Consider the following 144,179-nt stretch of genomic DNA (forward strand, 5'->3'; position numbering starts at 1 on the left):
TTTATTATATTTTAAGTGACCGAGTCCTGAAACAAAATACGAACTCATATATAAAAACCTAGATGCGAATTCATTCTGAAAGAATGTTATTGCTAACATTAATGACAGATTTAATTAGTTTCCATAAACAGAGAACTATAATTATGGATACCATTTAATATACATATAATTATGGAAATCATTTAATATATATATCTATTTAATTAAATAATTATTTAATTTACTAAGTTCCTATTGGTGCATTCTAGCACGCAATAAATATAAGAAACAAAATAACCTAGCCATATATATATATATATATATATATATATATATATATATATATAATAAGCGTACTTGTTTCAATTTCCATATATCAAAGTTTAGGATGTTCATGTAAAATTCTTCAAGCACAGATCATGTCGTCCATAAGTTTTGGTTGTTCGGCCAATTTGAGGAAGTTTAGTAGGATCTGAAAATCGAGTTTCAGGTCTATGCTCAAGATCTAGATATAGGTTAATAACCGCTTCATGAAAAAAACACATGAAAAAGAGACACTAAACTGTGAGTACGAGATGCACATATAGAATTAGAACTCATTTAAGACAAAACACATAAGTCCATATTTTGATGGTTTAAGTGAAATCTTATATATACATAGAATATACATGACCAAAATAATTTTTAGATGGGAAGGGATAATTTATATACTAATCAAAGCACAATGTTATTAGGAACAGTGCATGCGGTGATTTTTTTTTACCGTTCCTCTAACCCCCACCGCTCCACCGCCTATCTACTTTTTTCGTCCTTAGCCTCTTCTGCTTCATCTACTTCGAATCAACCGACCGCCATTATCTTACTTCCACATTTTCTATACTCCGATCAGTGGTTTCCAACGACATTTCGACAAAGGCTGATGCCTCCCCTCCCTTCTTGCGACATCCAAAGATCGAGTGAGAGAGGGGCGAAAAGCAGATAACATCGGAAGACCACAACCTGTTCACCGTTTAGGTTCTCTCCCCTCTGTTTCTCTATATCAAAACAAAAATCCTTGACGTAGGAGGTTTCGCCGTCGTTACCTGTAGAATCTAATTAACACAGGAGGTGGTGAGGTCGACGGAAAAGGTGGTTCAATCGGTCACGCCACCATCATCACATGAAGCACTTCGATTAGGGTTTAATTCCCCCAATTTCACCTCACTTTATCTGTATTTTATCATCACTTAATTTGGTTTCTTAGTAAATTGCTTATTCCGATTTCAGAAAAGTCAACCTACGATGGGCTTTGTGCCAAATTAAGAAGATTTGAGGGGTCACAGAAGGTAGAAGGTTGATGCTTCAACATGTCTCGATTTCTATCCCATGTGTTTCATTACACTTTGATTTTAGAATAATTTTGATAAGGTTTGTTCGATTTAGGAACCCCATTTACATTTCACTTTTTTAATTTCTCTTGATATATTACATTTGTGTTTGTCATTTTTAGGGTTTACCTTCGGTTTCCCCACCTCCCGTTCTAATGACTTTTGCTCTCTCATGTATCCATCAGGTCTGAAGCAGTGATTATAACTTTTGTGGTGGAATTTATAATTCACGATAATGACTTTAAGACAAAGGTAATCACTTGAATTGATTGCAATTTTATGTTACTAATTTATATTGCTTCACCTATGCTATTCAGACTTCATTGTAAAATGATTTTGCGTCTTATTTTTTGTATTCTATTTGTGGATTTTTGTATATGGTGAAGAAGTGAGAGTGGCAAAGTTGACCAAATTAACTACATGGCAGAAGGTGACATGTCAGATGTTGCAGATGATGTGGATGAAGATGAAAACAATGGTGGAGATCGAAATCTTTATGATTACGAAATAGTTAGTTTAATACTAAAATTCCATCCCTTTTATTGTTTTTAGTCCAGAATCTAATATGGCAGACGGTTGCCACAGTGGAAGGCCACCTGGACTACTTATAATTTTTCTCAGGCGTGTTTTGTTTTTTGTTATTTTCGTTCCAGGTTGTATTTTTCTTGGATATATCCTTAGTCAAGTTGTCAACAACCTTAACAAGAATACATCAGTTGTGATGCTCCAGATTTGAACAAATTATATACGAAGGGAAAAAAAATTCTTGGTGCTCGGAGAAATCCCTATTGATAGAGTTTAATACACACTTGGATTCAAGTTTAGTATGTTTATTTTTTTAATGGTACATATGTATTTTATTTTTTCCTTTTGTCATATGATCTTTTGTTGAATTTCTCTATGTTTGTGTACGAAAAACTCTTTGTACATTATCTCTTTCAAGAAATTTATTGGTCACCATGAAATTGGTGAAACTTTATGTTTATTTGTTTGCTTTATGCTACTTCAAATGTCCCAGATTCGTAATTTTTCTTTGTTATTGATTTCTCTCTTTCTGTTTTGGTTCTTGCAGGGATTTTGTCTATTTTGAAGGCGAAGGAGGCAACGATGCCAAAATTTAGGTTTGTCATTGTTGGTGTCAAATTGAAAGGATACATTTGAAGCCTCACTTAACAAAAATTCACGTGATGTTTCTGAATCATTTATCATTTTTTAATGGCCCATCTTAGCAAAAGCTTAAGAATTATAGTTTATCTAAGTATGATAACTTCATAGCATAACGAGTCATTCCATTCCAAAAAACATATGATAACTTGATAACATAATAAGTATCGTGAATTTCAAATGTTTTTTTTCAGGTGTTGTAAAGACAAAAAGGAATGAGAAGTAGAGCCTGAGGTTGATCCTCAAAGAGATCAACACATGGTTCTATACCATACATATAAATAAAGACTGCATTACTATTTATTGGTGAGATTATGCTGGGAAGCAAATGATAGTTATGCAACAAATTGATAAGGACCACACTCTTTATCATCATACCAAAGGGTTGAATGCCATAAATAGAAACATAAATGTAGAATTATTGGCAAGGGATTGCAATTCAAATTCAGCGAGTAACTAATTAGAAAAGCATATCACCTGTTTTACTTCTAATTTTATATATTTCTCATACTACTATTTTTGGGATTTTGGTTTTTGGTAGAATGATGTAAGAAGGTGTTCTAAAGACATAATCGAACACAAGTTTCAAAAACGCACAATGTTGCCTGGTAAGCTTTTTATTTAATAGTTATGAATTTCATATGATGGGAGATTAGAAGGTATAATTTAACAGTTGAATTGTTCATTTGGTCCATGTAGTTTTCAAATGACCGAAACGATCCTTGTAACAAAAGTGAATTGTAATTTTGGTCCCAATAGTTGTCAAATAGACAAAATGATAGAAGTAGTCCTTGTGTGAAAGAAAAAAAAAATACATGAATGGTTTGTGTCTTTCAGAAAAACGGATAGAATTTGTCCCTTTGTGTGAAAAAGTTATAGAAATGATCTCTGTCTAACAAAGTAACAGAAACGATCGCCACCTAAGACAAATTTACAGAAGTGGTCCCTCTATAACAAATAGATGAATTTACAGAGATGGTCCTTACATAAAAGAAAGTTATAGAAACGGTCATCGTGTAAGACAAAGTTACATAAATGGTCCCTGTGTGTAAGACAAATGTAGACAAATTTTCTGTCTAACAAAATATGGTCGCCTGTTTCTTCACAATCTTTACAAATACATCCAACATTGCTAAACTTAACACCGATAATATCCTGTTTCTTTTTTTTTTTTTTTTTTTTTTACATTTTCATTTGGTTTGTGTCGTATTTCAGCCCCTGGATCATGACGGTATGAAAGAATGGAGTTGTTGCAAAAAAAAAATCATGATTTCACCTTATTTCTGGAATTTCTAAGGTATGTTGCATGTATATTTTGCTGCATTGTGCACTGTTAAAAATAACATTTAATGACTTCATTGTTTTGTCATTTAAGATGCAAGACAGGAAAACACACAACTGAAAAGCCACAGGCATTGATTTAGCTTGGAAAATGCCCGATGTTGTATGGGCAATTTCGGAAAACCACCGGGTGACACGATGGAGAAAGTGAATATTCTTAATTTCTTTCGGCTTAATGCTAATCACAACAATTACAAGTGCACTTTCAATTATTTCTTTTGTTGTAGCAATAACATCCTTTTTTTGTACAATTAAATACAACATTATATTTACAAAGATTTTCTTTTTATAGAGTTATAATATGATGAAATCAAAGTAGGTTACTTTTGTTATTTAATCATCCTTTGTATGCTTTTACCTTGTAATCAACATCCAACCCATGCAAAACATGACCACCTACACTAGTAATACATTAAAAAAAAAAAACCGATTTTATGCGGTAATAACTAATAATGATGTGTGTTAAACAAAAACAATAAGTTAATTAAGGGCTAATAATACATTAAAAAAAATAACCAAAGTCTAAAAAAGAATTTCCCCAAACTAGAACTCAAAGCCAAAGGCTCAAAGCTTCCACAGGAAGTCGCAAGAAAAACATGTTTCTTGCTTCTTTTTACTGTCGCGCGGGTCGCCAGTTCTAACGATCATTTTCCGAGAATGGCCACCGAAGTAGGATTTGAATCTGCTCCCGAAGTCATCGGTCCGCCGACTCCTCCCATTCCCATCGAAACCCCCCAAATCTCATCATCCCCACCGCCTCAGATCCCGACAGAGATCGTCAGCGACGAAGAAATGTCACTAATCGAAGCCGCTTTCTCTTTCGCTTTCGCATCCCGCTCCTCTCCCACTTCCCTCCACGTCCACCGTAATCCTCCGTCTGTTACGTCAATTACCCTGCTTTCGAAACGCAACTGCGTGGGCGATATCGAAGATGGAATTGGAATCGGGAGAACCCAAAAGAAGAAAAAGTTTACTGAATCGTTGTTGTATCGTTTCAGAAGGAAAACAGGACTGTTCGTTACTGATATCACGTCTACGGTAATTGGTTCTTTCATTAATCTTTCTCTCAATTAGGTTTTTACTTTCTCTTCCTCTTATGTCAAGTTCCCTGCTTTCTAGCAAATTAGTTATTCAAAACTGGTTGATGAAGTTGCTTGTTGATGGGTATTTGGATGTATTTGTGTGTAATATTGTACCTAATTTGGTAGATTTTATGTGAATTTCACCGTCTTCGGTGTCTTTTTTTATCAATTACAGTGATTTTTGTCATGAATCCAACAAATTTCTGTTAATTTTTTTGCTTTAGGAATGGTGTGAAAAACAGCAGGAGTTCTTTCTTCTTCGTGGAAAGCCGAAAGCTAGTAAAGCCATGAAAGCAGGAAGTGCTCGTCATGCAGTACTTGAAGCAGAGGTACCTTAAGCATTCAAAAATGATTAATTTCCATTTGCATTTGTTATTATTATTATTATTATTATTCTCTTCATTATATCATTTTGAGTGATATGTTAACAGGTTATAACAACAGTAGAAGTGCTTATAAGATCATCTGAAGAACGATGGGCTTTGAAATTCATAAATTTCATACATGGTACTAATCAATTATTTCTTGAAGGATTAACACGCGAGTTGCCAATGTAAGCTTGATTAACTCTTTAATCTTTATATTTGTTTTTTTTTACTTCTATTCTAGACAAACATTTGGCACTTAATTTATCGCATTATGTTTGCTTCAAACAGATTAGGGTTTGTGGAAGGTGTATGTGTGGTTGGAGTTATTGACGAAATTCGTGAGACAACACTAATGGAAAATAGACATGTTCCAACATTGGTGGAAACAAAAACGCGTTCACAAAACAATCTTCCATCTGAACCCCAACAAAGAAACGGAAGGCTTCAATTAATGTGCTATAAGTACCTTTGGGATAATCTAGTTGCTAATCCTTTTCCTACCTCACAATTTTTAAAATTATTTTCCTTAAATCCCAATTACGTTTTATCCAAAGAAATCCAAGAAAGTGCTATTCAAGCAGGTGTCGAGGCTCAGGTAATTTTGTCTTTTTTCTCTTCTTTTTTTTATAAAAAAAAAAAGTTATCTTTTAGCATCCCCTAAGCTGCCCCACACTGTCATGTCATGACCAGCTGCAGCGCATCATGTGAGAAGTAAATCATATGCACAACAACCCTTGAGGTGACCGACATAAACCCTAAACCCTAAACACAAAAGTCTTAAAAGTCACCTTGAAATCCAGTCAAAACATAGGGTTTAGGGTTAGTTGTCAGCTATCAAGGTTTAGGGTTAGCTGCTCAGACTCAAACCCTAGGGGCACTTTCGTCTTTTTCTCTTTATGATTAAACGTGCTTCGATCGGTCGTTTTATTAACTTTGATGTGGTTGCAGACACTTCATGATGTACTAACACAATACCAATATATATGTTCCAAGCTGCCCAAAGCTCACAATGAGCTTTTGTTAAGGTAAGTTGGTAGTATTTTTTTTTTATAAAAATTAAATTTTAAAGATCTAATTCGCATATTCTTCCGAGTTATATTGATAAAATTGTTTTTTTTAATCAATGGGGATAGATACGAGTACCAAAAAGATCAATCTTTGATAGGCGAAAACCAATATTTATATGATTCTGATTGGGTCACGGGTCAAATTAAGTCAAGTATTGAATTTTGGAAAGGTGAAAGAGAAGCTAATTATGTTCTTGAGGATGAAAGATGGAAATGCTGCCTCTGTAAATATGCATCTATGTGTCCAGTAAATGCTAAGTCTGAAGAACATACAGCACACACCACTAAAGAATAGACGTGGGTATGTGCATATTTGAATGTCTTTCATTTTTATTTTATTTTTTGTGTTTGTAGGTTTAATCTTTTCATTTATATGATTTGTTGTATTAGGATCATGTAAAACATCCATATATGTGAATGCACCTGATTGAACTGTCTTCACCATTTTGTTATGGGTTCACTTAGTCTTATTTGTTGTACATAATAACACTTGTATAGTTTGTAAATAATGTTAATGAGATAAAACTTGTTGTCTTTTGTCTTGTTAAATGTAGCCTTAGAAAGTTTGTAATGTGAAATTTAGAAAAAATATAAGAAAACATTCTACATGAAAAAAGAAACATCAACAATAAAGTAGTAAAAGAATATCACTGGATCATAGTGTTCTAAAAGGTGTGTCAAGGCTTGAGGTGTGCCTTTGCTGTTACGAAGCCTCATAACGTTGCTGTTAGGCGTGATGCATGACAATGCATGATATGACGCGTGTTTTTTCGTTTGAGACACATTCTTTTTGCTGTTTGTTATGTCTTTTCTAATTGAGGATATAAGTATTAAGTTTTTTGTTAACTTTTTGTTATCACTTATTGATATAACACTTTTAAAAAGTAGTTATATTTTATATAAATTTATATTTATGTGGTAATATAATTATAAATTAATACAAAATCATCGTCTTACATCATATCTTGAAAAACATCATGGCTTGTTAAGCTTAAAGCTTGGTCTTGCTACAACGCCACGTCTCATGCCATTTAGAATCTTGTTGTATCATGTTGAAACAAAATAAGATCAAATTTATATGACAAAATTACAATTTTGAATCAAACACATGTAAAAGAGGTCGGTTTTACATAAGGAACAAAAATAGGTTTTATCAAATACCTTGCTAAACATTTGTTGTAATAATAAAATGGCTAGGGCTGAAGCAGGTGAAAATAAAAAGCAACCAAATAAATGATTTGGTGGAAACCCTTGTGAGAGAAAAAAAAACATAAAAGCGTATATACTTGGTGTCTTTGGATCAAAAACCAAATTTAATTCCTATATACACAATTTATTATATAATAAAAAAGCCAAATTTAATTATATAAAGGTAATACAATCATTTTATACGGATCAAAAACCAAAACTATAAGGTTTGAAAATCACAATAATGCACTGTATCAGTTTTATGGAAAATAGAACTAAAACTTCAAATTTGACCAAACCATATGAATGAGTTCTATAATTTAGTCTAAATTAAATAATAATTACACACTAGAATATTTCCAGCCGTGCTTTGTTGTTGAATCCGTTTTCTAAGTTGAATTTTGATGATTATATCAATAAAAGTTAGTTATCATTATATTTTTTGGTAGATTAATATACAAGGTCGGCATCACTAACTCCAATATATACGGTCGAATTAAAACATATTATTGTGACTAAATTCATACGTAGAAATGTACATAAAAATAATCACGAAAACGTAAAATAACTATAATTAATACCGATACGTACATAAAAATAAGCAAGTAAGATTTGTTTAAGTTAACAAATGAAAATTCAAATAATCAAAAAATATTATATGTGCTTGGCAAATGCACATAAAAGTAAAAGTAAATTATAGTTTTGGTCCCTATGGTTTGGACAGATTCTCATTTTTAGTCCAGTCTTTAAAAATTTGATAAGATGCATCCTTATGGTTTAAAAAAAATTGCAGGGCACATCCTTAGTCCATTTAAAAATAACATTTTACCCTTAGTTTTATATTTTTGTTTTTCTTATATATATATATATATATATATATATATATATATATATTATTGCTTATTTATTTATTTTATATTTTTTCGCTTACATTTTATTTTATTTACTTATATTTATTATTTAGATTTTATTTGACGTTTTTTGAATATATTTTTTTTAATGTTTTTACATTTAGTTTGCTTATATTTTTTTGAATAATCATTTCTAGTTTTTTGACGTGTTGTTTGAATGCATTTTATGCTTTGACGTTTTGTTTGTTTATATTTTTTAAAATAATTTTAGTAAAAAATGTAAAAAAGTTCATTAAATGTGAATATTATTAACATAGATTAGGTATAAAATTATTTTTTAATACAATTAATAGATAAGTTAACCGAACTTCGAAAACGAATTTCAACTTATATAATGGTTAATTGGAACCATATAACTCGAAAACGAACAAAATTTCTAAAATAAACTCGAAAACATTGATACATGTGTTTGAGTTATAGGAATTCTGATTAGCATTTGCCATTCGAAACAAAATGTTAAATATTTCTAAAACCAAAAAATTGAACTCGAAGCCATTGACTCTCGTTACGAATTCCGATTAGCCTATACAATAATACTATAAAAATAAATAATTTTACACCTAATATGTGTTATACATAAAACATTTTATATTTTTTATACAAAAAATATTTATAAAATGCTTTAAAAATATAAAAAAACAAAAGATCAAAAAAACATATAAAAATATATTCGAACAAAACATCAAAAAAAAAAAAACCAAGATTTTTTTTTCAAAAAAACATCAAAAAAATATATTCAAATAAAATTTCAAAAAAATATAAGTCACAAAAAATATAAATAAATAAAATAAAATGTAAGTGGAAAAATATAAAAAAAAATAAAAAAACTTTATATATATATGTGTGTGTGTGTGTTTGTGTGTGTATACATATAAAAGAAAAAACAAAATATATAAAAGTAAGGGCAAAATGGTCTTTTTAAAATGGACTAAGGATATGCAGTGAAATTTCTTTAAACCATAAGGATGCATCTTGTCAAAATTTCAAAGGTTGGATTGAAAGTGCGAATCTAACCAAACGACGGAACCGAACCTATAATTACTCTAAAAATAAGCACAAAAACATTAAAAAAAATGATATCGAAACATAAATAAAATCGAATTTATACTGACATATGTATTAGAAAAGCAAATAGTTTTTTTTGGGTTAAACACCGGATTTAAAAAAAATGGAGGGGTTCATATACTAGGGTTAAATAATGAAGGTGTAATTGAATTTTAAAAAATTTAAAGTTAAGGAATAAAAATGATATTTTACAAAGTAAAAAAATTAAAAATGTTATTTCTGAAAGTTATAAAAAGACAAGGGTAGAAAATATGACTTCTGAAAGTTAAAGGAGGTAAATATCGATCCATTCCACCCTACCGACTTTACCAATATATAATATAATATTATTTTAAAAAATGAAAACCCTAAGATATATAGTTTCACTGACCGAAGAACATACGGCCTCCCTTTCTTCCTCGCCGAACTTCGGCCACCCACAGCCTCCCTTTCCCTCTTCAGAGAAAGGCACCGTTCACCGGAGCACCTCACCGTCTTTCCTAGAAGCAGATTCGTGACTGCTAGCAGCCATGCCTAAACATTACAGGCCTCCAGTAAGTTTCAAACGAAACATACAAGTAATTCCTTAAACGGAAGAATACTGTTTTTTATGTTGCGTTTTTACTTGTCTTCTGCAGGGGAAGAAGAAGGAAGGGAACGCCGCCAGATACATCACCAGGTCTCAGGCCGTTAAGTACCTGCAAGTCAGTCTTTCCGTGTTCAGGTATTAATTTGCTTTGAAGCTTGGCGTATGTTTATGAGCTGAGATAAGAAGCACAAAAGCTCAATGATTGAATTTACAATCGATATTCGCGTAGTTAAATGTATATTCATATCGAGTGTTTTGAATGAGGGTGTAAAACGAAGAATTTGAAAGAAGTTTTCGTTGTGAAACGTATTGATTTATCTTCAATGAGCATTAAAGGGGAGAATTTGAGATAAGAAGTCCAGAACCCTAATTTGATGTCATTTAGTACCATGAAGGGTCTTATTGACATAAAAAGCAAAACATCTAATAGAGTGGATTTGAATAGTTACTCTTTTCTGTTGTATTTGATATCTATATGTTTGAGTATTCAGCCATAACATGCTATGTATTTTCAATTATGTATACTAATAATCTAAATGTTTTGGTTGTTTTTGATTCAATAGGAGATTATGTATCTTCAAAGGTGTGTTTCCTCGGGACCCGAAGAAGAAGGTGAAGGGAAACCACCATACCTATTATCACATGAAAGATATTTTGTTTCTTAAACATGAGCCACTTCTTGACAAGTTTCGTGAGATGAGAGCATATGAGAAAAAGGTAAAGAAAGCAATGTCTAAGAAGAACAAAGATCTTGCTGAACGCCTCTTGACACGCAAACCTTCTTACACACTTGATATGCTTATCAGAGAGAGGTTAGCATGACTATATCCAAACTTATATACCATTTTTTGTTGCGTTTCCTTATTATGTCCTTACTTTTTACAAATTTGACTTCAGGTATCCAAAGTTCATTGATGCATTAAGAGATTTAGATGATGGCCTCACCATGGTGCATCTTTTTGCTGCATTACCTGCTATAGAAAGGGAAAATATCCAAGCAGAAAGAATCCATAACTGTAGAGGGTATGTGTGATTGTCTTCCCATATTTTGAAATCTGAAGTTGACCTTTGTTTTTATCCGATTTTATATCTTAATGTTTTATATGTTTCTTTAGGTTGAGTCTTGAATGGCAAGCATATGTCTCTCGCACACATAAATTGCGAAAGGCTTTCATATCTGTGAAAGGCATATATTACCAGGTACATAAATCATCACATATATAAATTTGATGTTATGTAGAATGTAAATTTACCATTCTGCCCTTTTCAGGCTGAGGTTGAAGGGCAGAAAATCACATGGTTGACTCCTCATGCACTACAACAAGTAATGCCTCAAGATGTTGATTACAAGATCATGCTTACATTCTTGGAATTCTATGAGGTTTATGATAATCATCAAGCTTCTACTTTATGAATATTTTCCATTTGTTTATCTTTTGTTTCAACTCTTTACTTACATATAACATGATTAAATATGCAGACTCTTCTTGGATTTGTTAATCTCAGACTTTACAATTCGATTAATTTGAAATATCCACCTATTCTTGATCCCCGATTGAAAGCTTTAGCTGCAGGTATGATTTTTCTACCATATGATAAAATATCAATGAACATGGTGTATTAAATTCCATAAATCTTGATACTTTTTGCAGATTTATATGCTTTGACAAGGTATGTTGATGCTAAAGACAAAAAAGATGGAGGAAATCATGAAGAATCTGAACTTAGATTAGCTCAACTTCAAGACCAACTTCCTGCTAATGAACCTGGTGCATTAATGCATCTTGTTGAAAACACTGCTGATGAAAATGAAGATGATGAAGAAACAACTGCATGTAAAACCCTTTTCAAAGACATAACATTCTTCTTGAGTCGTGAGGTAAATAAAGTCGAATATATATATATATATATATATATATATATATATATATATATATATATTTGTAATTTATTAATTCTTTCATCTTGTTAAAGTGAGTGTCTTTGTTTATTTTTTTTACAGGTTCCAAGAGAATCATTGCTTTTTGTGATTACTGCATTTGGTGGTGTGGTGTCATGGGAGGGAGATGGAGCTCCATTTGAGGAATCTAACCAGAGCATTAATTATCAGGTATTTTTTTTATTATCTTGTTATAAGATATTCTTTTATATGTTTCTTATTAGTTATTATTATTTTTTTTGTAGATTGTTGATAGGCCAACTCAGAGTCACAGGTTTATTTCAAGAGATTATATACAGCCACAATGGGTCTTTGATTGCATAAATGCACGTGTTATACTACCAACTGAAGAGTATATGGTTGGGAAGTAAGTTTCAGCAAACACCCACTTTTTAACATTCTTAATAAAGTAAATTACATTTTTGGTCCCAAAGTAAGGCTGATTTTTGCAATTTTGGTCCTAAAAAGTTTTCTATCACAAAATTTTAGATCTTGTTTGAGGTTCTTGTAACATTTTTGGTCCCTTTTCACAAATATGACCATCTTTGGTCCAAGAGTATGGCTGATTTTTGCATTTTTGTTCCTCAAAAAGTGTTCTTTTACATTTTTGGTCCCAAAAAGCGTTTATTTAACAATTCTAGTCCTTGTTTGAGGTTCTTGTAATGTTTTTGTTCCTTGTTCAAAGTAAAATGACTATTTTTGGTTGTAGAGTATATCTGATTTTTTGCAAATAAGGTCCGAAAATGTTTTCTATTACAATTTTGGTCCTTATTTGAGGTTCTTGTAAACATTTGTGGTCCCTTTTCACAAAAATGACCATCTTTGGTCCTAGAGTATGGCTGATTTTTGCGAATTTGGTCCCAAAAAGCGTTCTTTTACAAATTTAGTCCCTATTTGAGGTTCTTGAAACGTTTTTGTTCCTTGTTCAAAGTAAATCAGACATTCTTGGTCCTTGAGTATAGTTGATTTTTGCAATTTCGTCCCAAAAAATTCTCTTTTCAGTTTTGGTCCTTACTTCAGGATCTTGTAACATTTTTGGTCCTTGTTCCAAGTAAAATGACTATTTTGGTCCCTGATTTCTGCAATTTTGATCCTAAAAGTATAGTGATTTTACTTGGAACAAGAACAAAGACCAAGAATGTTAATAGAAAACTTTTTTGGGACCAAAATTGACATAAGTCAAAATACCCAGGGACCAAAAATGTAAAATTTACTCATTTGAATTATGTATTCTGAACATTTTGTATAATTCAGGGTTCTTCCACCACATTTGTCTCCATTTGTGGACAATGAAGCAGAAGGGTATGTACCTGAGTATGCAGAGACCATTAAAAGGCTTCAAGCTGCTGCTAGAAAAGAGATCCTCCCAATGCCAGGTGGCGAACAAGATGATTTTGATAATGCCCAAAATCTCCTTGCTGAAGGCATCATTGATCGCGCTAAAGCCAAAGAAGCTGCTGAAAGAAAACGAAAGGTTTAAATTTACATTTTTGGTCCTTGTACTTTGGTCATCCGTCCACTTTGATCATTAAAACAATCTTTCTTTCTTCCTTCTTTGTCCCTGTTTCATTATGCCAATGACTGAATGGATAATGATTAAAAAATTGTATTTTTTTTCTTGATTGACAAATGACCATTATACCCTTGCATTCCAAAAACTTGTTTTAGTGTGGCTAAACCAATATAAGCTCATTAAGTGAAAAAAAAGAAACAGATTGTTGGTGTATGAGTGACGAACATGTGTAAAATGACGATTTTGCCCTTTTGGGATTGCAGATGGAGGTTTTTCAAGCGCAGTATCATGAGGAGCTAAAAGCAGAACTGGAAGGGAAAACAGACACAAACACACCCACTACACCTAAAGAGAGCAAGAAGAAGAAGAAGAAGGAGAAGAATGTTGATGAAGAAGAAGAAGAAGAAATAGAAGACGATGGAAATCTGAAACAGTTTGCTGATGATAATGACAACATGTCAAAGGTTGCCATGTCACGTAAAAAGAGGAGACTTTATGAAGCCATGAAGGTTACTTTACTTTTCATTTATTTATTATTATTATATTTATATTAAGAAGCACATAATCCATAATATGTTTTGTTTATTTAATTTGTGTTTATTTGTGTTCAGATTTCGCAAGAAAGGAAAAAGGCAAGTGTGGACACTCTCAAGACAAGGAAGAAAAATATTCAAAAATCCAAGAAAACAACATCTGACTGATTCAAGTTCCATTTAGAGATTTGAGGTCTGTGCTTTTTTAAAAGCAGGGAATTAAATTTTGTAGGTATTTATTTATGTTTGAGTTTTATAACTGTGGATTTTTCTCAAAATTTGGTTTTGGTTTGTTTCAGTATCTGATGATATTCTTACTAAATCACATATGGCAAGACTTTGAATTTGTTCTTTGTGAGTATTGTTAATTTGTGTTTATGTTTTACCTCTTTTAGAGGTTTGAAGAGCTTAAAATTTTAAAAGAAACTGAATCCATGATAATGATGGATAGCATGTCATGATTATGTTTTTCAAATAGCATTTTCAATGGGAGTGTTGTAAGATGTCAAATATTAATAAATACTTATCCCTTCGGAACACTGTTCCCACAACAAACCTTATTTCCCTTTCTTCTAGACAAACACACCGACATTTATACCAGAAACCCAAACCTCCCCGGTCTTCAAATAATTACACGATTATGATATCCCTAACACAATGAAACTGCCACATCTCAAGTCTATGATGACACAACCTAGGAGGAAAGCCATATTGATGTGTATGAGTCGGACATGCAGTTGCTAAAACTTGACAAGAGGTTCTGGTACACACATGTCCCAACCATTCTAGATCGCAATGCGAGGGTATGGTTCAAAAGTCTAGCACCAAATAGTATTTGAAACTTCACAAAGCTCAAAGAACTCTTCCTAACGAACTTCACCCAGTTGGGGAAATATCGGGAAGAATTCGAGAAATTATAGAATGTAAGTAGATCGAAGGAGAGTCCGTCAAAGATTATTTTAAATGCTTCAACGAAGCAAAGCTAGACGTACCGGGGGAAAATGATCACATGGTCACAGAAGCACTCACCCATGGTCTACTTCCAAGGTCGTTGTCCTGGAAGTTATTGGGAAGAGTCCCAACCATGCGACAAGAGCTTAAAGAAAAGGCGTAATACTATCTGTGCTAGGAGGAAGGAACAACTGCAAAAGAAACATATCTGAAAGTCGCTGCCCTCCAAACATCAAAACACAAGGAAGCCCATAACAATTACCAAACAGAGAGCGCAAACACTCATGAAGAAGCAGGACGACACCAAAGATCATTCCACCCCAGCCTACGAGACGAAAGGTGTCACCATAGATTCGACATGTTCGCCATAACCGACAAACCTCGCAACCTGAGAAAGTATGTAGACGCCCTACGACAAAACATAATATTATGAATTCCGATCCACAAGAACCATGGGCATGACACAACAAAATGCACCATCCTAAAAAAAGAGTTAGAAGAACAAATTCAACACAACAACCTAACTGAAATTGCCGGAAGCCTAAGAACTTAGAATGACACAAAAGAACTACAACCTAGAACCAAGAGGGATGACAACCGAACCAAAGAAAATGGTCATATTTTTTGGGAATCATATCCCAATGTCGGCCTAAAATCACACAATAGCTCAAAGCAGGAAATAATTCTTGCAAATACCACAAAGAGTATACGTTGACAACAGTATCACAACCAAAATCATGTTTGGGTACCGTTTCATACACTTGTCGTGCGAGTGGAAGAAAGAACTACGTACGAACTTCAACAGGTTGGCTACTATGTTTCGCTGGACACAATGATGCAGCAGTGAACAGTCGAAGCCATCTACCTACCATTCACGTTGGAAGACCATAAAGGGGTTAAGAAGAAAGATAGTTACTCTAGAATTCATGGTCATTTTAGCACCCTCAGAACACAACATCATTATAGGACATGCTACGCATCTGCAAATCGGCATAGTAATATCCACCATACACAATCTGCTAAAGTTTACCACCAATGATGGAGTGGCAACAATCATAGCCACTCCACCCAGAATAACCAAGTACAACCAAATCATGACACGTGAAGAAATAACCAAAGGATGCAAGCGGACAAGGGAAGCATAACCTAAAAAAAGAAGAAGTTGTTCAATATACATACCAGATCAACAAGTTTGCATCGGCTCAACCCTACCAACCTCCATGATATAAAAATTTCTTTCCTTACTCAAGAAATACAACCACATCATCATCTAGGAACAAACTTATATGGTGAAACTACGTTCCGATATTACCGAACACAAACTCAACATGCAACCTAGAAGTAACATAGTTAAACAAAAACGAAGAGGCATGTTGGAGATAGGAATAAAGCAATCAAATTGGACATCACCAAACTCTTCTCGGTAGGCATTATGAGGGAAGCCATCTTCCCAACCTAGATAATCGATCCAACCATGGTCAAGAAACATGACGAAAGTTGAAGTATGTGCATTGTTTATACAGACATGAACAAAGCTTGTACGAAGGATTACTACCCCTTCCAAAATTCGATCAGAAAGTTAAATCGATGGAAGGGTTCAAATGGAAATGTTTCCTAGACGCCTATAAGGGGTACCACCAAATCTTGATGAAACAAAAAGACGAAGAGAAAACACCATTTTACGTAGACCAGGACATGTTTTGCTACTAGAAAATGCCGTTTAGACTAAAAAATGATGATGCAACCTATTAACGCTTAGTTGATAAGATCTTCAAATATCAAATATGCCAAGATATAAAATTCTATGCCAACGACATGGTCATCAAAAGTATTGATGACACGTCTTTGCTGAGAGACATTAAAGAAACCTTAAAAGACTACGATGAAACTCAACCCCATGAAATGCATTTTCACGGTAGAAGAGGGTTAGATCTTGGAACCAAATCTAAGCAAAATTAGAGACCTTTTAGAAACAAAGACCCCCCCCCCCCCCCCCCATGGCTTGGAATATATGAAAGGCCTTAACAGGAAACTCACCGCCCTATGAAGGTTCATAAAAAATCAGTTGAAAATGTCATGCCACCAAAGGGCTTCTAGCCCAGCGGTATCAGGTGGTGCCCTCCCTTCTTGAGGTTGAGGGTTCAAGTCTCGTGGTGGACATAGGTGGAATTAGGTGTTAGTTTAGGAGTAAATTATAATATTTGTATTTGCCGGTTCAAAAAAAGAAAATGCCATGCCACTATTCTAAACCCTAAAAGGATGAGATGACAAAAGCAATTTCAAATGGACATCAGAAGCAGAAAAATCACTAAACCAACTAAAGGATGCCATTTTGGAAGCATCCTACACTAGTTATCCCTATTCTTGGGGATACATTGTCCTTCTATCTGGCAACATCTCCATAATCAGTTTCGTACTTACATTAAAAAGGGATAAAAAGCAATCACACATATACTTCACTAGCAGGGACATACAAGGTCATGGATTAAATTACCATGTCGTAGAAAAATTGGTGCTCGCATTGATCTATGCTACCAGATGACTCCGAAGTTGCTTCTAAGTGCACTACATTGAGGTACTACCTAGCCATCCAATCTGTCAGATCCTCCTAAAACCATAAAAGTAGGGATGATTAGCCAAGTTGGAAAATGAACTAGGAGAACGCGATATTGAATAACGATCACGGACAAGTATTGATCGACTTTTCGACTGAAATACTCGAGTAAAAACAAGCACCATTGTACCAACAATGGAAGGCAATAAAGTGCCACACAACAAAGAAATACAAGACATTTGGACCTTACACACCGAAGGTGCATCAAATAAGGAAGGGTCATGATTAAACATTGTATTAAAAATCCCTAAAGGAAAATCTCTTGAGCTCTAACCGGCTAAACCCGCTTTGGTGGCCCGCCCCAAGTCTTGCCCATAGCTGACTTCTTTGCTAGATGATATCGAATAGTACGACTAGAGTTCAATCCCTCAGAAAATACAGGGAAAGAGATCTGAAAGTAGCCTTTTACCCCGTTATTCGATGGTGAATGCAACTTAACTCTCCCCATTCAATAGGCTAAGCCTATCCCTTTGCCGTAAAGCTAAGACAGAACTCAGCTAGGACCGAAGATAGGATTGCCAACCGGATGAAAACCGAAGAGAGCATTGCCAGTTTCATTCCAGTCTTTTCTCAATTGAGAAGTCAACCAACAGGTCAATCCTTCCCTTATATCATATCCATTTTACACAGTCTTTGTTGAAATAGTGTAAACAGTGCGAGACTTTCAACTAATGAAATCTAAACCAGCTAGTTCAGTCAGATACCGGCTAAGCAACCTCTAAAGCAGCTATCAGAGTAGTAGCAACTTGAAATTCGCATACCAAAGACGATGGAATTCCCCACTTTCTAATGCAATACGAAAAAGCTTAGGGAGTCAGCTAGTCCAACATCAGTCATTCTAATGGAATATCTGGAATATCGAACTAGGAATTGAAAGACTTTCTTTCTTTATATACGAGTCAATTACATACCGGAAATCTCAAACAGTAAATGCTATACCGGAAATGCGATATCTAAAGTCAATCTCAGTGAATTCCGTACAAAGCAGTCCAACCAAAACCACTTATAAAAAAGGATTTTCTTTTATTTTTCACTAAACACGAGTTTGTCTTCCTTTCCTTATTAACGTATAATATCAAAAAAGAATTCATTAAACTTATCCAATTAACTTCTCATTGATGGATTCTTTCATCGCGATTCAATCCAAATCACGATGTTATTTTCTTGTTCTTAAATGAGTCTCTTTAATCTTTTTAGGTTTATGCTCTACTCCGGGTAAAGATCCTCCCAATTTTGATTTGCACATATAGTACAAATGCTCCCATTACCACTTCTTTTTCTTATGCCTTTTTTTTAATTCACGCATGCCGTAAAATAGTTGACGGCTTCATGCATATTACTCGATTGATTAACATAAGAGTTTGAAATAACTTCTACTTACAAAAAAGGATTTCTTTCAAATCAAATAAAAATAGGAATCCTTTATTATATAAAATAGATATATTATCACTTGGTTTTTTTTAAACGGAGCCTGGATACTTCAATGTAGTAGTCCAATTAAGCCAACCAAAAATTCTTCTAATTGATAATAGTAATTTGAATCCCCCCCCCCCCCCAAATGGATCTAATTGCACTTCACGCTCCAAATTTTTGATGATTCAATTAATCTTTCGTGGGCGAAACAGAGAATATCTCGATTGGGGAGAAAATAGGGAAATCCCATATGACCCAATATATCTGACAAGTCATACTATATGTCAGCCCAAGATGCATCTTCTGTTGGATTAGTGTCTAAGTCCATAACTATTTTGGTATGTACTTGACCCGATGGTGCATGGTCCTTTTGGGTTGCCTTCACCAAAGTAACTTGATAGGATGAATAATGGAGAGAAATGATTAAATATGATTTATTAATATATTATGAGAATAATATATTAAAGGAGAAATCATATTGTTTAATTAATATTAGTCAAAAATTAATAAGAATTAAGTTTGTGACTAAAAGACATTAATTAAACTAAGGGACTAGAACTGTCAATTGTATGATAATTGAATATTGAGCTAATGGACTCCATATTAAAGGGGTGGACGAATTCTATGGGAAACCCATTAGAAATCGTTCCAAGGCCTTTAAGGAAGGATCCCATGGGTTGCTTAGGGCTTAAGCATCCAAATTAGGGTTTCCTTGTTAGATAACCCTAATAGCCTCACTATTTAAAGAACCCTTATGCCTCAAAAACGTGGACAAGCTTCCTTCTAGGGTTTCCACACGTTTTGGGCAGCCTCCTTCTCTTCTCTTCTTCATCCTCTTGCTCTTGGTGTTTGTGAACCATTAGAGGAGTGACATTTGTGACTCTAAGCTTTCTAAAGTCATTACAAGGAAGATTTGAGATTTTTATTACTACATAACAATCAAGGTATGATCTAAACCCTAATTTATATGTTATATTGATTATCATATGCTAGATCTAGGGTTTATAGTCTTGGATAACTTGCACGTATAATAGAGAAACCTAGATCCAAGCATTAGGGTTTGTATGAGCACATAGGATGTTCTTATGACCAAAACCCATCATCTTCCTCTCCAGGACTTCGAAAAGGTACTTTTGGAACACCAATAGGCATTAAATGAAAGAAAAAAGAACTCAATACTAGATTTTACTTTGATGTGGAAACGTAACAAACCATTTATTATCTTTATAATATTGTACTTTATCCTAATCATATTTTATTATCATATTTTATTCATAAATTAGAAAATTTTATAAAGAAAGTCAGAAAAAATAAGGGAAAATTATTACGAATAGTGTCCTTTAATGATGAACAAGTATGGGCACATTCGCTCATATAAAATGGCAATAACCTCCCCATTGCGTATTGGTACTTATCGAGTATAGAATAAATCGGCTTCTCTTTGTTCCTACGAACAAAATTGTTCCATTATTACCAACAAAATAGAACAAATATGAACCCTTGCGTTGAAATAATCCACTAAAGAGGGGGTCCATAACATAGTCATAGTATATTTCCAATGCAATAAAGTTACGTAGTGTCTTTTTTCTTTCATAAAGAGGTATTTCTATGGGTTTGCCTTGGTATCGTGTTCATACCGTTGTATTGAATGATCCCGGACGGTTGCTTTCTGTTCATATAATGCATACAACTTTGGTTGTTGGTTGGGCCGGTTCTATGGCCCTGTATGAATTAGCAGTTTTTGATTCTTCTGACCCTGTTCTTGATCCAATGTGGATACAGGGTATGTTCGTTATACCCTTCATGACTCGTTTAGGAATAACCGATTCATGGGGTGGTTGGAGTATCACGGGGGGGACTATAACCAATCCGGGTATTTGGAGTTATGAAGGTGTGGCCGGAGCGCATATTGTGTTTTCTGGGTTGTGCTTTTTGGCAGCTATCTGGCATTGGGTGTATTGGGATCTAGAAATATTTTCTGATGAACGTACAGGAAAACCTTCTTTGGATTTGCCCAAGATCTTTGGAATACATTTATTTCTTGCAGGTGTGGCTTGCTTTGGTTTTGGTGCATTTCACGTAACAGGTTTGTATGGTCCTGGCATATGGGTGTCCGATCCTTATGGACTAACAGGAAAAGTACAAGCTGTAAATCCATCGTGGGGTGTGGAGGGTTTTGATCCTTTTGTTCCAGGAGGAATAGCCTCTCATCATATTGCGGCAGGGACTTTGGGCATATTAGCAGGCCTATTCCATCTTAGTGTCTGTCAGCCCCAACGTCTATACAAAGGATTGCATATGGGCAATATTGAAATTGTCCTTTCCAGTAGTATCGTTGCTGTCTTTTTTGCAGCTTTTGTTGTTGCCGTAACTATGTGGTATGATTTAGCGACTACCCGCATCGAATTATTTGGGCCTACTCATTATCAATGGGATCAAGGGTACTTCCAAAAAGAAATATATAGAAGAGTTAGTGCTGGGTTAGCCAAAAATCAAAGTTTATCAGAAGCTTGGTCTAAAATTCTTGAAAAATTAGCCTTTTATGATTACATCGGAAATAATCCGGAAAAGGGGGATTATTCAGGGCATGCTCAATGGATAACGGGGATGGAATAGTGGTTGGATGGTTAGGACATCCTATTTTTAGAGATAAAGAAGGGCGTGCACTTTTTGTACGTCGTATGCCTACCTTTTTTGAAACATTTCCGATCGTTTTGGTAGACGGAGATGGGATTGTTAGAGCCGATGTTCCTTTTCGAAGGGCTTTACACTCTCAGGTTCGACTTCTAGAGATCAAACAACGAGGCAGAGTTCGCAGCCCTGCCAGTTGGAATGCACCTAGTGACCGAGGTGGGTGCAAATGATGTCGTAACCTGAATGATTTGCTACTCCTAGCAAATAAAATCAATGAAAACTACGGAGTTTGGGAAATATATACGTAGGAGTATGTAAACACGGTAAAAAAACTCGTCGACATATTCTGAATGTTCATTATTAAACAGATTATGAGATCAGAGAACAAACAATTCGACACCATAAACAAATTGGCTTTAACCTCGTTTGACCATCTAGCAAAGAAGGTACTAGTAAAGTTACTTACTGAAAGATCTTCTATGTTCAAGAGTCATATTAAAATGATATTGTTAATTAACATATGATTTTAAATGGTCACATTAACAACAAACTAATACAATTGATTATCTATTAAAAATTGAGTTTAATAAATATTTATAAACTCTTATAAAAAATTGGAAATTATTTATTTCATGAAAATAATACTTTTCAATAGCAGGTAACATAATATATATCATATGATATAATTTTTTAAGTTATGTATAACATTTTGGAGTAGAAAGACTTTTTTGTCTTTTACCAAAAGGTTAAAATTTATATTTTGAAAACTAGTTTATAAAAGTTACAAACTTGGCGTTCTTTTTTTGGCTCTAAAGTTGGAGATGGTTAAGGAGACAAGGGGATGGGCTTTTGATTTAATTAATCTGAAATAATACATCTCTAGAAAGCATGCATGGACTACTTGATGGAGTATGAGACATTATGTAACACCGTAAATTTCAAAACAATTTTTCTTTTAAAAAATTAAAATTATCAGTACATATTTCACAAAACATAATTTATTTAAATCACAAAACATAGCTCCATGTTTAATAAAATGGAAATCCAAGATCCTCTTAACTCTTTCTCTGGTGTGTACAATCAAGCTGGTGTTGTCCCGCGATCCAAATAAGAAAAACCTGAAACACATAACACATAACACATAACACGGTAAGCACGAAGCTTAGTGAGTTCCCCAAAATACCACATATAACACATATTAGCCACTCGAGGCTATAACTCTGTGGACCCTCTGGTCCTAGCTCTGTGGATCCTCTGGTCCTAACTCTGTGAACCTTCCGGTTCTAACTCTGTAAACTCTGGAACATACACAACATAAATCACATAGAATAATGCGGTGCATCACAATCACATAAACATCATACAAGATACTCTGTCATATAACTCTAATTACCACTCTAGGTAAAGTATAGTGATAAGACTCACCTCGGATGAAGAACAACTCCTAAAAAACATTACTGCCACGCACCGGCCTCCAACTCTGTGCCAAACTCACAATTATCTCAATTAGGAGCTAAGTCCAACCTCTCACTATTTGGGTCTAAAGATAGGCCACCTACTAGCCCATTAATGCCCTGAACCCATTGAGCCCACCAAGCCCAATAATAAATAGGCCCTCACACAGCCCAAAACCCAAATAAAAAGGCAAGTCCAACTCATGGGCCCAAAGCACATACATATGGTTCTCTGATCCAAGGCTCTATTACGTGAAGCCCGAACCCCAGGCCCAAAACTTAAGGCCCAACACATCATTTATCCCAAAAGCCCATAGAGGGGTTACGCGGGGCGTACCTCCTTTGGTACGCTCAGCATACTCAAGCATGCACAATTTTGATCGGGGACCTCAGCCCAGTACGCAGGGCTTACTAAGATTACACTGGGCGTACTCTCAGTTTTGCTTAAATCAATTTTTGGTTCTTAATCCGTTAAGACCTTAACTCATCTCTTGGATCTGGACTTCCTAACATCTCCTACTCCATAAAGTTATCGACTTTAAGCCTTTGCATGGCTGAAGAAGTCACAAGCACACAAAACACTTATTCTCTTTACCCATTAAGCTCTTATCTCATGCATAACTTGGCTCCAACACCCAAGATCCCATTTTTATGACATTACACCACTAATAAGCTCAAAAGGGGAGGGTCTTAGTCTCTAGAGTTCAGTATCTCATCAAGTCTCCACCTTTTTGGGACAAAACCCTAAAGTACCCCATTAACATACTTAAAACAAAAGAGAGGTAAAGTTTGAAGCTTTATACCTCAAAAGGAAGCTCCCATCTCATATATGCTCAAATCTAGAAGCTTGGACTCCAACTCCTTCTTCAAGGCTTCCACTTCTCCTCAAGAGCACACAAAACTCTCAAAAGCTCTTAAATACACATACAAGATCCAAGAATGAAGGACTAGGGTTTTGGAGGGTTTGCTCTCTGAGAAAGGTGGCCAGGAATGAGGCCATCTCATTCTTTATATAGGGTCACTTAAAATATTAGGGTTTTCCTTCTGTGCCTAGTACGTCCAACGTACTTAGTGGCTCTTGGTTAAGGAACACGCGCATTTGTACGCTAAGCGTACACATACGTACGCCCAATGTACTTCGCTGCCACACTTCTCCACTTTAGGGACTCATCTTGCCAAATCTCAAACTTCCATAACTTCTTTGATATAACTCTGATTTCAAAGATCCTCATACCTACGGAAAGGTGATGAGATGCCTTACGATTCCAGAAACTCGCCACAACCCGAGACTTCCTCATGCCCGGCTCGTGGCCCACGAACCCTATTCATGGACCCTCCGAATCAGGATGTTACAATTCTCCCCCACTTAATCAGATTTTGCCCTCAAAATCGCTTCTTATCAACACTTAGATTGAAACCAAACCCAAGAGGCACCAATAAAAAGGACCTCATATCCCACCACTATCTTTCCATGGATGCCTGAGTCCAAACAGGAACTCCCAAATCCATAACCAAAATCGAACTCTCTGCCGCTAAGATACCCCCTTTCTGACCTTCCCAAAATCGGGAACTCTAGTCGCTTGGCCCGCCGCCAAACCGTCCACTCATGTTATCACCATGATAGTCGCCCCTTTAACCTCAAACTCTGATAACTCACTGCTCCTCTGTCTTCACAAGACAAAATTCAACAATCAGCTATCGATCACTCATACCAATGCACCAAACAATCTGGATCACGCCCCAAAGAACAGAAGGGTTCACATCCCACCATGGTTCATTCACTGAACTGCTATACTAACCCATCCGAACAGTGAATTCTCAACACTCTGCCCTCAGACACAAGAGAATAATCGTGCTCGCTCAGAAGTGTCCTTAGACACAAAAATAACCATAAGCCTCAGCTCCATTTCACATACCCCTTTTTAACATTGAGCACCAGGTCTGAACTCGACCCATCTGTTGAACCTCCAAGGTCCATTGCATTATCTCAACCGTCTCAATGGCTCCCTTTTCACAATAACTACCTCGGTCCATAGTGACACACAAGTCATGAAATTTTCCTTACCCCAAGCGAATGATATACTCCCACTGAAGGTCGACTCAGCCCCGACCCATGTCGTTCACTGCTCAAAGTTCCATGCATCTCGCGGTACTTCCCGTACCCGAGTACTAACCTACACAGGTTTAAGACATCAGATGATAAACAATAACCCTCAATATGGAATCCATCTCTGAATCCGACATCTCATTCCACCTACTGAATACACCACTAGAATCAAACTCAACTCGAGAGTCTGGTCTGGCACAAAATTGGGACCACTCGTCCCAACGAACATTCAAATCGTGACCCATGACTCGCAACCCATGCGCACTTTACTTGACCGAATTCTACGGATTGCGATGTCCACAACTTTACTCAGAATATAATGATTCCCGATCATTGAGGAGACCCCAGTCTCGCCCCTGGTCCGACCACCGGACTCCCAAGAACTCATGAATTAGGGCTATTCAAGCCTAAATCCTTTCTGTGTCATGCTCTAAACAAGAGTGCTTCATCATAACAACCTCTTGCTAACTAGTGCGTACTATGGCTCCTCATAGCATCACGACACCCTCCTCTCTGACTAGTGAGTACTACGGCTCCCCGTAGCATCACAACACCCTCTCTCTGACAAGTGAGTAATACGGCTCCCCATAGCATCACAACACCCTCTCTCTGACCAATGAGTACTACGACTCCCTGTAGCATCACAACACCCTCTCTCTGACCAATGAGTACTACGACTCCCTGTAGCATCACAACACCCTCTCTCATCACTAACTCATTAAACTGCAGCTCTTCGCGGTCTCACCCCACTAACTCTTACCACTTCATAATTTCACTCTCAGATCAACGCCACACTGCGATCATTACTCATGCCTTACGGATCATCCATAGATAGGTGCACGCACACCCATCCAGGCTAAGCAACACTACTTCGGACAACCACCGTCGAGACAAAACCTCTTTTTCTCGCTGTAATTCACATTCTCAAATAAATCCTTTAGATGCCAATTAGCTGAAGGGCCTCCCACCAAAACCATAGACACTCGATACCCCCACTTGGAATCTCAAGCTCAAAACTCAAAATAATCCGAGATTTAGGACATTGAACTCGGATACCCCGAAATACTCCATCTTCCGAATTAAAACACAGAGAAATTGCCAACGACTCAAAACATGAAGATGACAATCCGAAACTTCCTCCTCTATTTCCTAGAACTCATGCCAGAATACCCATAATGACTTTGAATTTGGTTGACTAATCAACTTCTTTCCTTCTCATACCGTATATAATAGCCCATACTCTAAACCAGAAACTCTCAACCGCCGAACTAACCTCACAAGCCAACCACCTCGAATTCACCATTTAACCTTGAAGGATCCCTAACTATCACAAGGTCTCCGACCAACGGCCACTTGCCGTGGAGACACTCATCCTTTCTCAAACACGTACCACATGCACTATCTCACTTTGCACCTCTCCCTGACCAGCAATAACCCTGGTCTCAGAAATCCACACTGCATGCCTCTCTATCCAGATCTCTTACCGTTCTTGGACAACTCTCTGATCCTCTCAACCAAAAGACCCGGTCCTCCCCCACTTAGGGTTCGAACCATCACCAACTGGTGCACCAACACTCTATCCCATAGACTGTCTCTACTAATAACATCACACCTAATTTCGCAAGGCGCTACGCAACGCTTGATGATCTCCCTGACAGAGCTCAAACAACTACAATACCCGAATCTCATATGCAACCTTTAGAACTTACCATCATCACTGTCTCTAGTCATTCATGATCTCACACTATACCATCATCGGACCTCCCAACTGTCCAGTATTAACACTGACTCTTAATCTAGAAATAATGGACCATCATACTCCTCATCCTCGACTCCTTGCCCAACGCTCCGACATGTCCCTTATCATAAGAGCAGAAACCACATTTCCACTCCCTATACCCTTCAAAACAATAAAAGTCACCACCTTGATATACTCCTCTTGATCTTCCAACGCTACATCTAACACATGCCCTACTATACTCCAATAGGGTGTATCGTGGTCCTCGACCATCTCAGTCCCCACTGACAACCTGCTCAAGCTATATCATTCCCTTGCGACAGGCCTACTGCCAGATACTTTGATTGAAGATCACCATTAGTGCGATCCACAAGGCTCACTCCCAACTCAGAAACCCAAATCTCAACACCTCATACGTATCCCTTAGGAACGAAGATAGCACTACTCGGGTCACAAAGGTGACGTCTCTACTATCGACCGACTGCCCAGCTCAGACCGTATTTTTCCATAACGCACCGTCCCTACTCAAATTTGAGTCTTGCTACTCTTCTGGCATGTTACTGTTGGAATAGTGTCTAAGGCTGCAACTATATTAGGCAAGTATTTGACCCGGTTATGCATGGTCCTTTTGGGTTGCCTTCACCATAGCAACTTGACAGAATGATTTATTATGAGAGAAGGAATTTTATTAATACATTATGAAAATAATATAAGGAATAATAATAATATTATTTGATTAATATAAGTCATAAATTAATTAGGAATTAATTTGGTGACTTAAAGAGATTAATTGAATAAAGGGGCATAAACTGTCAATTGTATGATAGTTGGACTTTGGGCTATAAATCCCTTATGGATAAAGGTGGACGATTTCTAGGGCTTAGGATAGGCTTAGAATTCATCCAAAGGCTTATCAATTAGGGTATTGGATTGCTTAGGGCCTAAGTTATCCAATTAGGGTTTAAGGGTGAAACCCTAGGAGCCTTACAAGTATAAATAGACCCCAAGGGTTAAGGAAATCGACACTTGTGCTTTAGAAAGAAACCCTGACCGATTTTGATCCCTTCTCCTCTCTCTCAAATCATCATCTTTCTAGTTGGTGTTCGTAAGCCATTAGAGGAGTGACAGTTGTGACTCTAAAGCTCCAAGGACAAGAAGATCAAGCAAGTGATTCAAGGTAAACTTCTAATTCTGATTTCATATGTTATTATGCTCTATTAGTCATTAGAAGTATTGGATTCAATGCATGTTTAATTAAAGAAACCTAGATCCAAGCATTAGGGTTTTCATGTGCACATAGGAATGTTCATTTGGCTAAAACCCATCAGTGGTACCAGAGACTAGATTGGTTTCTATTGAATTGATGCATTGGTTGCTTGTTTGATGCTTACTAAATTTGAATTTTGTGTTTCTGTCTGATGGACTCGGTGAGTCCCATAGTAGACTCGACGAGTTGGCTCGACTCGGCGAGTCCAAGCGTCAGAAAGAGCAAATATCGGGATTTCTTGTTGTTTATCTTTGAGATACTTGCCTTTATCATATTAGATCAATATAAATCCGATTTTATGATATATATATGAGTATATTCTTGATCTAATTGAGGATATTTATCAATTAATAAAATATTTATTTCCTTATGTGATAATTGATTAATTATTTTGATTAAATTGGTAAATTGTTTTGCAAGAAATTATTAAATAAACCAAATATGGATAATTATGTGATTAAATGTTAATTTAGATTATTTGTTATTTGATCCCCTATGTTTTGAAAAGTTTAAAACTTGCCCTCAAGTTTTGAAATTTATGTTTTGTGATTAAAAGTTTAATTTAGACAATTTAAATTTCAAACCCTAGAATTTTACAAGTTTAAAATTCAACCCTATACTAATATAATATTACAAGACTAATATATATATATATATATATATATATATATATATATGTATGTATGTATGTATGTATAGTTAAAATGCTAGTCTTACCGTTAGTAGGCCTCATTCACGAAGCCGGTCTATAAGGTGGGTATAAGGTTGCGACCTATAAAATGGAGCTTAATGGGTGTACACTCACACCCACCGCTTGCTTGATCAGTGGAGGGTCGTTAGCCAAACGGGTATGATAGGGCAACCTCATCTTATCATTAAAAGTATAATATGAAATACAAAGTAACTACATGTTTTTTTTTTAAATTCCCAATCTTAGTTACTTTAGGAAAAGTGAATTCATGCAATCCCATGAAATTACACTTTGCACCCTTGCTAAGAAGTTAGTGGATCATGTGTGGTTTATCGGCACACTAATTGGTTCTAAGCTAAGGTGGCAAAGGGTGATTCATTGTTTATCATAGTTCGATGGAGCGTGTGTGGTTTACTGGCACATCGAATAGGTGATTGTTACAATGAAGGCACCATGTGAATTTGCATGGTAATTCACACCCACTTTGTGATCCTCGGTATCCCACTCACAAACGAGAGGGGCATATCGAGATTTAAACATGCCATTGAAAGGTTTCAATGAATCTCATCCCAACCTAGGAATTCTCAATATATTTAGAACTTAAAGTTATGTTTTCATGGTGGAGAATTAGTGAATTGTCATTCACTTACCTTCAAATTGTTTGCATGTTAGATTACGGCATCCCTTTTCTAATATGTAAATATTGTTGTTGGATCCTAGCCCTAATTTTTCTTATTGGGTGATAATTAGGGATTCAAATTCTAATCTATCTTTGTCCTTTCTATTTGTAGATGTCGAACGCGAACAACGTTGCTGCTAGCTCGTTCACATTGATGAGCCTTTGCCAAAAGGTGACTTTCGATGGGACGAACTTTAGCGAATGGATAAGATACATTCACACAATTGCTCGCTATGAGGACAAGGAGTATGTCCTCGATGAGAAGCTCGAGAAAATCAACCCATAAATCGCTACTCCGGCTGAAATGACTGCTTTTGAGACTCATGAACGTGATGGAAGAAGGTTCATTGCATCATGATAGCCACAATGAACGTCGAATTCCAAAATTCCTATGAGGACATGTATCCGTACGAAATGCACCAAGACTTGTTGGAAAGATACCACCAAAACGCGAGGCAGAAGCGTTACGAGATTTTCACTAACATGATTTCCGCCAAAATGGGTCATGGAGAATCTCTAACCGTGCACCTGCAAAAGATGCAAAGGTATGTCGATCGTCTTCGCAAGTTGAATGTTGACTTTGGGGAAGACTTGGCGATCGACATGGTGCTTCACTCTTTGCCTCCGTGGTACAATCAATTTAGGATGACCTACCACATGAACAAAGAAAAGGTCACCCTAAGTAAGCTCCAAGGTCTCCTTAGGGTTGCTGAAAGCAACCTCAAGAACAAGTCTGTTGCACCCGCTCCCAATCCACTCGCTGCTCCTGTTTTGGCCATTGGGCAAGGAAGAGGCAAGAAGAGGAAGGCTCCGTCTAAGAGCCACCGCAAGGGAAAGTCCTGAGATGGTTCCTCTTCTAGTGGGACCAAAGTTAATCCCGCTAAGCCTAACCCTAACCCGAAGGAGGCAGGGTGCCATCATTGCCATAAAATAGGGCATTGGAAGAGAAGCTGCCCAGACTACCTACAAACCATAAGGGAAGGAAAGATCAAGCCGTCTTTCGCAGGTATATATATGATTAAATCTAACGATTCATCTCATGATATTTCTTAGGTCCTTGATACCGGTTGTGGTTACCACATTTGTTCTGAATTGCAGGGACTAAGAAGAAATAGGGATGTGGAGCATGGAAGAATAAATCTAATCATGGGGAACAGAAGATCGTCGCCTGTGACCAAGATTAGAGTGTATTCTTTAGTGCTTAGGAATGGTTTATGTTTAGATTTGAACAATTGTTGCTATTCGCCAGAAATGGCAAGAAACATCATATCATTTCATGGTTTGTTTAGACAAGGATTTAGATTTTCTTTTAATAATGAGAATGGTTCTATTTGTCCTTATCTAAATGGTGTCTTATATTTTGAAGCAATACCATGTAATGGAATTTATGAAACTGTTATGATTGTAGATAACTTAGGAAATGATGTTTTATGCATGGATTCTTCCAATGGTATGGATAAAGCATCCTTGTGGCATTGTCGTGTTGGACATGTCAACAAGAAACGCATATCCCAACTCCAAAAGGATGGAGTGTTGGAATCATTCGACGTTAGGGAAGATGACACATGCGAGTATTGTTTGCTTGGAAAGATGACTAAGTCACCCTTCAGTAGTACATGTGAAAGCGGTGAGGTTCTATTGGACCTAATACATACCGATGTATGTGGATCGTTTAGATCAACCACGAAGGATGGAAATCGCTTTTATGTGACTTTTACCGATGACTATAGTAGATATGGGTATATCTACTTAATCAAGCAAAAGTCAGAAACGTTTGAAAAGTTCAAAGAGTTCAAGAATGAAGTGGAGACTCTATTGGGCAGGAAAATCAAGATGCTTCGATCCGATCGAGGAGGAGAGTACCTAAGTCTTCAATTCCACGACTATCTCAAGGAGTGTGGAATAGTTTCACAATTGACGCCACTTAGGACACCGCAGTTAAATGGTGTGGCAGAAAGGCGTAATCGAACCTTGTTGGACATGGTTCGCTCTATGATGAGTCGTGCTTCACTACCTATCTCTTTTTGGGGGTATGCCTTAGAGACTGCCACCCATATCCTTAATCGAGTCCCTACTAAGAAGGTTGCCAAAACACCTCACGAGATGTGGACAGGGAAAGCTCCCTCGTTAGCACATATCAAGGTTTGGGGTTGCGAGGCTTTCGTAAGACGAGATACTCACGACAAGCTTGAACATCGTAGTGAGCGATGTATTTTCATCGGCTACCCGCATAAATCCTTTGGATATCTCTTCTATAGACCGAAGGACAATGTTGTCTTTGTTGCGAGGAGAGGAGTTTTCTGAGAGCGAGAACTCATAAGCCAAGGAGACAGTGGGAGGCAAATCGAGCTTGAAGAGATTCAAGAGTCGATAGATGAAGGAACCTCTACCGCTGGCACTCAACCCGAGGAGGAAACTCCGGTTGAACCGATTGACGTGTCATTACCTCTTAGACGTTCCGAAAGAGTTAGAGTTCAACCCCAGTTATATGGTTTTCATATTACTACCGAAGGGGACATGTACATTAGTGGATCTTCAAGAAGAAGAAGACAACCTAATAGCTATAAGGAAGCCATGGCAGGCCCGGAGTCTGCGAAATGGAAAGAGGTGATGGACAGCGAGATCCAGTCCATGTATGACAACCAAGTTTGGATTTTGGTTGATAATGTGTCCGGACGTAAGACCGTTGGGTGCAAGTGGATCTTCAAGAAGAAGACCGACGTGGATGGAAATGTGCACACATATAAGGCGCGATTGGTTGCGAAGGGCTTTACTCAAACTCCCGGAGTTGACTATGATGAGACCTTCTCACCAGTTGCGAAGATAAAATCTATTAGAGTGATGCTAGCAATTGCCGCATTTCATGATTATGAGATTTGGCAATTGGATGTCAAGACCGCTTTCCTTAATGGGAAGTTGGCTGAGGATGTTTACATGGCTCAGCCAGAGGGTTTTGTCGATGCCAAGCATCCCAATAGAGTGTTCAAGCTTGAAAAGTCCATTTATGGACTTAAGCAAGCATCTCGCAGATGGAATCTTTGCTTTGATGAGAAAGTCAAAGAGTTTGGATTTGTACGAAGCGAAGATGAATCATGTGTATATGTCAAAGCCAGTGGGAGTATAGTTAGCTTCCTCGTTTTGTATGTCGATGAAATACTGCTCATGGGAAACGACATCCCGACTCTGCAGGAAGTTAAGTCCTGGCTCGGGAAGTGTTTCGCTATGAAGGACCTCGGAGAGGCTTCCTATATTTTGGGAACAAGGATAGTGAGAGAACGAAGTAAGAGACTAATAGGACTTAGTCAGAACACTTGCTTGGATAAAGTACTAAAACGTTTTAGTATGGAAAACTCAAAGAAGGGAGAATTACCGATATAAAGTAATGCCAAGTTGAGTAAGACTCAAAGTCCGAGTACCGAAGCTGAAATAGCAGAAATTAGCCGAGTACCATACGCTTCCACAGTTGGCTCAATCATGTATGCTATGCCTTGTACTCGCCCTGATGTAGCCTTTGCTTTGAGCATGGTTAGTAGATATCAAGGGAACCCTAGCATAGCCCATTGGATTGCGGTCAAGAATATCCTTAAGTACATTCGGAGGACGAAGGAATGGTTCTTAGTCCTCGGAGGGAGTGATGACTTGAAGGTGCGAGGGTATAGTGACGCCAGCTTTTAGACCGATAGGGACAACTACCGTTCCCAGTCGGGCTGGGTCTTTACCCTGAATGGAGGAGCAGTGACTTGGAAAAGTTCCAAGCAGGAAACCGTAGCTGATTCAACGTGTGAATCAGAGTACATTGCAGCGAGCGAAACGTCAAAGGAGGCAATATGGTTGAAGAACTTCATCGGTGATCTTGGAGTTGTACCTACCATAAAGGAGCCCATGGACATTTTCTGTGATAATGAAGGAGCGGTTGCCTTGACCAAGGAACCGAGAGATCATGGTAGATCTCGACATATCGACAGAAAATATCATTTTATTAGACATCGTGTAGATGAAGGACAACTCGTGGTGAAGAGGATATCATCAGAAGATAACCCAGCAGATCCGCTTACGAAGGGACTGAGTAGGGTTAAGCATTTGCAGCATGCTATGAGTATTGGGCTGAAGGATGATATTAGTATAGATTAGATAGTAGTAGAAACGTGTAATAGATAAATGTAATTGACATTTGATGATTAAATAAAGGAGTATTATTTATGAGTAATGTAACTATCTTATCTTAATTGTTTAACTATTGTTTCACTTTGCATGTTTTGACTTCCAGAATAATTGAGTTTATTAAGAATAATCGAATTATTCAAATTGTCCACAATCGTTCATATTTGGAAGTAGATATGAGTGAAGATTGTCATGAATTGGTGTGTAGATTGTCTAAATGGTATTAGACATAGCAAAAGTGTGCTACAACGTTCATGAGTGCTTATGAACTAGTTTTGAGCATTGGAACAAACCCGCGCTTGCTGGAATCATCTTATGGAATATGATAAAAGGATGATCGCAAGACGATAATATCATATGGTCTTAAAACCTAGATATATGGTTTGTTATTTGTTAATTGGTTGTACATTGATAATGCAAAACCGCATCAGTAACTTGATGTTATAAAACGCATTGTTGTGTATAGTTGATTAATGAATAAGTAAATGTATATAAGTCGAAGTTTATCTGTTACTTTTATCCTAAGAAGGTAAAAGCGATATCTCGGCTGCTCGATGATTTGATTTGACTTATGTGTCGGGCCCGGTCAAAACTAAATTGATGTGTTCAATTAAGTTCTATGTCAAATAAATCGGAGATCGAGAAACCAAATGCTAGACAAATTTTTCCATAGAATTGTCAGCATGATATCTGAACAGAGGGCTGTAAGATCCCTTATCTAAAGGACAAGATTGATTAGATCAGAGGTTGACAGCGTCTTTGAAAGCTATGATTGCTAATCGGATTATACTTGTGTATATAGTTACTAGACATATCCAAGTGGGAGACTGTTGGAATAGTGTCTAAGGCTGCAACTATATTATGCAAGTATTTGACCCGGTTGTGCATGGTCCTTTTGGGTTTCCTTCACCATAGCAACTTGACAGAATGATTTATTATGAGAGAAGGAATATTATTAATATATTATGAGAATAATATAAGGAATAATAATTGTAACGCCCGCGTTTCCAGGCTAGGCATTTTCGTTGATGTAATAGTCTAGGTTAACCTTTGTAACCCGTTTAGAAATAATAGAAGTATATTATTTGAGTATTTTGTGTTTTGTGCTTAATTGCTTAATTATGTGATTTGATTAATTAAGAATAAAATGAGCGTCAAAATTTAAGTGTAAAATAAACTTGATATCTTTGGATAATGTTGTAGTAGTTGAAACGAGGTTCCCGAATATATAAAGAACGCCCAAATCTGACTTCGTATGAGGAAGTTATGATTTTCTGAAGTTTCGACTTAGCGGTATGCATCCCAAAATACTCGCTTTGAGATCGAGCGGTTTTTAGTCAAATCAATCTAAACGAGAATCGAAGATCTCGTTGTTGGTATCGAAGCGATGAAAAGTTAGGCGAGAACGAACGTCAAAAAAAGAAGTTATGAATTTATAACGAAGTTTTTCTGTCCCGGCCTACTAAAAATAATTAATAAAAATAAAGTCAAAATTAGTCGACGAAGTCTAAACAAAAGTTGTAGAGCGTAGTCTCACCTACGCGTGGATATAAAGAACGTCGAAAACGGAGTTCGTATGAAGAAGATATGAATTTCTGAAGTTTATTAAATTATTTGTATTTAAATTTAATCTTTAATTCGGATGTATATCCGAAGGAGTCATCGATCTGATCCGAAGTACGCCCAGCGTACCGCGAAGCATGACGCACCTCGCACTCGAGTTCTTTGGATGACGCATGCCATGACGATTCGGACGCGTACACCCCGCGTACTGTTGTACGCCCAGCGTACTCCGAGGCTCCAGCCTCCTATAAATAGGATGCGAGGGCAGCCGACTCATTTGCTCTTTTTTTCTCTTCTCTCTCCCGTTTTGCATCGTTTTGCGTGGCAGAAGTACCCCGAAGCCCCGGTATCATTCCTGAGCCCCGAAGCAAGTCCCGAGGTCCTGAAGATCCCGAGAAGTAAGATTCCCGAGCTGAAGCTCTGCCCGCGAGAAGTTCGATTTTTGTGGAGATCTTCCAGATCTGCCGAAGAATACTACTTCTACAAGCCGTAGTGCTGTCTGATCATCTTCTGATCAAGTGAGTGTGTACTACCTTTCATAAACACGATAATAATACAAGTATGGTTTGAGTGTATTAAGTATATTGTTGTTTATATACGTGAGTGTGTGGTTACTTTCTTCTAACGCATAATTATGAAGTATTTTATACGAAATACGTGTTATGTGTATAATTTTGTGGTTATGTGTGTGAATGTGTATTCACTTTCTTCTATCTCATAGATATGATTTATTCTCTATGAAATATGTGTTATGTGTGTGTGCCTCATCTGTTACGTGGAATATGTATTGATTAAAGCATGCTATACAGGTTTTTTAAACTATGTATAAAAATGTATATTTTTATCTACTAATATGTTGGGTATAACATGGGTAGATAGTTGGTGTGTAATAAACAGATGAGAGGCCTCGTTGTTGTTTTGATTCAGTCATCTAGTGGAGTTTAGATGACAACCACATACTTTTCTAGACAGTCCTGTGGAACGCTAGCAGGTTCGCCACCTGTAGGTGTTAATGAACTTGGGTGTTCATTCGATGTACTCCATCCCCCTCGTGGTTGCCTTATTTGACTTATATTGCTAAGGAACCCCCGAAGCATGTGTTGTCGCCCCGATGAAATATTCTTAGACTAGGTCCCTTGTGTTAGTTATTTTAGGGACATAAAGTGAGAATAACGGAAATGGGTAATTGGGTTATTGTTGGTTGGTGGAATTAAATATAATTATTTATTGTGGGTTGAAAACCCTATATGCTCACCAGGCTCCCAAGCCTGACCCACTCAGTTTTATTTGTATTACAGGAAGTGGCGCAAGGGCATAGGATGGATGAACCATCAAGTTGTTTTGTTTACAAGTCTGTATATGTTTATATTTGTTGAATGACTTGTAATGTTATCGTTTATGTTTTATGGTCTGTATCGGAACATGACATCCCGAGTTTTGATTATATAATGAAAATACATTTCTTTTATGAAATGCTTTGGTAAACATTGTTTTATCACGTTTTGTTTTTGGGAACAAATTCCGCAACTCTTTCAAATCAAAAGGATTTACTCTGAAATTATTTTAAAAGCATAAATCGGTCTTTTCTGGCCGAGATTTTGGGGATGTCACAATAATAATATTATTTGATTAATATAAGTCATAAATTAATTAGGAATTAATTTGGTGACTTAAAGAGATTAATTGAATAAAGGGGCATAAACTGTCAATTGTATGATAGTTGGACTTTGGGCTATAAATCCCTTATGGATAAAGGTGGACGATTTCTAGGGCTTAGGATAGGCTTAGAATTCGTCCAAAGGCTTATCAATTAGGGTATTGGATTGCTTAGGGCCTAAGTTATCCAATTAGGGTTTAAGGGTGAAACCCTAGGAGCCTTACAAGTATAAATAGACCCCAAGGGTTAAGGAAATCGGCACTTGTGCTTTAGAAAGAAACCCTGGCCGATTTTGATCCCTTGTCCTCTCTCTCAAATCATCCTCTTGCTAGTTGGTGTTTGTAAGCCATTAGAGGAATGACAACTGTGACTCTAAAGTTCCAAGGACAAGAAGATCAAGCAAGTGATTCAAGGTAAACTTCTAATTCTGATTTCATATGTTATTATGCTCTATTAGTCATTAGAAGTATTGGATTCAATGCATGTTTAATTAGAGAAACCTAGATCCAAGCATTAGGGTTTGCATGTGCACATAGGAATGTTCATTTGGCTAAAACCCATCAGTTACCAGCAATCCCTCGGAGCTAACTCGATTTCCGTATCAAGGGATGCTCCACTAAAACTCGTTAATCCTGGCCTTCTGGACCCATACTCTTTCACATCCGACCTTGGTCTAGATAATCATTGCGGAATAATTGGTAAAACCAAAAGCACTAACCGTTACAGATCATGGTACTCGAACCACGATGTCTCCTCTCAATATGCCACCAATCATGGTACTCGAACCATGGCATCACCTCTTGATCTGCTTCCAATCATGGTACTTGAACCATGACATCACCTCTCGATCTGCTACTAATCATGGTACTCAAACCATGACATCACCTCTCGATCTGCTACCAATCATGGTACTCGAACCATGACATCATCTCTCGATCTGCTACCAATCATGGTACTCGAACCATGACATCACCTCTTAGTCTGCCACTTTGAACCTCTAGGATACTCCATGCATCGAGTATGGGTCTTCTGCTTTCAGTAGTACGGGCCCATACTACCTGCCACATCTACCCATACTCTCTACACGGACCACTCCAGATTCCCTAAGTAGTTACTCAACCTCTTCTTCACCAATCTCAACACGCGTGCTCGCTCCCCAGCAAAATGCTCTACTTTGTCAGCGTACTCACCTGACGAAGGCCACTTCCTAGGTTGTTCCTAGGTTCTCACATTTCTCTGCCATCAGCTGCTGAGAAACTCCTTATGATGTCAGTCATCTACCTACTGAATATCGTCACATTCACTTGGTAGCTGACTCCCATCATCGGGAGTTCCACAAAGCACGAAGCAAGCAGCATTCGGGCATCGAATGACCACATATAACCCGCTCTAGGTGATAACTCCACTAGCTCTACTCATACTCAAAAGATATCACCAAACTCTGCAACTCTACCTCCCGCGGTATCCAGCTACTCTCTCGGTAGGTTTCACAATGCTAATCTAAGTATCTCTCCTCAATCCAAATCCCTCTCTACAAAGGATTCCTGCTGGATACTCTTACTTAGCACCTACTTGAAAGTGCATCACAGATAACAACAACTCCTAGGCTAAGGCATCACAAATCAGGCCACTCTAATCCTAAAATATGATATACCTAGCCTATCTCTATCATGCATAATATCTCATGACATATTTCATAACACAAATGTAATGGTAGTTTGGGAAATCACCGTTCGGGCTCTGGCTGATTGTACCCACTGCTCCTTCCGCTTTCTCTTAGAAACTCTTACTTGTTTTAGAAAATCATTTATTTTGAAAATTTTCCTCATTTCCTCAGTTTGAGTCCAGGCATACACAAAGGTACATCCGAATCCCTCAAACCAAGGCTCTGATACCAACTTGTAACACCGTAAATTTCAAAACAATTTTTCTTTTAAAAAATTAAAATTCTCAGTACATATTTCACAAAACATCATTTATTAAAATCACAAAACATAGCTCCACGTTTAATAAAATAGAAATCCAGGATCCTCTTAACTCTTTCTCTGGTGTGTACAATCAAGTCGGTGTTGTCCCGCGATCCAAATAAGAAAAACCTGAAACACATAACACATAACACGGTAAGCACGAAGCTTAGTGAGTTCCCTAAAATACCACATATAACACATATTAGCCACTCGAGGCTATAACTTTGTGGACCCTCTGGTCCTAGCTCTGTGGACTCTCTGGTCCTAACTCTGTGAACCTTCCGGTTCTAATTCTGTAAACTCTGGAACATATACAACATAAATCACATAGAAATAATGCGGTGTATCACAATCACATAAACATCATACAAGATACTCTGTCATATAACTCTAATTACCACTCTAGTTAAAGTATAGTGAGAAGACTCACCTCGGATGAAGAACAACTCCTAAAAAACATTACTGCCACACACCGGCCTCCAACTCTGTGCCAAACTCACAATTATCTCAATTAGGAGCTAAGTCCAACCTCTCACTATTTGGGTCTAAAGATAGGCCACCTACCAGCCCATTAATGCCCTGAACCCATTGAGCCCACCAAGGCCCAATAATAAATAGGCCCTCACACAGCCCAAAACCCAAATAAAAAGGCAAGCCCAACTCATGGGCCCAAAGCACATACATATGGTTCTCTGATCCAAGGCTCTATTACGTGAAGCCCGAACCCCAGGCCCAAAACTTAAGGCCCAACACATCACTTAGCCCAAAAGCCCATAGAGGGGTTACGCGGGGCGTACCTCCTTTGGTACGCTCAGCATACTCAAGCATGCACAATTCTGATCGGGGACCTCAGCCCAGTACGCGGGGCTTACTAAGATTACACTGGGCGTACTCTCAGTTTTGCTTAAATCAATTTCTGGTTCTTAATCCGTTAAGACCTTAACTCATCTCTTGGATCTAGACTTCCTAACATCTCCTACTCCATAAAGTTATCGACTTTAAGCCTTTGCATGGCTGAAGAAGTCACAAGCACACAAAACACTTATTCTCTTTACCCATTAAGCTCTTATCTCATGCATAACTTGGATCCAACACCCAAGATCCCATTTTTATGACATTACACCACTAATAAGCTCAAAAGGGGAGGGTCTTAGTCTCTAGAGTTCAGTATCTCATCAAGTCTCCACCTTTTTGGGACAAAACCCTAAAGTACCCCATTAACATACTTAAAACAAAAGAGAGGTAAAGTTTGAAGCTTTATACCTCAAAAGGAAGCTCCCATCTCATATATGCTCAGATCTAGAAGCTTGGACTCAAACTCCTTCTTCTTCAAGGCTTCCACTTCTCCTCAAGAGCACACAAAACTCTCAAAAGCTCTTAAATACACATACAAGCTCCAAGAATGAAGGACTAGGGTTTTGGAGGGTTTGCTCTTTGAGAAAGGTGGCCAGGAATGAGGCCATCTCATTCTTTATATAGGGTCACTTAAAATATTAGGGTTTTCCTTCTATGCCTAGTACGTCCAGCGTACTAAGTGGCTCTTGGTTAAGGAACACACGTATTTGTACGCTAAGCGTACGCATACGTACGCCCAATGTACTTCGCTGCCACACTTCTCCACTTTAGGGACACATCTTGTCAAATCTCAAACTTCCATAACTTCTTTGATATAACTCTGATTTCAAAGATCCTCATACCTACGGAAAGGTGATGAGATGCCTTACGATTCCAGAAACTCGCCACAACCCGAGACTTCCTCATGCCCGGCTCGTGGCCCACGAACCCTATTCATGGACCCTCCGAATCAGGATGTTACACATTAGGGACATGATATGTATTAATGTGCTAAGGCCTTATGGTTATTACCTTTGCTTTAAGACCATTACTTGGATATAGTCCACAAAATGTGTTGAATCTTCATCTTTGTCTGCATCACCGACTCTTTCTAAAGACATTGTTTATGAAAATATCACATTCTTATATAATAGTAATATTATAATATATGTTGTATTGCATCACTTTGTACGTCATCTTCTTTACAATCGAACAATCGATTGTAAATACAATACTAAATGTTGCTCGTGAGTCCTTAGCGAGATCAGTTGTACGCTAACTTATACTATATTGATTGGACATAAAGTAACATTATACATAATAAATGCAACCTGCCAGACCATACTGAGCTAACTCTTGGAAAACGAATCATCACGGCTTTACAACCGTTAATTGACGACTTTGTAAAAAAAAGAAGGTAAAATGGTTTTCTTCTGATGATTAGTGTCATCTTATAAACAAATAATTCAACCATTTGTATTTAATTTTACAAAAAAATATGGATCCATAATAGTTATAAGGATAATGACTTGAAAAGGTAACCAACTATACCCTTTGTACATATTTGGTCACTTAATTTTTTTGGTGCTCTGTTAACCGTTAAACTTGTTATTTTGTTCAAAAGATACCATTATTACCGGGTATTGAAGCTTTAGTTGGTCATGTTGAATTTTCCTGCGAAGCTATGAATTTTCTGGCGAATGCAACCTGAAATCGAACCCTAGGTTTGAGTTATGGCCCTTCATCCATGGGACCTTCGAATACCCATCACACCTCCACCTCTCTCTTCATCCATGACAGATCTCGAGTTCACCATCTATTCATCATCTCCATTAACGAATAAACATCACACATCCACCCGCAACACCTTCGAATACCCATCTTATTCATCATCTCCATTAATGAACCTGCAACACCTTCATCCATGGCAGATCTCGAGTTCATCGATGGTATGTTTCTGGAACCCTTCATCTTCCTCGAGTTCAAACCATTCATACATGGTAAATTTCGATTTGTTTATGTTCCTTCATCTTCCTCGAGTTTAAACCATACAAAAACCCACAAAATCGTTTTTCGGACCTTCAATTTCTGATGAACAAGATGTAAGTGTGTGTGTGTTCTAGAAATCGTTATGAAAATTCGTTTTCGATTTTTGGACCTTCGATTTATGATGAACAAAGAACTCGAAAACTAAAATAGTTTTCAGAAACAGACGAACAGATGACAATAAGTGTTTTTGAAATCGTTTTTAGATATGCAATTGTTCCTAACATCATTTGGCCGGAACACCCCTGGAGAAGACGACCGTAATGACATATTCACCGGAAACCTTCACCCGAGAATAATGATATCTTTTGAACGAAATAGCAAGTTTGATGTTTAACAGAGCACCGAAAAGAATTAAATGACCAAATATGTACAAAAGATATAGTTTTTTACTCTCTCAAGTCATTATTCTATAGTTCTACAACCTTTAAATAAATAAATCTAAAATTATAATAATACATTGATACAAATTAAAAAAGAACGGTACAATTCTTAAGAGTCTACACTATACACATGGTCATGTATCATGCTGCCACAAAAACCCTATTAAAAAGACTTCAAAAACCCCTGTTTTCTTATCCATAACTGTTCTTCTTCATCCCCTCCTCTCGAAAAACCTCCGTGAACTACTACAATGGACACAAGCTCCCTTCTAATACATCAGCCATTACCATGCTCATATATTTCTTCTTCTTCTTCTTCTTCATGCTCGAAACCTAAATTTACTCTCAATTCCTCTCCTTGTTCATCGTTTACTTCTTATCCGTTCGGGAAATGCCTTCGGTGGAATGTCCTCCCGCCAACAACCACCGTGCTCTTCTCTCTACCTCAATCATCACTCTTCCGTACCTCTGCGCTTGCAGTAGAGGAGATTTTGGAAAAATCCACCTTGGAGGATTCTGTTTCCTCGCTTCCCAAAGTGCCTATGCCGAAAATCGATAAAAGCGGGAGGTTTTGTAGTCCTAGAGCTGCCAGAGAGCTTGCGTTGTAAGTCAAATTATACCTCAATATCTAGATCTCATAGAATTTTGAATCTGTTTATGCGTATTCGATTATACCCACCATGAGAATCATTGTTTGATTGATACTAATCTCATTGCTTTGTTTATTGTATGTTTCTAAATGTTAGGTCAATCATATATGCTGCTTGTTTAGAAGGATCCGATCCTGTACGTCTGTTTGAGAGAAGAGTGAATGCCAGAAGAGGTAAGTATTTTATTTTGCTAGCCTTTCTTCATGATTTTGTGTGCTGTTTTAAGCAGAATTAACTCCTTATAAGTTTATGATCCAACTCGTCTACCTAATATCTGAGAGACTAACCATGAAGTATATCTGAAAATTGAAGAACTAGGGTACGAATTTGATAAAGAGACATTGATGGAATACAATCATATGAGCTTTGGAGGACCCCCTGTGAAAACAGAAACAGCTGAAGAAGCCGATGAGCTTCTGCAATTAGATGAAAAAGCCTCTGAAATTGGTACAACACAAATAACATCAACTACAAAATTCTTCAAATTGATTTAACTTCTCATTCTTTAAAAATCTTTGAATAATTTTGGCTTCTGTATTCTATCTCAGAGGCAGAAGTCCTTTCAGCCCCTCCAAAGCTGGTATACAGTAAATTAATCTTGCGGTATGCATTCAACAGAAGTAAAATAAGTGCTGATAAAATTCAACCTCTGAAAACTTAATCCCCTGATTATTATTATTATTATTATTATTATTATTATTATTATTATTATTATTATTATTATTATTATTATTTTTGTCTTCAAATGCAGCTTCACAAGGAAATTATTGGTGGCAGTAGCAGAGAAGTGGGATGATCATGTTGTGGTCATTGAAAAAGTTGCTCCACAAAATTGGAAGGTTTGAACCACCTTGCCACTTTTGTCCCCAACACACTATAACCTGTTCTGTTCTGTCCTGTTTCGCAGTATAACCTTTTTGGGAGAGACAAAAGTTGCACTTTTTGTCCCATATAATATAATCAACATTGGTGCAATGCATGTCAAACACAGTATAATATGTTCTGTTTGGCTCTACTTTTTTGGATGTTCCACCTTTTTGAGTGAGAGAAAAAGCTGCAAATTTTGTCTCATTGTCTAATGCATGTCAAACACAGTATAACATGTTCTGTCAAGATCCACTTTTTTGGAATCCAATATAACCTCTTTTCATGTTCCACCTTTTTGGGCGAGACAAAAAGCTGCAATTTTTGTCCCATTGACATCAACTCACTCCGATACATGTCAAACACAGTATAACCTGTTTTGTTTTGTTCAGAATGAACCAGCAGGAAGAATCTTGGAGCTTTCAATTCTCCACCTGGCCATGTCTGAAATCGATGTTTTGGGTACACGTCACCAAATTGTGATAAACGAGGTTCATTTCTTCATACCCTTTTAAAGTTCTTATTAACCCTTTCTTATAACAACAATCAATTGATTTAAACATTTTTGGGTGTTTATTTATTTATTAATATAAAGGCAGTAGATCTTGCAAAACGGTTTTGTGATGGATCAGCACCCCGGACAGTGAATGGATGCCTGAGGACATTCATAAAGGGCATAAAAGGAAATAGTGTGGCTCTTGCACAAGATTTGGAGACTAAAAAAGAAATCATCTCAAATGAGTTGTAGAATTTATACTCTTTTTGAGTTTGAGATAATGCCAAATACCAACCAGAATATATAGACTTTTTTAGTGAAGTCTTGTTGTAAGAAAGAGGAGTTGTTGTGAACTTGTTTGCAAAGTGGTGTGTGGAGGATCAACACCTAAAGAGAACGCATTTCTTCGTGTATCTAAAACGGCGTTTTTTTGATGACATATTTGTGTATGATATAATGTTTTTAGGTTGGAATTGGATATTTTGATGTTAAAAAGAACTTGCATTTGGCTTGTATTTAACATGTAGTATAATTTTTATTTTCACTTGCATTTGACCTTATATGTATGTGCTATTTCTTTTTAACTAAATGGATTGTATGAAGATATAATCATTTGAACTATAATATTGACGTGAAAAAAATGATAGATATTTGTGAGGTTAAGCATTGGAGATGACCTTAGAAAACTGTAAACCACACTGCGAAAGTTCTAAACCGTTTTATATGGTATGGTTGGTTTTTTTCCATTAGGATACACGAAACCTTGGAAAACTTTAACCCTAAGTTATATCTATCTATACTTATAATGGGCCTTCCGAAGTCATACGGTTATAGATAAGTTGATATTTCGAACCATATTGATTTGAAACATAAGAACTTTCGTATTCTTGTAACTAATGACAATTAGTAATTTCCTTTCCCTCACTTTAATTTCCTTTTAAAAACTTATTTCATATTTTATAAAACATATTTTCCTTAGAGTTTCAAGTGGTCTCACAACCCTATTTCATTTGATCCTAACTCTATGAAAATTCCTTACAAATTCCAAGTCGAGACAAATGGTTAGCAACAAGATAGATGTGATTTCGCAAATATTCGGTTAATCAGACGTTAGACTACCATTTTAATCATTTTGGTTCAAATCCATAGTTCTCACCTTCTCTCAATCTACTTATTTTAGTATTTTATGCGTTCATTGCTCATTGATTCGATGTGCATGAATCATGAACGACTATAACTATATTTACGATATGTGCTTTGTTCTCGTTTTTTTAAATTTTTTTCGAGCTTGAAATGATGATAAATTGTTTTCCTTGTTGATTTGACTGCCAATATGATGACAAAAATGTATTAGCTCTATTTGATATCCCTTGATTCTTAATGTGATTGAGTTGGATTTTTAAGTTTTTGAAATCTTACAACATGTTTGTTCATTTGAACATAGAATGAAATGATGATTAATAAGATTATCTATCAGTTTGATTTGTCATCAAAATGGCGAAATAAGTATTAGTTATGTTTGATCGTTCTTCAATTTTGATTTTATTTGTTTTCACTATGATCTTTTTACATTCTTATCTATAATCTTATATTAACTTTCCTTTTATGGTTTATGATGTTTAATTGATGTTTTTGACTTAATGTGATTGAGTTGAAGTTTTTGAAATCTTATGGTTTTTATGTCTTTCAAATCTTACGATGCTTTTGTTAATTTGAAGGGAGAATGAAGTGATGATTAATAGACACTTTGTTGGTTTGATTTGTGAGCATGATGGCTGAATAAGTATTAGTTTTGTTTGATTTTATTTGTTTTTGTAACAACCTAAAGATAAAAGATATAAAATTTGGGCTTTCAATGGTTTAAATATATTATTGGACTTTTGGAACATTGAGCCCCTATCCCAAGAAAATAACTTAAAACTCAATTATTGTTAAAATGAGGATTTAATGAAACATCTCTTACATATAGTGATTTTAAAATGATTTTAAATTAAAGTTTCTATCCCAAAATCAAAGTTCAAATTTTAAACATATGTGGATAAACATTTGGTCCCGATTCAGGTTTAGTTTAAAACATAGTGATGACATTGATGAGTTTTAGCCATATGAACATTCCTATGTGCACATGCAAACCCTAATGCTTGGATCTAGGTTTCTCTAATTAAACATGCTTTGAATCCAAGACTTCTAATGACTAATTAGGTATAAGAACAATACAAAACCAGAACTAGAAGTTTACCTTTGAATATCTTGTTTGATCTTGTTGTATTAGAGCTCTAAAGTCACAATTGTCACTCCTCTAATGGCTTACCAACACCAACTAGCAAGGAGGATGATTTGAGAGAGAGGAGAGGGATTAGAAATCGGCCAAGGTTTCTTTGCTTTAGCATAGGTGTCGATTTCCCTTGCCCTAGGGGTCTATTTATACTTGTAAGGCTCCTAGGGTTTCACCCTTAAACCCTAGTTGGATAATCTTTCCTTAAAGCAATCCAAATCCTTTCCATGATAATGCCTTGGACGATTTGTGGCTTATCCCAAGCCCTAGAAATCGTCCAACCCTTATCCCTTAAGGATTTACAGCCCAAAGTGCAACTATCAAACAATTGACAGTTTATACCCTCTAATTTAATTAATCTCTTTAAGTCACCAAATTAATACTAATTAATCTATGACTTATATTAATCAAATAACAATATTATTATTCCTTATATTATTCTCATAATATATTAATAATATCTAATCTCTCATAATAAATCATCCTATCAAGTTGCTATGGTGAAGGCAACCCAAAAGGACCATGCACAATCGGGTCAAATACTTGCCTAATATAGTTGCAGCCTTAGACACTATTCCAACAGTCTCCCACTTGGATAAGTCTAGTAACTATATGCACAAGTACAATCCGATTCGCAATCGTAGCTCTCAAAGACGCTATCAAACTCTGATCTAATCAATCTTGTCATTTAGATAAGGGATCGTACAGTCCTCTGTTAGATATCATGCCGACAATTCTATGGAATAATTTTGTCTAGCATTTTGGTTTCTCGATCTCTAATTTATTTGACATAGAACTTAATCGAACACATCAATTCAGTTCTGACCGGGCCCGGCACATAAGTCAAATCAAATCATCGAGCGGCCGAGATATCGCTTTTACCCTCTTGGGATAAAAGTAACAGATAAACTTCGACTTATATGCATTTACTTATTCATTAATCAACTATACACAACAATGCGTTTTATAACATCGAGTTACCAATGTGTTTTCGCATTATCAATGTACAATCAATTAACAAACAACAAACCATATATCTAGGTTTTAAGACTATATGATATTATCGTCTTGCGATCACCCTTTTTATCGTATTCCATAAGGTGATTCCAACAAGCGCGAGTTTGTTCCAATGCTCAAAACTAGTTCATAAGCACTCATGAACGTCGCAGCAATCTTTTTCTATGTCTAATACCATTTAGACAATCTACGCACCAATTCATGACAATCTTCATTCATATCTACTTCCAACATATGAACGATTGTGGACAATTTGAATAATTCGATTATTCTTAATAAACTCAATTATTATGGAAGTCAAAACATGCAAAGAGAAACAATAGTTAAACAATTAACATAAGACAGTAACATTACTCATAAATAAAACTCCTTTATTTAATCATCAAATGTTAATTACATTTATCTATTACACGTTTCTAATACTATCTAATCTATGCTAATATCATCTTTCAGCCCAATACTCCTAGCATGCTGCAAGTGCTTAACCCTACTCAGTCCCTTCGTAAGCGGATCTGCTAGGTTATCTTCCGACGATATCCTCTTCACTACGAGTTGTCCTTCTTCTACACGATGTCTAATAAAGTGATATTTTCTGTCGATGTATCGAGATCTACCATGATCCCTTGGTTCCTTGGTCAAGGCAACCGCTCCTTCATTATCACATAAAATCTCCATGGGCTCCTTCATGGCAGGTACAACTCCAAGATCACCAATGAAGTTCTGCAACCATATCGCCTCCTTCGACGCTTCGATCGCTGCAATGTACTCTGATTCGCATGTTGAATCAGCTACGGTTTCTTGTTTGGAACTTTTCCAAGTTACTGCTCCTCCATTCAGGGTAAAGACCCAGCCCGACTGCGAACGGTAGTTGTCCCTGTCGTTCTGAAAACTGGCGTCACTTTACCCTCGCACCTTCAAGTCATCACTCCCTCCGAGGACTAAGAACCATTCCTTCGTCCTCCAAAGGTACTTAAGGATATTCTTCACAGCAATCCAATGGGCTCTGCCAGGGTTCCCTTGATATCTACTAACCATGCTCAAAGCAAAGGCTACATCAGGGCGAGTACAAGTCATAGCGTACATGATTGAGCCAACTGCGGAAGCGTATGGAACTCGGCTCATTTCTGCTATTTCAGCTTCGGTACTCGGACTTTGAGTCTTACTCAACTTGGCATTACTTTGTATCGTTAATTCTCCCTTCTTCGAGTTTTCCATACTAAAACGTTTTAGTACTTTCTCTAAGTAAGTGTTCTGACTAAGTCCTATTAGTCTCTTCTTTCTCTTACTATCCTTATTCCCAAAATGTAAGAAGCCTCTCCGAGGTCCTTCATAGCGAAGCACCTCCCCAGCCAGGACTTAACCTCTTGCAGAGTCGGGATGTCGTTTCCTATGAGTAATATGTCATCGACATATAGAACGAGGAAGCTTACTATACTCCCAATGGCTTTGACATATACACACGATTCATCTTCGCTTCGTACAAATCCAAACTCTTTGACTTTCTCATCAAAGCAAAGATTCCATCTGCGAGACGCTTGCTTAAGTCCATAAATGGACTTCTCAAGCTTACACACTCTATTCGGATGCTTCGGATCCACAAACCCCTCTGGCTGAGCCATGCAAACATCCTCAGCCAACTTCCCGTTAAGGAAAGCGGTCTTGACATCCATTTGCCAAATCTCATAATCACGAAATGCGGCAATAGCTAGCATCACTCTAATAGATTTTATCTTTGCAACTAGTGAGAAGGTCTCTTCATAGTGAACTCCAGGAGTTTGAGTAAAGCCCTTCGCAACCAATTGCGCCTTATATGTGTGTACTTTTCCATCCACGTCGGTCTTCTTCTTGAAGATCCATTTGTACCCAACGGTCTTACGTCCGGGCACATTATCAACCAAATTCCAAACTTGGTTATCATACATGGATTGGATCTCGCTATCCATTGCCTCTTTCCATTTTGCAGACTCCGGGCCTGCCATGGCTTCCTTATAGCTATTAGGTTCATCAAGGTTTATTAGTGTACCATCACTAATATACGTGTCCCCTTCGGTAGTAATATGAAAACCATAAAACTGGGGTTGAACTCTAACTCTTTCGGAACGTCTAAGAGGTAAGGACTTGTCAATCGGTTCAACCGGAGTTTCCTCCTCGGGTTGAGTGCCAGCGGTAGAGGTTCCTTCATCTATCGACTCTTGAATCTCTTCAAGCTCAATTTTCCTCCCACTGTCTCCTTGGCCTATGAGTTCTCGCTCTCGGAAAACTCCTCTCTTCGCAACAAAGACAACATTGTCCTTCGGTCTATAGAAGAGATATCCAAAGGATTTCTGCGGGTAGCCGATGAAAATATATCGCTCACTACGAGGTTCAAGCTTGTCGTGAGTATCTCGTCTTACGAAAGCCTCGCAACCCCAAACCTTGATATGTGCTAACGAGGGAGCTTTCCCTGTCCACATCTCGTGAGGTGTTTTGGCAACCTTCTTAGTAGGGACTCGGTTAAGGATATGGGCGGCAGTCTCTAAGGCATACCCCCAAAAAGAGATTGATAGTGAAGCACGACTCATCATAGAGCGAACCATGTCCAACAAGGTTCGATTACGCCTTTCTGCCACACCATTCAATTATGGTGTCCTAGGTGGTGTCAATTGTGAAACTATTCCACACTCCTTGAGATAATCGTGGAATTCAAGACTTAGGTACTCTCCTCCTCGATCGGATCGAAGCATCTTGATTTTCCTGCCCAATTGATTCTCCACTTCATTCTTGAACTCTTTGAACTTTTCAAAAGTTTCTGACTTTTGCTTGATTAAGTAGATATACCCATATCTACTATAGTCATCGGTAAAAGTCACATAGAAGCAGTTCCCATCCTTCGTGGTTGATCTAAACGGTCCACATACATCGGTATGTATTAGGTCCAATAGACCCTCACCCCTTTCACACATACTTGTGAAGGGTGACTTAGTCATCTTTCCAAGTAAACAAGATTCACATGTGTCATCTTCCCTAAGGTCGAATGACTCCAACACTCCATCCTTTTGGAGTTGGGCTATGCGTTTCTTGTTGACATGTCCAAGACGACAATGCCACAAGGATGCTTTATCCATACTATTGGAAGAATCTATGTTCAAAACATCATTTCCTAAGTTATTAACAGTCATAACAGTTTCATAAATTCCATTACACGGTATTGCTTCAAAATAAAAGACACCATTTAGATAAGCCAAAATAGAACCATTCTCATTATTAAAAGAAAATCTAAAACCTTGTCTAAACAAACCATGAAATGAAATGATGTTTCTAGCCATTTCTGGCGAATAGCAACAATTGTTCAAATCTAAACTTAAACCATTCCTAAGCACTAAAGAATACACTCCAATCTTGGTCACAGGCGACGATCTTCTGTTCCCCATGATTTGATTAATCCTTCCATGCTCCACATACCTATTTCTTCTTAGTCCCTGCACATTAGAACAAATGTGGTAACCACAACCGGTATCAAGAACCCAAGAAATAGCATGAGATGAATCGTTGGATTTAATTGTGTATATACCTGCGAAAGACGGCTTGATCTTTCCTTCCTTGATGGCTTGAAGGTACTCTGGGCAGCTTCTCTTCCAATGTCCTATCTTGTGGCAGTGGTGGCACTCTGTCTCCTTTGGGTTTGGGCAGGGCTTAGCAGGATCAACTTTGGTCCCACTAGAAGAGGCACCATCTCGGGCTTTAACCTTGCGATAGTTCTTAGATGAAGCCTTCCTCTTCTTTCCCTTTCCTTGTCCAATAGCCAAAACAGGAGCATCGGGTGGATTGGGAGTTGGTGCAACAGACTTGTCCTTGAAGTTGCTCTCAGCGACCCTCAAGAGACCTTGGAGTTTGCTTAGGGTGACCTCCTCTTTGTTCATGTGGTAGGTCATCCTAAATTGATTGTAGCTTGGAGGCAAATAGTGAAGCACCATGTCGACCGCCAAGTCTTCCCCAAAGTCAACATTCAACTTGCGAAGGCGGTCGACATACCTTTACATCTTTTGCAGGTGCACGGTAAGAGACTCTCCATGACCCATCTTAGCGGAAATCATGTTAGTGAAAATCTCATAACGCTCTTGTCTCGCGTTTTGGTGGTATCTCTCCAATAAGTCTTGGTGCATCTCGTACGGGTACATGTCCTCATAGGACTTTTGGAATTCGGAGTTCATAGTGGCTATCATGATGCAATGTACCTTCGTTGCATCACGCTCGTGAGTTTCAAAAGCGGTCATTTCAGCCGGAGTAGCGATTTCAGGGTTGATTTTCTCGAGCTTCTCATCGAGGACATACTCCTTATCCTCATAGCGAGCAATAGTGTGAATGTATCTTATCCATTCGCTAAAGTTCGTCCCATCGAAGGTGACCTTTTGACAAAGGCTCATCAATGTGAATGAACTAGCAGCATCGTTGTTTGCGTTCGACATCTACAAATAGAAAGGACAAAGATAGATTAGAATATGAATCCCTAATTATCACCCAATAAGAAAAATTAGGGCTAGGATCCAACAACAATATTTACATATTAGAAAAAGGATGTCGTAATCTAACATGCAAATAATTTGAAGGTAAGTGAATGACGATTCACTAATTCTCCACCATAAAACATAACTTTAAGTTCTAAATGAATTTGAGAATTCCTAGGTTTAGATGAGATTCATTGAAACTTTTCATTGACATGTTTAAATCTCGATATGCCCCTCTTGTTTGTGACTGGGATACCGAGGATCACAAAGCGGGTGTGAATTACCATGCAAATTCACATGGTGCCTTCATTGTAACGATCACCTATTCGATGTGCCGGTAAACCACACACGCTCCATCGAACTATGATAAACAATGAATCACCCTTTGCCACCTTCGCTTAGAACCAATTAGTGTGTCGGTAAAACACACACGCTCCAGTAACTTCTTAGCAAGGTGCAAAGTGTAATTTCATGGGATTGCATCAATTCACTTTTCCTAAAGTAACTAAGATTGGGAAATTTTTTGAAAAACATGTAGTTACTTTGTATTTCATATTATACTTTTAATGAGAGGATGAGGTTACCCTATCCTACCCGTTCGGCTAACGACCCTCCACCGATTAAGCAAGCGGTGGGTGTGAGTGTACACCCATTAAGTGTCATTTTATAGGCCGCAACCTTATACCCACCTTATATATCGGCTTCGTGAATGAGGCCTACTAACGGTAAGACTAGCATTTTAGTTATACATACATACATATATATATATATATATATATATATATATTAATCTTGTAATATTATATTAGTATAGGGTTGTATTTTAAACTTGTAAAATTCTAGGGTTTGAAATTTAAATTGTCTAAATTAAACTTTTAATCACAAAACATAAATTTCAAAGCTTGAGGACAAGTTTTAAACATTTAAAAACATGGAGGATCAAATAACAAATAATCTTAATTAACAATTAATTCCATAATTATCCATATTTGATTTATTTAAGGATTTCTTGCAAAATAATTTACCAATTTAATCAAAATAATTAATCAATTATCACATAAGGAAATTAAATATTTTATTAATTGATAAATATCTTTAATTAGATCAAGATTATAGTCATATATATCAAAAAATCAGATTAGGGTTGATCTAATATGATAAAGGCAAGTTTCCATAAGATAAATATAAAAAAATCCCGAATTTGGCCCTTCCTGACGCTCAGACTCGCCGAGTGCCCAACTGGACTCGCCGAGTCAGGCCAACTCGCCGAGTCCACTATGGGACTCGCCGAGCCCATGACTCAGAAACACAAAATTCGAATTTTGCAAGTAAGATTCAAACAAACAAGCAACAATTTAATAGAAACCAATCTAGGCTCTGATACCACTGATGGGTTTTAGCCATATGAAAATTCCTATGTGCACATGCAAACCCTAATGCTTGGATCTAGGTTTCTCTAATTAAACATGCTTTGAATCCAAGACTTCTAATGACTAATTATGTATAAGAACAATACAAAACCAGAACTAGAAGTTTACCTTTGAATCTCTTGTTTGATCTTGTTGTCTTGGAGCTCTGGAGTCACAATTGTCACTCCTCTAATGGCTTACAAACACCAACTAGTAAGGAGGATGATTTGAGAGAGAGAGGAGAGGGATTAGAAATCGGCTAGGGTTTCTTTGCTTTAGCAGAGGTGTCGATTTCCCTTGCCCTAGGGGTCTACTTATATTTGTAAGGCTCCTAAGGTTTCACCCTTAAACCCTAGTTGGATAATCTTTCCTTAAAGCAATCCAGATCCTTTCCATGATAATGCCGTGGACGATTTGTGGTTTATCCCAAGCCCTAGAAATCGTCCAACCCTTATCCCTTAAGGATTTACAGCCCAAAGTGCAACTATCAAACAATTGACAGTTTATACCCTCTAATTTAATTAATCTCTTTAAGTCACCAAATTAATACTAATTAATCTATGACTTATATTAATCAAATAACAATATTATTATTCCTTATATTATTCTCATAATATATTAATAATATCTAATCTCTCATAATAAATCATCCTATCAAGTTGCTATGGTGAAGACAACCCAAAAGGACCATGCACAATCGGGTCAAATACTTGCCTAATATAGTTGCAGCCTTAGACACTATTCCAACAGACATTACAATCAATCTTAAACCATAGGTAAGACTACAACATTACATCTAATATCATCTTCTAAATATCTAAGCCCCCTTCATCTTTAACCTGAGCAACATGCCAAAATATAGCGTAAGACATGGGAATGCCTCGTGAGAATCCATGAGGTCAACTCTTCGAGAGTAAAGGATGATGGTGATCATCCATACTTAAAGTTGAACCTCCAAAATAGTTTAAATCAACAAAACATTTCAATACCCTTATAATGGGTTCAAAACAATATCGCTGACTAGGGAAAATATATCAACACATTAGCTTCACAACATTAGAAGGAACGCAATGCATATGCGCCTAACGCATTTCCCATGTTTATCCCAGTCCATCTCAGTCCAATACACGTCGAACATAGTATAACTTATTCTGCTTTGATTTTCCTTTTTGGAAGAGACAAAAGTTACGGTTTTTGTCCAATATAATTATCATCTGGTCCAATGCATGTCAAACATAATATATCATGTTTTATCTGGATTCACCATCTTGGGAGAGTTTTGTTCCAATGAAATCAACCTTAGTCTAATGCTTTTGAAACATAGTATAACCACTTTCATTTTGTTCAATCTTTTTAAGCGACATAAAAAGATGCAAAATTTTCCCATTAACATCTGCATCAGTTCAATTAGTGTCAAACATACAAACACTATATAATATGTTATGTCTAGTTCCACCGGATTGAGTGAGACAAAAAGTGGCAATTTTTTGTCTCGTGGACATCAACCCCATTCAAATACATGTCAAACGTAGTATAATTTGTTTTTGCCTTATTCTATCTTGTATCACCCACTTTACATATTCTTATAAATTTTGTTCAAAATGAACTAGCTGGTAGTATCTTGAAGCTTTCTAAGATGCAAAACTTTCCCATTAACATATGTCTTAGTTCAATAAGTGTCAAACAATTTAATACGTGTCAAACATACAAACACTATATAATATGTTATGTCTAGTTTCATCGGAATGAGTGAGACAAAAAGTTGCAATTTTTGTCCCGTTGACATCAACCCCATTCGAATACATGTCAAACGTAGTATAACTTGTTTGTGTCATATTCTATCTTGTATCACCCACTTTACATATTCATATAAATTTTGTTCAAAATGAACTAGCTGGTAGCATCTTAAAGCTTTCTATTCTCCACTTGGCCATGTCTGAAATTGATGTTTTGATACACGTCACCAAATTGTGATCAACAAGATTCATTTCTACATACCCTTTTAAAGTTGTTACATTTTTTGAGATACAAATCCAACTCATTTAGAGATTTTGTGGGTAGTGTTTGTTTATAAAGACAATATCTTGCAATCATATAGTTCGCTTTGCTAACTTTCTCAAATGGTGTGTACGGATGTGGGAGGGTTGCAATTGAAGTTTCAATCGGAGGGAGAAAGAAAAGCCATCATCTTTTAATTTTTTCAGATATTACTTTACATCTAAATGTTTACGAGACATCTTCTAAATCAAGACACATAAATTCATATGATTTTCGATTTACCAATTTTGGTTTGAAAATAAGAAAAACTAATTGTTTTCGAAAAGATGAGCCCAAACCCTTAAAGGCCTAAACTTGATGCGCTATCTCTTTCTAAAAAAAGCCCATAAAAGAACATAACGAAGCCGCAGCAACTAGGGTTTAAACACCGTATCCCTAATTTACATCTGTATATAAAATACATCCTCCTCGTTGCAACAAAACAACTCAATCGCAGCTAGCTACTTCATCTCTTTGTAAATCTTATGTTTGAATAGCTTAGAATCCATTATCTCATCTTGCTTTCTACGTGTTTTTGGTTTCAGTAATACTCAATTTACTTGTACTTCATCGTTTTGAGTCTGTTGAATGGTGTTATCATTAAGCCTGATATTGCAATTCCTTGATCGGAGTCCAATTTCAACGGTGGATTAAGGGATCTATCATTAGGCTAAATGAAGTATTTCGATCACATATATTTGAATTCTATATGTGGCTACCTTTAGCTCCGGATCTTCCTCTTTAGCTAGGGCTTTTCGGTGACAAGGTAGATACATTCAAACTTACTTATCTTTTCTATATTTATCATTATATCATTGATAATGAGTATGATGAAAAAAATCATTCGGATTCCCAATGATTTTCTCTTTATAATAGTTTTTATTTGAAGAGGAAGGTGATCTTACACTCCATTTCTGACTCATTATACTACGATTTATCTAAATCAATTTAATCGATTTTTTTTACTGTTGTGGCCATTGATGTAAGAAAGATATTTGCTACTCTTGATGGGATTATCCCATTTGATGATTCATTATCCACCAAGATCTCTGAGGCCTCTTCAATTTTGGATTTTTAATCTCTTTTAGAAATATTTCATTTCTTGTAAAATCATTTTGTTTCTGTTTCCGTTGCCAAGTGATGAGAAAATAACTGCAACAAGATGATCGAACTAAGTGTTCGTGATTATTAGTATTTAAGTCTCTGATGCTCAACAATTAATCTAGTTTTTACTTGTTATGTTTATAATTTTTTTTGAGATATGATGAGCAAATTTATTGGTCCGTGTTTCTGAATTTACAGTGACGATAGATCTTTAACCAAACTCTGATCTCGATTCTCAATATTCGACATTATTTGTTTTTTGAATCTTATATTTGTGTTTTGTTTTGGTTAAATAGTATCTGTTTTGATGAATTATGAAACTTATCACATGTCAGACTTCAGAGTTTCTTTTAAACAATGAAACAATGAGATTACAAGTTCATAAATCTGAACAGATTTGAAAATACATCAAATTGCGATTTTTATGAATTGATTTATGAAGGGCAATGATGATAAAACAGGAAAGTCATGCACCACTCTGATATTCATTGTGATCGATAAACTTTCTCATTACCCATATTATGTTTCTGAGCCTTTTTTTTATTATCTTGAGCTTTAATATGATTAAACTTTTTTTATTTAGTTTTTTCTGTTATATATATATATATTTTTTTTTGTGATCGTTTAAAAGAGGACCCAGGTGATGGAATTTCCCGATTGGGAGATTAAACCATGATGCGGACCGTATGGCTTTTATTAGCATTTGGGGATAAATATTTGGTTTCTGATGGTTCCTCTTTTATGTAGTCATAAATCATTATCTTGTTTTTTGGGTTATAATAATTTATCATTTGTCTTTAAATATTATTATTTTCATGACGCATCAGGTAGTAATATCCAAACAAATTTTTACAGTATTGTTAGCAAAAGTTCAAGGGGAAAGATCATGACGGAAAATGGAAAAAGTGCATACAATTTAAAATGTTTATTAAAAGAAATCAAAAGTAAAAACAAAACAATATGGAAAAGTTAGAAACCAACCTTCTAATCTCCAAGTGTAACTCTAGAATCATTGTGGAAAAATTAGACTTTTAAGGGTGAGCAAACCCAAACCTAGAAACCGACTAAAACCGATAAACTGAAACCGAAAAAACCTAAATCGAAAATCGGGTTCACTTTTGGTTTTAACCCAAAAATTGATCCTTCCAACCTAGAAACTGATCCATCCAACCCATGAGAAACTGACTTATATTTAAAACTGATAAATTGTTTTTAGAAACCGATCTATCCAACCCAAGAATTTGACCCATAATTGATTTTAGTTTTGTGTTTTTTTTGAAGTATTTAACTTGTTGGTTTATTTATGAAAAATGGGTTAAAACCCAAAATCCATGGGTTTAAAGCCAGAACCCTTGAGTGTATGGATTGAACCTAAAAAACCGAAAAACCGTCCAAACTGATATCAGAACCCGAAAAACCGAATCGATCAGAAACCGATTCTATGTTCTGAAAACCAGAAACCTACCTTAGATGTGTTAGGGTCCAAAACCGACCCAACCAGATGCATGCACAATCCTATTTAATGTAACACGTCTCAAAAGTGTGTCTCTACAGTCATTATGGAAATTAAGACAACTGTTCCAATTCAACCAATAATCAATCTATGATCATCAACATAAACCATTATAGTTATCCGTACATCATATTTCAAAACAAAGAAATCCTCCCATTATCTTAATAGATTCTGCATTGTTGACATGACCACCACAATTACCCGTAAATTATATTTCAGAACAAAGCATAATTATCCGAACATCATATTTCAGAACAAAGAAAACACACACAAACCAGAAAATCACAGTTAGGCGATGTCATTGTTAACCCTCTTATGACCGGTTCATATTTAGTTAACAGTCTGTCAAGTACCACACGCCATCCAAAAAAATTATTTTTAATGGGACCCAATTATTCAACCAATGTTTGTACGGTAGCTCCATGTAATTCTTCGATTCCCATAGTCTACGCAATGATTTGACCGTGAACTCTACCAACGTTTCGATTTTCCTGCTCCATTTATCATCAATACTCTTGAGGTTATTGGCCTGTAATACTAGGTCACAACAGATTCTTTTAATTTTTTCCTCTTCCGACAATGTACCCTTTTCTAATTCCACCTCTAGCTGATAAATACCCCATTAAACTCCAATCTATCAGACACCATACATTGGTTTTTTTTTTTTTTTTTCTTCTAATTTGAGTAGTGCTGGAAAAACTTCTTTTAGAATGCCAATACCCATCTAGTTCTCAAACGAGAATGAAGTTTTATTTTCCCTTCCCAATTCATTTTTTAGTAATTTAGAAAACACCATATTACTATCCTCCATGTCGTTTGTTACCCTTATGATGTTTTTCCATACTCCTGATAATTCGATGCTCTAAGCCTTACAACACCCATACATCCCTTATTTTTTGGAGTTAAAACCTTATCCCAAGTAATCCAACAGATTTTTGTTGTTGGCGATCCTCCTGCCCATAAGAATTTTCTTCTAAACCCGTCTAAGTTCTCGATCACTTTCAATGGAGCTTTAGACAATGAGAAATAAAAGATTAGGAGGCTACTAAGCACTGAGTTAACGAGAGTAGTACGACCCCTGAATGATAATGTTTTTGCTTTCCAAGTTGACAGTCTGAATTGAAACTGGTCAATGACAAGCTTCCAATTCTTGCACAAAGACATGTTCGCCCCCATGGGGAGCCCCAAATACGTGAAGGGGAGAGATGCAGACTGACAATTCAGAATCAATGCAATAGAGACTACTTCATTTGTGTCCACGCTAATACCAAAGACCCTGCTTTTTGAGAAATTCATTTTCAAATCCGAAGCTAGATGAAAACATCTCAATATACTTCATAAGATTCACTTGGGACCATTCCCCCACAAATTAGGTGTCATCTACATAGAGTTGGTGGGAGATACAAGGTCCCTCCTTAGGCGTGGAAATACTGTGGAATATACCCAAGTTCACACCTTTTGTCATCACCATGTTCAGAGCTTCCATTGCTAAAACAAACAAAAATGGGGAGAGCAGGTCGCCCTGTCTCACCCCCATACTCATCGAGAACTCCAGAGTTGGAGCACCATTTACCAAAACAGACATACATGAGGATCAGAGACATCCAAGTATCCTTTGACACCACCTTGACGGGAACCCCAATCGATCCATGGTTGAGATCAAGAAATCCCAACTCAGTGAATCAAATAATTTATTAAAGTCAACTTTTAAAATTAAAGCTTCCCTATTTGTCTTTTTGAGCCACATAACCAATTCATTAATCATCAGTGGACCATCAAGAATATTCCTGCCTGCTATAAAGGCTGATTGAACCTCCCCCACCTCCGACCCAATTACTTTCTTCAACCGATTTGCCAACACTTTTGAGATAACCTTATATACACATTCTATAAGATTGATTGGGCGATAGTCAACCAAACACAAAGGGTCCACCACTTTGGGCATGAGCTGTTGGATTAGTGTCTAAGGCTGTAACTATATTTGGTAAGTACTTGACCTGATTGTGCATGGTCCTTTTGGGTTGCCTTCACCATAACAACTTGACAGGGTGATTTATATAGAGAGAAGAGATATTATTATTAATGTATTATAAGAATAATATATTAAAGGAATAATAATATTATTTGATTAATATAAGTCATAAATTAATTAGGAATTAATTTGGTGACTTAAAGAGATTAATTGATGAAAGGGGTATAAACTGTAAAATGTGTGATAGTTGTATTTTGAGCTAAGAATCCTTATGGATATGGGGTGGACGATTTTAGGGATGTGGATCACCTAGAAATCGTCCAAGGCCTTATCTAGAAGGGATATTGGATTGCTTTGAGGCTAAGTTATCCAATTAGGGTTTTAGGGTGAAACCCTAGGAGCTCACAGTATAAATAGACCCTTGGGGTTGTGGAAATCGACACCCTTGTTATTGGAGTAACCTTAGAGCCGATTTCCCTCTTCCTTACCTCTCTCAAATCATCTTCTTGCTAGTTGGTGTTTGTAAGCCATTAGAGGAGTGACAATTGTGACTTTAAGCTCCAAAGAAGAAGAAGGTTTCAAGTAAGTAACTCAAGGTATTATTCTAGATCTGTTTTCATATGTTTTGATTGTTATTTTAAACTAGATCTAGCCATGAAAGTCTTGGATATATTGCATGTTCAATTAGAGAAACCTAGATCCAAGCTATAGGGTTGTATGCGCACATAGGAAAGATCTTATGTCCAAAACCCATCAGTGGTATCAGAGCCATGATTGGTTTCAATTGAATGTGATGCTTAACTGTTTTGCTTGCTGAAAATCGTTTTTCTTCACCTATGTCCGACCCAACTCGGCGAGTCCAAAGCTTGACTTGGCGAGTTCCAACGTCAGACAGAGGATAATTCGGATTTTATTGCTGTTTTGTCTTGGATTGATACCTAAATCGTTTTATTAAGTATAAATCCGAATTTTAACCTAATTTAATGATTATCCTTGACATAAGAATAGATAATTTCAAATCTTGTGAATATTAATTATTTATATGATAAATATGGACTATTTAAGATTATTTGGTAATTATCTAATGACTAAAATTGGATTAGGTCAAATATAGATAATTATGAAATTAATTGTTTAATTTGAATTATTTGTTATTTGATCCCTATTGTTTTGAAAAGTTCAATATTTATCCGAAAGTTTTGAAATTTGAATTTGATGATTAATAGTTTAATTTAGAAGAATTTAAATTTCAATCCCTAGAATTTTACAAGTTTAAAATTCAACCCTATACTATTATATTATTAAAAGCTTAATAAATATATAAGTAAAATTAAAATGCTAGTCTTACCGTTAGTAGACCTCATTCACGAAGCCGATCAATAAGGTGTGTATAAGGTTGCTGCCTATAAAATGGCGCTTAATGGGTGTACACTCACACCCACCGCTTGCTTGACTGGTGGAGGGTCGTTAGCTGAACGGGTAGGATAGGGCAACTATCTCTCCTCATTAATAAGTATAATGAATCTATAAAGTAACTAAACTATTTTATAAAATTCCCAATCTCAGCTACTTTAGGAAAAGTGAATTGATGCAATCCCATGAAATTGCACTTTGCACCCTTGCTAAGAAGTTAGTGGAGCATGTGTGGTTTACCGGCACACTAATTGGTTCTAAGCAAAGGTGACAAAGGGTGATTCATTGTTTATCATAGTTCGATGGAGCGTGTGTGGTTTACCTGTGTAACGCCCGCGTTTCCAGGCTAGGCATTTTCGTTGATGTAAAAGTCTAGGTTAACCCTTGTAACTGTTTTTGAAGTATTAATGATGAAATATTTGAGTATTATGTGAATTATGTGCATTTGTGTGTTTATTACTTAATTATAAAGATGTAATTAATAAAAAAAATAAAATAAGCGTCAAAATTAAAGTATGAGATAAGCCCAATATCTTTGCATAAAGATGTAGTGGTCGAAACAAGGATTCCGAAGATATAAAGAATGCCAAAATCCGAGTTATAACGAAGAAGTTATGACCTGTCGAAGTTTCGCGACAGAACCGACAACGCTGAATGATGTAAAAAGTGAAATTTACGTTAGAGCAATATTTAGCCTTAGTGATCTAAATGAAAGTCGTAGAGTTCGTTAAACCGAGAACGTGCATAAAAAGAACGCCCAAATCTGCCTTCGTATGAGGAAGTTATGATTTTTCGAAGTTTCGACTTAGCAGTATGCAGCCCGAATACTCGATTTGAGATCGAGCGGTTCTTATCCGAAACAATCTAAACAAGAATTGAAGATCTCGTTAATTGTAGTGAAACGATGAAAAGATAGGCGAAAACGGACGCCGGATGAAGAAGTTATGATTTTATAACGAAGTTTTCCTGTCCCGGCCTACTAAAAATTAATAATAAAAATAAATCAAAGTTAGCCGACGGAGTCTAAACGAAAGTTGTAGATCGTAGTCTCATCTACGCGGGGATATAAAGAACGTCGAAAACGGAGTTCGTATGAGGAAGATATGAATTTTTGAAGTTTATTAAATATTTTCGATATTTAATTTAAATATATATTAACCGATATTATCCATGGGGGGAGTCTGCGACCCTATCCTCATTACGCCCAACGTAATTTCATATTACGCCCAACGTAATTCGAAGTTCCATCCCCTATAAAAGGATGTCGAGGGCAACCGAGTTCATTGCTCATTTCTTTCATTTTTCTCGCGTTTTTGCATCGTTTTTGTGCAAGAATTACCCCGAAGCCCCGATATCATTCCCGAGTCCCGAAGCAAGTCCCATAGCCCTGAAGATCCCGAGAAGTGCAATTCCCGAGCCGAAGCTCTGCCCGCGAGGAGTCCGGTTTTTGTGAAGATCTTCCAGATTTGCCGAAGAATACTACTTCTACAAGCCGTAGTGCTGTCCGATCATCTTCTAATCAAGTGAGTGTGTGGTTACTTTCTTCTAACGCATAATTATGAAGTATTTTATATAAAATACGTGTTATGTCTATATTTTGTTGTTATATGTGTGAATGTATATTCACTTTCTTCTATCTCATAGATCTGATTTATTCTCTATGAAATACGTGTTATGTGGGTGTGCCTCATCTGTTATGTGGAATATGTATTGAATGAGAATGTTATACAGGTTTCAAACTATGTATAAAAATATATATTTTTATCTACTAATATGTTGGGTAGAACATGGGTATATAGTTGACGTGTGATAAACAGATGAGAGGCCTCGATGTTGTTTTTGATTCAGTCATCTAGCGGAGTTTAGATGATGGCCACAGACTTTTCTAGACAGTCCTGTGGAACGCTAGCAGGTTCGCCACCTGTAGGTGTTAATAAACTTGGGTGTTCATTCGCTGTACTCCATCCCCCTCATGGTTGCCTTATTTGACTTATATTGCTGAGGAACCCCCGAAGCATGTATTGTCGCCCCGATGAAATATTCTTAGACTAGGTCCCTTATGTTAGTTGTCTTAGGGACGTAAAGTGAGAATAAAGGGAATGGGTAATTGGGTTATTGTTGGTTGGTGGAAATTAAATATAATTATTTATTGTGGGTTGAAAACCCTATATGCTCACCAGGCTCCCAAGCCTGACCCACTCAGTTTATTTGTATTACAGGAAGTGGCGCAAGGGCATAAGATGGATGAACCATCAAGTGGTTTTGTTTACAAGTCTGTATATGTATATATTTGTTGAATGACTTGTAATGTTATCGTTTATGCTTTATGGTCTGTATCGGAACATGACATCCCGAGTTTTGATTATATAATGAAAATACATTTCTTTTATGAAATGCTTTGGTAAATATTATTTTATCATACTTTGTGTTTGGGAACAAATTCCGCAACTCTTTCAAATCAAAAGGATTTACTCTGAAATTATTTTAAAAGCATAAATGAAAATCGGTCTTTTCTGGCCGAGATTTTGGGGATGTCACAACCGGCACATCGAATGGGTGATTGTAACAATGAAGGCACCGTGTAGATTTGCATGGTTATTCACACCCGCTTTGTGATCCTCGGTATCCCAGTCACAAACTAGAGGGGCATATCGAGATTTAAACATGCCATTGAAAGGTTCAATGAATCTCATAGAAAAATCTAGGAATTCTCAATAAAAACTTAAGGTTATGTTTTCAAGGTGAAGAATTAGTGAATCGTCATTCACTTACCTCCAAATTATTTGCATGTTGGATTACGGCATCCCTTTTCTAATATGTAAATAATGTTGTTGGGTCCTAGCCCTAATTTTTCATTTTGGGTGTTTAATTAGGGATCCAATTCTAATCAAACTTTGTCCTTTCTAATTGTAGATGTCGAACGCAAACAACGCTGCTGGTAACTCATTCACGTTAATGAGTCTTTGCCAAAAGGTGACCTTCGATGGTACGGACTTTAGTGAATGGATAAGATACATTCGCACCATTGCATGCTACGAGGACAAAGAGTATGTCCTCGACGAAAAGCTCGAGAGGGTCAACCCGGAAATCGCTACTCCCGAAGAGATGGCTGTCTTTGAGACACACGAACGTGATGCAACAAAAGTCCATTACATCATGATAGTCACTATGAACCAAGAATTCCAAAAGTCCTATGAGGACATGTATCCCTATGAAATGCATCAAGACTTGATGGAGAGGTACCACCAAAGCGCGAGGCAAGAGCGTTACGAGATCATCACGAACATGATTACCGCCAAGATGGGAAATGGAGAATCGTTAACCGTGCACTTGAAAAAGATGCAAAGATATGTTGATCGTCTTCGCAAGTTAAATGTTAACTTTGGGGAGGAATTGGCCATCGACATTGTTCTTCACTCCTTGCCTTCATGCTACAACCAATTTAGGATGACCTACCACATGAACAAGGAAGAGGTCACCCTAAGCAAACTCCAAGGACTCCTAAGGAATGCTGAGAGAAACCTAAAGGACAAGTCTATTGCACCAACTCCCGCACCAATCGCTGCTCCTGTTTTGGCTATTGGGCAGGGAAGGGGCAAGAAGAGGAAGGCTCTGTCAAAGAGCCACCGCAAAGGAAAGTCCCAAGATGGTTCCTCTTCTAGTGGGACCAAGGTTGATCCTACTAAGCCCAACCCTAACCCGAAGGAGGCAGAGTGCCATCATTGCCACAAAATAGGGCATTGGAAGAGAAGCTACCCGGAATATCTGCAAGCCATCAAGGATGGAAAGATCAAGCCATCTTTTGCAGGTATATACATAATTAAATCTAATAATTCATCTCATACTATTTCTTGGGTTCTTGATACAGGATGTGGTTACCACATTTGTTCTAATTTGCAGGGACTAAGAAGAGATAGAGATGTGGAGCAAGGAAGAATAAATCTAATCATGGGAAACAAAAGATCGTCGCCTGTGACCAAGATTGGAGTGTATTCTTTAGTGCTTAGTAATGGATTAGGTTTAGATTTAAATAATTGTTGCTACTCGCCAGATATGGCAAGAAACATCATTTCATTTCATGGTTTGTTTAGACAAGGATTTAGATATTCGTTTAATAATATGAATGGTTCTATTTATGCTTATCTAAATGGTGTTTTATACTTTGAAGCAATGCCTTGTAATGGAATTTATGAGACTGTTATGGTTGTAGATAACCTTGGAAACGATGTGTTGTGTATGGATTCTTCCAATAGTGTGGATAAAGCATCTTTGTGGCATTGTCGTCTTGGACATGTCAACAAGAAATGCATAGCCCAACTCCAAAAGGATGGAGTATTGGACTCATTCGACCTTAGGGAAGATGACACGTGCGAATCTTGTTTACTTGGAAAGATGACCAAGTCACCCTTCACTGGCACTTGTGAGAGGGGTGAGGGTTTATTGGATCTTATACATACCGATGTATGTGGGCCCTTTAGATCCACCACAAAGGATGGAAACCGCTTCTACATAACTTTCCCCGATGATTATAGTAGATATGGGTATATTTACTTAATCAAGCACAAGTCTAAAACGTTTGAAAAGTTCAAAGAGTTCAAGAATGAAGTGGAGAATCAATTGGGCAGGAAGATCAAGATGCTTCGATCCGATCAAGGAGGAGAGTACCTAAGTCTTGAATTCCACGACTATCTCAAGGAATGTGGAATAGTTTCGCAATTGACGCCACTTAGGACACCGCAGTTAAATGGTGTGGCAGAAAGGCGCAATCGAACCTTGTTAGACATGGTTCGTTCTATGATGAGTCATGCTTCATTACCTATCTCATTTTGGGGGTATGCCTTAGAGACTGCCGCCCATATCCTTAACCGAGTCCCTACAAAGAAGGTTGCCAAAACACCTCACGAGATATGGACAGGGAAAGCTCCCTCGTTGCAACAAAACAACTCAATCGCAGCTAGCTACTTCATCTCTTTGTAAATCTTATGTTTGAATAGCTTAGAATCCATTATCTCATCTTGCTTTCTACGTTCTTTTGGTTTCAGTAATACTCGATTTACTTGTACTTCATCATTTTGAGTCTGTTGAATGGTGTTATCATTAAGCCTGATATTGCAATTCCTTGATTGGAGTCCAATTTCAACGGTGGATTAAGGGATCTATCATTAGGCTAAATGAAGTATTTCGATCACATATATTTGAATTCTATATGTGGCTACCTTTAGCTCCGGATCTTCCTCTTTAGCTAGGGCTTTTCGGTGACAAGGTAGATACATTCAAACTTACTTATCTTTTCTATATTTATCATTATATCATTGATAATGAGTATGATGAAAAAAATCATTCGGATTCCCAATGATTTTCTCTTTATAATAGTTTTTATTTGAAGAGGAAGGTGATCTTACACTCCATTTCTGACTCATTATACTACGATTTATCTAAATCAATTTAATCGATTTTTTTTACTGTTGTGGCCATTGATGTAAGAAAGATATTTGCTACTCTTGATGGGATTATCCCATTTGATGATTCATTATCCACCAAGATCTCTGAGGCCTCTTCAATTTTGGATTTTTAATCTCTTTTAGAAATATTTCATTTCTTGTAAAATCATTTTGTTTCTGTTTCCGTTGCCAAGTGATGAGAAAATAACTGCAACAAGATGATCGAACTAAGTGTTCGTGATTATTAGTATTTAAGTCTCTGATGCTCAACAATTAATCTAGTTTTTACTTGTTATGTTTATAATTTTTTTTGAGATATGATGAGCAAATTTATTGGTCCGTGTTTCTGAATTTACAGTGACGATAGATCTTTAACCAAACTCTGATCTCGATTCTCAATATTCGACATTATTTGTTTTTTGAATCTTATATTTGTGTTTTGTTTTGGTTAAATAGTATCTGTTTTGATGAATTATGAAACTTATCACATGTCAGACTTCAGAGTTTCTTTTAAACAATGAAACAATGAGATTACAAGTTCATAAATCTGAACAGATTTGAAAATACATCAAATTGCGATTTTTATGAATTGATTTATGAAGGGCAATGATGATAAAACAGGAAAGTCATGCACCACTCTGATATTCATTGTGATCGATAAACTTTCTCATTACCCATATTATGTTTCTGAGCCTTTTTTTTATTATCTTGAGCTTTAATATGATTAAACTTTTTTTATTTAGTTTTTTCTGTTATATATATATATTTTTTTTTTGTGATCGTTTAAAAGAGGACCCAGGTGATGGAATTTCCCGATTGGGAGATTAAACCATGATGCGGACCGTATGGCTTTTATTAGCATTTGGGGATAAATATTTGGTTTCTGATGGTTCCTCTTTTATGTAGTCATAAATCATTATCTTGTTTTTTGGGTTATAATAATTTATCATTTGTCTTTAAATATTATTATTTTCATGACGCATCAGGTAGTAATATCCAAACAAATTTTTACAGTATTGTTAGCAAAAGTTCAAGGGGAAAGATCATGACGGAAAATGGAAAAAGTGCATACAATTTAAAATGTTTATTAAAAGAAATCAAAAGTAAAAACAAAACAATATGGAAAAGTTAGAAACCAACCTTCTAATCTCCAAGTGTAACTCTAGAATCATTGTGGAAAAATTAGACTTTTAAGGGTGAGCAAACCCAAACCTAGAAACCGACTAAAACCGATAAACTGAAACCGAAAAAACCTAAATCGAAAATCGGGTTCACTTTTGGTTTTAACCCAAAAATTGATCCTTCCAACCTAGAAACTGATCCATCCAACCCATGAGAAACTGACTTATATTTAAAACTGATAAATTGTTTTTAGAAACCGATCTATCCAACCCAAGAATTTGACCCATAATTGATTTTAGTTTTGTGTTTTTTTTAAAGTATTTAACTTGTTGGTTTATTTATGAAAAATGGGTTAAAACCCAAAATCCATGGGTTTAAAGCCAGAACCCTTGAGTGTATGGATTGAACCTAAAAAACCGAAAAACCGTCCAAACTGATATCAGAACCCGAAAAACCGAATCGATCAGAAACCGATTCTATGTTCTGAAAACCAGAAACCTACCTTAGATGTGTTAGGGTCCAAAACCGACCCAACCAGATGCATGCACAATCCTATTTAATGTAACACGTCTCAAAAGTGTGTCTCTACAGTCATTATGGAAATTAAGACAACTGTTCCAATTCAACCAATAATCAATCTATGATCATCAACATAAACCATTATAGTTATCCGTACATCATATTTCAAAACAAAGAAATCCTCCCATTATCTTAATAGATTCTGCATTGTTGACATGACCACCACAATTACCCGTAAATTATATTTCAGAACAAAGCATAATTATCCGAACATCATATTTCAGAACAAAGAAAACACACACAAACCAGAAAATCACAGTTAGGCGATGTCATTGTTAACCCTCTTATGACCGGTTCATATTTAGTTAACAGTCTGTCAAGTACCACACGCCATCCAAAAAAATTATTTTTAATGGGACCCAATTATTCAACCAATGTTTGTACGGTAGCTCCATGTAATTCTTCGATTCCCATAGTCTACGCAATGATTTGACCGTGAACTCTACCAACGTTTCGATTTTCCTGCTCCATTTATCATCAATACTCTTGAGGTTATTGGCCTGTAATACTAGGTCACAACAGATTCTTTTAATTTTTTCCTCTTCCGACAATGTACCCTTTTCTAATTCCACCTCTAGCTGATAAATACCCCATTAAACTCCAATCTATCAGACACCATACATTGGTTTTTTTTTTTTTTCTTCTAATTTGAGTAGTGCTGGAAAAACTTCTTTTAGAATGCCAATACCCATCTAGTTCTCAAACGAGAATGAAGTTTTATTTTCCCTTCCCAATTCATTTTTTAGTAATTTAGAAAACACCATATTACTATCCTCCATGTCGTTTGTTACCCTTATGATGTTTTTCCATACTCCTGATAATTCGATGCTCTAAGCCTTACAACACCCATACATCCCTTATTTTTTGGAGTTAAAACCTTATCCCAAGTAATCCAACAGATTTTTGTTGTTGGCGATCCTCCTGCCCATAAGAATTTTCTTCTAAACCCGTCTAAGTTCTCGATCACTTTCAATGGAGCTTTAGACAATGAGAAATAAAAGATTAGGAGGCTACTAAGCACTGAGTTAACGAGAGTAGTACGACCCCTGAATGATAATGTTTTTGCTTTCCAAGTTGACAGTCTGAATTGAAACTGGTCAATGACAAGCTTCCAATTCTTGCACAAAGACATGTTCGCCCCCATGGGGAGCCCCAAATACGTGAAGGGGAGAGATGCAGACTGACAATTCAGAATCAATGCAATAGAGACTACTTCATTTGTGTCCACGCTAATACCAAAGACCCTGCTTTTTGAGAAATTCATTTTCAAATCCGAAGCTAGATGAAAACATCTCAATATACTTCATAAGATTCACTTGGGACCATTCCCCCACAAATTAGGTGTCATCTACATAGAGTTGGTGGGAGATACAAGGTCCCTCCTTAGGCGTGGAAATACTGTGGAATATACCCAAGTTCACACCTTTTGTCATCACCATGTTCAGAGCTTCCATTGCTAAAACAAACAAAAATGGGGAGAGCAGGTCGCCCTGTCTCACCCCCATACTCATCGAGAACTCCAGAGTTGGAGCACCATTTACCAAAACAGACATACATGAGGATCAGAGACATCCAAGTATCCTTTGACACCACCTTGACGGGAACCCCAATCGATCCATGGTTGAGATCAAGAAATCCCAACTCAGTGAATCAAATAATTTATTAAAGTCAACTTTTAAAATTAAAGCTTCCCTATTTGTCTTTTTGAGCCACATAACCAATTCATTAATCATCAGTGGACCATCAAGAATATTCCTGCCTGCTATAAAGGCTGATTGAACCTCCCCCACCTCCGACCCAATTACTTTCTTCAACCGATTTGCCAACACTTTTGAGATAACCTTATATACACATTCTATAAGATTGATTGGGCGATAGTCAACCAAACACAAAGGGTCCACCACTTTGGGCATGAGCTGTTGGATTAGTGTCTAAGGCTGTAACTATATTTGGTAAGTACTTGACCTGATTGTGCATGGTCCTTTTGGGTTGCCTTCACCATAACAACTTGACAGGGTGATTTATATAGAGAGAAGAGATATTATTATTAATGTATTATAAGAATAATATATTAAAGGAATAATAATATTATTTGATTAATATAAGTCATAAATTAATTAGGAATTAATTTGGTGACTTAAAGAGATTAATTGATGAAAGGGGTATAAACTGTAAAATGTGTGATAGTTGTATTTTGAGCTAAGAATCCTTATGGATATGGGGTGGACGATTTTAGGGATGTGGATCACCTAGAAATCGTCCAAGGCCTTATCTAGAAGGGATATTGGATTGCTTTGAGGCTAAGTTATCCAATTAGGGTTTTAGGGTGAAACCCTAGGAGCTCACAGTATAAATAGACCCTTGGGGTTGTGGAAATCGACACCCTTGTTATTGGAGTAACCTTAGAGCCGATTTCCCTCTTCCTTACCTCTCTCAAATCATCTTCTTGCTAGTTGGTGTTTGTAAGCCATTAGAGGAGTGACAATTGTGACTTTAAGCTCCAAAGAAGAAGAAGGTTTCAAGTAAGTAACTCAAGGTATTATTCTAGATCTGTTTTCATATGTTTTGATTGTTATTTTAAACTAGATCTAGCCATGAAAGTCTTGGATATATTGCATGTTCAATTAGAGAAACCTAGATCCAAGCTATAGGGTTGTATGCGCACATAGGAAAGATCTTATGTCCAAAACCCATCAGTGGTATCAGAGCCATGATTGGTTTCAATTGAATGTGATGCTTAACTGTTTTGCTTGCTGAAAATCGTTTTTCTTCACCTATGTCCGACCCAACTCGGCGAGTCCAAAGCTTGACTTGGCGAGTTCCAACGTCAGACAGAGGATAATTCGGATTTTATTGCTGTTTTGTCTTGGATTGATACCTAAATCGTTTTATTAAGTATAAATCCGAATTTTAACCTAATTTAATGATTATCCTTGACATAAGAATAGATAATTTCAAATCTTGTGAATATTAATTATTTATATGATAAATATGGACTATTTAAGATTATTTGGTAATTATCTAATGACTAAAATTGGATTAGGTCAAATATAGATAATTATGAAATTAATTGTTTAATTTGAATTATTTGTTATTTGATCCCTATTGTTTTGAAAAGTTCAATATTTATCCGAAAGTTTTGAAATTTGAATTTGATGATTAATAGTTTAATTTAGAAGAATTTAAATTTCAATCCCTAGAATTTTACAAGTTTAAAATTCAACCCTATACTATTATATTATTAAAAGCTTAATAAATATATAAGTAAAATTAAAATGCTAGTCTTACCGTTAGTAGACCTCATTCACGAAGCCGATCAATAAGGTGTGTATAAGGTTGCTGCCTATAAAATGGCGCTTAATGGGTGTACACTCACACCCACCGCTTGCTTGACTGGTGGAGGGTCGTTAGCTGAACGGGTAGGATAGGGCAACTCTCTCTCCTCATTAATAAGTATAATGAATCTATAAAGTAACTAAACTATTTTATAAAATTCCCAATCTCAGCTACTTTAGGAAAAGTGAATTGATGCAATCCCATGAAATTGCACTTTGCACCCTTGCTAAGAAGTTAGTGGAGCATGTGTGGTTTACCGGCACACTAATTGGTTCTAAGCAAAGGTGACAAAGGGTGATTCATTGTTTATCATAGTTCGATGGAGCGTGTGTGGTTTACCTGTGTAACGCCCGCGTTTCCAGGCTAGGCATTTTCGTTGATGTAAAAGTCTAGGTTAACCCTTGTAACTGTTTTTGAAGTATTAATGATGAAATATTTGAGTATTATGTGAATTATGTGCATTTGTGTGTTTATTACTTAATTATAAAGATGTAATTAATAAAAAAAATAAAATAAGCGTCAAAATTAAAGTATGAGATAAGCCCAATATCTTTGCATAAAGATGTAGTGGTCGAAACAAGGATTCCGAAGATATAAAGAATGCCAAAATCCGAGTTATAACGAAGAAGTTATGACCTGTCGAAGTTTCGCGACAGAACCGACAACGCTGAATGATGTAAAAAGTGAAATTTACGTTAGAGCAATATTTAGCCTTAGTGATCTAAATGAAAGTCGTAGAGTTCGTTAAACCGAGAACGTGCATAAAAAGAACGCCCAAATCTGCCTTCGTATGAGGAAGTTATGATTTTTCGAAGTTTCGACTTAGCAGTATGCAGCCCGAATACTCGATTTGAGATCGAGCGGTTCTTATCCGAAACAATCTAAACAAGAATTGAAGATCTCGTTAATTGTAGTGAAACGATGAAAAGATAGGCGAAAACGGACGCCGGATGAAGAAGTTATGATTTTATAACGAAGTTTTCTTGTCCCGGCCTACTAAAAATTAATAATAAAAATAAATCAAAGTTAGCCGACGGAGTCTAAACGAAAGTTGTAGATCGTAGTCTCATCTACGCGGGGATATAAAGAACGTCGAAAACGGAGTTCGTATGAGGAAGATATGAATTTTTGAAGTTTATTAAATATTTTCGATATTTAATTTAAATATATATTAACCGATATTATCCATGGGGGGAGTCTGCGACCCTATCCTCATTACGCCCAACGTAATTTCATATTACGCCCAACGTAATTCGAAGTTCCATCCCCTATAAAAGGATGTCGAGGGCAACCGAGTTCATTGCTCATTTCTTTCATTTTTCTCGCGTTTTTGCATCGTTTTTGTGCAAGAATTACCCCGAAGCCCCGATATCATTCCCGAGTCCCGAAGCAAGTCCCGTAGCCCTGAAGATCCCGAGAAGTGCAATTCCCGAGCCGAAGCTCTGCCCGCGAGGAGTCCGGTTTTTGTGAAGATCTTCCAGATTTGCCGAAGAATACTACTTCTACAAGCCGTAGTGCTGTCCGATCATCTTCTAATCAAGTGAGTGTGTGGTTACTTTCTTCTAACGCATAATTATGAAGTATTTTATATAAAATACGTGTTATGTCTATATTTTGTTGTTATATGTGTGAATGTATATTCACTTTCTTCTATCTCATAGATCTGATTTATTCTCTATGAAATACGTGTTATGTGGGTGTGCCTCATCTGTTATGTGGAATATGTATTGAATGAGAATGTTATACAGGTTTCAAACTATGTATAAAAATATATATTTTTATCTACTAATATGTTGGGTAGAACATGGGTATATAGTTGACGTGTGATAAACAGATGAGAGGCCTCGATGTTGTTTTTGATTCAGTCATCTAGCGGAGTTTAGATGATGGCCACAGACTTTTCTAGACAGTCCTGTGGAACGCTAGCAGGTTCGCCACCTGTAGGTGTTAATAAACTTGGGTGTTCATTCGCTGTACTCCATCCCCCTCATGGTTGCCTTATTTGACTTATATTGCTGAGGAACCCCCGAAGCATGTATTGTCGCCCCGATGAAATATTCTTAGACTAGGTCCCTTATGTTAGTTGTCTTAGGGACGTAAAGTGAGAATAAAGGGAATGGGTAATTGGGTTATTGTTGGTTGGTGGAAATTAAATATAATTATTTATTGTGGGTTGAAAACCCTATATGCTCACCAGGCTCCCAAGCCTGACCCACTCAGTTTATTTGTATTACAGGAAGTGGCGCAAGGGCATAAGATGGATGAACCATCAAGTGGTTTTGTTTACAAGTCTGTATATGTATATATTTGTTGAATGACTTGTAATGTTATCGTTTATGCTTTATGGTCTGTATCGGAACATGACATCCCGAGTTTTGATTATATAATGAAAATACATTTCTTTTATGAAATGCTTTGGTAAATATTATTTTATCATACTTTGTGTTTGGGAACAAATTCCGCAACTCTTTCAAATCAAAAGGATTTACTCTGAAATTATTTTAAAAGCATAAATGAAAATCGGTCTTTTCTGGCCGAGATTTTGGGGATGTCACAACCGGCACATCGAATGGGTGATTGTAACAATGAAGGCACCGTGTAGATTTGCATGGTTATTCACACCCGCTTTGTGATCCTCGGTATCCCAGTCACAAACTAGAGGGGCATATCGAGATTTAAACATGCCATTGAAAGGTTCAATGAATCTCATAGAAAAATCTAGGAATTCTCAATAAAAACTTAAGGTTATGTTTTCAAGGTGAAGAATTAGTGAATCGTCATTCACTTACCTCCAAATTATTTGCATGTTGGATTACGGCATCCCTTTTCTAATATGTAAATAATGTTGTTGGGTCCTAGCCCTAATTTTTCATTTTGGGTGTTTAATTAGGGATCCAATTCTAATCAAACTTTGTCCTTTCTAATTGTAGATGTCGAACGCAAACAACGCTGCTGGTAACTCATTCACGTTAATGAGTCTTTGCCAAAAGGTGACCTTCGATGGTACGGACTTTAGTGAATGGATAAGATACATTCGCACCATTGCATGCTACGAGGACAAAGAGTATGTCCTCGACGAAAAGCTCGAGAGGGTCAACCCGGAAATCGCTACTCCCGAAGAGATGGCTGTCTTTGAGACACACGAACGTGATGCAACAAAAGTCCATTACATCATGATAGTCACTATGAACCAAGAATTCCAAAAGTCCTATGAGGACATGTATCCCTATGAAATGCATCAAGACTTGATGGAGAGGTACCACCAAAGCGCGAGGCAAGAGCGTTACGAGATCATCACGAACATGATTACCGCCAAGATGGGAAATGGAGAATCGTTAACCGTGCACTTGAAAAAGATGCAAAGATATGTTGATCGTCTTCGCAAGTTAAATGTTAACTTTGGGGAGGAATTGGCCATCGACATTGTTCTTCACTCCTTGCCTTCATGCTACAACCAATTTAGGATGACCTACCACATGAACAAGGAAGAGGTCACCCTAAGCAAACTCCAAGGACTCCTAAGGAATGCTGAGAGAAACCTAAAGGACAAGTCTATTGCACCAACTCCCGCACCAATCGCTGCTCCTGTTTTGGCTATTGGGCAGGGAAGGGGCAAGAAGAGGAAGGCTCTGTCAAAGAGCCACCGCAAAGGAAAGTCCCAAGATGGTTCCTCTTCTAGTGGGACCAAGGTTGATCCTACTAAGCCCAACCCTAACCCGAAGGAGGCAGAGTGCCATCATTGCCACAAAATAGGGCATTGGAAGAGAAGCTACCCGGAATATCTGCAAGCCATCAAGGATGGAAAGATCAAGCCATCTTTTGCAGGTATATACATAATTAAATCTAATAATTCATCTCATACTATTTCTTGGGTTCTTGATACAGGATGTGGTTACCACATTTGTTCTAATTTGCAGGGACTAAGAAGAGATAGAGATGTGGAGCAAGGAAGAATAAATCTAATCATGGGAAACAAAAGATCGTCGCCTGTGACCAAGATTGGAGTGTATTCTTTAGTGCTTAGTAATGGATTAGGTTTAGATTTAAATAATTGTTGCTACTCGCCAGATATGGCAAGAAACATCATTTCATTTCATGGTTTGTTTAGACAAGGATTTAGATATTCGTTTAATAATATGAATGGTTCTATTTATGCTTATCTAAATGGTGTTTTATACTTTGAAGCAATGCCTTGTAATGGAATTTATGAGACTGTTATGGTTGTAGATAACCTTGGAAACGATGTGTTGTGTATGGATTCTTCCAATAGTGTGGATAAAGCATCTTTGTGGCATTGTCGTCTTGGACATGTCAACAAGAAATGCATAGCCCAACTCCAAAAGGATGGAGTATTGGACTCATTCGACCTTAGGGAAGATGACACGTGCGAATCTTGTTTACTTGGAAAGATGACCAAGTCACCCTTCACTGGCACTTGTGAGAGGGGTGAGGGTTTATTGGATCTTATACATACCGATGTATGTGGGCCCTTTAGATCCACCACAAAGGATGGAAACCGCTTCTACATAACTTTCCCCGATGATTATAGTAGATATGGGTATATTTACTTAATCAAGCACAAGTCTAAAACGTTTGAAAAGTTCAAAGAGTTCAAGAATGAAGTGGAGAATCAATTGGGCAGGAAGATCAAGATGCTTCGATCCGATCAAGGAGGAGAGTACCTAAGTCTTGAATTCCACGACTATCTCAAGGAATGTGGAATAGTTTCGCAATTGACGCCACTTAGGACACCGCAGTTAAATGGTGTGGCAGAAAGGCGCAATCGAACCTTGTTAGACATGGTTCGTTCTATGATGAGTCATGCTTCATTACCTATCTCATTTTGGGGGTATGCCTTAGAGACTGCCGCCCATATCCTTAACCGAGTCCCTACAAAGAAGGTTGCCAAAACACCTCACGAGATATGGACAGGGAAAGCTCCCTCGTTGCAACAAAACAACTCAATCGCAGCTAGCTACTTCATCTCTTTGTAAATCTTATGTTTGAATAGCTTAGAATCCATTATCTCATCTTGCTTTCTACGTTCTTTTGGTTTCAGTAATACTCGATTTACTTGTACTTCATCATTTTGAGTCTGTTGAATGGTGTTATCATTAAGCCTGATATTGCAATTCCTTGATTGGAGTCCAATTTCAACGGTGGATTAAGGGATCTATCATTAGGCTAAATGAAGTATTTCGATCACATATATTTGAATTCTATATGTGGCTACCTTTAGCTCCGGATCTTCCTCTTTAGCTAGGGCTTTTCGGTGACAAGGTAGATACATTCAAACTTACTTATCTTTTCTATATTTATCATTATATCATTGATAATGAGTATGATGAAAAAAATCATTCGGATTCCCAATGATTTTCTCTTTATAATAGTTTTTATTTGAAGAGGAAGGTGATCTTACACTCCATTTCTGACTCATTATACTACGATTTATCTAAATCAATTTAATCGATTTTTTTTACTGTTGTGGCCATTGATGTAAGAAAGATATTTGCTACTCTTGATGGGATTATCCCATTTGATGATTCATTATCCACCAAGATCTCTGAGGCCTCTTCAATTTTGGATTTTTAATCTCTTTTAGAAATATTTCATTTCTTGTAAAATCATTTTGTTTCTGTTTCCGTTGCCAAGTGATGAGAAAATAACTGCAACAAGATGATCGAACTAAGTGTTCGTGATTATTAGTATTTAAGTCTCTGATGCTCAACAATTAATCTAGTTTTTACTTGTTATGTTTATAATTTTTTTTGAGATATGATGAGCAAATTTATTGGTCCGTGTTTCTGAATTTACAGTGACGATAGATCTTTAACCAAACTCTGATCTCGATTCTCAATATTCGACATTATTTGTTTTTTGAATCTTATATTTGTGTTTTGTTTTGGTTAAATAGTATCTGTTTTGATGAATTATGAAACTTATCACATGTCAGACTTCAGAGTTTCTTTTAAACAATGAAACAATGAGATTACAAGTTCATAAATCTGAACAGATTTGAAAATACATCAAATTGCGATTTTTATGAATTGATTTATGAAGGGCAATGATGATAAAACAGGAAAGTCATGCACCACTCTGATATTCATTGTGATCGATAAACTTTCTCATTACCCATATTATGTTTCTGAGCCTTTTTTTTATTATCTTGAGCTTTAATATGATTAAACTTTTTTTATTTAGTTTTTTCTGTTATATATATATATATATTTTTTGTGATCGTTTAAAAGAGGACCCAGGTGATGGAATTTCCCGATTGGGAGATTAAACCATGATGCGGACCGTATGGCTTTTATTAGCATTTGGGGATAAATATTTGGTTTCTGATGGTTCCTCTTTTATGTAGTCATAAATCATTATCTTGTTTTTTGGGTTATAATAATTTATCATTTGTCTTTAAATATTATTATTTTCATGACGCATCAGGTAGTAATATCCAAACAAATTTTTACAGTATTGTTAGCAAAAGTTCAAGGGGAAAGATCATGACGGAAAATGGAAAAAGTGCATACAATTTAAAATGTTTATTAAAAGAAATCAAAAGTAAAAACAAAACAATATGGAAAAGTTAGAAACCAACCTTCTAATCTCCAAGTGTAACTCTAGAATCATTGTGGAAAAATTAGACTTTTAAGGGTGAGCAAACCCAAACCTAGAAACCGACTAAAACCGATAAACTGAAACCGAAAAAACCTAAATCGAAAATCGGGTTCACTTTTGGTTTTAACCCAAAAATTGATCCTTCCAACCTAGAAACTGATCCATCCAACCCATGAGAAACTGACTTATATTTAAAACTGATAAATTGTTTTTAGAAACCGATCTATCCAACCCAAGAATTTGACCCATAATTGATTTTAGTTTTGTGTTTTTTTTAAAGTATTTAACTTGTTGGTTTATTTATGAAAAATGGGTTAAAACCCAAAATCCATGGGTTTAAAGCCAGAACCCTTGAGTGTATGGATTGAACCTAAAAAACCGAAAAACCGTCCAAACTGATATCAGAACCCGAAAAACCGAATCGATCAGAAACCGATTCTATGTTCTGAAAACCAGAAACCTACCTTAGATGTGTTAGGGTCCAAAACCGACCCAACCAGATGCATGCACAATCCTATTTAATGTAACACGTCTCAAAAGTGTGTCTCTACAGTCATTATGGAAATTAAGACAACTGTTCCAATTCAACCAATAATCAATCTATGATCATCAACATAAACCATTATAGTTATCCGTACATCATATTTCAAAACAAAGAAATCCTCCCATTATCTTAATAGATTCTGCATTGTTGACATGACCACCACAATTACCCGTAAATTATATTTCAGAACAAAGCATAATTATCCGAACATCATATTTCAGAACAAAGAAAACACACACAAACCAGAAAATCACAGTTAGGCGATGTCATTGTTAACCCTCTTATGACCGGTTCATATTTAGTTAACAGTCTGTCAAGTACCACACGCCATCCAAAAAAATTATTTTTAATGGGACCCAATTATTCAACCAATGTTTGTACGGTAGCTCCATGTAATTCTTCGATTCCCATAGTCTACGCAATGATTTGACCGTGAACTCTACCAACGTTTCGATTTTCCTGCTCCATTTATCATCAATACTCTTGAGGTTATTGGCCTGTAATACTAGGTCACAACAGATTCTTTTAATTTTTTCCTCTTCCGACAATGTACCCTTTTCTAATTCCACCTCTAGCTGATAAATACCCCATTAAACTCCAATCTATCAGACACCATACATTGGTTTTTTTTTTTTTTTCTTCTAATTTGAGTAGTGCTGGAAAAACTTCTTTTAGAATGCCAATACCCATCTAGTTCTCAAACGAGAATGAAGTTTTATTTTCCCTTCCCAATTCATTTTTTAGTAATTTAGAAAACACCATATTACTATCCTCCATGTCGTTTGTTACCCTTATGATGTTTTTCCATACTCCTGATAATTCGATGCTCTAAGCCTTACAACACCCATACATCCCTTATTTTTTGGAGTTAAAACCTTATCCCAAGTAATCCAACAGATTTTTGTTGTTGGCGATCCTCCTGCCCATAAGAATTTTCTTCTAAACCCGTCTAAGTTCTCGATCACTTTCAATGGAGCTTTAGACAATGAGAAATAAAAGATTAGGAGGCTACTAAGCACTGAGTTAACGAGAGTAGTACGACCCCTGAATGATAATGTTTTTGCTTTCCAAGTTGACAGTCTGAATTGAAACTGGTCAATGACAAGCTTCCAATTCTTGCACAAAGACATGTTCGCCCCCATGGGGAGCCCCAAATACGTGAAGGGGAGAGATGCAGACTGACAATTCAGAATCAATGCAATAGAGACTACTTCATTTGTGTCCACGCTAATACCAAAGACCCTGCTTTTTGAGAAATTCATTTTCAAATCCGAAGCTAGATGAAAACATCTCAATATACTTCATAAGATTCACTTGGGACCATTCCCCCACAAATTAGGTGTCATCTACATAGAGTTGGTGGGAGATACAAGGTCCCTCCTTAGGCGTGGAAATACTGTGGAATATACCCAAGTTCACACCTTTTGTCATCACCATGTTCAGAGCTTCCATTGCTAAAACAAACAAAAATGGGGAGAGCAGGTCGCCCTGTCTCACCCCCATACTCATCGAGAACTCCAGAGTTGGAGCACCATTTACCAAAACAGACATACATGAGGATCAGAGACATCCAAGTATCCTTTGACACCACCTTGACGGGAACCCCAATCGATCCATGGTTGAGATCAAGAAATCCCAACTCAGTGAATCAAATAATTTATTAAAGTCAACTTTTAAAATTAAAGCTTCCCTATTTGTCTTTTTGAGCCACATAACCAATTCATTAATCATCAGTGGACCATCAAGAATATTCCTGCCTGCTATAAAGGCTGATTGAACCTCCCCCACCTCCGACCCAATTACTTTCTTCAACCGATTTGCCAACACTTTTGAGATAACCTTATATACACATTCTATAAGATTGATTGGGCGATAGTCAACCAAACACAAAGGGTCCACCACTTTGGGCATGAGCTGTTGGATTAGTGTCTAAGGCTGTAACTATATTTGGTAAGTACTTGACCTGATTGTGCATGGTCCTTTTGGGTTGCCTTCACCATAACAACTTGACAGGGTGATTTATATAGAGAGAAGAGATATTATTATTAATGTATTATAAGAATAATATATTAAAGGAATAATAATATTATTTGATTAATATAAGTCATAAATTAATTAGGAATTAATTTGGTGACTTAAAGAGATTAATTGATGAAAGGGGTATAAACTGTAAAATGTGTGATAGTTGTATTTTGAGCTAAGAATCCTTATGGATATGGGGTGGACGATTTTAGGGATGTGGATCACCTAGAAATCGTCCAAGGCCTTATCTAGAAGGGATATTGGATTGCTTTGAGGCTAAGTTATCCAATTAGGGTTTTAGGGTGAAACCCTAGGAGCTCACAGTATAAATAGACCCTTGGGGTTGTGGAAATCGACACCCTTGTTATTGGAGTAACCCTAGAGCCGATTTCCCTCTTCCTTACCTCTCTCAAATCATCTTCTTGCTAGTTGGTGTTTGTAAGCCATTAGAGGAGTGACAATTGTGACTTTAAGCTCCAAAGAAGAAGAAGGTTTCAAGTAAGTAACTCAAGGTATTATTCTAGATCTGTTTTCATATGTTTTGATTGTTATTTTAAACTAGATCTAGCCATGAAAGTCTTGGATATATTGCATGTTCAATTAGAGAAACCTAGATCCAAGCTATAGGGTTGTATGCGCACATAGGAAAGATCTTATGTCCAAAACCCATCAGTGGTATCAGAGCCATGATTGGTTTCAATTGAATGTGATGCTTAACTGTTTTGCTTGCTGAAAATCGTTTTTCTTCACCTATGTCCGACCCAACTCGGCGAGTCCAAAGCTTGACTTGGCGAGTTCCAACGTCAGACAGAGGATAATTCGGATTTTATTGCTGTTTTGTCTTGGATTGATACCTAAATCGTTTTATTAAGTATAAATCCGAATTTTAACCTAATTTAATGATTATCCTTGACATAAGAATAGATAATTTCAAATCTTGTGAATATTAATTATTTATATGATAAATATGGACTATTTAAGATTATTTGGTAATTATCTAATGACTAAAATTGGATTAGGTCAAATATAGATAATTATGAAATTAATTGTTTAATTTGAATTATTTGTTATTTGATCCCTATTGTTTTGAAAAGTTCAATATTTATCCGAAAGTTTTGAAATTTGAATTTGATGATTAATAGTTTAATTTAGAAGAATTTAAATTTCAATCCCTAGAATTTTACAAGTTTAAAATTCAACCCTATACTATTATATTATTAAAAGCTTAATAAATATATAAGTAAAATTAAAATGCTAGTCTTACCGTTAGTAGACCTCATTCACGAAGCCGATCAATAAGGTGTGTATAAGGTTGCTGCCTATAAAATGGCGCTTAATGGGTGTACACTCACACCCACCGCTTGCTTGACTGGTGGAGGGTCGTTAGCTGAACGGGTAGGATAGGGCAACTCTCTCTCCTCATTAATAAGTATAATGAATCTATAAAGTAACTAAACTATTTTATAAAATTCCCAATCTCAGCTACTTTAGGAAAAGTGAATTGATGCAATCCCATGAAATTGCACTTTGCACCCTTGCTAAGAAGTTAGTGGAGCATGTGTGGTTTACCGGCACACTAATTGGTTCTAAGCAAAGGTGACAAAGGGTGATTCATTGTTTATCATAGTTCGATGGAGCGTGTGTGGTTTACCTGTGTAACGCCCGCGTTTCCAGGCTAGGCATTTTCGTTGATGTAAAAGTCTAGGTTAACCCTTGTAACTGTTTTTGAAGTATTAATGATGAAATATTTGAGTATTATGTGAATTATGTGCATTTGTGTGTTTATTACTTAATTATAAAGATGTAATTAATAAAAAAAATAAAATAAGCGTCAAAATTAAAGTATGAGATAAGCCCAATATCTTTGCATAAAGATGTAGTGGTCGAAACAAGGATTCCGAAGATATAAAGAATGCCAAAATCCGAGTTATAACGAAGAAGTTATGACCTGTCGAAGTTTCGCGACAGAACCGACAACGCTGAATGATGTAAAAAGTGAAATTTACGTTAGAGCAATATTTAGCCTTAGTGATCTAAATGAAAGTCGTAGAGTTCGTTAAACCGAGAACGTGCATAAAAAGAACGCCCAAATCTGCCTTCGTATGAGGAAGTTATGATTTTTCGAAGTTTCGACTTAGCAGTATGCAGCCCGAATACTCGATTTGAGATCGAGCGGTTCTTATCCGAAACAATCTAAACAAGAATTGAAGATCTCGTTAATTGTAGTGAAACGATGAAAAGATAGGCGAAAACGGACGCCGGATGAAGAAGTTATGATTTTATAACGAAGTTTTCTTGTCCCGGCCTACTAAAAATTAATAATAAAAATAAATCAAAGTTAGCCGACGGAGTCTAAACGAAAGTTGTAGATCGTAGTCTCATCTACGCGGGGATATAAAGAACGTCGAAAACGGAGTTCGTATGAGGAAGATATGAATTTTTGAAGTTTATTAAATATTTTCGATATTTAATTTAAATATATATTAACCGATATTATCCATGGGGGGAGTCTGCGACCCTATCCTCATTACGCCCAACGTAATTTCATATTACGCCCAACGTAATTCGAAGTTCCATCCCCTATAAAAGGATGTCGAGGGCAACCGAGTTCATTGCTCATTTCTTTCATTTTTCTCGCGTTTTTGCATCGTTTTTGTGCAAGAATTACCCCGAAGCCCCGATATCATTCCCGAGTCCCGAAGCAAGTCCCGTAGCCCTGAAGATCCCGAGAAGTGCAATTCCCGAGCCGAAGCTCTGCCCGCGAGGAGTCCGGTTTTTGTGAAGATCTTCCAGATTTGCCGAAGAATACTACTTCTACAAGCCGTAGTGCTGTCCGATCATCTTCTAATCAAGTGAGTGTGTGGTTACTTTCTTCTAACGCATAATTATGAAGTATTTTATATAAAATACGTGTTATGTCTATATTTTGTTGTTATATGTGTGAATGTATATTCACTTTCTTCTATCTCATAGATCTGATTTATTCTCTATGAAATACGTGTTATGTGGGTGTGCCTCATCTGTTATGTGGAATATGTATTGAATGAGAATGTTATACAGGTTTCAAACTATGTATAAAAATATATATTTTTATCTACTAATATGTTGGGTAGAACATGGGTATATAGTTGACGTGTGATAAACAGATGAGAGGCCTCGATGTTGTTTTTGATTCAGTCATCTAGCGGAGTTTAGATGATGGCCACAGACTTTTCTAGACAGTCCTGTGGAACGCTAGCAGGTTCGCCACCTGTAGGTGTTAATAAACTTGGGTGTTCATTCGCTGTACTCCATCCCCCTCATGGTTGCCTTATTTGACTTATATTGCTGAGGAACCCCCGAAGCATGTATTGTCGCCCCGATGAAATATTCTTAGACTAGGTCCCTTATGTTAGTTGTCTTAGGGACGTAAAGTGAGAATAAAGGGAATGGGTAATTGGGTTATTGTTGGTTGGTGGAAATTAAATATAATTATTTATTGTGGGTTGAAAACCCTATATGCTCACCAGGCTCCCAAGCCTGACCCACTCAGTTTATTTGTATTACAGGAAGTGGCGCAAGGGCATAAGATGGATGAACCATCAAGTGGTTTTGTTTACAAGTCTGTATATGTATATATTTGTTGAATGACTTGTAATGTTATCGTTTATGCTTTATGGTCTGTATCGGAACATGACATCCCGAGTTTTGATTATATAATGAAAATACATTTCTTTTATGAAATGCTTTGGTAAATATTATTTTATCATACTTTGTGTTTGGGAACAAATTCCGCAACTCTTTCAAATCAAAAGGATTTACTCTGAAATTATTTTAAAAGCATAAATGAAAATCGGTCTTTTCTGGCCGAGATTTTGGGGATGTCACAACCGGCACATCGAATGGGTGATTGTAACAATGAAGGCACCGTGTAGATTTGCATGGTTATTCACACCCGCTTTGTGATCCTCGGTATCCCAGTCACAAACTAGAGGGGCATATCGAGATTTAAACATGCCATTGAAAGGTTCAATGAATCTCATAGAAAAATCTAGGAATTCTCAATAAAAACTTAAGGTTATGTTTTCAAGGTGAAGAATTAGTGAATCGTCATTCACTTACCTCCAAATTATTTGCATGTTGGATTACGGCATCCCTTTTCTAATATGTAAATAATGTTGTTGGGTCCTAGCCCTAATTTTTCATTTTGGGTGTTTAATTAGGGATCCAATTCTAATCAAACTTTGTCCTTTCTAATTGTAGATGTCGAACGCAAACAACGCTGCTGGTAACTCATTCACGTTAATGAGTCTTTGCCAAAAGGTGACCTTCGATGGTACGGACTTTAGTGAATGGATAAGATACATTCGCACCATTGCATGCTACGAGGACAAAGAGTATGTCCTCGACGAAAAGCTCGAGAGGGTCAACCCGGAAATCGCTACTCCCGAAGAGATGGCTGTCTTTGAGACACACGAACGTGATGCAACAAAAGTCCATTACATCATGATAGTCACTATGAACCAAGAATTCCAAAAGTCCTATGAGGACATGTATCCCTATGAAATGCATCAAGACTTGATGGAGAGGTACCACCAAAGCGCGAGGCAAGAGCGTTACGAGATCATCACGAACATGATTACCGCCAAGATGGGAAATGGAGAATCGTTAACCGTGCACTTGAAAAAGATGCAAAGATATGTTGATCGTCTTCGCAAGTTAAATGTTAACTTTGGGGAGGAATTGGCCATCGACATTGTTCTTCACTCCTTGCCTTCATGCTACAACCAATTTAGGATGACCTACCACATGAACAAGGAAGAGGTCACCCTAAGCAAACTCCAAGGACTCCTAAGGAATGCTGAGAGAAACCTAAAGGACAAGTCTATTGCACCAACTCCCGCACCAATCGCTGCTCCTGTTTTGGCTATTGGGCAGGGAAGGGGCAAGAAGAGGAAGGCTCTGTCAAAGAGCCACCGCAAAGGAAAGTCCCAAGATGGTTCCTCTTCTAGTGGGACCAAGGTTGATCCTACTAAGCCCAACCCTAACCCGAAGGAGGCAGAGTGCCATCATTGCCACAAAATAGGGCATTGGAAGAGAAGCTACCCGGAATATCTGCAAGCCATCAAGGATGGAAAGATCAAGCCATCTTTTGCAGGTATATACATAATTAAATCTAATAATTCATCTCATACTATTTCTTGGGTTCTTGATACAGGATGTGGTTACCACATTTGTTCTAATTTGCAGGGACTAAGAAGAGATAGAGATGTGGAGCAAGGAAGAATAAATCTAATCATGGGAAACAAAAGATCGTCGCCTGTGACCAAGATTGGAGTGTATTCTTTAGTGCTTAGTAATGGATTAGGTTTAGATTTAAATAATTGTTGCTACTCGCCAGATATGGCAAGAAACATCATTTCATTTCATGGTTTGTTTAGACAAGGATTTAGATATTCGTTTAATAATATGAATGGTTCTATTTATGCTTATCTAAATGGTGTTTTATACTTTGAAGCAATGCCTTGTAATGGAATTTATGAGACTGTTATGGTTGTAGATAACCTTGGAAACGATGTGTTGTGTATGGATTCTTCCAATAGTGTGGATAAAGCATCTTTGTGGCATTGTCGTCTTGGACATGTCAACAAGAAATGCATAGCCCAACTCCAAAAGGATGGAGTATTGGACTCATTCGACCTTAGGGAAGATGACACGTGCGAATCTTGTTTACTTGGAAAGATGACCAAGTCACCCTTCACTGGCACTTGTGAGAGGGGTGAGGGTTTATTGGATCTTATACATACCGATGTATGTGGGCCCTTTAGATCCACCACAAAGGATGGAAACCGCTTCTACATAACTTTCCCCGATGATTATAGTAGATATGGGTATATTTACTTAATCAAGCACAAGTCTAAAACGTTTGAAAAGTTCAAAGAGTTCAAGAATGAAGTGGAGAATCAATTGGGCAGGAAGATCAAGATGCTTCGATCCGATCAAGGAGGAGAGTACCTAAGTCTTGAATTCCACGACTATCTCAAGGAATGTGGAATAGTTTCGCAATTGACGCCACTTAGGACACCGCAGTTAAATGGTGTGGCAGAAAGGCGCAATCGAACCTTGTTAGACATGGTTCGTTCTATGATGAGTCATGCTTCATTACCTATCTCATTTTGGGGGTATGCCTTAGAGACTGCCGCCCATATCCTTAACCGAGTCCCTACAAAGAAGGTTGCCAAAACACCTCACGAGATATGGACAGGGAAAGCTCCCTCGTTGCAACAAAACAACTCAATCGCAGCTAGCTACTTCATCTCTTTGTAAATCTTATGTTTGAATAGCTTAGAATCCATTATCTCATCTTGCTTTCTACGTTCTTTTGGTTTCAGTAATACTCGATTTACTTGTACTTCATCATTTTGAGTCTGTTGAATGGTGTTATCATTAAGCCTGATATTGCAATTCCTTGATTGGAGTCCAATTTCAACGGTGGATTAAGGGATCTATCATTAGGCTAAATGAAGTATTTCGATCACATATATTTGAATTCTATATGTGGCTACCTTTAGCTCCGGATCTTCCTCTTTAGCTAGGGCTTTTCGGTGACAAGGTAGATACATTCAAACTTACTTATCTTTTCTATATTTATCATTATATCATTGATAATGAGTATGATGAAAAAAATCATTCGGATTCCCAATGATTTTCTCTTTATAATAGTTTTTATTTGAAGAGGAAGGTGATCTTACACTCCATTTCTGACTCATTATACTACGATTTATCTAAATCAATTTAATCGATTTTTTTTACTGTTGTGGCCATTGATGTAAGAAAGATATTTGCTACTCTTGATGGGATTATCCCATTTGATGATTCATTATCCACCAAGATCTCTGAGGCCTCTTCAATTTTGGATTTTTAATCTCTTTTAGAAATATTTCATTTCTTGTAAAATCATTTTGTTTCTGTTTCCGTTGCCAAGTGATGAGAAAATAACTGCAACAAGATGATCGAACTAAGTGTTCGTGATTATTAGTATTTAAGTCTCTGATGCTCAACAATTAATCTAGTTTTTACTTGTTATGTTTATAATTTTTTTTGAGATATGATGAGCAAATTTATTGGTCCGTGTTTCTGAATTTACAGTGACGATAGATCTTTAACCAAACTCTGATCTCGATTCTCAATATTCGACATTATTTGTTTTTTGAATCTTATATTTGTGTTTTGTTTTGGTTAAATAGTATCTGTTTTGATGAATTATGAAACTTATCACATGTCAGACTTCAGAGTTTCTTTTAAACAATGAAACAATGAGATTACAAGTTCATAAATCTGAACAGATTTGAAAATACATCAAATTGCGATTTTTATGAATTGATTTATGAAGGGCAATGATGATAAAACAGGAAAGTCATGCACCACTCTGATATTCATTGTGATCGATAAACTTTCTCATTACCCATATTATGTTTCTGAGCCTTTTTTTTATTATCTTGAGCTTTAATATGATTAAACTTTTTTTATTTAGTTTTTTCTGTTATATATATATATATATTTTTTGTGATCGTTTAAAAGAGGACCCAGGTGATGGAATTTCCCGATTGGGAGATTAAACCATGATGCGGACCGTATGGCTTTTATTAGCATTTGGGGATAAATATTTGGTTTCTGATGGTTCCTCTTTTATGTAGTCATAAATCATTATCTTGTTTTTTGGGTTATAATAATTTATCATTTGTCTTTAAATATTATTATTTTCATGACGCATCAGGTAGTAATATCCAAACAAATTTTTACAGTATTGTTAGCAAAAGTTCAAGGGGAAAGATCATGACGGAAAATGGAAAAAGTGCATACAATTTAAAATGTTTATTAAAAGAAATCAAAAGTAAAAACAAAACAATATGGAAAAGTTAGAAACCAACCTTCTAATCTCCAAGTGTAACTCTAGAATCATTGTGGAAAAATTAGACTTTTAAGGGTGAGCAAACCCAAACCTAGAAACCGACTAAAACCGATAAACTGAAACCGAAAAAACCTAAATCGAAAATCGGGTTCACTTTTGGTTTTAACCCAAAAATTGATCCTTCCAACCTAGAAACTGATCCATCCAACCCATGAGAAACTGACTTATATTTAAAACTGATAAATTGTTTTTAGAAACCGATCTATCCAACCCAAGAATTTGACCCATAATTGATTTTAGTTTTGTGTTTTTTTTAAAGTATTTAACTTGTTGGTTTATTTATGAAAAATGGGTTAAAACCCAAAATCCATGGGTTTAAAGCCAGAACCCTTGAGTGTATGGATTGAACCTAAAAAACCGAAAAACCGTCCAAACTGATATCAGAACCCGAAAAACCGAATCGATCAGAAACCGATTCTATGTTCTGAAAACCAGAAACCTACCTTAGATGTGTTAGGGTCCAAAACCGACCCAACCAGATGCATGCACAATCCTATTTAATGTAACACGTCTCAAAAGTGTGTCTCTACAGTCATTATGGAAATTAAGACAACTGTTCCAATTCAACCAATAATCAATCTATGATCATCAACATAAACCATTATAGTTATCCGTACATCATATTTCAAAACAAAGAAATCCTCCCATTATCTTAATAGATTCTGCATTGTTGACATGACCACCACAATTACCCGTAAATTATATTTCAGAACAAAGCATAATTATCCGAACATCATATTTCAGAACAAAGAAAACACACACAAACCAGAAAATCACAGTTAGGCGATGTCATTGTTAACCCTCTTATGACCGGTTCATATTTAGTTAACAGTCTGTCAAGTACCACACGCCATCCAAAAAAATTATTTTTAATGGGACCCAATTATTCAACCAATGTTTGTACGGTAGCTCCATGTAATTCTTCGATTCCCATAGTCTACGCAATGATTTGACCGTGAACTCTACCAACGTTTCGATTTTCCTGCTCCATTTATCATCAATACTCTTGAGGTTATTGGCCTGTAATACTAGGTCACAACAGATTCTTTTAATTTTTTCCTCTTCCGACAATGTACCCTTTTCTAATTCCACCTCTAGCTGATAAATACCCCATTAAACTCCAATCTATCAGACACCATACATTGGTTTTTTTTTTTTTTTCTTCTAATTTGAGTAGTGCTGGAAAAACTTCTTTTAGAATGCCAATACCCATCTAGTTCTCAAACGAGAATGAAGTTTTATTTTCCCTTCCCAATTCATTTTTTAGTAATTTAGAAAACACCATATTACTATCCTCCATGTCGTTTGTTACCCTTATGATGTTTTTCCATACTCCTGATAATTCGATGCTCTAAGCCTTACAACACCCATACATCCCTTATTTTTTGGAGTTAAAACCTTATCCCAAGTAATCCAACAGATTTTTGTTGTTGGCGATCCTCCTGCCCATAAGAATTTTCTTCTAAACCCGTCTAAGTTCTCGATCACTTTCAATGGAGCTTTAGACAATGAGAAATAAAAGATTAGGAGGCTACTAAGCACTGAGTTAACGAGAGTAGTACGACCCCTGAATGATAATGTTTTTGCTTTCCAAGTTGACAGTCTGAATTGAAACTGGTCAATGACAAGCTTCCAATTCTTGCACAAAGACATGTTCGCCCCCATGGGGAGCCCCAAATACGTGAAGGGGAGAGATGCAGACTGACAATTCAGAATCAATGCAATAGAGACTACTTCATTTGTGTCCACGCTAATACCAAAGACCCTGCTTTTTGAGAAATTCATTTTCAAATCCGAAGCTAGATGAAAACATCTCAATATACTTCATAAGATTCACTTGGGACCATTCCCCCACAAATTAGGTGTCATCTACATAGAGTTGGTGGGAGATACAAGGTCCCTCCTTAGGCGTGGAAATACTGTGGAATATACCCAAGTTCACACCTTTTGTCATCACCATGTTCAGAGCTTCCATTGCTAAAACAAACAAAAATGGGGAGAGCAGGTCGCCCTGTCTCACCCCCATACTCATCGAGAACTCCAGAGTTGGAGCACCATTTACCAAAACAGACATACATGAGGATCAGAGACATCCAAGTATCCTTTGACACCACCTTGACGGGAACCCCAATCGATCCATGGTTGAGATCAAGAAATCCCAACTCAGTGAATCAAATAATTTATTAAAGTCAACTTTTAAAATTAAAGCTTCCCTATTTGTCTTTTTGAGCCACATAACCAATTCATTAATCATCAGTGGACCATCAAGAATATTCCTGCCTGCTATAAAGGCTGATTGAACCTCCCCCACCTCCGACCCAATTACTTTCTTCAACCGATTTGCCAACACTTTTGAGATAACCTTATATACACATTCTATAAGATTGATTGGGCGATAGTCAACCAAACACAAAGGGTCCACCACTTTGGGCATGAGCTGTTGGATTAGTGTCTAAGGCTGTAACTATATTTGGTAAGTACTTGACCTGATTGTGCATGGTCCTTTTGGGTTGCCTTCACCATAACAACTTGACAGGGTGATTTATATAGAGAGAAGAGATATTATTATTAATGTATTATAAGAATAATATATTAAAGGAATAATAATATTATTTGATTAATATAAGTCATAAATTAATTAGGAATTAATTTGGTGACTTAAAGAGATTAATTGATGAAAGGGGTATAAACTGTAAAATGTGTGATAGTTGTATTTTGAGCTAAGAATCCTTATGGATATGGGGTGGACGATTTTAGGGATGTGGATCACCTAGAAATCGTCCAAGGCCTTATCTAGAAGGGATATTGGATTGCTTTGAGGCTAAGTTATCCAATTAGGGTTTTAGGGTGAAACCCTAGGAGCTCACAGTATAAATAGACCCTTGGGGTTGTGGAAATCGACACCCTTGTTATTGGAGTAACCCTAGAGCCGATTTCCCTCTTCCTTACCTCTCTCAAATCATCTTCTTGCTAGTTGGTGTTTGTAAGCCATTAGAGGAGTGACAATTGTGACTTTAAGCTCCAAAGAAGAAGAAGGTTTCAAGTAAGTAACTCAAGGTATTATTCTAGATCTGTTTTCATATGTTTTGATTGTTATTTTAAACTAGATCTAGCCATGAAAGTCTTGGATATATTGCATGTTCAATTAGAGAAACCTAGATCCAAGCTATAGGGTTGTATGCGCACATAGGAAAGATCTTATGTCCAAAACCCATCAGTGGTATCAGAGCCATGATTGGTTTCAATTGAATGTGATGCTTAACTGTTTTGCTTGCTGAAAATCGTTTTTCTTCACCTATGTCCGACCCAACTCGGCGAGTCCAAAGCTTGACTTGGCGAGTTCCAACGTCAGACAGAGGATAATTCGGATTTTATTGCTGTTTTGTCTTGGATTGATACCTAAATCGTTTTATTAAGTATAAATCCGAATTTTAACCTAATTTAATGATTATCCTTGACATAAGAATAGATAATTTCAAATCTTGTGAATATTAATTATTTATATGATAAATATGGACTATTTAAGATTATTTGGTAATTATCTAATGACTAAAATTGGATTAGGTCAAATATAGATAATTATGAAATTAATTGTTTAATTTGAATTATTTGTTATTTGATCCCTATTGTTTTGAAAAGTTCAATATTTATCCGAAAGTTTTGAAATTTGAATTTGATGATTAATAGTTTAATTTAGAAGAATTTAAATTTCAATCCCTAGAATTTTACAAGTTTAAAATTCAACCCTATACTATTATATTATTAAAAGCTTAATAAATATATAAGTAAAATTAAAATGCTAGTCTTACCGTTAGTAGACCTCATTCACGAAGCCGATCAATAAGGTGTGTATAAGGTTGCTGCCTATAAAATGGCGCTTAATGGGTGTACACTCACACCCACCGCTTGCTTGACTGGTGGAGGGTCGTTAGCTGAACGGGTAGGATAGGGCAACTCTCTCTCCTCATTAATAAGTATAATGAATCTATAAAGTAACTAAACTATTTTATAAAATTCCCAATCTCAGCTACTTTAGGAAAAGTGAATTGATGCAATCCCATGAAATTGCACTTTGCACCCTTGCTAAGAAGTTAGTGGAGCATGTGTGGTTTACCGGCACACTAATTGGTTCTAAGCAAAGGTGACAAAGGGTGATTCATTGTTTATCATAGTTCGATGGAGCGTGTGTGGTTTACCTGTGTAACGCCCGCGTTTCCAGGCTAGGCATTTTCGTTGATGTAAAAGTCTAGGTTAACCCTTGTAACTGTTTTTGAAGTATTAATGATGAAATATTTGAGTATTATGTGAATTATGTGCATTTGTGTGTTTATTACTTAATTATAAAGATGTAATTAATAAAAAAAATAAAATAAGCGTCAAAATTAAAGTATGAGATAAGCCCAATATCTTTGCATAAAGATGTAGTGGTCGAAACAAGGATTCCGAAGATATAAAGAATGCCAAAATCCGAGTTATAACGAAGAAGTTATGACCTGTCGAAGTTTCGCGACAGAACCGACAACGCTGAATGATGTAAAAAGTGAAATTTACGTTAGAGCAATATTTAGCCTTAGTGATCTAAATGAAAGTCGTAGAGTTCGTTAAACCGAGAACGTGCATAAAAAGAACGCCCAAATCTGCCTTCGTATGAGGAAGTTATGATTTTTCGAAGTTTCGACTTAGCAGTATGCAGCCCGAATACTCGATTTGAGATCGAGCGGTTCTTATCCGAAACAATCTAAACAAGAATTGAAGATCTCGTTAATTGTAGTGAAACGATGAAAAGATAGGCGAAAACGGACGCCGGATGAAGAAGTTATGATTTTATAACGAAGTTTTCCTGTCCCGGCCTACTAAAAATTAATAATAAAAATAAATCAAAGTTAGCCGACGGAGTCTAAACGAAAGTTGTAGATCGTAGTCTCATCTACGCGGGGATATAAAGAACGTCGAAAACGGAGTTCGTATGAGGAAGATATGAATTTTTGAAGTTTATTAAATATTTTCGATATTTAATTTAAATATATATTAACCGATATTATCCATGGGGGGAGTCTGCGACCCTATCCTCATTACGCCCAACGTAATTTCATATTACGCCCAACGTAATTCGAAGTTCCATCCCCTATAAAAGGATGTCGAGGGCAACCGAGTTCATTGCTCATTTCTTTCATTTTTCTCGCGTTTTTGCATCGTTTTTGTGCAAGAATTACCCCGAAGCCCCGATATCATTCCCGAGTCCCGAAGCAAGTCCCGTAGCCCTGAAGATCCCGAGAAGTGCAATTCCCGAGCCGAAGCTCTGCCCGCGAGGAGTCCGGTTTTTGTGAAGATCTTCCAGATTTGCCGAAGAATACTACTTCTACAAGCCGTAGTGCTGTCCGATCATCTTCTAATCAAGTGAGTGTGTGGTTACTTTCTTCTAACGCATAATTATGAAGTATTTTATATAAAATACGTGTTATGTCTATATTTTGTTGTTATATGTGTGAATGTATATTCACTTTCTTCTATCTCATAGATCTGATTTATTCTCTATGAAATACGTGTTATGTGGGTGTGCCTCATCTGTTATGTGGAATATGTATTGAATGAGAATGTTATACAGGTTTCAAACTATGTATAAAAATATATATTTTTATCTACTAATATGTTGGGTAGAACATGGGTATATAGTTGACGTGTGATAAACAGATGAGAGGCCTCGATGTTGTTTTTGATTCAGTCATCTAGCGGAGTTTAGATGATGGCCACAGACTTTTCTAGACAGTCCTGTGGAACGCTAGCAGGTTCGCCACCTGTAGGTGTTAATAAACTTGGGTGTTCATTCGCTGTACTCCATCCCCCTCATGGTTGCCTTATTTGACTTATATTGCTGAGGAACCCCCGAAGCATGTATTGTCGCCCCGATGAAATATTCTTAGACTAGGTCCCTTATGTTAGTTGTCTTAGGGACGTAAAGTGAGAATAAAGGGAATGGGTAATTGGGTTATTGTTGGTTGGTGGAAATTAAATATAATTATTTATTGTGGGTTGAAAACCCTATATGCTCACCAGGCTCCCAAGCCTGACCCACTCAGTTTATTTGTATTACAGGAAGTGGCGCAAGGGCATAAGATGGATGAACCATCAAGTGGTTTTGTTTACAAGTCTGTATATGTATATATTTGTTGAATGACTTGTAATGTTATCGTTTATGCTTTATGGTCTGTATCGGAACATGACATCCCGAGTTTTGATTATATAATGAAAATACATTTCTTTTATGAAATGCTTTGGTAAATATTATTTTATCATACTTTGTGTTTGGGAACAAATTCCGCAACTCTTTCAAATCAAAAGGATTTACTCTGAAATTATTTTAAAAGCATAAATGAAAATCGGTCTTTTCTGGCCGAGATTTTGGGGATGTCACAACCGGCACATCGAATGGGTGATTGTAACAATGAAGGCACCGTGTAGATTTGCATGGTTATTCACACCCGCTTTGTGATCCTCGGTATCCCAGTCACAAACTAGAGGGGCATATCGAGATTTAAACATGCCATTGAAAGGTTCAATGAATCTCATAGAAAAATCTAGGAATTCTCAATAAAAACTTAAGGTTATGTTTTCAAGGTGAAGAATTAGTGAATCGTCATTCACTTACCTCCAAATTATTTGCATGTTGGATTACGGCATCCCTTTTCTAATATGTAAATAATGTTGTTGGGTCCTAGCCCTAATTTTTCATTTTGGGTGTTTAATTAGGGATCCAATTCTAATCAAACTTTGTCCTTTCTAATTGTAGATGTCGAACGCAAACAACGCTGCTGGTAACTCATTCACGTTAATGAGTCTTTGCCAAAAGGTGACCTTCGATGGTACGGACTTTAGTGAATGGATAAGATACATTCGCACCATTGCATGCTACGAGGACAAAGAGTATGTCCTCGACGAAAAGCTCGAGAGGGTCAACCCGGAAATCGCTACTCCCGAAGAGATGGCTGTCTTTGAGACACACGAACGTGATGCAACAAAAGTCCATTACATCATGATAGTCACTATGAACCAAGAATTCCAAAAGTCCTATGAGGACATGTATCCCTATGAAATGCATCAAGACTTGATGGAGAGGTACCACCAAAGCGCGAGGCAAGAGCGTTACGAGATCATCACGAACATGATTACCGCCAAGATGGGAAATGGAGAATCGTTAACCGTGCACTTGAAAAAGATGCAAAGATATGTTGATCGTCTTCGCAAGTTAAATGTTAACTTTGGGGAGGAATTGGCCATCGACATTGTTCTTCACTCCTTGCCTTCATGCTACAACCAATTTAGGATGACCTACCACATGAACAAGGAAGAGGTCACCCTAAGCAAACTCCAAGGACTCCTAAGGAATGCTGAGAGAAACCTAAAGGACAAGTCTATTGCACCAACTCCCGCACCAATCGCTGCTCCTGTTTTGGCTATTGGGCAGGGAAGGGGCAAGAAGAGGAAGGCTCTGTCAAAGAGCCACCGCAAAGGAAAGTCCCAAGATGGTTCCTCTTCTAGTGGGACCAAGGTTGATCCTACTAAGCCCAACCCTAACCCGAAGGAGGCAGAGTGCCATCATTGCCACAAAATAGGGCATTGGAAGAGAAGCTACCCGGAATATCTGCAAGCCATCAAGGATGGAAAGATCAAGCCATCTTTTGCAGGTATATACATAATTAAATCTAATAATTCATCTCATACTATTTCTTGGGTTCTTGATACAGGATGTGGTTACCACATTTGTTCTAATTTGCAGGGACTAAGAAGAGATAGAGATGTGGAGCAAGGAAGAATAAATCTAATCATGGGAAACAAAAGATCGTCGCCTGTGACCAAGATTGGAGTGTATTCTTTAGTGCTTAGTAATGGATTAGGTTTAGATTTAAATAATTGTTGCTACTCGCCAGATATGGCAAGAAACATCATTTCATTTCATGGTTTGTTTAGACAAGGATTTAGATATTCGTTTAATAATATGAATGGTTCTATTTATGCTTATCTAAATGGTGTTTTATACTTTGAAGCAATGCCTTGTAATGGAATTTATGAGACTGTTATGGTTGTAGATAACCTTGGAAACGATGTGTTGTGTATGGATTCTTCCAATAGTGTGGATAAAGCATCTTTGTGGCATTGTCGTCTTGGACATGTCAACAAGAAATGCATAGCCCAACTCCAAAAGGATGGAGTATTGGACTCATTCGACCTTAGGGAAGATGACACGTGCGAATCTTGTTTACTTGGAAAGATGACCAAGTCACCCTTCACTGGCACTTGTGAGAGGGGTGAGGGTTTATTGGATCTTATACATACCGATGTATGTGGGCCCTTTAGATCCACCACAAAGGATGGAAACCGCTTCTACGTAACTTTCCCCGATGATTATAGTAGATATGGGTATATTTACTTAATCAAGCACAAGTCTAAAACGTTTGAAAAGTTCAAAGAGTTCAAGAATGAAGTGGAGAATCAATTGGGCAGGAAGATCAAGATGCTTCGATCCGATCAAGGAGGAGAGTACCTAAGTCTTGAATTCCACGACTATCTCAAGGAATGTGGAATAGTTTCGCAATTGACGCCACTTAGGACACCGCAGTTAAATGGTGTGGCAGAAAGGCGCAATCGAACCTTGTTAGACATGGTTCGTTCTATGATGAGTCATGCTTCATTACCTATCTCATTTTGGGGGTATGCCTTAGAGACTGCCGCCCATATCCTTAACCGAGTCCCTACAAAGAAGGTTGCCAAAACACCTCACGAGATATGGACAGGGAAAGCTCCCTCGTTGCAACAAAACAACTCAATCGCAGCTAGCTACTTCATCTCTTTGTAAATCTTATGTTTGAATAGCTTAGAATCCATTATCTCATCTTGCTTTCTACGTTCTTTTGGTTTCAGTAATACTCGATTTACTTGTACTTCATCATTTTGAGTCTGTTGAATGGTGTTATCATTAAGCCTGATATTGCAATTCCTTGATTGGAGTCCAATTTCAACGGTGGATTAAGGGATCTATCATTAGGCTAAATGAAGTATTTCGATCACATATATTTGAATTCTATATGTGGCTACCTTTAGCTCCGGATCTTCCTCTTTAGCTAGGGCTTTTCGGTGACAAGGTAGATACATTCAAACTTACTTATCTTTTCTATATTTATCATTATATCATTGATAATGAGTATGATGAAAAAAATCATTCGGATTCCCAATGATTTTCTCTTTATAATAGTTTTTATTTGAAGAGGAAGGTGATCTTACACTCCATTTCTGACTCATTATACTACGATTTATCTAAATCAATTTAATCGATTTTTTTTACTGTTGTGGCCATTGATGTAAGAAAGATATTTGCTACTCTTGATGGGATTATCCCATTTGATGATTCATTATCCACCAAGATCTCTGAGGCCTCTTCAATTTTGGATTTTTAATCTCTTTTAGAAATATTTCATTTCTTGTAAAATCATTTTGTTTCTGTTTCCGTTGCCAAGTGATGAGAAAATAACTGCAACAAGATGATCGAACTAAGTGTTCGTGATTATTAGTATTTAAGTCTCTGATGCTCAACAATTAATCTAGTTTTTACTTGTTATGTTTATAATTTTTTTTGAGATATGATGAGCAAATTTATTGGTCCGTGTTTCTGAATTTACAGTGACGATAGATCTTTAACCAAACTCTGATCTCGATTCTCAATATTCGACATTATTTGTTTTTTGAATCTTATATTTGTGTTTTGTTTTGGTTAAATAGTATCTGTTTTGATGAATTATGAAACTTATCACATGTCAGACTTCAGAGTTTCTTTTAAACAATGAAACAATGAGATTACAAGTTTATAAATCTGAACAGATTTGAAAATACATCAAATTGCGATTTTTATGAATTGATTTATGAAGGGCAATGATGATAAAACAGGAAAGTCATGCACCACTCTGATATTCATTGTGATCGATAAACTTTATCATTACCCATATTATGTTTCTGAGCCTTTTTTTTATTATCTTGAGCTTTAATATGATTAAACTTTTTTTATTTAGTTTTTTCTGTTATATATATATATATTTTTTTTTGTGATCGTTTAAAAGAGGACCCAGGTGATGGAATTTCCCGATTGGGAGATTAAACCATGATGCGGACCGTATGGCTTTTATTAGCATTTGGGGATAAATATTTGGTTTCTGATGGTTCCTCTTTTATGTAGTCATAAATCATTATCTTGTTTTTTGGGTTATAATAATTTATCATTTGTCTTTAAATATTATTATTTTCATGACGCATCAGGTAGTAATATCCAAACAAATTTTTACAGTATTGTTAGCAAAAGTTCAAGGGGAAAGATCATGACGGAAAATGGAAAAAGTGCATACAATTTAAAATGTTTATTAAAAGAAATCAAAAGTAAAAACAAAACAATATGGAAAAGTTAGAAACCAACCTTCTAATCTCCAAGTGTAACTCTAGAATCATTGTGGAAAAATTAGACTTTTAAGGGTGAGCAAACCCAAACCTAGAAACCGACTAAAACCGATAAACTGAAACTGAAAAAACCTAAATCGAAAATCGGGTTCACTTTTGGTTTTAACCCAAAAATTGATCCTTCCAACCTAGAAACTGATCCATCCAACCCATGAGAAACTGACTTATATTTAAAACTGATAAATTGTTTCTAGAAACCGATCTATCCAACCCAAGAATTTGACCCATAATTGATTTTAGTTTTGTGTTTTTTTTAAAGTATTTAACTTGTTGGTTTATTTATGAAAAATGGGTTAAAACCCAAAATCCATGGGTTTAAAGCCAGAACCCTTGAGTGTATGGATTGAACCTAAAAAACCGAAAAACCGTCCAAACTGATATCAGAACCCGAAAAACCGAATCGATCAGAAACCGATTCTATGTTCTGAAAACCAGAAACCTACCTTAGATGTGTTAGGGTCCAAAACCGACCCAACCAGATGCATGCACAATCCTATTTAATGTAACACGTCTCAAAAGTGTGTCTCTACAGTCATTATGGAAATTAAGACAACTGTTCCAATTCAACCAATAATCAATCTATGATCATCAACATAAACCATTATAGTTATCCGTACATCATATTTCAAAACAAAGAAATCCTCCCATTATCTTAATAGATTCTGCATTGTTGACATGACCACCACAATTACCCGTAAATTATATTTCAGAACAAAGCATAATTACCCGAACATCATATTTCAGAACAAAGAAAACACACACAAACCAGAAAATCACAGTTAGGCGATGTCATTGTTAACCCTCTTATGACCGGTTCATATTTAGTTAACAGTCTGTCAAGTACCACACGCCATCCAAAAAAATTATTTTTAATGGGACCCAATTATTCAACCAATGTTTGTATGGTAGCTCCATGTAATTCTTCGATTCCCATAGTCTACGCAATGATTTGACCGTGAACTCTACCAACGTTTCGATTTTCCTGCTCCATTTATCATCAATACTCTTGAGGTTATTGGCCTGTAATACTAGGTCACAACAGATTCTTTTAATTTTTTCCTCTTCCGACAATGTACCCTTTTCTAATTCCACCTCTAGCTGATAAATACCCCATTAAACTCCAATCTATCAGACACCATACATTGGTTTTTTTTTTTTTTCTTCTAATTTGAGTAGTGCTGGAAAAACTTCTTTTAGAATGCCAATACCCATCTAGTTCTCAAACGAGAATGAAGTTTTATTTTCCCTTCCCAATTCATTTTTTAGTAATTTAGAAAACACCATATTACTATCCTCCATGTCGTTTGTTACCCTTATGATGTTTTTCCATACTCCTGATAATTCGATGCTCTAAGCCTTACAACACCCATACATCCCTTATTTTTTGGAGTTAAAACCTTATCCCAAGTAATCCAACAGATTTTTGTTGTTGGCGATCCTCCTGCCCATAAGAATTTTCTTCTAAACCCGTCTAAGTTCTCGATCACTTTCAATGGAGCTTTAGACAATGAGAAATAAAAGATTAGGAGGCTACTAAGCACTGAGTTAACGAGAGTAGTACGACCCCTGAATGATAATGTTTTTGCTTTCCAAGTTGACAGTCTGAATTGAAACTGGTCAATGACAAGCTTCCAATTCTTGCACAAAGACATGTTCGCCCCCATGGGGAGCCCCAAATACGTGAAGGGGAGAGATGCAGACTGACAATTCAGAATCAATGCAATAGAGACTACTTCATTTGTGTCCACGCTAATACCAAAGACCCTGCTTTTTAAGAAATTCATTTTCAAATCCGAAGCTAGATGAAAACATCTCAATATACTTCATAAGATTCACTTGGGACCATTCCCCCACAAATTAGGTGTCATCTACATAGAGTAGGTGGGAGATACAAGGTCCCTCCTTAGGCGTGGAAATACTGTGGAATATACCCAAGTTCACACCTTTTGTCATCACCATGTTCAGAGCTTCCATTGCTAAAACAAACAAAAATGGGGAGAGCAGGTCGCCCTGTCTCACCCCCATACTCATCGAGAACTCCAGAGTTGGAGCACCATTTACCAAAACAGACATACATGAGGATCAGAGACATCCAAGTATCCTTTGACACCACCTTGACGGGAACCCCAATCGATCCATGGTTGAGATCAAGAAATCCCAACTCAGTGAATCAAATAATTTATTAAAGTCAACTTTTAAAATTAAAGCTTCCCTATTTGTCTTTTTGAGCCACATAACCAATTCATTAATCATCAGTGGACCATCAAGAATATTCCTGCCTGCTATAAAGGCTGATTGAACCTCCCCCACCTCCGACCCAATTACTTTCTTCAACCGATTTGCCAACACTTTTGAGATAACCTTATATACACATTCTATAAGATTGATTGGGCGATAGTCAACCAAACACAAAGGGTCCACCACTTTGGGCATGAGCTGTTGGATTAGTGTCTAAGGCTGTAACTATATTTGGTAAGTACTTGACCTGATTGTGCATGGTCCTTTTGGGTTGCCTTCACCATAACAACTTGACAGGGTGATTTATATAGAGAGAAGAGATATTATTATTAATGTATTATAAGAATAATATATTAAAGGAATAATAATATTATTTGATTAATATAAGTCATAAATTAATTAGGAATTAATTTGGTGACTTAAAGAGATTAATTGATGAAAGGGGTATAAACTGTAAAATGTGTGATAGTTGTATTTTGAGCTAAGAATCCTTATGGATATGGGGTGGACGATTTTAGGGATGTGGATCACCTAGAAATCGTCCAAGGCCTTATCTAGAAGGGATATTGGATTGCTTTGAGGCTAAGTTATCCAATTAGGGTTTTAGGGTGAAACCCTAGGAGCTCACAGTATAAATAGACCCTTGGGGTTGTGGAAATCGACACCCTTGTTATTGGAGTAACCCTAGAGCCGATTTCCCTCTTCCTTACCTCTCTCAAATCATCTTCTTGCTAGTTGGTGTTTGTAAGCCATTAGAGGAGTGACAATTGTGACTTTAAGCTCCAAAGAAGAAGAAGGTTTCAAGTAAGTAACTCAAGGTATTATTCTAGATCTGTTTTCATATGTTTTGATTGTTATTTTAAACTAGATCTAGCCATGAAAGTCTTGGATATATTGCATGTTCAATTAGAGAAACCTAGATCCAAGCTATAGGGTTGTATGCGCACATAGGAAAGATCTTATGTCCAAAACCCATCAGTGGTATCAGAGCCATGATTGGTTTCAATTGAATGTGATGCTTAACTGTTTTGCTTGCTGAAAATCGTTTTTCTTCACCTATGTCCGACCCAACTCGGCGAGTCCAAAGCTTGACTTGGCGAGTTCCAACGTCAGACAGAGGATAATTCGGATTTTATTGCTGTTTTGTCTTGGATTGATACCTAAATCGTTTTATTAAGTATAAATCCGAATTTTAACCTAATTTAATGATTATCCTTGACATAAGAATAGATAATTTCAAATCTTGTGAATATTAATTATTTATATGATAAATATGGACTATTTAAGATTATTTGGTAATTATCTAATGACTAAAATTGGATTAGGTCAAATATAGATAATTATGAAATTAATTGTTTAATTTGAATTATTTGTTATTTGATCCCTATTGTTTTGAAAAGTTCAATATTTATCCGGAAGTTTTGAAATTTGAATTTGATGATTAATAGTTTAATTTAGAAGAATTTAAATTTCAATCCCTAGAATTTTACAAGTTTAAAATTCAACCCTATACTATTATATTATTAAAAGCTTAATAAATATATAAGTAAAATTAAAATGCTAGTCTTACCGTTAGTAGACCTCATTCACGAAGCCGATCAATAAGGTGTGTATAAGGTTGCTGCCTATAAAATGGCGCTTAATGGGTGTACACTCACACCCACCGCTTGCTTGACTGGTGGAGGGTCGTTAGCTGAACGGGTAGGATAGGGCAACTCTCTCTCCTCATTAATAAGTATAATGAATCTATAAAGTAACTAAACTATTTTATAAAATTCCCAATCTCAGCTACTTTAGGAAAAGTGAATTGATGCAATCCCATGAAATTGCACTTTGCACCCTTGCTAAGAAGTTAGTGGAGCATGTGTGGTTTACCGGCACACTAATTGGTTCTAAGCAAAGGTGACAAAGGGTGATTCATTGTTTATCATAGTTCGATGGAGCGTGTGTGGTTTACCTGTGTAACGCCCGCGTTTCCAGGCTAGGCATTTTCGTTGATGTAAAAGTCTAGGTTAACCCTTGTAACTGTTTTTGAAGTATTAATGATGAAATATTTGAGTATTATGTGAATTATGTGCATTTGTGTGTTTATTACTTAATTATAAAGATGTAATTAATAAAAAAAATAAAATAAGCGTCAAAATTAAAGTATGAGATAAGCCCAATATCTTTGCATAAAGATGTAGTGGTCGAAACAAGGATTCCGAAGATATAAAGAATGCCGAAATCCGAGTTATAACGAATAAGTTATGACCTGTCGAAGTTTCGCGACAGAACCGACAACGCTGAATGATGTAAAAAGTGAAATTTACGTTAGAGCAATATTTAGCCTTAGTGATCTAAATGAAAGTCGTAGAGTTCGTTAAACCGAGAACGTGCATAAAAAGAACGCCCAAATCTGCCTTCGTATGAGGAAGTTATGATTTTTCGAAGTTTCGACTTAGCAGTATGCAGCCCGAATACTCGATTTGAGATCGAGCGGTTCTTATCCGAAACAATCTAAACAAGAATTGAAGATCTCGTTAATTGTAGTGAAACGATGAAAAGATAGGCGAAAACGGACGCCGGATGAAGAAGTTATGATTTTATAACGAAGTTTTCCTGTCCCGGCCTACTAAAAATTAATAATAAAAATAAATCAAAGTTAGCCGACGGAGTCTAAACGAAAGTTGTAGATCGTAGTCTCATCTACGCGGGGATATAAAGAACGTCGAAAACGGAGTTCGTATGAGGAAGATATGAATTTTTGAAGTTTATTAAATATTTTCGATATTTAATTTAAATATATATTAACCGATATTATCCATGGGGGGAGTCTGCGACCCTATCCTCATTACGCCCAACGTAATTTCATATTACGCCCAACGTAATTCGAAGTTCCATCCCCTATAAAAGGATGTCGAGGGCAACCGAGTTCATTGCTCATTTCTTTCATTTTTCTCGCGTTTTTGCATCGTTTTTGTGCAAGAATTACCCCGAAGCCCCGATATCATTCCCGAGCCCCGAAGCAAGTCCCGTAGCCCTGAAGATCCCGAGAAGTGCAATTCCCGAGCCGAAGCTCTGCCCGCGAGGAGTCCGGTTTTTGTGAAGATCTTCCAGATTTGCCGAAGAATACTACTTCTACAAGCCGTAGTGCTGTCCGATCATCTTCTAATCAAGTGAGTGTGTGGTTACTTTCTTCTAACGCATAATTATGAAGTATTTTATATAAAATACGTGTTATGTCTATATTTTGTTGTTATATGTGTGAATGTATATTCACTTTCTTCTATCTCATAGATCTGATTTATTCTCTATGAAATACGTGTTATGTGGGTGTGCCTCATCTGTTATGTGGAATATGTATTGAATGAGAATGTTATACAGGTTTCAAACTATGTATAAAAATATATATTTTTATCTACTAATATGTTGGGTAGAACATGGGTATATAGTTGACGTGTGATAAACAGATGAGAGGCCTCGATGTTGTTTTTGATTCAGTCATCTAGCGGAGTTTAGATGATGGCCACAGACTTTTCTAGACAGTCCTGTGGAACGCTAGCAGGTTCGCCACCTGTAGGTGTTAATAAACTTGGGTGTTCATTCGCTGTACTCCATCCCCCTCATGGTTGCCTTATTTGACTTATATTGCTGAGGAACCCCCGAAGCATGTATTGTCGCCCCGATGAAATATTCTTAGACTAGGTCCCTTATGTTAGTTGTCTTAGGGACGTAAAGTGAGAATAAAGGGAATGGGTAATTGGGTTATTGTTGGTTGGTGGAAATTAAATATAATTATTTATTGTGGGTTGAAAACCCTATATGCTCACCAGGCTCCCAAGCCTGACCCACTCAGTTTATTTGTATTACAGGAAGTGGCGCAAGGGCATAAGATGGATGAACCATCAAGTGGTTTTGTTTACAAGTCTGTATATGTATATATTTGTTGAATGACTTGTAATGTTATCGTTTATGCTTTATGGTCTGTATCGGAACATGACATCCCGAGTTTTGATTATATAATGAAAATACATTTCTTTTATGAAATGCTTTGGTAAATATTATTTTATCATACTTTGTGTTTGGGAACAAATTCCGCAACTCTTTCAAATCAAAAGGATTTACTCTGAAATTATTTTAAAAGCATAAATGAAAATCGGTCTTTTCTGGCCGAGATTTTGGGGATGTCACAACCGGCACATCGAATGGGTGATTGTAACAATGAAGGCACCGTGTAGATTTGCATGGTTATTCACACCCGCTTTGTGATCCTCGGTATCCCAGTCACAAACTAGAGGGGCATATCGAGATTTAAACATGCCATTGAAAGGTTCAATGAATCTCATAGAAAAATCTAGGAATTCTCAATAAAAACTTAAGGTTATGTTTTCAAGGTGAAGAATTAGTGAATCGTCATTCACTTACCTCCAAATTATTTGCATGTTGGATTACGGCATCCCTTTTCTAATATGTAAATAATGTTGTTGGGTCCTAGCCCTAATTTTTCATTTTGGGTGTTTAATTAGGGATCCAATTCTAATCAAACTTTGTCCTTTCTAATTGTAGATGTCGAACGCAAACAACGCTGCTGGTAACTCATTCACGTTAATGAGTCTTTGCCAAAAGGTGACCTTCGATGGTACGGACTTTAGTGAATGGATAAGATACATTCGCACCATTGCATGCTACGAGGACAAAGAGTATGTCCTCGACGAAAAGCTCGAGAGGGTCAACCCGGAAATCGCTACTCCCGAAGAGATGGCTGTCTTTGAGACACACGAACGTGATGCAACAAAAGTCCATTACATCATGATAGTCACTATGAACCAAGAATTCCAAAAGTCCTATGAGGACATGTATCCCTATGAAATGCATCAAGACTTGATGGAGAGGTACCACCAAAGCGCGAGGCAAGAGCGTTACGAGATCATCACGAACATGATTACCGCCAAGATGGGAAATGGAGAATCGTTAACCGTGCACTTGAAAAAGATGCAAAGATATGTTGATCGTCTTCGCAAGTTAAATGTTAACTTTGGGGAGGAATTGGCCATCGACATTGTTCTTCACTCCTTGCCTTCATGCTACAACCAATTTAGGATGACCTACCACATGAACAAGGAAGAGGTCACCCTAAGCAAACTCCAAGGACTCCTAAGGAATGCTGAGAGAAACCTAAAGGACAAGTCTATTGCACCAACTCCCGCACCAATCGCTGCTCCTGTTTTGGCTATTGGGCAGGGAAGGGGCAAGAAGAGGAAGGCTCTGTCAAAGAGCCACCGCAAAGGAAAGTCCCAAGATGGTTCCTCTTCTAGTGGGACCAAGGTTGATCCTACTAAGCCCAACCCTAACCCGAAGGAGGCAGAGTGCCATCATTGCCACAAAATAGGGCATTGGAAGAGAAGCTACCCGGAATATCTGCAAGCCATCAAGGATGGAAAGATCAAGCCATCTTTTGCAGGTATATACATAATTAAATCTAATAATTCATCTCATACTATTTCTTGGGTTCTTGATACAGGATGTGGTTACCACATTTGTTCTAATTTGCAGGGACTAAGAAGAGATAGAGATGTGGAGCAAGGAAGAATAAATCTAATCATGGGAAACAAAAGATCGTCGCCTGTGACCAAGATTGGAGTGTATTCTTTAGTGCTTAGTAATGGATTAGGTTTAGATTTAAATAATTGTTGCTACTCGCCAGATATGGCAAGAAACATCATTTCATTTCATGGTTTGTTTAGACAAGGATTTAGATATTCGTTTAATAATATGAATGGTTCTATTTATGCTTATCTAAATGGTGTTTTATACTTTGAAGCAATGCCTTGTAATGGAATTTATGAGACTGTTATGGTTGTAGATAACCTTGGAAACGATGTGTTGTGTATGGATTCTTCCAATAGTGTGGATAAAGCATCTTTGTGGCATTGTCGTCTTGGACATGTCAACAAGAAATGCATAGCCCAACTCCAAAAGGATGGAGTATTGGACTCATTCGACCTTAGGGAAGATGACACGTGCGAATCTTGTTTACTTGGAAAGATGACCAAGTCACCCTTCACTGGCACTTGTGAGAGGGGTGAGGGTTTATTGGATCTTATACATACCGATGTATGTGGGCCCTTTAGATCCACCACAAAGGATGGAAACCGCTTCTACATAACTTTCCCCGATGATTATAGTAGATATGGGTATATTTACTTAATCAAGCACAAGTCTAAAACGTTTGAAAAGTTCAAAGAGTTCAAGAATGAAGTGGAGAATCAATTGGGCAGGAAGATCAAGATGCTTCGATCCGATCAAGGAGGAGAGTACCTAAGTCTTGAATTCCACGACTATCTCAAGGAATGTGGAATAGTTTCGCAATTGACGCCACCTAGGACACCGCAGTTAAATGGTGTGGCAGAAAGGCGCAATCGAACCTTGTTAGACATGGTTCGTTCTATGATGAGTCATGCTTCATTACCTATCTCATTTTGGGGGTATGCCTTAGAGACTGCCGCCCATATCCTTAACCGAGTCCCTACAAAGAAGGTTGCCAAAACACCTCACGAGATATGGACAGGGAAAGCTCCCTCGTTGGCACATATCAAGGTTTAGGGTTGTGAAGTTTTCGTAAGATGAGAAACTCATGAAAAGATCAAACCTCGTAGTGAGCGATGTATTTTCATCGGCTACCCGCAGAAATCCTTTGGATATCTCTTCTATAGACCGAGTGACAATGTTATCTTCGTTGCAAGGAGAGGAGTTTTCCGAGAATGAGAACTCATTAGCTAAGGAGACAGTGGGAGGCAGATCGATCTTGAAGAGATTCAAGAGTCGAGTGATGAAGGAACCTCTACCGCTGGCGCTCAACCCAAGGAGGAAACTCCGGTTGAACCAATTGACAAGTCCTTACCTCTTAGACGTTCCGAAAGAGTTAGAGTTCAACCCCAGTTGTATGGTTTTCATATTACTACCGAAGGGGACACGTATATTAGTGATAGTAAACTAATAAATCTAGATGAACCTAATTGCTATAAGGAATCCATGGCAGGCCCGGAGTCTACAAAATGGAAAGAGGCGATAGACAGCGAGATTCAATCCATGTATGACAACCAAGTTTGGAATTTGGTTGACAATGTGCCCGGACGTAAGACAGTTGGGTGCAAATGGATCTTCAAGAAGAAGACCGACGTGGATGGGAATGTGCACACGTATAAGGCACGACTGGTGGCGAAGGGCTTTACTCAAACACCCGGAGTTGACTATGATGAGACCTTCTCACCAGTTGCGAAAATTAAGTCTATTAGGGTGATGCTAGCCATTGCCGCTTTTCATGATTATGAGATATGGCAAATGGATGTTAAGACCGCTTTCCTTAATGGGAAGTTGGCTGAGGATGTTTACATGGCTCAGCCAGAGGGTTTTGTCGATCCGAAGCATCCAAATAGAGTGTGCAAGCTTGAGAAGTCCATTTATGGACTTAAGCAAGCATCTCGCAGATGGAATCTTTGCTTTGATGAAAAAGTCAAAGAGTTTGGATTTGTACGAAGAGAAGATGAATCATGTGTATATGTCAAAGCCAGTGGGAGCATAGTTAGCTTTCTCGTTTTGTATGTCGATGACATACTGCTCATAGGAAATGACATCCCGACTCTGCAGGAGGTAAAGTCCTGGCTCGAGAAGTGCTTCGCTATGAAGGACCTCGGAGAGGCTTCCTATATTTTGGGAATAAGGATAGTGAGAGAAAGAAGTAAGAGACTAATAGGACTTAGTCAGAATACTTACTTAGATAAGGTACTAAAACATTTTAGTATGGAGTACTCGAAGAAGGGAGAACTACCGATACAAAGTAATACAAAATTGAGTAAGACTCAAAGTACGAGTACTGAAGCCGAGATAGCTGAGATGAGTCGAGTACCTTACGCTTCTGCAGTTGGCTCAATCATGTATGCTATGACTTGTACTCGTCCTGATGTGGCCTTTGCTTTGAGCATGGTCAGTAGATATCAAGGGAATCCTAGAAGTGCGCATTGGATTGCGGTCAAGAACATCCTTAAGTACCTTCAGAGGACCAAGGAATGGTTTCTAGTCCTCGGAGGGTGTGATGACTTAAAGGTGCGAGGGTATAGTGACACCAGTTTCCAGACCGACAGGGACAACTATCGTTCACAGTCGGGATGGGTATTTACCCTTAATGGAGGAGCGGTAACTTGGAAAAGTTCTAAACAGGAAACTGTAGCTGATTCAACGTGCGAATCAGAGTACATTGCAGTGAGTGAAGCGTCAAAGGAGGCAATATGGTTGAAGAACTTCATTGGCGATCTTGGAGTTGTGCCTGCTATAAAGGAGCCCATGGAAATTTTCTGTGATAATGAAGGAGCGGTTGCCTTGACCAAGGAACCGAGAGATCATGGTAGATCTCGGCATATCGACAGAAAATATCACTTTATTAGACATCGAGTAGAAGGACACCTCGTGGTTAAGAGGATATCATCAGAAGATAACCCAATAGATCCGCTTACGAAGGGACTGAGTAGGGTTAAGAACTTGCAACATGCTAGGAGTATTGGGCTGAAGAATGATATTAGTTTAGATTAGATAGGTTTAGAAACATGTAATAGGTAAATGTAATTAACATTTGATGATTAAATAAAAGAGTATTGTTTATAAGTAAAGTTACTATCTTATGTTAATTGTTTATCTATTGTTTCACTTTGCATGTTTTGACTTCCAGGATAATTGAGTTTATTAAGAATAATCGAATTATTCAAAATGTCTACAATCGTTCATATGTTGGAAGTAGGTATGAATGAAGATTGTCATGAATTGGTGTGTAGATTGTCTGAATGTTATTAGACATAGCAAAGGTTTGCTGCAACGTTCATGAGTGCTTATGAACAAGTTTTGAGCATTGGAATAAACCTGCGCTTGCTTGAATCACTTTGGGGTGATCGCAAGACGATAATATCATATGGTCTTAAAACATAGATATATGGTTTATTATTTACTAATTGGTTGTACATTGATAATGCGAAACCGCATCAGTAAATTGATGTTATAAAACACATTGTTGTGTATAGTTGATTACTCGATAAGTAAATGCATATAAGTCGAAGTTTATCTGTTACTTTTATCCTAAGAGGGTAAAAATGATATCACGGCCGCTCGATGATTTGATTTGACTTATGTGTCGGGCCCGGTCGGGGCTAAATTGATGTGTTCAATTAAGTTCTATGTTAAATAAATCTGAGATCGAGAAAATAGTTGCTGGACAATAAGTATGACAATGTTTCATGAAATTGTCTGCACGATATCAAAACAGAAGACTGTATGATCCCTTATCTAAAGGACAGGTTACTGATAAGATCAGAGTTGACAGCGTCTTTGAGAGCTACGATTGCTAATCGGATTGTGTTTGCGTTTATAGTTACTAGACTTATCCAAGTGGGAGACTGTTAGATTAGTGTCTAAGGTTGTAACTATATTTGGTAAGTACTTGACCCGATTGTGCATGGTCCTTTTGGGTTGCCTTCACCATAGCAACTTGACAGGGTGATTTATATAGAGAGAAGAGATATTATTATTAATGTATTATAAGAATAATATATTAAAGGAATAATAATATTATTTGATTAATATAAGTCATAAATTAATTAGGAATTAATTTGGTGACTTAAAGAGATTAATTGATGAAAGGGGTATAAACTGTAAAATGTGTGATAGTTGTATTTTGAGCTAAGAATCCTTATGGATATGGGGTGGACGATTTTAGGGATGTGGATCACCTAGAAATCGTCCAAGGCCTTATCTAGAAGGGATATTGGATTGCTTTGAGGCTAAGTTATCCAATTAGGGTTTTAGGGTGAAACCCTAGGAGCTCACAGTATAAATAGACCCTTGGGGTTGTGGAAATCGACACCCTTGTTATTGGAGTAACCCTAGAGCCGATTTCCCTCTTCCTTACCTCTCTCAAATCATCTTCTTGCTAGTTGGTGTTTGTAAGCCATTAGAGGAGTGACAATTGTGACTTTAAGCTCCAAGAAGAAGAAGGTTTCAAGCAAGTAACTCAAGGTATTATTCTAGATATGTTTTCATATGTTTTGATTGTTAGTTTACACTAGATCTAGCCATGAAAGTCTTGGATATAATGCATGTTCAATTAGAGAAACCTAGATCCAAGCTATAGGGTTGTATGTGCACATAGGAAAGATCTTATGTCCAAAACCCATCATGAGCGTGATAAATGAAGAATTGCACCCCGAGTTTATGATTTATGTAGAATGAAACTGTTGGAAAACCCTAAGAAAATCTGTTTTCAAGATCTCCCAAAAGCTTTTGATGAATTTGAATGAGAATCCGTCGGGCCCCGGTGCTTTTTCACTCCCACAACTCCATACAACATCTTTTATTTCCTCCATTCTGAACATCTCCATGAGAAAAGACGCATCCACAACCGATAACCTCTTTATAAAATTACCAGCTAATCTAGGCCTGGCAGTTGCATGATCAATGAATTTCTCTTTGAAAAAAGGAAAAACCTCCTTCTTTATCGCTAATGGGTCAGTGGACCATACCCCATTTATTGACAGCCCGTTTATTCTATTATTGGAGATGTTACTCTTAATAATACCATGAAAATAACGTGAGTTTTCTTCGCCATCAATAGCCCACCTGATTCTCGCCTTTTGTTTAAGGTAATAAGCTCATTTTAAAATAGTGTTTGGGTTATCTTATTTTTTTGTAAAATGACCAATGGACAAACTTACATTACACAATTGTAAGTCATAAAAATACACAATTATAAGGCATCAAAATACAAAATTATAAGTCTTTAGAATACATAATTTAAAATCATCAAAATACCATACATTGTAAATAATATAATTGTCACTTATATCACATTATATATCCTGCAGTCATATCTCTTACTGCACTCATATATATAAATAATCATATCTATGACATGCATTTGCATCTTCATTTGGTTCATTACCACTACTAGATGCATGGGTATTAAATTTTTTTTGTGGTTTATAAGAATCTTGTTGTGCCCTGCTAAATGCTTCATAAGTATTATCTTTCATTCTAATATAATTATGAATTGCCATATATGTTAACATAATGTTCACCTGTGTGTTTCATAGGGTAAGTTAACATGCATATCTTTTAAAAATGCCCACCTAGCTTTCCATACTCCAAAAGTCCGTTTAATGACATTTCTCAGCGATGAATGATGGTAATTAAACTTCTCTTTCGTTCCTTTTGGAGAACTTATGGCAGAAGTGTAACGCCCGGGTTTCGGGGCTAAGCATTTTTGACGATGTAATAGTCTAGGTCAACTATTGTAACTCTTTTTGAAGTAATAAAGATGAATTATTTGAATATTATGTGAATTATGTGAATTTATATGCTTATTACTTATTTATAAATGTGTAATAAATAAAGAATAAAAATAAGCATCAAAATTAAAGTGTGAGATAAGCCCAATAACTTTACATAAAGTTGTAGTGGTCGAAACAAGGATTCCAGGGATATAAAGAACGCCGAAATCCGAGTTATAACAAAGAAGTTATGACTCGTCGAAGTTCACGACGGAACCGGCACGACACCGGGAAGCATAAATAGTGAATTTACGATAGAGCGACTTTTAGCCTTAGCGATCTAAATAAAAGCCGTAGAATATGTTAAACCGAGAGCGTTCATAAAAAGAACGCCCAAATCTGATTTCGTATGAGGAAGTTATGATTTTTTGAAATTTCGGCTTAGCAGTGTACAACCCGAAGTTCGAGTATTAGATCGAGCGGTTTTTAGCCGACACAACCTACACGAGAATCGAAGATCTCATTATTAGTAGCGTAACGATAAAAAGATAGACGAAAATGGACAACGGATGAAGAAGTTATGAGATTTTAACGGACCAACCCTATCCCAGCCTGTTAAAAATATAACTTTAAAAATAAAGTCAAAATCAGCCGACAGAATCTAAACGAAAATTGTAGAGTACGTCTCCACCTACGCGTGGATATAAATAACGTCAAAAACAAAGTTCGTATGAAGGAGTTACAAATTATAATAGCATATTTACGTATTAAAATAAAGTATAAATTATATATACGTACACATATATATACATATGTATATGTCATTAGAAAGATATCGACGATGCGGTCATTATAAGACTAATGTTGAGTTATTTCGACATTAGTTTAGTACAAATATCGTTAAATCTATTTAAAATAGTATTATAAATGAGTGTTTAGTTGTTTATATAACTATAAGGTCATTAAGTAATTATGGAATGTGGTTTTTGAAAATTCAATTAGTATAATAAGAGCCTCTAGCTCTCATATTTCTTGCACCATTCTCTTGATTCAAGAGTCTTTCTCTTCTTATCCCCCGAGCATTTCGGTCCATCCTGATTCGACTTCTCTTTCTGTAGTTTTAGTATAGTAAGGTGAGCGCTGAAGCGCTGCACGAATCTTTTCTTAGAAAGATTTAACGACAAAGTTCTGCCTCTGCAGAGCCCGACTCCTAGCTAAAATCCTGTTGTAAGTAAGTTATGTTTACCCTATTTTAAATATAGTTTATATTTAAAATTAGTATTGTTATTATGAACTTATAATAAATATTTGAGCTATTATTATGACTTATATAAGTGTCGTTATAATATCTTTTTAACTACTCACGGTACGGGGAATTTGGTTTAAAGGGCCGCATAGGGTTGTTGGATTTCAGAAGTGCTATATGCCAAAATGGTCATGCCCTCCGGTGTTTTATGTCTGGCCCCTGTCTGTACATAGTGGTTGGAAATTATTGTTTAAACGCTTATATAATAATAATAATAATAATAATAATAATAATAATAATAATAATAATAATAATAATAATTATAATTAGTCACGGTAAATATTAGTTTAAAATCTAGTGGTAATAATACTAGGTTTCGTCGAAGGAAATTATTTTAAAGTAAACGAAGCGCTGTCCGAGTACTGAGTCACCACCTTATCAGGTGAGTGCATAATTACTTTCAACTTACACATAGATATGAAGTATTTTATATAAATTACGTGCTGTGTGTGCATATTATCTATATACTTGCTATCTATGTTGGATGAACAATTTTATACATATTTTAAATTATTTAAACTATAAATATATTTTATATCTACAAAATGTATTGGGTAAAACATGGGTAGATGTAATAGTTGTTGTGTGACAAAATAAAATGATGAGAGGCCTCGTTACAGATGTTATTGATGATCTAGTCATCTAGCAGAGTATAGATGACGACCACAGACTATTCTAGACAGTCCCGTGGAACGCTAGCAGACTCGCAACCTGTAGGTGTTTATTTGAACTGTGTGCTCACCAGGTGTACTCCATCCCCCACGTGGTTGCCTTAAGTACATTTATTGCTGAGGAATCCCCTTAGCCGTAGTGTCCATCCCGATGATGATCCTTAGACTAGGTCCATTATGATAGGTGTTTAGGGATGTAAAGAGAGGATAACGGGAATGGGTAATCGGTTTATTGTTGATTGATGAAATTAATAAACTTATTTATTGTGGGTTGAAAACCCTATGTGCTCACCAGGTTCCCAAGCCTGACCCACTCAGTTTCTTGTATTACAGGTAGTGGTGCATGAACATAGATGTGATGTCTTGGGATGAGAGATTAAGGGATTTTAGGCATGTAAATACAGAATAATGTAGTAAGGCCTATGTTGTATTGTTTATGCTTATGATCTGTATCGAACATGACATCCCGAGTCTTTTTAATGAAATACATTTCTATGGAAATGCTTTTGATAAATCTTTATCATATTTTGTTTTCGGAAAAATTCCGCAACACTTTTATTTAAAATGTTACTCTGATTTTCAAACAAAGCATAAACAAAATCGGTCTTTTCTGGACGTGAAAATGGGGATGTCACAGTTGGTGTCAGAGCATTAGTTTAAGCGAAATAGGAATTTGTAGGATTTCTAGACTTAAACTTAGAATGGTAAGTGATGATTGTGAGATGTGAGCACTAGTTTATTTTAGGAATTATACCTAAAATGCTTTTATGCGCTAAATGCTGTGTGCATGATATGTTGTTATTTGCTCGGATCTATGGTCTGTTTCCGACCGGATCTGGAAACCTTATGTGTTTGGGATTCTAAACGTACGACTACGATATTAGAACTAACATGTAAAAGTTTCGGAGTGATAAGGATTATTTGAATGTCAGTCCTAAATAAAGATCTAAACTCATCTTATTCGGTGTATAGATCAAGATGGCAAAGACCCGTAGTGGAAACATGAATGGAAATGGGAACCAAGATCAACCCCCAATGATACAGCAAATACCAATGATAGTAGAAGTTGCAGCTGAGCCAATCACCATGGTTGGAGTACAAGACATGATGCAGGCTATGTTAGCAGAACAAAAGGAAGAAATAAGGCGGATGATGCAAGAGAATAGGGACGAAGCCACCGTGCCCATTGTGCAACAAGAGCCGATTCCCGAACAATCGGAGGATGGAAACTACAGTAGGCCAGTGGGCAAATCTGATCCGCTAATTAATAGGAGAAACGACCAAGATGATGTAGTCGAGAGAAACAGATGCAAGTACAAGGATTTTCTGACTTGCAAGCCATCGAATTTGATTGGAAAGGAAGATCTGATCGGAGTCATGGATAGGATCTCAGAAGAGGAAATTTGAAAGGTCTGCTAAACCCAACAAAAAGAAGAGCAAGTTCAGTTCAAAGAAGCTCGGGGAAGGAGGAAATGAATCGAAATGGTGCGAGAAGTGCAAGAAGAAGCACTTGGGAAAATCTAGCGAGGAAGTAACCTGCTACAAGTGTGGGAAAACGGGGCACTAAGCCAATGAGTGCACCATCAACAAGAGGGTGTGCTACCAGTGCTGTGAAGAAGGAAACATTGCCAAGGATTGACCAAAGAAGAAGGATGCAGGAAGGCCCAACGTTCCACCAAAGCTGAAGGGGAGAGCCTTCCAGATGACGCTGGAGGCTGCGAAGGAGGCAACAGACGTCGCTTCAGATACCTTTCTTGTAAATGATTTGCCTACCAATATACTATTTGATTCCGAAGCCAACTACTCCTTTGTATTGCGTAAATTCGGTGGGAAATTAGCATTGCCTGTAGAAAAACTTAATAATGCCCTGATTGTAGAAGTTGCTAGTGGCAAGTTCATACCGGTTAGTAATTGTATTAAGAACGTAGTCATCGACTCAAACGGAAACGAATTCCACGAGGAGCTGTTACCCATAGAGTTGAACGGTTTTGACATCGTTCTGGGTATGGATTGGCTTAGTGCCAATGATGCTGAGATCCTTTGCAGAAAGAAAATAATAAGGGTAAACCCACCAGGGAAAGAGTCGTTTATGGTGTATGGGGACAAACACAGAGTAAATTTTGGAATCATTTCCCTGATGAAAGCAAGGAAATGTTTATCCAAGGGATGTGCGTTATATTTGGCATTTGTTATCGATGCTAAGAAGGAAAAGAAGGAGGTGAAGAATATACCGGTCATAAGTGATTATCCGGAAGTCTTTCCCGAAGATCTTCCCGGATTACCACCTGATAGACAAGTGGAGTTTCGGATAGACGTACCAGGTACTGATGGGTTTTACTATAAAGAACATCCTATGTGCTCATACAAACCCTAATGCTTGGATCGAGGTTTCTCTATTGTACATGCAAGTTATCCAAGACTATAAACCCTAATTCTAGCATACAAATAATCATATTAACATAAGAATGGGTTTAAGTTATTACATTGATTGTTATGTAGCAATAACAATCCCAAATCCTTCTTGTATTGACTTTAGAAAGCTTAAAGTCACAAATGTCACTCCTCTAATGGTTCACAAACACCAAAAGCAAGAGGATGAAGAGAAGAGAGGATGGAGGCTGCCCAATACGTGTACTAACCCTAGAAGAGAAGTTCCCCACGTTTTTGAGCCTTAAGGGTTCTATATATAGTGAAGCTATTAGGGTTATCTAACAAGGAAACCCTAATTTGGATGCTTAAGCCCTAAGCAACCCATGGACTCCTTTTATTAAGGGCCTTGGACGATTTCTAATGGTTGTCCCCATAGAATTCGTCCAACCTTATAATATAAGGCAATCCATGGCCCAATTGCAATTATCTTATAATTACAATTCCAGTCCCTTAAGTTTAATTAATCTCTTTTAGTCACAAACTTAATTCTTATTAATTCTTGACTAATATTAATTAAATAATATGATTTCTCCTTTAATATATTATTCTCATAATATATTAATAAATCATATTTAATCCTTTCTCTCCATAATTCATCCTATCAAGTTGATTTGGTGAAGGCAACCCAAAAGGACCATGCACCATCAGGTCAAGTACATACCAAAATAGTTATGGACTTAGACACTAATCCAACAGTCTCCCACTTGGATAAGTCTAATAACTATTCTGTGTATGACTTCAGATCCTGATCTGCAATCATAGCTTTCCAAATCCACTGTCAACTCTGATCCTATCAGATACGCGTGTCCTTTAGATAAGGGATCATATATTCCTCCATTCTAGATATCGTATGAGACATGATTTCTAATCATTCTCTATGTACTATTTCTCGACTTCCGATTTATGATGACTGACTAATTGAACAAATCAAATTAGCCCTAGCCCGGCCGAGCATTTACGTTTTTCATCACTAAATCATCGAGGGGCCCAAAGATATCGCTTTTATCCTACTTTGAATAAAAGGAACGGATAAACTTTGATTCAATGCTCGCTTGCACTTACTCACCGAATCACACACACCAATATGTTTTATAACACCAAGTTACTGGTGCGTTTACATATTATCAATGTGCAACCGATTTGCAAGATACAACTCACACATCTCGGTTTCAAGAATATAAGATGTTATCGTCTCACCAATCACTCATGATACAATTCATGGAGTGATCCAAGTGAGCGTGGGTTTAATCCAATGCTCAAATCATATTCATAAGCACTCATGAACGTTGCAACAAACATTTGCTTATGTCTAATGCTCTTTAGACAATCCACACACCAATTCACGACAGTCTTTATTCATATCTACTTCCAACATATGAACGACTGTGGCCCGTTCGAATATTTTGACTGTTCTAAACCAATTAAATTATTCAGGAAGTCAAAACATGCAAAGTGAAACACAAGAATAATACTAATCCCATATGGCCTCAAACCTTTGAGCATAAATAAAACACCTTTTATTTATCACCATATCGATTACTCATTATTTGTTGTTTCGGGTAATCAACTTTTTACTTGAATTATTACAACACTTGTCCCATGCTCTTAGCATGCACACAATGTTTACCTATGGTTCTTACTTTGTGAAATAGATCAAATGAACACATTTTCAATCATACTCATTTCACAACTCCCAATCCTTTTCACAAGTGAAAGAGTATCAAATTCTTGCCACTTATTGAATATGCTAGATTCTAACATTTTATGCAACGGTCTTTTTGTAATGTCACTGCACTAAAGTCACAATGACTATTGCCAATGAAATCACAAAGTCCTCTATCGGAGATTGTTACAATACAATTCCTTAGATGTGATGTCTCTCACTCAAAGTACATTCTTTTGAACATCCTTTTGCATAAAATTTCTAATCTAGACATTGATTCTCAATATCTAACTCCCAATATGGAAACCTTTCCATACTTACCATATGACAACTCATTCTCAATATAATCTTATCTATTCATAATAATGTCGATATGGTCATCCAATACTATACTTCCAACTACTCACAAGCGACCAATCCTCGGCGAACTTTGGATTGTCCTTTGATAGTTGTTTAATTATCTTAGTCAAAACCGATTCTTGTCCTTTTTCCCTCTAAATGCGCTAGACATTTGGAAAATTTTAGAATGGTCAAATATTATAGCATTTGCAATCGATCCTATACCCGAAGTGTATGGGACACAATGCATAATGTTTTACATAAATATTTGATACTTTATCAATCTTCTGCTATAATATTTTATGTGTTATGTTCTCAAAATTCGAATTGTGAAGAGGAATGCCGTAATCATAATCGAAATTTTAAGAACACACTATGTACCTTTGACTAAATTTATTAACATTCCACAACCTAAGCCTTTAGATTTGAAATGAAGCATAATATTCTCTCCCTTAATTATAGCAAAACAACTTTACAACACTTACGACTTTGCAAGGTATAACTCTTGTTTTTTTCTATAATTAATATTGCTAACTTGCAATACTTGCCTTAATAATCATACAATCATAACATTTATGCTCCCACTATCATGATGATTATTATAAACATAACACTTATGCTCCCACTAGCTTTGACATGTATTCAGAACCCAACTCAACTTCCAGAAAACAATACTTATTGAATTTCTTAAGTTTATGTTTCTAATACTTAATGCTTTGATAATCATTTATCTAAGCTTATACACCTTTCCTTTAGATAGCTCATATGTGTGTCTAAGCAATTCAGACTAATTTCCAAATCTCACAATTCGAATCATGGAAAGGGATACCATAACCATAATCGAATTCGAGAATCCAATTTTCACAATCGCTATCTTCTTAAAATCTCTATTAGTGAAAGCATTTCCTCACAGTCATTTTCATGAAGGAGGGAATCTTATGACACTTAGATTTTTAATGGTGTATGTGTTCCTATCCATGTGAATTTTTCGAAACCAAAGTTTACGACAAATTCAAACTCATATGGACCGAACTTTCTTAATCTTGATTTCTTGCCTTATGGTAGCACAACTGCCCATCATGTCTTCCAAGTAGTTAAACAACTCACCTTTTCCTATCAATGTACTTTTCATTGATCAAGATGCATGCCTTTTATGCGTTCAAATGAGAACTCATAGAACTCACATGCATAATTAACTCAATTGGAACGACACAAAAGCAAAATAGTGTCAACACGATAGGTTGTAAACCTCAACTCGTGTGCTAGTGATGATCGATAAGGTCTATTTTGATTTGTTCTTGAAACCTTTCAAGACCATTAAGACTCCCACTGACTCCTTGACATATAAGATTCTCTTGTCAATAAATATTTCTTGACAAACAAATTTTCAAGAGTTAGTGTAGGTTTTATCAAAACACTTCATAAATTGGTCCTAGTTGGTCTTTGTCTTATCCAAGACATCACAACTTTCCACATTTGATGAATGTTATAAACCTTCTTAATGCTTGTCACTCATTGTTACAATCTTAACTCTAAGACTTGTTTGGAATGAAGTATGATTGACTTCTTGATTTTAACCATTTTTTCAATTCTTGATTCCTCTTCTTAGACATACAATTGTACTAAGACTCGCTTAGAGGATCAATTGAGATAAGACCTATCATAAAGCATAAAAGGTACTCTCCCTTCTTCTTAGAATGGAGAAACTGTTATCTTTCTGCCTACTTGATTCTTCTTATTCATTTTGCTATTGATTTAAACTTTTTCAATCAATTCAGAATTACACTTAATCTTATAAGTATTTACTAAACCTTTAGTAAATCATGACGAATATCTTGTTACTCTTATGGTGGACTTGATCAACACACAACTTTGTGTACTCGATCTCCTAGTCCTTCACTTGACACTTTGTCGATGAATTAGTCTATTTTTCCAAATATGGAATTTCTCATTCATCGTGCAACCAAGTTGCATGATTCCAAGTTTCTGTCCAATTGAAACTCGAGCGATGAGAAACTCTCCCTATTTGGTAAATTCTTGACATTTCCATAAATAACATAATTAAGAATCAAATTCATTATTGCTAATATTAGAAACATTCAAACATCACTTTTTCATGCATGCCATCGCAAGGATAAATAAATAATATAAAATCAAAATTTATTTTATTGCGGAAAAAATTTGTCCTTGCAATTCATTGAAAAATATGCTAATACATCTTTCTTAGCAATCTAATTCTAACTCTAAGTCGTAGCTCAAGAATCTAATCTTCAAGTAATGCGATCGATATTCATTTCTTCACGGTTAGATTCTGCTTACTTCTTCCCTTAAGCTTCCTTTCTTTTCTTCGATCCTACAAAACATCAATTGTAATCTTATCACATTATGTATTAAGAATCTAGAATAGAAGATTAAAAGAGTTAGTCAATGGATTTTACCTAAAACAGAGCCATACGTTTTGACTCTCTCATCTCTTAGATCTCTTAGGTAAATAGGGCAGCTTCGTCTCCAATGCCCCTTCTCTTGGCAATAAAAGCAAATTGACTCTTTTGGAACAGAACATGGAACTACTTCATACACTGCCTTTCTCTTATGATCAAACTTTTCGATCATAGCATGTCTTTCGTTGTCATTGTCTATATTCATAGAGGTTTTGAAGGCAGATTCACCAATCAACTTTGCTTTTCTATTGCGCCAAATCATTGCTGATTCAGCGGCAACAAGCATGTAGGTGAGATCTATGAGGGTCACGTCGCAGTTCATCATATAGTACTCTCTTACGAACTCACTATATGAGTTAGGAAGTGACTGAAGAACCCTATCAACAATCATCTCCTCACAGACAACGGATCCCAACATTCTTAACCTATCAATGTGTGACTTCATCCCTAGGACGTGACACCGACTTTCCTTCTTTATGTTTACTTGCCAAAAGGGCTTGAGTGATCTTGAAATTTTCAAGCCTTCGAACTTGTGGGTTAGGGAGAATAATTGGAGGAGGTGGAGGAAGTGAAGCATGATCTCTTGTTCTTCGATCGAATCGTGGAATATCATCTTCATGTGGAATGCTTGTTCCACGGGATTTGGGAAGACCATAGTTGTCGAACTTTGACATCTACAAAACGGGAGAAAACGAATTCAAGTTAGTTGATTGATTGAGTCCTTAGTAAATCACCCAAATGAGATACTAAGGCTAGGACCCAACACAATATGCTACAACCTAGAAAAGGGATGCCGTAATCTAGTTGTAGAATATTTGAAGGTAAGTGAATGATGATTCACTAATTTCCACCAAGAAGAATGAAAAAGAAATTTAAGTTTTAAATCTATGAAAACTCCTAGATCCTTTGAGATTCATTGAACATTTCAATGGCATGTTTAAATCTCGATATGCCCCTCTTGTTTGTGACTGGGATGCCGAGGATCACAAAGCGGGTGTGAATAACCATGCAAACTTACATGGTGCCCTCACATGTTACAGTCACCTATTCGATGTGCCGGTAAACCACACACGCTCCACCGAACTATGACAAACATTGAGCCACCCTTCGCTACCTTTGCTTAGAACCATTTAGTGTGCCGGTAAACCACACACGCTCCACTAACGTCTTCGCAAGGGCACAAAGTGTAATTTCATGAAATTGCATCAATTCACTTTTGCCTAAGTAACTAAGATTGGGAATTTGTAAAAACATTTAGTTACTTTTGTACTTCATTATACTTATAATAGAAGGTTTCTGTCCTATCCTACCCGTTCGGCTAACGACCCTCCACTAGTCAAGAGTGCGGTGGGTAAGAGTGGATACCCATTCAATCGCCATTTTATAGGCAATTTCCTTAAACACCCCTTATAGACTAGCTTCGTGAATGAGGCCTACTAACGGTAATACTGACTTTTACTCATACATATATATAATGTTAGACTTTTAATGTTATATATCGTATAGGGTGTATTTTACACTTTTAAAATATTAGGTGGTCAAATTTAACAATTATACTTTTAATTCGATTAAATTTTAAACCTAAACTTTTATGGATTTATTAAACCTCTTTTAATTATACACCTTAATTAATTAATAAAACCATAAGGGTGTGATTTGAACTTTTCAAAACAATACTAGGGTTTTATAATTTAACATTCCTAAATTAAACTTTTAATCAACTTTTAAATTCCAAAACTTGAGGGCAAGTTTTGAAACATTTCAAAACATTAGGGTTTAGAATTTAAATATAAATCAAAATTAAACTATTAATTAAAATTTAAATTCCAAAACTTGAGGGCAAGTTTTGAAACATTTCAAAACATTAGGGTTTAACCTATTTAAATCTCAAAAAACAAAACCTTTGAGTTTAAATTTAAACTATAAAATCTAAATTAACATTTAATCACATAATTATTCATATTTGATTTATTTAATGATTTCTTGCAAAACAATTTACCAATTTAATCAAAATAATTAATCAATTATCACATAAGGAAATAAATATTTTATTAATTGATAAATATCTTCAATTATATCAAGAATATACTCATATATATATATATATATATATATATATATATCATAAAATCAGATTTATATTGATCAAATATGATAAAGGGAAGTATCTCAAAGATAAACAGCAAGAAATCCCGAAAATAGCTCCATCTGACGCTCGAACTCGCCGAGTACCCCCATGGACTCGCCGAGTAGGGGCAACTCGCCGAGTCCACAGTAGGACTCGCCGAGTCCATCATGCAGAACCACAAAAATCGAATTTTTTCAACATACAAGGCATCAATACAATAGAAACCAATCTAGGCTCTGATACCACTGATCGGTTTTACCATAAAGAACATCCTATGTGCTTATACAAACCCTAATGCTTGAATCTAGGTTTCTCTATTGTACATGCAAGTTATCCAAGACTATAAACCCTAATTCTAGCATACAAGTAATCATATTAACATAAGAATGGGTTTAAGTTATTACCTTGATTGTTATGTAGCAATAACAATCCCAAATCCTTCTTGTATTGACTTTAGAAAGCTTAGAGTCACAAATGTCACTCCTCTAATGGTTCACAAACACCAACAGCAAGAGGATGAAGAAGAGAGAGGATGGAGGCTGCCCAATACGTGTACTAACCCTAAAAGAGAAGTTCCCCACGTTTTTGAGCCTTAAGGGTTCTATATATAGTGAAACTGTTAGGGTTATCTAACAAGGAAACCCAAATTTGGATGCTTAAGCCCTAAGCAACCCATGGACTCCTTTTATTAAGGGCCTTGGACGATTTCTAATGGGTTTCCCCATAGAATTCATCCAACCTTATAATATAAGGCAATCCATGGCCCAATTGCAATTATCTTATAATTACAATTCCAGTCCCTTAAGTTTAATTAATCTCTTTTAGTCACAAACTTAATTCTTATTAATTCTTGACTAATATTAATTAAATAATATGATTTCTCCTTTAATATATTATTCTCATAATATATTAATAAATCATATTTAATCCTTTCTCTCCATAATTCATCCTATCAAGTTGCTTTGGTGAAGGCAACCCAAAAGGACCATGCACCATCGGGTCAAGTATATACCAAAATAGTTATGGACTTAGACACTAATCCAACAGGTACGACACCGATAGCAAAGGCACCTTACTGTCGCACCATAAAACCATAGAATGGCGGAAACGTTCGGGGGTGGAGGACGTCATGTACAATATCACAACAATGCAAAGTAGTAGACAAGCAACAATATCATCAAGTGCATCAATAATATAATTTCGTACAAGTGTGTTCTATCAAGTTATATAGACACCAAAAATATAGATAAAAAAGAGGAGTCTTGAACAAGCTCCGTCTTCTAAAAAACTGGCTCCGGTATCTGTCTACTGGTGACCTAAGAATACAAGTTATTTTGAAAGAGTTTATCAACTTTAAAGCTGGTGAGATCATAAGTATATTAGTGTCTGTGTTTGTATGAAAGCATTTGTAAGATGTTTGTAAGATGTGATGTATAAGTTTTGTAAAGTTTGTATTTGTTTGAACACTCCTAGAAAACCCTATGTTTCCTACTAAAAGTAGCCTTCTACCAAGGCATCTAGTATCTGTGTGTGTGTGTGTGTCTCTTGTAAGAGTGTGTATTTTTCCCAATTCCGACTATCATTAACCAAAAATATAGTTTTTACATTACCGTGCATCATCTAAATGTTCACGAAGTGAATGTAATGGGAAAAATATTATAGTACTGTAGTGTTGTATTAAGTAACTACTGCTGTACTAACTACCTTAAACCAATTGTTATTTAAAGTACCATGTGATCGGCCTGTAACCTGCTACCGACTCAATAGTAAAATGACGATGTAAGACGCCGTAAGAAATGACATTTGGCACCCGTAGACTTGCAAGTCCCACTGTAGCGAGCAACAAGGTGTAGGATAGTCAATCCAGTATAGATCTATACGCAAGCTCATACGCTCCCTATTAAGGAGATTCTGGATACAAAAACGGTCATAGAACGTAGAGCCATGCCCCGTTTAATGGCTCACATAACTGTATTAATGTGTATTTAATGTATGTTCTAGCTGTATTGTGTGTTCTTTCTCTGTCTAGCATGTATGTTAGTTTCTCATCACAATATCTATCGTGTGTTTCTCGTTATAGTATCTCTTGTTAGTTTCTCATCATAGTATCTATTGTTTGTTATTGATTCATGTATGAACTGACTCTTGGTATGTTTCATTGCTCTAGTAATAGTATTAGTATATCTCTAAACTATACCTATTATAGTTTACTAGTAATGTTGTTTGTGTATATGAGCTTGTTTGTATACCCTTGCTACCCAAAGGTATTGTACTGAATGAAGTAACCTTTTATATCTATATACATATACATAATATATATAACTAGGATTCAAACGACCCTCGGACAAAATAACCCTGATACCCTAAGTCCACAACCAAACAAGGAACTGGAAGTAAGGTGAGCTATCAGTCCTAAGTCCTTTCAATCCTACTTATATAACTATATCTATATAGATATACATTTTAATAGAATATAAGTTTAAAAGAGTTTAAGAAACAGTAATTGGCATGTGAAAGAGTTGATAAGAGCATTTGATATGTAAAAGAGTTTGTAAAAATGTTTGACGTAAAACAGTTTGATAACACAGTTTGAAAAACAAGAAGACCACTTGTTTGGTAGTTATTAATCACATGTGATTGATATAATAACTATAATTGTTCAACTTGTATTCCCCTCATAAAAACATTTAAAACATTTAGAAGGTTAATTAAGGGGTATGAACTCACCTGTAGTGAGTGGTTTGGATGAACGGATTGTATAGGATGCTAAGTGTCAAGTGAAGACTTGAGCACACACGCATATCCTATTTAACATATAATGATACATATATGAATATAATTAGTGCTTATAACATCTAATTATTGAATTGAAGCTACCTTAGAGGCTAGTAAACACTTATTTTGAAGTGTTACAACCATATATGATTGTATATAAGGGGTATATGGCTATACAAGGGAGTGTATGGTCAAAATACACACTATTTGTGTGTGTGTGGCCAGGGGGTGTGTGCGGCCGCACACTCCCTATGGAATGTTTCAAAATGTAATTTAAGGCTTTAAGACTCATATAGGAAGGTTTCTTACTTCATGCTTTAGCCTTACATGAAGTTTTTTACCATTTTTGGACCTAAAAAGGGTGTGTGCGGCCGCACACCCTTTATGAACATGATAAAATCATGTTTTTCTAGCATATCATCAAGTGTTCTTAGCATATAATAAGTTATGATAAGTGTATACACGTTATAGAGGCTTGAAAGGGCGATTAAGGTCCAAAACTAGTGTGTGTTCTTCGTGTTCTTGACTAAAAATGGATGTTTTCATGGATCAAGGCAAGGGGAAAGGCTAGTTAAGTTCACATATTAACTAAACAAAGGATGAATCACTCACTTGATTGAAGTTTGGCGTGAAATTTGGATGGTACTTGAGAGAAAACGTGTTCTAGCTTTGAAGAAGTGAAAAAGTGTTCAAAAATGACAAGTGTAGTATATATATGGGAGAGTGTGCGGCCGCACACTCCATGTGTTGGAGTGTTTGTCCCGATTTTGCTTGATATGCATCCTGTTATCCCATTTCTAGTTTCCCACCTTAATTGTATAGGGTTTAGAACACTCTAATTGACTCTAAATAGTGTTAGAAAATAGCAAAAACGAGTCCAACCTTCATTGATTTGAATAAGAGTATAAGATAAAATTTTCGGATTGTCACATCATCCCCCCGTTAGAGAGAATTTCGTCCCGAAATTAGAGTTTAAGCAATTAAGTAGTTACAAATGAATAAGTAAAAAGACGAGGGTATTTCAGTTTCATCTGATCCTCTCGCTCATAAGTGAATTCAGGTCCTCGCTTGGTGTTCCAGCGGACCTTCACTACCGGGATATGGCTTTGTTTCGTTTGCTTGACCTCTCAGTCCATGATCTCTACAGGTTCTTCCACGAAGTTGAGGCTCTCGTTGATCTCAATCTCGTCGAGTGGGATTACAAGAGTCTCGTCGGACAGACACTTTTTCAAGTTCAAGACGTGGAAAGTAGAATGTACGTTACTGAGCTCGCGTGGTAAGTTAAGTTTGTAAGCTACAGGGCCGATTCTGGCAAGAATCTTGAATGACCCAATGTACCTTGGATTTAGCTTTCCACGCTTTCCAAAGCATATCAAGCCCTTCCAGGGTGAGACCTTCAATAGAACGCGGTCGCCCACCTGGAATTCCAACGGTTTCCTTCGTTTATCAGCGTAGCTTTTCTGTCGGTCTCTAGAGGCTTTCAATCGTTCACGAATCTGAACGATCTTCTCTGTCGTTTCCCGTATAATCTACGGACCTGTAAGAGTGCTGTCAGGAACTCATCCTTTAGCTAACTGGGTATCACCCACCTCAGCCCAACACAAAGGGGATCTGCACTTTCGGCCATAGAGGGCCTCAAATGGAGCTGCCTTTATGCTTGTGTGATAACTGTTGTTGTAGGAAAATTCTACAAGGGGTAAATGAGTATCCCATGCTTTCCCAAAGTCGATCACACAGGCTCGCAACATATCTTAAAGGGTTTGGATAGTTCTCTCACTTTGTCCGTCGGTCTGTGGATGGTAAGCTGTACTCATGTCCAGCCTAGTTCCTAAGGAACTTTGTAGCGACTGCCAGAACCTCGAAGTGAACCTACTATCTCTGTTTGAGATAACGGATATGGGAACACCATGCAGTCGTACAATCTCCCATATGTAAGTTCTTGTCAGCTTCTCCATCTTGTCTGTTTCTTTGATCAGCAGGAAGTGTGCAGACTTGGTCAATCTATTGACGGTGACCCATATGGTATCAAGTCCACCCGTTGTCTTGGGCAAGTTGGTTATAAAGTCCATAGTGATCCGCTCCCACTTCCATTCTGGTATTTCCGATTGTTGTAGTAAACCGGAGGGTTTCTGGTATTCGACCTTGACCTTGGCACAAGTAAGGCATTTACTCACGAAGGTAGCAATCTATGCTTTCATGTTAGGCCACAAGTATAACTTTTTGAGATCCAGATACATCTTATCTAAACCCAGGTGCACGGAATAACGAGTGTTGTGCACCTCGTTTATGACCAAGACTCTGAAGGCACCGTGTTTTGGTGTCTAGATCCGATCCATAAGGTATAAGGATCCACCACCCTTGACTTCCAAATTCTTTTCCATCCCTCTCAGGGATTCACCCGCCACGTTTTCAGGTTTCAAAGCATCGAGCTGATCCTCCTTAATTTGTGTGGATAAGTGTGAATGGATATTCATAGTCAATGATTTGACTTTACGACCAAAATATTCTTTCCGACTGAGAGCGTCAGCTACTACATTGGCTTTACCCGGATGATAACAAATTTCTCATTCGTAATCATTGAGTAGCTCGACCCACCGTCGTTGTCTCATGTTGAGCTCCTTCTGGTCAAATATGTGTTGTAGGCTTTTGTGGTCTGTAAAGATAGTGCTTTTCGTACCGTACAAGTAGTGTCTCCAGATCTTCAGAGCAAATGCAACTGCTCCCAGTTCAAGATCGTGGGTCGTGTAGTTGACCTCATGTTTCTTCAGCTGTCTCGAGGCATAGGCGATGACCTTACCTCGCTGCATTAGAACACATCTGAGCCCTTGATTTGACGCATCGTAATAGACTACGAAGTCTTTTATCCCTTCGGGGAGGGATAGTATTGGTGCGGTACACAAGGCTCGCTTGAGCATTTAGAACGCTCTCTCCTGTTTCTCTTCCCAGTCAAAGGCCATGCCCTTCTGGGTCAGTGTTGTAAGAGGTTTCGCTATGCGGGAGAAGTTCTGAATGAATCTGTGATAGTAGCCAGCGAGGCCTAGAAATTGATGAATTTCTGTAGGCGTCTTCGGTGCTGACCAGTTCTCAATGGCTTTGATTTTGGAAGGGTCCACGTGTATTTACTCTTCACTAACCACGTGCCCTAAGAATTCGACTCTTCGGATCCAAAATTCGCATTTCGAGATCTTTGCATAGATCTTCTCCGAACGTAATGTTTCTAGGACTTGTCGCAGATGTTGACTATGCTCCTCCTTACTACGAGAGTAGATAAGTATGTCATTGATGAAGACGATGACGAACTGATCCAAGTAAGGACGACACACCCTATTCATTAAGTCCATGAATACAGCGGGCACGTTTTTTAATCCGAACGGCATCACTACGAATTCGTAGTGCCCATAACGAGTTTGGAAGGTTGTCTTGTGAACATCCTCCCCTAATACTCGTAGTTGGTGATATTCAGATCTTAAGTCGATTTTTGAAAATAAGTTCGCCCCTGAAGTTGGTCAAATAAATCGTCGATACGAGGCAATGGATAACGATTTTTGATGGTTAGTTTGTTGAGCTCCCTGTAGTCGATGCACATACGAAACGATCTGTCTTTCTTCTTGACGAACAAGACTGGAGCTCCCCAGGGTGAGAAGCTTGGTCTTATAAAGCCCTTGATGAGCAGTTCGTTAAGTTGACAGGACAGTTCTTGCATCTCTATAGGGACTAGACGATAGGGCGATTTGGCTATGGGAGTAGCCCCTGGTACTAAGTCGATTCGGAACTCGACTTGACGTTGTGGAGGTAATCCTGGGAGTTCTTCTGGAAAGATGTAGGGAAATTCGCATACTACTGGAATGTTCTGAATGTCCTTCGCTTCTTGGCTCACATCGACCACATGAGCAAGGAATGCTCGACATTCCTTTCGCAAGAATTTATGAGCTTGAATGCTCGAGATGATACGAAGGTTCTTGCTAGGTTTGTCACCATAAACTACTAGGGTTTCACCAGACGACAGATTAAGGCGAACAGCCTTTTCGTAACACATGATATCGGCACGATGTAAACTCAACCGATCCATGCCGATAATGACGTCGTAACTTTTAATTGAGATCGGCATGAGATCCATCGAAAATGAATGGCTGTCTAAAGTTAGGGTACACCCTATGAATATATTGCTAGTGGTCTCTGTCTTTCCATTAGCCATTTCTACTGTGAACGGTTCTTTAAGTGCTCGTGATTTTTGCTTAAGTAAATGAGCAAATTTTTGGTTCACAAAAACTCCTCTCCGCTCCACTATCAAATAGAATGCATGCATAAGAGTTATCGAGGAGAAACGTACTAGTGACCACTGTGGGGTCAGCAACCGCTTCCTCGTGGCCTATGGCCAGAACTCTTGCCACTCCACCGACATTCCCTGCCTTTGGGCAGTTTCTCTTGTAGTGGCCCGCCTCGCCACATCCGTCGCAAGCCTGGCCCACAACAACATCGGGGACTTGGGTGATTGCCCTCACTGGAGCTTTGCAGAAATAGGCAGTGTGCCCCTTCCTGTTGCATTTCAAACACTACATTTCCTGGCAGGCACCGATGTGATGGAAGTTGTATTTGTTACACTTGGGCAAACTTCCAGCATACTGCTTTACCGGAGCAGCAACGGTAGGTGCTAACGTAGCATGAACTGCTACGGCCTGCTGCTTTTTGGTAGCCTTCGTTTTCTTTTTGTCCTCCTAGAACTTCTGCTTGGAATCAGCGGTTTTGGCGGGTTCTGAGACGGTCAGGGTTGTTGTTGCGGCTGGGGTACGAACCCCATGGTCTATGAGCCGTTGTGCCAATCGTTTGGCACTATCAAATGTAGTGGGGTGTGATGCCAAAACATTTCCCTGGTATGGTGGCATCAGCCCCCATATATATCTCTCGATTTTCTTTCCCTCCGTATGAACCATGTTGGGACAGAGGGCCACCAGTTCACAGAATCTGGCGGTGTAGGCAACTACGTTGGAGCCCTTCATGGTTAGGCTCCACAATGCTTCCTCCAGTTTCTGGATCTCGCCCCTCGGACAGTACTCCTCAATCATGAGGTCTTTCAAAGTTTCCCAGCCCATAGCATTAGCCACCATGAGAGATAGTGACTTAACATGGCTATTCCATCATGTTAGGGCTTTTGTTTCAAAGGTACAAGCAGCAAACTTGACTTGCTCTCCTCTGGACAGGAGCAGATTTCGAAAACCGATTCAGTTTTCTCAAACCATTGCGAGAGGGCAATGACTCCGCCAGTCCCTTTGAAGGACAATGGCTTGCAGTTGGTGAAGTCCTTGTAGGAGCACTATTTCAAGCGCACATGGATTTCACCATGAGTAGATAGGACAGGGGTTCCTCCTCCAGTGGAACCGGATGAATGATATTGAGCCATGGTTGTAGCCACAACTGCAGCCACAACAACATTTAGAGCTGTCGTGTCGAACTGAGGAGTAGGGGTGTTGGTGCGGGAGGATTGCGTCGTGGTGATTTACGTGGAGGCATCTTTGAACTATAAGTTTATGAAGGTGAAGACATTGATAAGAATTTAATACAAGATTTGATGAAAATGACTCATGGACTAACTCGCCATAGTCCAACAATACAAATGAATAACACAATTAATTGTAAATGAAAGCATTTGGAGATAATTTCCATGAGATTTAGATATCTGTCGATAATGCTGGAATTACAGATGTAACAAGTTCGGGAAAAATGACCTAGAAGTAGGTCTTACATCAACCAAGATGGGAAAATTTCGACATAACTACGACCCGATCAAGACCTTAACAGGTCTAGGATTTACAAGGATAGGAAATTAGTCTAGAGTTTTTACACAACTAAATTATATCCAAAAGAGAAGTTGATGAGAATTTATTGGCGACGAGAACTACCAGAGTGAGTTCTTGACTCCGACAGAAGACGTTTTATGTCCCTCACGCGCCTATCAGATCTTGCTTGCTGAGCTCGAAGTTCCCTTACTTCAGCTTGGGTTTCAACACAAGTTCTCTTTGTAGAGCTGCATTGTGGACCAGAGTCCTTTCATGAGCAGACTCTAGTTGGCGAATGCGGACTGTGTTAACGCCAGAGTTGGCGTCAATCTCCATGACTCGGCCGATAGCTGCTCGACCCAGCTCTGTGTTTCGAGCAATCCTACAAACTATGATGGGTAGGACTCTGTCAGCGGAACCTCCCTCAATGAGGTTGTAGAAGCTTTTGTATCCATTTTAGGGAATGGGTTGACCTTGTTCCTGACTCCATTTATTCAAGTTTGCGGCCCATAGGGGGTGGGTCCTTGAAATGTTGGACAATGGTTTTGGTTTTGAACAACTGAGGGTTGGTTGTTGACTTCTGGCTCTGAGTCATAACCATCAGAAAAGCCTTTAGCTTCATGATCATCCAAAGGGATTGGGTGATCATCTTCTGGTTCTTCTTCCAGCCATCCTGCATTGTCGTGGTTGGGGTAGTACGGGTCTCCGGGAAGATGGAATCTAGCCATTAAATCTACGCGAGAAGAGAGGTATAAGATTTAACTAAGTAGACGATCTAATTAGATAATTATAAGATGATCTTTATCAGTTACTCCAATATTTGTCTAGAGCATACCAGTTATATGTATTCTGGGACATGATAGACCTTCGAATAAGTGATCCTAACTCTAAGTCCACAACCAAACAAGGAATAGGAAGTAAAGCAAAGATCGCAGATTCTAAGTCTATGAGATCCTAGTTACATATAACCTTAGCGTATCCACTAAACAACTATTGACATACTAATAAAGACCTTTAGTTCTCATATAAGTAATTATAGTAACACAAAATACTCCTATAGTATTTGAAGTCTAATGTTCTGTTCTATTGTTCTCATTGTAGTAGTGTCGGTAAGTTTTTAGACTTGTTGCAACCTCACAACCATACTTAGGCACATGCTAATCGCTCATCGGATAATCTAGTTGATCAGGCTACATATTCCCAGGGTTGACCATATGTCTCTAAGTCTACTTGTGCTGCCCAATAATCGTAATACTTTTGTTCTGTCCTAGTGACACTGACTTTAGTATGAATGTAGGTATGTATACTTGGTTACATATTTTATTATTTCAAAGTATAAAAACTTTATCAGAGTATTTTAATCCCGCTTGTGTTTATAGTTCGTATATCTTTTATGGGTTGATACACTCGATTCACTATAAACAAAGCTCTGACACCAATCTGTCACACCCGAAAACCAAAGAACGGCGGAAACCTTCGGGGGTGGAGGATGTCATGTACAGTATCACAACAATGAAAAGTAGTAAACAAACAACATCATCATCCATTGCATTAATAATATAATTTCCAACAAGTGTGTTATGTCAAGTTATATAGACACCAAAAATATACATAAAAAAAAGAGGAATCTTGAACGAGCTCCGTCTTCTCAAAAACCTGGCTCTGGTACCTGTCTACTGGTGACCTAAGAATACAAGTTATTTTGAAAGAGTTTATCAGCTTTAAAGCTGGTGAGATCATAAGTATATTAGTGTCTGTGTTTGTATGAAAGCATTTGCAAGATGTTTGTAAGATGTGATGTATAAGTTTTGTAAAGTTTGTATTTGTTTGAACACTCCTAAAAAACCCTGTGTTTCCTACTAAAAGTAGCCTTCTACCAAGTTATCTAGTATCTGTGTGTGTGTCTCTTGTAAGAGTGTGTATTTTCCCAATTCCGACTATCATTAACCAAAAATATAGTTTTTACATTACCGTGCATCGTGTGAGTGTTCACGAAGTGAATGTAATGGGAAAAATATTATAGTACTGTAGTGTTGTATTAAGTAACTATTGTTGTACTAACTACCTTAAACCAATTGTTATTTAAAGTACCATGTGATCGGCCTGTACCCTGCTACCGACTCAATAGTAAAACGACGATGTAAGAAGCCGTAAGAAATGACATTTGGCACCCGTAGACTTGCAAGTCCCACTGTGGCGAGCAACAAGGTGTAGGATAGTCAATCCAGTATAGATCTATACACCAACTCATATGCTCCCCAATTAAGGAGATTCTGGACACAAAAACGGTCATGGAAGGTAGTGTCATGCCCCATTTAATGGATAACATAACTATATTAATGTATATTTAATGTATGTGCTAGCTGTATTGTGTGTTCTTTCTCTATCTAGCTTGTATGTTAGTTTTTCATCACAGTATCTATCGTGTGTTTCTCGTTATAGTATCTCTTGTTAGTTTCTCATCATAGTATCTATTGTTTGTTATTGATTCATGTATGAACTGACTCTTGGTATGTTTCATTGCTCTAGTAATAGTATTAGTATATCTCTAAACTATACCTATTATAGTTTACTAGTAATGTTGTTTGTGTATATGAGCTTGTTTGTATACCCTTGCTACCCAAAGGTATTGTACTGAATGAAGTAACCTTTTATATCTATATACATATACATAATATATAACTAGGATTCAAACGACCCTCAAACAAAATAACCCTGATACCCTAAGTCCACAACCAAACAAGGAACAGGAAGTAAGGTGAGCTATCAGTCCTAAGTCCTTTCAATCCTACTTATATAACTATATCTATATAGATATACATTTTAATAGAATATAAGTTTAAAAGAGTTTAAGAAACAGTAATTGGCATGTGAAAGAGTTGATACGAGCATTTGATATGTAAAAGAGTTTGTAAAAATGTTTGACATAAAACAGTTTGATAACACAGTTTGAAAAACAAGAAGACCACTTGTTTGGTAGTTATTAATCACATGTGATTGATATAATAACTATAATTGTTCAACTTGTATTCCCCCCATAAAAGCATTTAAAACATTTAGAAGGTTAATTAAGGGGTATGAACTCACCTGTAGTGAGTGGTTTGGATGAACGGATTGTATAGGATGCTAAGTGTCAAGTGAAGACTTGAGCACACACGCATATCCTATTTAACATATAACGATACATATATGAATATAATTAGTGCTTATAACATCTAATTATTGAATTGAAGCTACCTTAGAGGTTAGTAAACACTTATTTTGAAGTGTTACAACCATATATGATTGTATATAAGGGGTATATGGCTATACAAGGGAGTGTATGGTCAAAATACACACTATTTGTGTGTGTGTGGCCAGGGTGTGCGGCCAGGGGGTGTGTGCGGCCGCACACTCCCTATGGAATGCTTCAAAACGTAATTTAAGGCTTTAGGACTCATATAGGAAGGTTTCTTACTTCATGCTTTAGCCTTACATGAAGTTTATTACCATTTTTGGACCTAAAAAGGGTGTGTGCGGCCAACATGATGTGTGTGGCCGCACACCCTTTATGAACATGATAAAATCATGTTTTTCTATCATATCATCAAGTGTTCTTAGCATATAACAAGTTATGATTAGTGTATACACGTTATAGAGGCTTGAAAGGGCGATTAAGGTCCAAAACTAGTGTGTGTTCTTGGTGTTCTTCGTGTTCTTGACTAAAAATGGATGTTTTCATGGATCAGGGCAAGGGGAAAGGCTAGTTAAGGTCACATATTAACTAAACAAAGGATGAATCACTCACTTGATTGAAGTTTGGCATGAAATTTGGATGGTACTTGAGAGAAAATGTGTTCTAGCTTTGAAGAAGTGAAAAAGTGTTCAAAAATGACAAGTGTAGTATATATATGGGAGAGTGTGCGGATGGGGATGGGTGTGCGGCCGCACACTCCATGTGTTGGAGTGTTTGGCCCGATTTTGCTTGATATGCATCCTGTTATCCCATTTCTAGTTTCCCACCTTAATTGTATAGGGTTTAGAACACTCTAATTGACTCTAAATAGTGCTAGAAAATAGCAAAAACGAGTCCAACCATCATTGATTTGAATAAGATTATAAAATAAAATTTTCAGATTGTCACATAATCCCCCCGTTAGAGAGAAAATAGCAAAAATTATCAGCTACAAGGTTCGAGCCACTTCTCAAAGATCAATCTTAGGTCAGGGTATCATCAGCTGAAAGTGAGAGATCAGGATATTGAGAAGACTGCATTCAGAACGAGATATGGACACTACGAGTTCTTGGGTATGTCCTTTGGACTAACCAATGCTCCAACATCATTCATGGATTTGATGAATACAGTTTGTAAACCATTCCTCGATAAATCCGTGATAGTGTTCATCGACGACATTCTAATATGCTCGAAAAGGCAAGATGAGCATGGCAGGCATCTACGGGAAATATTAGAAGGGATGAAGAAGGAGAAGCTTTATGCAAAGTTCTCCAAGTGTGATTTTTGGATTCGAGAAGTCAAATTGTTGGGTCATGTGGTTAACCAGGAGGGAATAATGGTTGAACCAGCAAAATTCGAAGCTGTAATGAAGTGGGAACGTCCAAAGAGTCCCACGGAGATTCGAAGCTTTCTTGGATTAGTTGGATATTATCGACGATTTATCCAAGGCTTTTCTTCGATAGCTGCTCCATTGACAACTTTGACCCATAAAGGAGCTACATACACATGGAGTGAGAAGCACAAAGAAGCGTTCGAGAAGCTAAAGAAGAAATTATGTGAAGCACCGATTCTTTCTCTACCCGATGGAGTTGAAGATTTTGACGTGTATAGCAATGCGTCGGGAGTCGGGTTAGGGTGTGTTGTAACTCAAAGAGAAAAGATGATAGCATATGCGTCTCGACAATTAAAGGAGCATGAAAAGAACTACCCCACTCATGATTTGGAGTTGGCAGCAATAGTTTTTGCTCTAAAGATATGGAGGCATTACCTCTATGGCACGAAGTGCAAGCTTTTCACTATCATAAGAGTCTCCAGTATCTATTTAATCAGAAAGAATTGAACATGAGACAATGACGTTGGCTAGAATTACTCAAGGACTACGACTGTTAGATACTTTACCACCCCGATAAAGCAAATGTTGTTGCTGATGCACTCAGTCGAAAAATCAACCTTTAGATAAAAAGGCCAAGAGCCTTGAGAAGAAGAGCGTTTGGGAAAAATGTTGGTGTTTGGTACAAACCGTCAAGGACTGAAGGTGTTCCAAGAACGGATTTGGGTACCTAAGACAGGAGGAATAAGAGACCTTATGATGGAAGAAGCGCACATGACCATGTACTCGATTCATCCCGGTAACACTAAAATTTATAGGGACCTAAAACCCTACTACTGGTGGCCGACGATGAAACTCGATGTTGTGAAGTATGTAGCCGAGTGTGTGACATGTGCAAGACTTAAGGTACAATATCAAAACCGTATGAGAGTTTAGAGCCTTTAGATGTACCCATGGGTAAATGGGAAGACATCACCATGGATTTTGTGACTAAACTGCCCAAGACGAAGAACGGTCACGACATGATTTAGGTAGTCGTGGATCATTTCACTAATAGTGCACACTTCATAGCAGCCAACAGGAGGTGGTTTATGGATAAGCTCGCAATTGCTTACGTGAAGGAGATAGTAAGAATTCACGGTGTTCCTCTTACGATTGTATCGGATCGTGATAGTCGTTTCACGTCAAGGTTCTGGAGAAGTCTACAGGAGGAATTGGGTACGAAGTTGTGTTTGAGTACAACTTACCATCCGCAGACTGATGGCCAGAGCGAAAGAACAATTCAAACACTGGAATATATGCTGAGAGCATGTACCCTAGAATTCCAAGGTAACTGGGACGAGCACTTACCTCTGGTAGAATTTTCCTACAATAATAGTTTCCACTCAAGCATCAAGATGGCGCCCTACCAAGCTTTGTACGGACATAAGTGTCGTACGCTGTCCTGTTGGCTTGAGGCCGGAGAGAAGCAGTTTATGGGCCCCGAGATAGTCCATGAGACTGCTGAGAAACTGAAGGTAATCAGGGAAAGGATGTTAGCAGCTCATGATCGTCAGAAGAGCTATGCTGAAAAGAAAAGTCGATCGATGACCTTCGAAGTTGGAGATTCGGTTTTGCTGAAAGTCTCACCGTGGAAGGGACTTATAAGATTCGGGAAACGAGGAAAGTTGAGTCAAACACTCTATACAAACACTCAAATAATCAACAAAATTTTGTGATTAAAATTTGAAAGCATGTATAATGCTTATTCAATGACAACAAAATTCCATCAAACACTCTATACAAACACTCAAATAGTCAACAAAAAGTTGGAAACCCTAGAAATCCCGGTTAAAGTCCAATATGGACTAGGATTTCCTTATTGGGCCTAATGGACCAATAAGCTTCCAATTTGACTATTTTGGGCTTAGGACCCTTAAATGGGCCCTAATTGGACCCAATTTCATGAAAACTTAACATTTTGGGCCATAATGGATCCAAAATGAATTGGTTTACCTTAATGAGCCTTATTGGGCCATAATTGATTCAATTAGCTTTCATGGACCATAAATCCATTCTTCTATACAAAATTGGGCCGTGAACACCCCTAAAAGCCTAATGGGCTGAAAATACCAAGTTGGGCCTTATAACTTAGAACTAAGATAATTAATGGCCCAACACTATGAAACTCTTTCCTTCTAGCCCAAGTTCTCGGCCCAACAAAAAAAAAAGAGATTAAGAGAGTTGAATTTTGTGTTGCCACCTCATTTTTATTTGGTGGATAACTAGGCACATTACACTCCAAACATCCAAGTCCTCTCATGTTCCCATGCAAACTCATCTTTCTCTTTCTTTTTCTCTTCTCGTCCGAATGCAACACACACACACACACACGCATCTTCAAACTTCCTTCAAACTCACTCAAGCTCTCAAGAACACCTCTCATTTCTTCATCAAAATTTCTAAGATCTTGAGCATTTTAAGTAGGATTTTCCACAAGAATCATCATCATAGGTAAGTTGATTCTTGGATCCATAATCTAGTCTCTTTATTTCATCAAGAATCTCTTCTAAACTCACACAAACTCATGATCATACTCCTAGAAACCTCTAAGTTCGAGATCCACCAAAGAAGGCTTGCTAGGATCGAACTCTTCCATTGCTTTCTTCAAAATCGTGAGCTACTAAGCAAGGTGAGTTCATACCCCCTTGTTTTCGGTTTTTACTTGTTTTTGGGGGGAGAATACAAGTATTATGTGATGATCTATGTGTGTTTGCATGCTATATGTGAATTCTTTAGTTTTTGGTTGTGATAATTTGAAATATTTGTTATATTTCGAGATCTATAACAAAAAGGGTGAAATAATCATGAACAAAAACTTGATAAACAAACATACATCATAGATCTAAGGGCTCTTAAGTTAAAGAGGTGAAAAACAAAACCAAAGAACCTTACAAGTGTCATTTTTGCAAAAATAACAAATATTGGGTGTAAATTGTAAATTTTTGGTTTTATGGAGGTTATAAGTTGTTTATTAGTATAAAAGCTGATTTTTATGAAAACCATACTTTTTAAAGGGTCAAAAACATAAAATTTGGCATATTGGGCTTTAAGTTGGGCCTCACGAGATATTGGGCCCAAGGTTGCGAAAAAAGGAAATCTTGAGGGGTTGAAATGGAAAACTTAACAAACTATGATTCTAAAACGTAAATAAACTTTTTCAGGGGTTAAAAATGAATTTATTACTAAATTGGACTAAAAATGCAAAGTTTTTGATTTTAGGGTCAAAATTGTAAAACTTACAGAAATTGGGCCAAAAATGTAACTTTTTGCAAATAAAGGCTGGAAATGACAAATGCAATAGTTTTGGACTGAAATTACTATTCAAATAAAGTTTGGGTGGAAAATGTCAATAAAAATGGTTTAAGGACCAAAAATGTAAATTTTCATAAAAAGAGACTAAAACTGTCATTTTTATAGAAAAAGGTGCCATAATGGTTAATCTAAATGTTTTTGGGCCAAATAAACGATTATAACTTTTGGGGTTAAAAATATCAAGTTTATAACGCATGGTTTTAAAAATATATATACATATAATAAAAACTTCGTTATAAATCAAACATTAAAATCTTTCGTTATTGCGAATAAACATTTAACATACCACGAATACCAACAATACGAACTTAAACTCGATAAAACATAAGCGATTCAAAAGTTGGCCTCAAATACCTTCTATATGTGTTATTGGGCCTTTGTGGCCCAATATCATGTTTATTGGGCCCAATATATTCACATATGTTTATTGGGCCTCCTGTGACCCAATTACATGCCTATGGGATCCTCAATGGCTTTTACATGCTATTGGGCCTTAGTGGTCGATTGGCATTGCTAGAAAGGTCCAAATCAAACATATGCATGATGGGCCAACGTGCCCGTCTCATACTCGACAGCCTATGATAACATACATGAGTAGTGGGCCTCTGTTGCCCTCTTCTCTTCGTATGTTAGGCTTATCTCTGTTATTCAAGTAAACATGAAATTAGGTTGATAAACAAGGTTATTCAAATTCAGTTGGATTTTATTGGGAGATAACAGGTGACATTATTAAGTGTCGGTCGTAGTCTGTAGTTATAACCAGAGTCTCTTGGAGGGAGAGCGGGAGTTTGTATATAGGGGTGACTCCCTCATACCTGAGCTGTTCACTACAGTTAGACTCGGCTAGTCTAGGGTGACAAAATCTCAAATCAATTCCGACATTCGCTAGAATGCCAAGACAGACGAACTAGTCATTATTATGCATGGTTATAACCACTCACATAGATATCCAACACCATCTAAGTAATCAGGGGAAAACATATTCATTCGTTGTGATGATACAATAATACAAACTATCATACTATTTATATCGGAAAACATCAGGTTTTCCGGGGGAACAACATTATTCACTCCTATAGACAACAACTATAATACAATAATCAATTTTGAATAACAATCACTTTTACTTGTTTTGAAATCACATACACATGCACTTATGGGATCATCGCATCTTTTCGCAAGTAGTTTTTGTACAGAAAATATCGGATTTTCTGGGTTTTACAAACAATACAAACTAATTTTATATCAAACATGCTTATGAACTCACCAACATTATATATGTTGACGTTTTCGAAATAACTTGTATTCTCAGGTAACAGATAAGTTGAAGAGCAATACTAAGTGTGTTAGGATGTTACATTTTGAAAATTCTCAAACAATTTATGTTATGGATGTGTAATGTTTAAACAATGTACTAGATGTGAACAATGACAGTTGTACTATCTAATGTTGGTGATGTATGTGTTGTTCATGTATATTTATTGTGATGATATTTCAATTTAAGTCACACGAACCCCCGGACGTTTCCGCCGTCTGGTTCGGGGGTGTGACACTCGTCGAGTCCCTCCATACCTCTTTCTCATTCAGATGTTTTAAGGCAGATTTACAACCCGAAACTCTAGATCTAGCCTCCCAAGGCTGACGTACCACGTAAAGCTGCAAGCTTTACGTCCATGCATGGCACTTAGGGCTTGAAATGCCAAAACAACTTTCATTTAGGGTCTTAATCAAGAAATCTCTTCTGTTACCTGGGACCTTTGGACTCTAGGGACCTCACAAGGTCCAGATCTGAAGTCTCAATCTCTTGGTAAGCTCAACACACTCAAAGCCTCAAGGAAAGATGGAATAAGCCCTAAAACTCCATAAAATGATACGTAATCAAACTAATGAGCAAGGTGGAGACCTTTTTTTACCTTCAACAGAAGCTCTAGATGAAATAACACCAGATCCAACTGTTGGATTAGTGTCTAAGTCCATAACTATTTTGGTATGTACTTGACCCGATGATGCATGGTCCTTTTGGGTTGCCTTCACCAAAGCAACTTGATAGGATGAAACATAGAGAGAAAGGATTAAATATGATTTATTAATATATTACGAGAATAATATATTAAAGGAGAAATCATATTGTTTAATTAATATTAGTCAAGAATTAATAAGAATTGAGTTTGTGACTAAAAGACATTAATTAAACTAAGGGACTAGAACTGTCAATTGTATGATAGTTGAATATTGAGCTAATGGACTCCATATTAAAGGGGTGGACGAATTCTATGGGGAAACCCATTAGAAATCGTCCAAGGCCTTTAAGGAAGGAGCCCATGGGTTGCTTAGGGCTTAAGCATCCAAATTAGGGTTTCCTTGTTAGATAACCTTAATAGCCTCACTGTTTAAAGGACCTTATAGCCCCAAAAACGGTGTGAACTAATTGATTAGGGTTTCCACACGTTTTGGGCAGCCTCCTTCTCTTCTCCTCTTCATCCTCTTGCTCTTGGTGTTTGTGAACCATTAGAGGAGTGACATTTGTGACTCTAAGCTTTCTAAAGTCAATACAAGAAGGATTTGAGATTGTTATTGCTACATAACAATCAAGGTATGATCTAAACCCTAATTTATATGTTATATTGATTATCATATGCTAGATCTAGGGTTTATAGTCTTGGATGAATTGCATGTACAATAGAGAAACATAGATCCAAGCATTAGGATTTGTATGAGCACATAGGATGTTCTTATGGCCAAAACCCATCAGTGGTATCAGAGCCTTGATTGGTTTTGTCACACCCCCAAACCAGAACGGCGGAAACGTTCGGGGGCGGAGGATGTCATATTCAGTATCATAACAGTTCATAGAAAGGAAAGTATACACCACCATACATATATAAAGGTTTTTAAAATGTTTACATCATTGTATTCATTACATGCCCAAAAGATAAAAGCATAAACATCTTTCAAAAGAAATAATTAACGCCAACGCGTTAATTCCCAAAAGTTGATTTCCAAACCTGCTTAGCGGTTCCCTGAGAATACAAGTTATTTCAAAAAGAAAGTGTCAACAGTTAAGTTGGTGAGTTCATAAGTAGTTTAGAAAGTTTGTATGTCATTACAAATTGAGTGTATGTTTTCCAAGAAAATCCCTTATTTTCTTATAAAAGTGTGAAATGCATGAGAATATATGTATTGAATAATATGGATAGTTAAATGAAGAGAATCCCTTATTTTCCTATTAGTTGTTTGTTTTATATACCGGGAAAATCCCATATTTTCATAAAGTGATAGTTAGCCTAATGTCCCAGACTAAAAACCGAAAGCAAAATACATGCCTTAGGGAGTTAGAGCATAGATTTATATAATAAAACCTATTAGAAGATTTCAGTTTGTTAAATGAAGAATAGTTTTAATAACTACTCATTCATCAATCAGAAGTACTATAATAATTGTATATCCGATGAGTTTTATAACCATACTAAACATAATATGCCTGTAGCGACGTTCTTCAGGCGTCGTAGCGTTATGACAAACTGTCACCCCAAAGGACGGACTGTAGCTAACAGTCAGGGCGCGGGATCATGACTTCCCGTATAGATATATACACATTTGACACATTCTCCGAACGGGAGACTCTGGTTATAGACAG

General features: G+C 36.9%; 3 protein-coding genes, 1 long non-coding RNA gene and 32 other non-coding genes across 40 annotated transcripts; all 36 read left to right on the forward strand.

Moving 5' to 3' along the window:
- The first annotated feature begins 760 nt into the window (after positions 1–760).
- Positions 761–3,393, forward strand: LOC145090441 (uncharacterized). 5 transcript variants are annotated; one of them, XR_013701576.1, is made up of 5 exons: positions 761–1,386; positions 1,532–1,598; positions 1,733–2,467; positions 2,705–2,816; positions 3,052–3,393. It is a non-coding gene; the product is annotated as an uncharacterized LOC145090441 (long non-coding RNA). The 5 variants fall into 5 exon arrangements; XR_013701574.1 differs by having other exon boundaries at positions 1,733–2,190; positions 2,419–2,467; positions 2,705–3,393; XR_013701573.1 differs by having other exon boundaries at positions 1,733–1,824; positions 2,000–2,467; positions 2,705–3,393.
- Positions 3,394–4,410: 1,017 nt separating this feature from the next.
- On the forward strand, positions 4,411–6,902 carry LOC145086758 (exonuclease V-like protein). Its single transcript, XM_079024602.1, has 6 exons — positions 4,411–4,889; positions 5,158–5,262; positions 5,365–5,486; positions 5,590–5,896; positions 6,250–6,326; positions 6,435–6,902. Exons 1-6 carry the CDS (start codon positions 4,509–4,511, stop codon positions 6,661–6,663), a joined length of 1,221 nt encoding a protein of 406 aa, XP_078880728.1. The 5' UTR covers positions 4,411–4,508; the 3' UTR covers positions 6,664–6,902.
- Positions 6,903–9,888: 2,986 nt separating this feature from the next.
- LOC145086760 (pescadillo-like protein) lies at positions 9,889–14,438 on the forward strand. The gene is made up of 13 exons (XM_079024603.1): positions 9,889–10,065; positions 10,150–10,235; positions 10,664–10,912; positions 10,998–11,123; positions 11,216–11,300; positions 11,371–11,481; positions 11,581–11,674; positions 11,753–11,979; positions 12,103–12,210; positions 12,285–12,406; positions 13,294–13,513; positions 13,816–14,061; positions 14,164–14,438. Exons 1-13 carry the CDS (start codon positions 10,042–10,044, stop codon positions 14,251–14,253), a joined length of 1,788 nt encoding a protein of 595 aa, XP_078880729.1. The 5' UTR covers positions 9,889–10,041; the 3' UTR covers positions 14,254–14,438.
- Positions 14,439–42,398: 27,960 nt separating this feature from the next.
- LOC145086761 (antitermination NusB domain-containing protein) lies at positions 42,399–44,798 on the forward strand. Its single transcript, XM_079024604.1, has 7 exons — positions 42,399–42,848; positions 42,991–43,067; positions 43,207–43,341; positions 43,443–43,497; positions 43,646–43,733; positions 44,151–44,249; positions 44,354–44,798. The coding sequence occupies exons 1-7, from the start codon at positions 42,496–42,498 to the stop codon at positions 44,504–44,506; spliced, it is 960 nt and encodes a 319-aa protein (XP_078880730.1). The 5' UTR covers positions 42,399–42,495; the 3' UTR covers positions 44,507–44,798.
- Positions 44,799–45,543: 745 nt separating this feature from the next.
- LOC145090980 (small nucleolar RNA Z102/R77) lies at positions 45,544–45,623 on the forward strand. The gene has a single exon (XR_013701898.1). It is a non-coding gene; the product is annotated as a small nucleolar RNA Z102/R77 (small nucleolar RNA).
- Positions 45,624–45,697: 74 nt separating this feature from the next.
- On the forward strand, positions 45,698–45,783 carry LOC145090978 (small nucleolar RNA Z102/R77). Its single transcript, XR_013701897.1, has one exon. It is a non-coding gene; the product is annotated as a small nucleolar RNA Z102/R77 (small nucleolar RNA).
- Positions 45,784–56,297: 10,514 nt separating this feature from the next.
- LOC145090954 (small nucleolar RNA R12) lies at positions 56,298–56,399 on the forward strand. The gene has a single exon (XR_013701873.1). It is a non-coding gene; the product is annotated as a small nucleolar RNA R12 (small nucleolar RNA).
- A 49-nt stretch (positions 56,400–56,448) lies between these two features.
- Positions 56,449–56,533, forward strand: LOC145091068 (small nucleolar RNA SNORD24). The gene has a single exon (XR_013701956.1). It is a non-coding gene; the product is annotated as a small nucleolar RNA SNORD24 (small nucleolar RNA).
- Positions 56,534–56,605: 72 nt separating this feature from the next.
- LOC145090947 (small nucleolar RNA Z199) lies at positions 56,606–56,688 on the forward strand. Its single transcript, XR_013701867.1, has one exon. It is a non-coding gene; the product is annotated as a small nucleolar RNA Z199 (small nucleolar RNA).
- A 44-nt stretch (positions 56,689–56,732) lies between these two features.
- Positions 56,733–56,810, forward strand: LOC145091074 (small nucleolar RNA SNORD18). The gene has a single exon (XR_013701962.1). It is a non-coding gene; the product is annotated as a small nucleolar RNA SNORD18 (small nucleolar RNA).
- Positions 56,811–56,876: 66 nt separating this feature from the next.
- On the forward strand, positions 56,877–56,978 carry LOC145090961 (small nucleolar RNA R64/Z200 family). The gene has a single exon (XR_013701880.1). It is a non-coding gene; the product is annotated as a small nucleolar RNA R64/Z200 family (small nucleolar RNA).
- A 43-nt stretch (positions 56,979–57,021) lies between these two features.
- Positions 57,022–57,115, forward strand: LOC145090968 (small nucleolar RNA Z221/R21b). The gene has a single exon (XR_013701887.1). It is a non-coding gene; the product is annotated as a small nucleolar RNA Z221/R21b (small nucleolar RNA).
- Positions 57,116–66,796: 9,681 nt separating this feature from the next.
- Positions 66,797–66,898, forward strand: LOC145090955 (small nucleolar RNA R12). Its single transcript, XR_013701874.1, has one exon. It is a non-coding gene; the product is annotated as a small nucleolar RNA R12 (small nucleolar RNA).
- A 49-nt stretch (positions 66,899–66,947) lies between these two features.
- On the forward strand, positions 66,948–67,032 carry LOC145091069 (small nucleolar RNA SNORD24). Its single transcript, XR_013701957.1, has one exon. It is a non-coding gene; the product is annotated as a small nucleolar RNA SNORD24 (small nucleolar RNA).
- Positions 67,033–67,104: 72 nt separating this feature from the next.
- LOC145090948 (small nucleolar RNA Z199) lies at positions 67,105–67,187 on the forward strand. Its single transcript, XR_013701868.1, has one exon. It is a non-coding gene; the product is annotated as a small nucleolar RNA Z199 (small nucleolar RNA).
- A 44-nt stretch (positions 67,188–67,231) lies between these two features.
- Positions 67,232–67,309, forward strand: LOC145091075 (small nucleolar RNA SNORD18). Its single transcript, XR_013701963.1, has one exon. It is a non-coding gene; the product is annotated as a small nucleolar RNA SNORD18 (small nucleolar RNA).
- Positions 67,310–67,375: 66 nt separating this feature from the next.
- LOC145090962 (small nucleolar RNA R64/Z200 family) lies at positions 67,376–67,477 on the forward strand. The gene has a single exon (XR_013701881.1). It is a non-coding gene; the product is annotated as a small nucleolar RNA R64/Z200 family (small nucleolar RNA).
- Positions 67,478–67,520: 43 nt separating this feature from the next.
- LOC145090969 (small nucleolar RNA Z221/R21b) lies at positions 67,521–67,614 on the forward strand. Its single transcript, XR_013701888.1, has one exon. It is a non-coding gene; the product is annotated as a small nucleolar RNA Z221/R21b (small nucleolar RNA).
- A 9,677-nt stretch (positions 67,615–77,291) lies between these two features.
- On the forward strand, positions 77,292–77,393 carry LOC145090956 (small nucleolar RNA R12). Its single transcript, XR_013701875.1, has one exon. It is a non-coding gene; the product is annotated as a small nucleolar RNA R12 (small nucleolar RNA).
- A 49-nt stretch (positions 77,394–77,442) lies between these two features.
- LOC145091070 (small nucleolar RNA SNORD24) lies at positions 77,443–77,527 on the forward strand. Its single transcript, XR_013701958.1, has one exon. It is a non-coding gene; the product is annotated as a small nucleolar RNA SNORD24 (small nucleolar RNA).
- Positions 77,528–77,599: 72 nt separating this feature from the next.
- On the forward strand, positions 77,600–77,682 carry LOC145090949 (small nucleolar RNA Z199). The gene has a single exon (XR_013701869.1). It is a non-coding gene; the product is annotated as a small nucleolar RNA Z199 (small nucleolar RNA).
- A 44-nt stretch (positions 77,683–77,726) lies between these two features.
- LOC145091076 (small nucleolar RNA SNORD18) lies at positions 77,727–77,804 on the forward strand. The gene has a single exon (XR_013701964.1). It is a non-coding gene; the product is annotated as a small nucleolar RNA SNORD18 (small nucleolar RNA).
- A 66-nt stretch (positions 77,805–77,870) lies between these two features.
- LOC145090963 (small nucleolar RNA R64/Z200 family) lies at positions 77,871–77,972 on the forward strand. Its single transcript, XR_013701882.1, has one exon. It is a non-coding gene; the product is annotated as a small nucleolar RNA R64/Z200 family (small nucleolar RNA).
- Positions 77,973–78,015: 43 nt separating this feature from the next.
- On the forward strand, positions 78,016–78,109 carry LOC145090970 (small nucleolar RNA Z221/R21b). Its single transcript, XR_013701889.1, has one exon. It is a non-coding gene; the product is annotated as a small nucleolar RNA Z221/R21b (small nucleolar RNA).
- A 9,678-nt stretch (positions 78,110–87,787) lies between these two features.
- LOC145090957 (small nucleolar RNA R12) lies at positions 87,788–87,889 on the forward strand. The gene has a single exon (XR_013701876.1). It is a non-coding gene; the product is annotated as a small nucleolar RNA R12 (small nucleolar RNA).
- A 49-nt stretch (positions 87,890–87,938) lies between these two features.
- On the forward strand, positions 87,939–88,023 carry LOC145091071 (small nucleolar RNA SNORD24). The gene has a single exon (XR_013701959.1). It is a non-coding gene; the product is annotated as a small nucleolar RNA SNORD24 (small nucleolar RNA).
- A 72-nt stretch (positions 88,024–88,095) lies between these two features.
- Positions 88,096–88,178, forward strand: LOC145090950 (small nucleolar RNA Z199). Its single transcript, XR_013701870.1, has one exon. It is a non-coding gene; the product is annotated as a small nucleolar RNA Z199 (small nucleolar RNA).
- Positions 88,179–88,222: 44 nt separating this feature from the next.
- LOC145091077 (small nucleolar RNA SNORD18) lies at positions 88,223–88,300 on the forward strand. The gene has a single exon (XR_013701965.1). It is a non-coding gene; the product is annotated as a small nucleolar RNA SNORD18 (small nucleolar RNA).
- A 66-nt stretch (positions 88,301–88,366) lies between these two features.
- Positions 88,367–88,468, forward strand: LOC145090964 (small nucleolar RNA R64/Z200 family). Its single transcript, XR_013701883.1, has one exon. It is a non-coding gene; the product is annotated as a small nucleolar RNA R64/Z200 family (small nucleolar RNA).
- Positions 88,469–88,511: 43 nt separating this feature from the next.
- LOC145090971 (small nucleolar RNA Z221/R21b) lies at positions 88,512–88,605 on the forward strand. The gene has a single exon (XR_013701890.1). It is a non-coding gene; the product is annotated as a small nucleolar RNA Z221/R21b (small nucleolar RNA).
- Positions 88,606–98,283: 9,678 nt separating this feature from the next.
- LOC145090958 (small nucleolar RNA R12) lies at positions 98,284–98,385 on the forward strand. Its single transcript, XR_013701877.1, has one exon. It is a non-coding gene; the product is annotated as a small nucleolar RNA R12 (small nucleolar RNA).
- A 49-nt stretch (positions 98,386–98,434) lies between these two features.
- LOC145091072 (small nucleolar RNA SNORD24) lies at positions 98,435–98,519 on the forward strand. The gene has a single exon (XR_013701960.1). It is a non-coding gene; the product is annotated as a small nucleolar RNA SNORD24 (small nucleolar RNA).
- Positions 98,520–98,591: 72 nt separating this feature from the next.
- LOC145090951 (small nucleolar RNA Z199) lies at positions 98,592–98,674 on the forward strand. The gene has a single exon (XR_013701871.1). It is a non-coding gene; the product is annotated as a small nucleolar RNA Z199 (small nucleolar RNA).
- A 44-nt stretch (positions 98,675–98,718) lies between these two features.
- Positions 98,719–98,796, forward strand: LOC145091078 (small nucleolar RNA SNORD18). The gene has a single exon (XR_013701966.1). It is a non-coding gene; the product is annotated as a small nucleolar RNA SNORD18 (small nucleolar RNA).
- A 66-nt stretch (positions 98,797–98,862) lies between these two features.
- On the forward strand, positions 98,863–98,964 carry LOC145090965 (small nucleolar RNA R64/Z200 family). The gene has a single exon (XR_013701884.1). It is a non-coding gene; the product is annotated as a small nucleolar RNA R64/Z200 family (small nucleolar RNA).
- Positions 98,965–99,007: 43 nt separating this feature from the next.
- LOC145090972 (small nucleolar RNA Z221/R21b) lies at positions 99,008–99,101 on the forward strand. Its single transcript, XR_013701891.1, has one exon. It is a non-coding gene; the product is annotated as a small nucleolar RNA Z221/R21b (small nucleolar RNA).
- Positions 99,102–144,179: the final 45,078 nt, after the last annotated feature.

The sequence above is a fragment of the Lactuca serriola genome, chromosome 2 (genome assembly GCF_051521515.1).
Source record: "Lactuca serriola cultivar US96UC23 chromosome 2, Lser_US96UC23_V15, whole genome shotgun sequence".
Classification (NCBI taxonomy): domain Eukaryota; kingdom Viridiplantae; phylum Streptophyta; class Magnoliopsida; order Asterales; family Asteraceae; genus Lactuca; species Lactuca serriola.

Coding starts and splice junctions, on each gene's coding strand:
- LOC145086761 (XM_079024604.1), top strand. CDS start 42,496: ATGGACACAAGCTCCCTTCTAATACATCAGCCATTACCATGCTCATAT. Junction 42,849..42,990: donor GCTGCCAGAGAGCTTGCGTT/GTAAGTCAAATT, acceptor TCTAAATGTTAG/GTCAATCATATATGCTGCTT. Junction 43,068..43,206: donor AAGAGTGAATGCCAGAAGAG/GTAAGTATTTTA, acceptor TGAAAATTGAAG/AACTAGGGTACGAATTTGAT.
- LOC145086760 (XM_079024603.1), top strand. CDS start 10,042: ATGCCTAAACATTACAGGCCTCCA. Junction 11,675..11,752: donor ATTGAAAGCTTTAGCTGCAG/GTATGATTTTTC, acceptor TACTTTTTGCAG/ATTTATATGCTTTGACAAGG. Junction 12,407..13,293: donor GAAGAGTATATGGTTGGGAA/GTAAGTTTCAGC, acceptor TGTATAATTCAG/GGTTCTTCCACCACATTTGT.
- LOC145086758 (XM_079024602.1), top strand. CDS start 4,509: ATGGCCACCGAAGTAGGATTTGAATCTGCTCCCGAAGTCATCGGTCCG. Junction 5,263..5,364: donor ATGCAGTACTTGAAGCAGAG/GTACCTTAAGCA, acceptor ATATGTTAACAG/GTTATAACAACAGTAGAAGT. Junction 5,487..5,589: donor TTAACACGCGAGTTGCCAAT/GTAAGCTTGATT, acceptor TGCTTCAAACAG/ATTAGGGTTTGTGGAAGGTG.